General features: G+C 42.6%; 2 protein-coding genes across 6 annotated transcripts; one reads left to right on the top strand and one right to left on the bottom strand.

Moving 5' to 3' along the window:
• Positions 1 to 6,614: 6,614 nt before the first annotated feature.
• Positions 6,615 to 32,407, top strand: ALDH7A1 (aldehyde dehydrogenase 7 family member A1). Its single transcript, XM_082191593.1, has 18 exons — positions 6,615 to 6,820; positions 9,452 to 9,505; positions 9,945 to 10,010; positions 11,140 to 11,220; positions 11,632 to 11,755; positions 13,619 to 13,751; positions 15,207 to 15,251; positions 15,529 to 15,606; positions 16,670 to 16,767; positions 17,287 to 17,328; positions 18,977 to 19,071; positions 23,481 to 23,565; positions 24,318 to 24,424; positions 24,878 to 24,994; positions 27,037 to 27,134; positions 27,319 to 27,392; positions 28,945 to 29,020; positions 31,302 to 32,407. The coding sequence occupies exons 1-18, from the start codon at positions 6,620 to 6,622 to the stop codon at positions 31,354 to 31,356; spliced, it is 1,629 nt and encodes a 542-aa protein (XP_082047719.1). The 5' UTR covers positions 6,615 to 6,619; the 3' UTR covers positions 31,357 to 32,407.
• Positions 32,408 to 56,948: 24,541 nt separating this feature from the next.
• GRAMD2B (GRAM domain containing 2B) lies at positions 56,949 to 114,150 on the bottom strand. 5 transcript variants are annotated; one of them, XM_082191604.1, is made up of 14 exons: positions 113,950 to 114,150; positions 71,332 to 71,454; positions 69,820 to 69,907; positions 68,989 to 69,055; positions 68,459 to 68,562; positions 67,815 to 67,910; positions 66,740 to 66,811; positions 66,571 to 66,651; positions 64,982 to 65,093; positions 63,605 to 63,727; positions 62,398 to 62,488; positions 61,359 to 61,463; positions 60,842 to 60,935; positions 56,949 to 58,892 (listed from the first exon to the last, which is right to left on the bottom strand). In XM_082191604.1, the coding sequence occupies exons 1-14, from the start codon at positions 114,075 to 114,077 to the stop codon at positions 58,851 to 58,853; spliced, it is 1,326 nt and encodes a 441-aa protein (XP_082047730.1). In that variant the 5' UTR covers positions 114,078 to 114,150; the 3' UTR covers positions 56,949 to 58,850. The 5 variants fall into 5 exon arrangements, with proteins under 5 accessions (XP_082047730.1, XP_082047729.1, XP_082047732.1 ...); XM_082191603.1 differs by lacking the exon at positions 113,950 to 114,150 and adding an exon at positions 90,461 to 90,730; XM_082191606.1 differs by lacking the exon at positions 113,950 to 114,150 and adding an exon at positions 90,147 to 90,410.
• Positions 114,151 to 140,788: the final 26,638 nt, after the last annotated feature.

Here is a 140,788-nt window from a genome sequence, read left to right as displayed (position 1 = left end):
AACGACAGGTCCCGAAGTGTAACGGACTCAGCGTGACCCGCACCATATTTCCTTCACAAAGATGTAAGGGCTAAATGTAGCTCTATGCATCCATCTAGGAACAAAGACACTGGAACAAGAGAAATGCCTCGAGAGAGATGTTTATAAAAGAATGTGTCCAGTTGGATCTAACTATACAGCATACCCTCCAACATTTCTCCGATGAAAATAATAATAATAATAATAATAATAATAATAATAATAATAATAATAATAATAATTTTTTTAATTTATACCCCGCCCTCCCCAACCAAGGCCGGGCTCAGAGCGGCTTACAAGCAATAATAAAAACAAGATGAATGATTACAACTTAAAAACAAAAATAAAATACAACATTAAAATAATGGAACATTAAAATATTAAAATGTAGCCTCATTGCAGGAGAAGGAAAAGAAAAAAGAAAATGGGGGGGAGGGAATCAAACTGGCTCCAAGCCAAAGGCCAGGCGGAACAACTCTGTCTTACAGGCCCTGCGGAAAGAAATCAGATCCTGCAGGGCCCTGGTCTCATGAGACAGAGCGTTCCACCAAGTTGGGGCCAGTGCTGAAAAGGCCCTGGCTCTGGTTGAAGGAACGTCCTATTCTATTATTATTGTTGTTGCTGCTGTTAGTGTTATGTACTGAAGTTCTCACCCTGGGCCAGCCGGGGGATACTGTAGATAGTTTTCACTCAGGTCCGCGTCAGTTATTTTAGGCGGGAAACCCTGGGTTGTTGTTGCTACAATGTTGACAGCCGGCTGCCTATAAAAGCAGGCCGGCTGAGCTGTTTGCTGTTCAGTTCTGTCCAGCTTACAAATAAAGAGCTGCTCTGGAGAAATCGCTGTGTCGTCTGCTATGTTCGCCCACAACCTAACAGTTAGTTTTTTTACTATTATAACAATAACCGTGGCTGGGTTGCACCAGCCACTCTGGGAAGTTTCCAACACATATAAAAACATAATAAACATTTAAAAAACTTCCTTATCAAAGGCTGCCTTCAGTTGTCTTCTAAAGGTTGTGTGGTTACTTATCTCCTTGGCTCAGGGGTCACATAACTTAACACCCTATAATATTTCTTCTATTATTATTATTATTATTATTATTATTATTATTATTATACATGTGACTGCGTTGCCCCCAGCCACTCTGGGCAGCTTCTAACATATATAAAAACATAATAAAACAAACCTTTAAAAGCTTCCCTGTCCAAGGCTGCCTTCAGATATCTTCTAAAGGTCATATAGTTACTTATTTCCTTGGCTCAGGGGTCACAAAATTTCATAGCCTCCATCATTTCTCCGATGAAAATAGTGACGTCCTATTCTATAATAATAATAATAATAATAATAATAATAATAATCTGCACATCTGGCTGGATTGCCCCAGCCACTCTGGGCAGCCTCCAACATATATAAAAACATAATAAAACATTAAACTTCCTTATACAGGGCTGCCTTCAGATATCTTCTAAAGGTTGTCTAGTTACTTGTCTCCTTGGCTTGGGGGTTGTTGTTGCATAACTCCATAGCTTCCCACATTTCTCCTATAAAAATAGGGCTGTCCTATTCTGTTGTTGTTGTTGTTGTTGTTGTTGTTGTTACACTCTGCACATCTGACTGAGTTGCCCCAGCCACTGGGCAGCTTCCAACACATATAAAACATAAGAAAACATCCAGCATTTCCCCGATGAAAATAGAGACGTCCTATTCTATTATTATTATTATTCTCCGCACATCTGAATGGGTTGCCCCAGCCACTGGGCAGCTTCCAACATATATAAAAACATAATAAAACATTAAACCGTTAAAAACTTCCCCATCCAAGGCTGCCTTCAGATGTCTTTGGCTGTTACTCATTTCCTTGGCTCTGGAGTCTCAAAATTCCATAGCCTCCAACATTTTTCCGATACAGATAGGGTCATCCTATTCTATTCTTCTTCTTCTTCTTCTTCTTCTTCTTCTTCTTCTTCTTCTTCTTCTTCTTCGGCATCTGATCAAGGCCTGTATTTTAAAATGAGCTTAAAGATATATTTGCAAATGTTTGTATGTTTCATGCCAGGCAGAAACCAGCTGGCTAAGTACTTTGGCAGTTGTTTATCTTCCTGCTCTCCTGAACAAGCCCCCCCCCCCCCCGATTTATAGCAGTAGCAGGAGACAAGTTTCTCAAAGTTGTAAAAGGAAATTACAGGCTGGGAGCAAATGTTACACTGACCCTACATATTACAGCTGCAAAAACACTAATTAAGAGTTGGTAAATAGTAATATTCATTGTTTAACAGAAAATAATACCATGTGCCTCCCATCAGACTCTAGCCATATTTTCCTAAGGTTTAAGGTATACTGAGAGAGTTAAAGGGCAATAAATTTTGGGAAGAGCTAATGGGAAAAGCATCTGGCTGGGAAAGCAGGGTGTAAACTGAAGAGGCTTCTTTTGAAGCTGTTTTTACTGAGTTCCTTTTTTACTTTGCAAAGGCCTTTTCTTCTAAAAAGCTATCTATGTTATGTATGAGATTTGTTGGCTTAATGTAATTATGCAAAGGATTTAGAAAGTAAGAAATGTTAGATTCTTATGTTAGACTCTTATTTCATTGATGGTGTGTGAGAATGTGAACCCAAGATCTCTGTTTAGATAGAATTTAATACCATGAGCCATTTGTTTTCGCCATTTGTTTTGGAATGCAGGGGCAACAGGGGCAAAAGGTGATCTGGTAATTAAGGTGCCTTGTCGAGGCAAATGTAAGATATATGGCTACTTGTCTGCCATTTATGGATAGAAGGAAATATAGCTCTTTGTCTCCCATAAAAGGTAATAGGAAATGGGTGTATCTTTTATGATTGGTTCTAGCAAACAGCCAATAGGAATTTCAACCAGGCTGATTGGACAGAGGCAGCCATAGGAGGAGCAAGGGGGCTGGGCTGAGGAAATATAAGTGCTGGCCATCAGGGCTGGAGGGAGGCAGAGCTTTGGTAACCATATGCCACTGTGCCTATCATTTATTTGTCTGACAAATAAATTATTATTTTAATTTTTCTATTGCTGCGTTGAATATTTCATTCCAGCTAAGCGTTAACCACGAGCAGGGTGCTACAATTATTTTCCGCACATCTGACTGGGTTGCCCCAGCCACACTGGGCAGCTTCCAACCTGTATAAAAACATGATGAAATTTTAAACATTAAACTTCTCTATCCTAAGCTGCCTTCAGATGTCTTCCAAAGGTTGTCCAGTTACTCATCTCCTTGGCTTGGCGGTCACGTAACTCCATAGCCTGCGACATTTCCCCAATGAAAACAGGGACATCCTAAGCATGGGTGTCCCCTAAATCAATACAAATCAATACAACTCTGAGGTTCTGCCCCTCCCCAACAAAAGCCAGCCACCCCCAACAAAAATCCTTGCTCCGCCCATGGTCCCAAGGAAATGTGGGACATCCCAGGATCCAATCAGAAACTGAGGCGGTTTCTCTAAATCCTGGGCTGTCTCTGGAAAATAGGGACACTTGGAGGGTCTGCAATCTGCAGCTTTTACCAGAGGCCCAAAGGGTAGGGGTGGCAGGGGGCAGTTGCCCTCCCAATCAAGTAAATAAATTTAAAAATACTTAACTAAAAGTAAAACTACAAAAATAAAACTTAAAGTTAACTCTTTTGGGGGAGGTGTTATTGGGTTGTTGTTTTTATTTTAATTATATATATTGTGGTTTTTATGTTAATCTTTTCTGTGAACAGCCCTAAGACCTCCGGGCAGAATATAAATTCAAAATTAATAATAATAATAATAATAATAATAATAATCAGAATAATCAGAATATTTGAAACTGAAATGTGCTATGCTTACTGAGTGTGCCCAGAAAAACTGCATTGGGGGAAAAGGAGGAATTTGAGAAGGAAGTGCTGACAAGGTTTTCAGCAGATCCAAGGAAACTTGCTTTAGATAAAAAGGTTCTTTGCAATTTTGCAATACCCATTAACAGCATGAAAGGTACTCTCCGGTGTTAATCTTTTTTATTTAACTTCCTGGTTTTCAAACGGCTGAAGGTTTTGACAGATTTTTCTGAGTGCTTGGGGGAGCCCTCGGATTTCTCCGTTAACAGGGTCAAAAGAAAGCAATTTAAAACAACCGTTGTTTTAAACGTATTGCCTAAAACAGTGGATTCGGAGAGAGAAGGCTTGTCTAATATTGCAGTTTTGCATCGAGGCTTGTTCTCTTTTCCCAATTGGAAAAATGTAAGGACTTGATACAGTTTTGCCATGTGACTATCACAGCTCAAGGCCTAGACAGAAGAAAGGTTGTGCACAGTGGCGTAGTGTGGGGGGTGCAGGGGGGGCCGGTCGCACCGGGTGCAACATCTGGGGGTTAGGGGGCGCAAATCCACGGGTTAGGGGGCACAAATTACTTGCCTTGCCCCGGGTGCTGACAACCCACGCTACGCCACTGGTTGTGCATGCTTATGGAAATCATCCAGGTACTTTGTATTTTCTCATTTATCTCTGTCTTTTCCCTCGTGTTATAGCTGGAAGCTTAATTGAGCAGGATTTCTTGCCCCACAGTGACATGGTGTAGAAAAATTACTGATCGGTTCTATTTGTTGAATGATTTGCCTATGCAGTGATTTAAATCCCGGTCCATAAAAAGCCTTGAAAATATACATGTATATGAGCTTCAGAACATGGGTAGACCACATTTCCCAAATGAATGTGCAACCATTCCTGTGATTCCCCCCCCCCATTCCACCTGCATTACAAGCCAGGATCAGGACCAAGGTATGAGCAAAGGGGAAAGCGGCCTCTTTCTAGCTGAAAAGCCAGATACCTCTCAGGGCATCTCTCAGACTTTATTGTCTCTTTGCCAGATGTCAGAGTCAGAACTTGTGAACAAAATCTCTCTGAAGTAGGGTCACCCGAGTTCATAATCTCTGTGAGGCTTCTTGTCAATTTCAAAGGCTTGTGCCTGGGCTGCTTGCCTTTCTAGGGGCTCATTGTGACAATGAATGGTATACCATGACAGTTATGGCCACAAAAAAACCCTTTTAATTAAGTGAAATCGGAAGCTGCTCTTTAAGTATATGTTCTTGCTTGATCTACTTCTGGGGCAGCTGAAGTTCCGACTGCATCAGAAAGTGCACAACTTACAGACAGCTGGAGCCTACTTGATGTTAGGAACTAAATTAACCTTTTAGGAATAAGACTTGGTCTAAGGGTCACTAGAACGAAGTTCAAGAGATACAGTGCAGAATGAATATCTGAATGTAATGGATTTAAAATCTTTGAATTATTTAAACTTGTTTTCTTTGGAGATCAAAGGTAAAAATCCCCCCAAAAGAGGACATTATGGGGGGCAGGCTTTTGTTAGCGGGGTGCAGAACCTCAGTTAACGGAGTATTTTTAATGCTTTTCAATAATTTTTGAGGATTGGCTATGCCCATGGGTTGGCCAGCCACCTGTCAGAGATGCTTTAGTTAAGAGTCATACATTGCAGGGGGTTGGACTAGATGACCCTCGGAGTCCCAACTCTACGACTCTATGCACAGAAAGCATTACATGTTGGTCTGTGCCAAGAAGTAGCAGCAACGAAACCACACAGAGCAAGGCTGCAGACATGCGCTCAGTAAGCGGGCACAGACCCCTGCAACTGACTTAGCCCAGAGTCCCCATGGGCCATACTGTATTTCGGATGCCATATTTCAAACAGTGAATATCCAGACAGATAAACTATTAAATTTTTTTTGCATAGCTGTTGAACTTTTTTTGCAAAATAAAAATAGAAAAAAGAGTTTTGACATATATCTGGATTTTGCTGGACATTTAAGCGATTTCCACCCAGATGCTGTTTGCGATGGCTCAATACTGCCTATGCCCGGGAATTTCCGGATGCATGTATGTCAACCCTAAGTAATGCAACCAGGGAACAGAACTGGATAAATTGCATGAAAATGACAGTTGTGGATTGGAAATAGGCAAATGATTCCATCTCATGAGTTTTTTGGGGGCAAAAAAGCCAGGGTTTCCATATTTCGTAAACTTCCTGAATCAAATATGTTTGAGGGGGTTTTTTTCCCGGAAGTCCACAAAATTATTGAGCGTTTTTTAAAATGGAAACCCACCAAAATGGTTGAGCTTTCTTTTTGGGAACAATCCCAATTGGCTTTTTCGGAGGGAGAAACTTCGCTCCAAAATAGTGATCTTCCAATTGGGGAACTGTTTCTGCTGCTTTCCCCATCGCGTTGCCATACGTCCTGATTTCCCGGCCCAAATCCCCCCTTGATCTTCAGAAAACTGGGATTTTCCAGACTATCTTCGGAGTTCTTTCCCTGGGAAACCGGCTTGCCGCGCGCCCGGATTCCCCCGGACCCCTGCTACTAGAGACAGCGGTGCCGTGTCCGGGACATCCCGGACGCATGGCAGCACCCGTCGAGAGGGGCGTCGCCTTCCCTAGCGTCACCTGCGGGGACGAGGAAAGCTCCTGTTGCTCGCCTCGCCGCCGATTGGACGCGCCTCCGCCTGGTCCGCGGGCGGGGTGCCCTGCCGGCCAATCCCCGCCGTCGGAATGTGTTTTGGGGGCGTGGCGGATCCTCTCCCCCTCCGCAGCCTCCTGGCCGGCGCGCAGATGGCTCTGGGCGGCGCGATGCTGCGGACGACGCTCCGCCTCTGCGCTCTGTCGCGACGCGTCCGCTCGGCCTCCGCCGCTTCCAGCGCCTCCATGTCGACCCTGCTGATCAGCCAAGGCCGCTACTCGTGGCTCCAGGAGCTGGGGCTGCGCGAGGAGAACGAGGGCGTCTACAATGGCTCCTGGGGAGGCCGAGGAGAGGTAGGCAGCCACGGGCGGGAGCAAGCCTGAAAGTCACCGCAGCCAAATTTGGAGCGAGCCACGGATTTGCAGTTCCCCATGTGCTCCCAGACATCTGACTTTAGCAGGGTTTCCCGAAACAGCTTTATTCCTGTTAGTCTTTTCATTTATATACATTGCAACCAACGCCTGATTTATGTATAAGCGAAACAAGCTATAGCTTTGGGCCCCACTCTCTTGGGGGCCCCAAAAAATTTTAAAGAAAAAATAATAATATTAATATACTTAGTTGTATTTCAGTCCAACAATTACTTTGATAAAATACATGTTTTGCTATGTGTAAGTGGTTTTAGATACCTATTAGGTCCATAAACTACCATATAACATGTATTCAACACAAAAAAGCAGCAACAATTTGTTGTTGACAGAGGACAGCTGGACATATAAAGGGCTCAGTTACCTTCAGTAGCTTGGGGTCTCATCAAACCTAAATCCGGCCCTGATTGCAACAGTGATTTAGCCATCATTGTAACATTATCATGCTAAAATAATTGTAAAATTATTGGAATGTATAAAATTGAAAACCACGAATTTAAAAAATCCTCTCTTCTCATATCTAATATATTTTCAAAACTGCAGGTTTTTACGATGACCCTGCCAACGTCTTGATCTGTTTGCAGCTTGTTATTATTTAAACCTTTAAAAATAATTTTCATTTATATACATTGCAACAATTATTTAGCTATAATTGTAACATTTTTACTTTTGACTCCCTTCCCCCTCTTTCTGCAGTCCCTTGCGTTTATTTTCATCCTTTCCTGCATGCTCCGAATTGTCTTATTCTTTTAATCCTCGCTTCTCATATCTATCTTATATATGTTTTCAAAACTGCAGGTTTTTACGATAATCCTGCCAATGTCTTGATCTGTTTGCAGCTTCTCTCTCTATACTACAATTCCCATCATCCCTAACCTCTGGTCCTACTAGCTTGGCATGATGGGAGTTGTAGTCATCAAAAAGCAGCCGCCTTTGGGAAACCCCGCTTTAGACGAAGGCTGAAAAGACAGTGAAGATTAGCTGGAAGCGAAATACAGTGATTTATTGTGGTTAATTAACATGGGAGCCTTGGTAGCAAGTTAGCCCACGCTGGGGCATGTCTAACATGCCCCTGCGGAGCACTTTATATTTGAAAAAGCCATCATCCCGAGGCAGCACAATGGTGCCACAATTGCATTTCCCGATAAATTGCAATTTCTGAAGTTCTGCGATGGCCAAGTCTGGCTACAACCAGGTTGCTTTTGGAAGTCGAAATGTCCTCAGGTTTATGATGTGAGATTTGTGCACATTCATATTCTGTGGAAAAGGAGCCTGACTTTTAATGTGTAACCTTTTGGTGGTTTTGAAACACACTCGATTTTGTCTATCTTTTAACAAAAATGTTGCCCTTTACCAGTTGCCACAGTCCGTTTCCTGGCCGGAATCGGCAGGAGAAAGGGACACGTTAATCATTCATATTGTTGGGCTGAGAAAATGTTTGTCCTTTGGCTATACCTTTGGACCTTCTCTTTCTGGAGATGTTTGGGTACCCTACTTGGAGGGCTACCAAAGACATCTAGCCTGGCCACTGTAGGTGGATGCTGGTTGAGAGGGAGGGATTCCAAACCTATTAGGCCTTCCTTAGTTATTTATCATGCATATGTATAGTCCGCTCTTTAATAATATCAAGAGAGTATAATATCCAGAATATCAAACCATAGGAATACGGAAACGTGCTACTTAGGGCTCTTGCCTGGTCTCTTGGGCAGAGTAGGAACTGCTTCTGGATCACCAAGCAAGAAAAAAATCTATAATTGGCTGCTAACTCTTGTGTACATCTGCATAATAATAATAATAATTAATTTATACCCCGCCCATCTGACTGGGTGGGCAGCTCCCAACAGAATATTAAAAATACAATAAAATATCAAACATTAAAAACTTCCCCTTCAGATGTCTTCTAAAAGTTGTGTAATTCTTGAAATCCGAAGAGTTCCACAGGGTGGGTGCCACTACTGAGAAGGCCCTCTGCCTGGTTCCTTGTAACCTCACTTCTTGGAGTTAGGGAACCACCAGAAGGTGCTCAGAGCTGGACCTCAGTGTCTGGGCTGAATGATGGGGATGGAGACGCTCCATGTATATTGGGCCGAGGCGAGGCTGCTATATGCGATGGGCAGAACAGCCCTATGCATAGTCTTAATAATCTACTTAGAAGTGAAATCCATTCAATTTGGCCTTAAATGCACTCGGGAGAATAAATATAATTGCCTCAATCCAGGGATGGGCAGCGGAAGGCTGAATGTTTTGTGTGATGGTACCATCTCTCCCCAGAGCAAGGCCGCTTCATAGGAATCCAAGCTCAGGATCTGTGTATCATCTTATGGGTTTTCCCCACAACGGTACTGCTCAATGTGCCCATAGCTTGCTTTGGTGTGCAGATTGTGGTTCTCATTCCGCTGCAGATCAGGGTGAGTGTATTTAGATTGAGATAATAGGGCCATCCACACTATGTCCTTTCCCGATGTATAAGTGACTCTTGAACCATAATCCTTAAAGCTAGAGAAGAAGCTATGTTCTTGGTGATTAAAGGGGATTGGCATATCTTTCTCTCTTTAGATCGTGACGACATATTGCCCTGCAAACAATCAGCCAATTGCCAGAGTTCGTCAGGTAAGGGTCTTTCTTTCTTTCTTTGATCAATCTATAGATAAATGCTACACTGGAAATTTTTGCAATACTCTTCACATAGCCAAAGGCTAGGTTTGGAATGTCAGTAGAGCTAATTGGGGAGGGGCTGTGGAAAAGTAGCTGAGAGCAGTGGCAGATGGAAATTTTATGGTTGCACGCTCCCTTCCTTTGCTGGATTTAAATCACATGTGTTGAAATGGTGGTTGCGCCACAGAAATGGGTTCGTGGTATATTTCCTCTTTTATTCTACCACTTCAGGCAAACTATTTCCAAAAGTTCTGAAGCTTTTTATGTTCAAATAGCACCTCCTTCTTCCATAAAACTAGAATTTGCTGGCTGGGTACATTCTTTTTCCATTGCTGTTTTCTACAAGAGTCAAAAAATTACAAACGTGACTCTCTTAAAAAATATATCATTACAGGCCAGTATCGAAGACTATGAAGAAACACTAAAGAAAGCTAAGGAAGCCTGGAAAGTATGGGCAGAGGTACGTTTGAATTCCTTAATATTTTTTCTGAAATACAGGCAGCCTCCCATTTACACAGGGGTTGTGTTCAGAAGCACCTCGCAGGTCGGCGAAATCATGTGTAATTGAATCCCATTGAAAAAGCCTGCAAACACCGACCCCCGTTCTGCCCCTTTAGTGATGACGACAACAACAACAATTTATTATTTATTCCCCAGCCACTCTGGGCAGCTCCCAACAGAATATTAAAAACACGATAAAATATCAGACATGAAAAATGTCCCTAAACAGGGCTGCCTTCAGATGTCTTCTAAAAGTCAGAGAGTTGTTTATTTCCTTGACATCTGATGGGAGGGCATTCCACAGGGCGGGTGCCACTACCAAGAAGGCCCTTTGCCTGGTTTCCTGATGTTTCCAAGTAACTTCTGGGTTCGGCTCTATTCACTTACACACAGTCGTGCGTGCATTGAATGCGCATAAACGGGGTACATTCTTTGATAAGAACCACACTCATTAAACTCATTTTTATTAAGCAACGCCGTTAGATTCTGATGCGTTTGCCTTAATTTGTGTGAGTCCTCTTTCTGGTGCTTTATGCCTTACGCTGCCACTGTAAGCAGTTGCTATTAGAGTTGTGCTTTACAGGTGGCAGTTTGTGTGTGGTAGACTTCATTAGTACTAGAAGACTAAACGGCAACACCAATATTTCAAAGATGCGGGTCATAGAAAGGGAAGCCACAACTTTTGAAGAACTAAAGACGCATTTTGGCACACTTGCATTTTTGAAAAGCATCTGCATCTCTCAACATGCAGATTTATTTCAATTGTCTTATGTATTCTCACAAATATACACACACACACACACACACACACACACACAAATGGGAAGTGTTCAGAAGCATCTGTAGTTTTTGAAATACCAAATAAATTTTTCTTCGGATTTCCCTGGAATTCAGACAAGTTGTGTCACTCAAGAAATCACCCACGATATTTTTTTTCCAACTGATAGGATTGGTTACCTTGATACTTTCAATGGTGTTAATAGAGATTGCCTCATCTGGATACACATTATTTAAACGTACAGTTTTGGACAAAGTCCACAGTGTTTCGTAAGACTGGGCTTAAACCCGTTTTTCTCTTCTTTGTCTAGGTTCCTGCACCCAAACGAGGAGAAATTGTGAGACAGATTGGTGATGCCCTGAGAAAGAAAATCAATGTTTTGGGAAACCTGGTACGGTTTGCTGCTGCAACAGTAATCGCTCTGGCTGAAAGTTTTGGGACCATGTCTAAAATACAGCCACGTCTGTAAAATAAGAAATGATACAGTTTCATTTGTGTGAATGCCGTGGGGTTGCAAACCCCGACAATCGGCAACTGATCATAAGTGCTTGCAAAGTGCAGAGCTCTGCTTTGCCCTCACAATTCGATTCCAAACTGCCTGGGCCAAAATGGACCACCCGGCGCCATTTTGACAGCAGGTGATTGACTGCCTGCCTGTCAGACTTGACACATGGGAACTGGGGGGATGGGGATCCAGCCCACTGGTTGGTGCAGTTCCTTGCCTCTGATTGATATAGGGCTTAGTAGAATATTTCCTATTCAGTGATTGAACAGGACCAACATATTTCCTTAATACCGTCAGGTTTCTTTGGAGATGGGGAAGATCTCTGCTGAGAGTGTTGGCGAAGTCCAAGAATATGTGGATGTCTGCGATTATGCAGTTGGCTTATCCCGGATGATTGGTGGACCTGTCTTGCCTTCGGAAAGTAAGCATGTGTCTTTCCCTTTTTTCTTTCTGAATACATAGGTAAAGGAACCCCTGACCATTAGGTCCAGTCGTGGCCAACTCTGGGGTTGCGGCACTCATCTCGCTTTATTGGCCAAGGGAGCCGGCATACAGCTTCTGGGTCATGTGGCCAGCATGACTAAGCCGCTTCTGGCAAACCAGAGCAGCGCACGGAAACACCGTTTACCTTCCCGCCGGAGCGGTACCTGTTTATCTACTTGCACTTTGACGTGCTTTCGAACTGCTAGGTTGGCAGGAGCGGGGACTGAGCAACAGGAGCTCACCCCGTTGCGGGGATTCGAACCGCCAACCTTCTGATCGGCAAGTCCTAGGCTCTGTGGTTTAACCCATAGCACCACCCACGTCCCTCTCTGAATACATACTGGATGCTATTAAGTAACCCAGGGCGGGAAAATCTCAGCACTGTCAACTTTGCAGCTGCATTTCACGGCTGTTATCTTGAGCATGTTGGCACAGTGAAGAAAATTTGTATTTTCTTGTATTTTCCTCCAAGGAGCAGGCTGAGCGATGCCTTCATGGGTTCCAGCGGAATAAGTTATCATCCCTATGGATCACCTTGTATAACTCCTCAAAATGCACAAATAAATGGGATGCAAGCGCAAGATTCTCCTTGCCAAACCTTGCTTCCCACTCAGAATACAAAACTAGGAAGAAATAAGCTCTTCTGGCAGGAGTGCAGCCTTGAGATAACAACAGATATAACTTTCATTGCATGGCTAACAGTTGGGTGTGGACTTTTCAATTACTTGGCTAGGAGCGCTCCAATTTTCAGTGAGCAGAGGTGGGAGGTTTAACCCTTTCCTTGCGTTGAGAGAATGAAGGATCACACCTCCACTTCCCCATGTACTGTGGTCCTAGTGAAAATCCTTGCAGCTGGCATTATGATTTTTTTCAAGCAGCACAGGTAAATAGGTTGAAATGGATGTATTGAATAGTATATGTGAAATATGCGGTATTTATGTGTAACACTGGAAACCATGGAAGGGAAGTCCATGGGTGAAGAAATTTATGGGTTTTTTTGTTTTTGTGAAAAATCAATAAATAATATTTACAAAAAATAGCATTTTTTTCAAGCAATACAGTTAAAGTACTTTTATATGAAGTACTTTTAAAGTACTTGCAAAAAGAGATCTTATTTCAGATTATATAAAAGATGCCTGTAAGCACTTTTTGGCTCAAAAAGTAACGAAATCGTACAGTAACTGGTGAGCTCTTAACTTACAACAGGTGTTGCACCTTTTGAGTATATTTCATGGCTGTTGGAAAGCTGTTCTCCATGCTTGTAAAGACCACTAAATTGGGAGCAACCATTGAATTAGGCTCCTTTCGTGCTGGTTTGCGCTCAGTGCCGAAACATGGTTTAATGCACTCAAACCATGGTTTCTCAGGCTGGCTTTTTAAGCTAAGCAGAGTCTGTGTTGAACCTGTGCCTCTGTTTTGAACACAGCAATAAGCTCAAGATTATTTTAAAAGTGGAACTTTACCGAGTCAAAGTCATCCTCCGAAGTATGCTGGAGGAGAAAGGGAGGGAGGGAGTCTGACTCTTTACTCAAGCTGGTTTCGGGCTTGTAGATCTCATCCTATGCAAACAGAGTTATTTTTTGTGCTTTGATGCGAAGGGCTCTGCTGTCCGATTATTTACTAAAATAAGCTCGGTGCCTAAAAATACTATCACAATAAGCTTTACGACACAGTGTGCTTGTGGGGATGGAATTTGGCTACTTCTTGTGTACACTGAGTTCCTTGGAAAGCGAGAAGGATAAATAGAATAAATGAAATCCCATGCTCATCAAATGTCCTCTACTTGGCATTTTATTTGCAGGGCCTGGGCATGCCTTAATAGAACAATGGAATCCTTTGGGATTAGTAGGAATCATCACAGCTTTCAACTTTCCTGTAGCAGTTTATGGCTGGAACAACGCAATTGCAATGGTCTGTGGCAACGTCTGCCTCTGGTAAGTTGATCTGTCCTCCTTTATGGCGATGGTTTTAACTGGTGGCCTCTAATCTAACAAGGGGCGCTGCGCCGTTTGAGTATATTTCATGGTTGTTGGAAAGCTGTGCACCGCAGATGCAGAAACTGGGCGTTGATGGATTCCAACTCCCATGAGCTCAATCAGCATGGCCAATGGTTGAGGATGATGGGAGTTGTAGTCTAGCAACTGGCCACCTCATGAGAAGAGAAGACTCCCTGGAAAAGACCCTGATGTTGGGAAAGATGGAGGGCACAAGGAGAAGGGGACGACAGAGGACGAGATGGTTGGACAGTGTTCTGGAAGCTACCAGCATGAGTTTGACCAAACTGTGGGAGGCAGTGGAAGACAGGAGTCTTCCTGGCGTGCTCTGGTCAATGGGGTCACAAAGAGTTGAACACTACTAAACAACAACAACAAAAAACGTCTGAATGGCCACAAGTTCCCCGACCCTTCCATATGCTAAGTATTTATTCCCTACACAGCAGTTCTCTGGAATGTACTTAAAGCAGCGACTGTTTCCATTTCTTTATTGAATCTCTGCTCAGCAGCTGAGATAGTTGCCTAGAATTACTGAGTCATATTTTTACAGTGGAAAGATTATGATGCTTATTTGGTTAGGTACCCTGTCTATCAGCCACGTGTGACCAAGTGAAGATGCCGGACATCTCCACCCTCTGCCTGGGAATCATTAGATCTGGACTGTTTTCACACACTAGCAACACATTCTGTAGAATTCTATCTGTTATATTTTATCGGCACAATCGGAATGAATTTCAGGAACCAAAATGCTTTTTCTGTGCAGCCTGAGCAGGAGGAGTGAATGAGATTATAGTTAATTGTTCTAGCTTATTTTAACTTATCCCACCTCACTGCTGTGCTCGCAGTTGGGAAGAATTTTCTTGTATTATGAATGGTCCGCGTCACCGCTAAGAAAGAAGTCAGAACAGGCCAGTATATAGTTGGACTGTCCCTGGATCAAGTGACTTTTTTTCTTTTAAGTTCTCGAAGTTCTTAAACTAGCTGAAGGTTGTGATCTGAACTAGCCAGATGCTTAACTGAGAATCAATCACAGTCAGTCCATCGTTTGAAAAATAAGACTCGCCCTGAAATGGCAACAAGCCATTCCGTTTTGGCGACTGTAACCTTGGTTTAAGGAGACATTTGGCACGTAGCTTATACATCTGAGTTTCTAACACTGTACCCAAGCCTTAAGTAACCGAACATTGGTGGCCTGTTACTTCAAAGTTGCATGTTGTTTGGAGTTCTCTCATTTTAGCACCTGGTTAAAAAAGAAGATGATGAAAAGCTGGTAATCTATTGCTTTAGGTAATTTTAGGTGTTTTGATGTAGCAGTTTCTTAAAATATCATGCAATGTTCATTTTAAAATAAGCAGTTGGGAACAATAATCTTTCCTGGTTTGTTTCCCTCCAAAGGAAAGGTGCTCCCACAACGTCGCTCGTTAGTGTCGCCGTTACAAAGTGAGTTTTCACTTACCTCTATTGCTAGAACCTCTGTGCTTCCTTTCTGTCTCTTGTTCGTTCTTCTGCATTCTTTTAAGAAGCTGGCCAAGTGTCGCCTTGGCTGCAACTTGCATTCTGGGCTTCTCTGGTAACGTCTGAAATGAGAGGTCTATGTCAACCTCCCTACTTTGGTTGCATTAGGGAGGGATGCGGATAATAATAATAATAATAATAATAATCCTTTTGCCAGTGAACCATCAGGACATCTAATGAATCTTCATTCTTTGTTTCCTAGAATAGTTGCCCAGGTTCTGGAGGACAACAAACTGCCGGGTGCTATCTGCTCTCTGGTCTGTGGTGGAGCAGATATTGGGTAGGTGCAACGTTTGGTATTTTTATGCACAGTTTGGGAATATAGTCTGGTGAATCTTGTTAAATCTCTGTTAACCTCTTAACGGTCCTTTTAATCTACAGCTGCAAATGTTTCCTACGCTATTGACTCGTTGCATCAGAACAAGAATGAGGCTTCGCTTAAACTGTGATCTCCTTACTAAAGGAAAACCCATCCCCTCAGTAGACCTAGATTTGACACGACAACGCCGTCCCCTGCATATCTGCTTGGAAGTAAATTCCATTGGGTATGGTGGGGCTCACTCCAGATAAAGGATTGCATTGTGCACCCACTACCACAAATATGATGGCTAGAAATGTCAAATTCACTAGGAAGTTGAATTTACAGTAAGAAACCACACTTGTCCCTGATCAGTCATTCTAAAAGCCATTCTGAACCTTCCTCAAGGTTCAGTTTTGCACACTTAAAAGGAATAGCTGTCTTGTGGCAACTTTGGTGTGTTCTCCCTCCAAATACAAAAACTTTCAAATATACGTGCTCCTTAATCTTTTGAGTGGCAGAGCGGAACGCTAAAGCGGTGGTTTCCAAATTTTTCCCATTGGGCCACTTGAAAATCGCTGGTGGTCTTGGTGGACCACTCAATGATCTTTCTTGGTGGACCACTTTATGATCTTTCTGCAATTGCGATAACTTTGGGCTAGATCCGGCATGAATTTTAATTGCATTTTACGGCTGATATTTCTTTCGATTTGTTATTGCCGTTTGCATTCCATAGACTTCTGATTGTGATGTGATCAAATACAGTGTAGGAAACAAAAGAAGCAATGGATTTGGAAAAATGAATGCACACATGGCATGGGACGGCAGAAGGAAGCTTGTTCATTCTGATAAAAATACAGACTTTCCGTTAGACAAATAGCGAAGTTGATGGCTGAGGAGTGTCACAAGAATTATAAATTTGATTGACACAAATGTAACGTGTTTTGAGAGTGAAGGGCAGGGCTCCCCCTTCCTCCCACCCTAACATACCTTCTCATTCTACCTGTTTTGCCACTGACTAAGAATCTTCCTCTGTCCTCTGTAGCAAAGCGATGGCAAAGGATGAAAGAGTGGATCTCTTGTCCTTCACTGGCAGCACCAATGTGGGCAAGCAGGTAGCGATGGTGGTTCAGGAGAGATTTGGTAAGTGGCGTATCGTGATCCAGTATCTCTTCTGAATTAAAGGAGTCTTACAATTTTCCATGTTGGCAACTGCCCCGTGTTCTTCAGGTGAAGGGCAGTACACAAATTCAATTAATAATAATAATAATAATTAATAATAATTAATGCAAGTGGAAAGAGTGCTGGCTTTGGTTCAGCAGAACTCTTCCTATGTTCTTACAAGAAGCATCATGCACAAGCCCTTTGCATGCACATAGAGGAATTCTGAATTGTGGCCTGCCTCAAGGTTTTTTTTCAGCTTACAGAAGAAGCTGCTTTTTAAAACAACAACAACAACTTTGACTCCCTTCTTCTTTTGTGAGCCTCTCTATTTATTTAGTCCATAAATTTTACACACTGCTTGGTTGTTGTTTTTTATATAAAAAAAATACTCGCTCAAAGATGCAAAGTCAATATGACAACTGGGCGTGAGGAGGGCATATTCCTAGCTAGGAATTGTGGGTAATGTTCACATGGCTTACTGCTTTTTTATTTCAATAGGACGGTCTCTGTTGGAGCTTGGTGGAAACAACGCTATTATAGGTAATTAATATTTTCATTAAACGTTAAAGCCGATCTCTGGCTGAGTGAATGCGCATGGCCAATGGCTTTGCTGCAGGTACTTAGGATTTTCCTGGAAATTAGAGTCCACGTGCTTTCATGATGAGCTGCTGGTGTTTGCATTTAAGAGGGTGCTCAATATCTGTTTTGAAGTGGCACTTACTAGCCTTTCCTTTCAAGCTCACTCCACCAAACGAAGGTCTTTTGCTTCATTTGTTACTTGCCACGTTCCTGCCCAAAATTCCGCAGAGTCCTCTTTGGCCTCCTAATGCCAGCGAATAAGATTCCAGAGAAAAAATTGGGGTGCCCTTGTTTTTCTTGAGCATAAAGTCGGGGGCCGGATGGCAGCTCCAATTGTTTTGCGGCGTTTGCTACAGTTCCAGAACAAAGGTGAGAGCAGAACGGTTGCAGAGCTGTTATATGTGGATTGGAGTTGCAGTTCAGCAACATTGAGAGGACCAGAAGTTCCCTATAGAAGACGTTTCTGCTTTATCTTTTTTTGTGCAGTGTGTGTTTTGCACTATCCAGTTATACTCCACTGTGTACCTGTCTCAACAGATCCGCGGGGAACTGGGCAATTCTCGATTCAAAACAAAAGGGGGTTTTCAGCTGTTAGAGTAAAAAATTAGAGTTGAAATCAGTGGATTGAACTTAGTTATGTTTGGTGATTTTTAACTACTACCTACAATTTTTTGGGGGGGGATGCGGGTGGCGCTGTGGGTTAAACTACAGAGCCTAGGACTTGCCGATCAGAAGGTCGGCGGTTCGAATCCCCGTGATGGGGTGAGCTCCCGTTGCTCGGTCCCTGCTCCTGCCAACCTAGCAGTTCAAAAGCACGTCAAAGTGCAAGTAGATAAATAGGTACCACTCTGGCAGGAAGGTAAGCAGTGTTTCTGTGTGCTGCTCTGGTTCGCCAGAAGTGGCTTTGTCATGCTGGCCACATGACCTAGAAGCTGTACGCTGGCTCCCTCGGTCAATAAAGTGAAATGAGTCCAACCCCAGAGTCGTCCACGACTGGACCTAATGGTCAGGGGTCCCTTTACCTTTACCTTTACAAGTTTTTTTTATGTGTGTGGCTGTTGGCAATTCTGTACTCTGAGGCCTTTCAGGTGTTTTGCTACTGCCTATAAAGGCCATTGAATGCCTTCAGAATCAAAACCTGCTTCTCTCTTCCCTAATGCTATTTTCTTTTTTGAAATCATTTTTATTTGGTTTTACAAATATAAAGTTATAAAAATCCAAATATATATCCACATACAGAGATTCCTCCGAATCTCGGGTCTTCCCTCCACACCCTCCATGGGGTCCCATTTTGAACATTTACAACTGCATATTCTTCCATATTCTTAACTTTTATATCAATCCATCTTGTCCATGGTATTTGTTACCAAACAAGGGAAATCAAAATCCTGCCAATGTTTCCATCTGCTTACAGTGGTCTCCTAAACAACTTATAAAAATTTTCCCATTCTTTTATAAAGCTTTTGGGTTCTGAGTTTTCCAGGCATCTTTGACATCTCTCTTCCCTCATGCTTTTTGACTGACTGCTCAGACCGTCGGTGAGAGTCTCCTCCGTCTCCCCAGTTGCATCTGAATTCTCCCCTTTCTGTATCTTCTCAATGCCTTGCAGTCTTCGACGATGCCGACCTTCAGCTGGTCATTCCGTCGGCCCTCTTTGCGGCTGTGGGGACAGCAGGCCAGAGATGCACAACTGCCAGAAGGCTGGTAAGAAGCGCTGGGATTTCCGTGTCTTCTCCAAACGCCTGTTTGGATGGTAGTCGGACGCCTGCAGTGGCGTTAGGAACAGTGGTGGCTTGTGCCCAGGGCTGGATTTAGGTTTGATGAGGCCCTAAGCTACTGAAGGTTATGGGGCCCTTTATATGTCTAACTGTCCTTTGTCAACAACAAATTGCCGCTGTTTTTTGTGTTGAATATATGCTATATGGTAATTTATGGACCTAATAGGTATCTAAAGTCATTTGCACTTAACAAAATACAGTGGTACCCCTGGTTACGAACTTAATTCCTTCCAGAGGTCTGTTTTTAACCTGAAACCATTCTTAACCTGAGGTACCACTTTAGCTAATGGGGCCTCCCACTGCTGGCACACAATTTCTGTTCTCATCCTGAGGTAAAGTTCTTAACCCGAGGTACTACTTCTGGGTTAGCAGAGTCTGTAACCCAAGGTGTTTGTAACCCAAGGTGTTTGTAACCCGACGTACCACTATATGTACTATATGTATTTTAATATTAGATAACAGGTACAGCAGCTTGACCTACATTCAGCTGTGCTGCGCTGCAGTCTGCAGCTGCATGCTACATGTTGCCATACAGCCAGTCTATGCAGAATGTAGGCACCCTATATATAGAAATGAACAAACCAGTGATAGTTTAGGGAGCAGGTTAGCAGGCGGGGCCCATTACTTACATTATAGGAGACTACACAACATAAAACACTGTTGCTGTATGTAGGTTTTACCGTATTTTTCACCCTATAGGACGCACCGGCCCATAGGACGCACCTAGATTTTTTGGGGGGGGGGAAATAAAGGAAAAAAATTATTCCCCCCCCCAGGCGCGGGGCTGGGGAAGCTCTGGCGTTGGCAGCTTTGGCATCGCTCTGGGAGCTTGCGGGGCTGGAGGAGGGGAAAGCCCTCCGCCAGCTTTCTCCCGCTGTCCCCCGAGTTTGCGGGGCTGGCGATGGGGAGGAGCAGGCTTCTCCCCCCCCGCCAGCCTTCTAGCCAAGTCAGGGGACAGTGGGAAAGGCGCGCTGCACCTCTCCCGCTGTCCCCCGAGTTTGCGGGGCCGGCGACGGGGCTCTCCTGAAGCCTGGAGAGCAAGAGGGGTCGGTGCGCACGGACCCCTCTCGCTCTCCAGGCTTCAGCGAAAGCCTGCATTCGCACCATAGGACGGACACACATTTCCCCTTCATTTTTGGAGGGGGAAAAGTGCGTCCTATAGGGCGAAAAATACGGTATTTGTTTTTTTATCTTATATTTTGGAAATGTACATCCAGGTTTTTTTCCCTTTATTTTTTTGGGGGTCCCCAAGAGAGTGGGACCCTAAGTTACAGCTTGTTTATACATAAGTCTGGCACTGCTTGTGCCTGTTGTGGCTGGTAGGATGGCAGGCCAACAGCTCGGTGGAGCCAGAGCCCAACAGGAGACAGAGCCTGGTAGTTATCGCTTTGACTCCCTCTTTGCCGTCCTCCTTGCTGGAATTGTGCAAAGGGTGACACTGCCACTAAGGAAAAAGAAGCGAGTAAAGTCTGGCTGACGACGGACTGAGCTTGGTTTGTCCTAATGCAGGCAAAGGCAAACTTGGCCCTCCAGATGTTTTGGGACTACAACTCCCATCATCCCTAGCTAACAGGACCAGCGGTCAGGGATGATGGGAGTTGTAGTCCCAGAGGATCTGGAGGGCTGAGTTTGCCTTTGCCCTATCCTAAGGGACCAGCCTCCACCGATTTAGGAGGGGCTCTTGTGTTTGTGCGTGCCTGTTGCTCCCCTTCTCCTGCCTGAGCAACACAATATCTGTCCAGTTCCAGGAAGGAGTTGTCCTCTGAGCGCATCAGCAGTTTTAAGCACTGCTCATTCTATAACGGTCTGACTGCCCGTAGAAACTTTTCAATGAATCATTACATAACTATTAGGTATATTCCAGTCAGTGGCGTAGAGTGGGGGTGCAGGGGGGGCCGGACGCACCGGGCGCAACATCTGGGGGTTAGGGGGCGCAAATCCACGGGTTAGGGGGCGCAAATCCACGGGTTAGGGGGCACAAATCCACGGGTTAGGGGGCACAAATCCACGGGTTAGGGGGCACAAATTACTTCCCTTGCCCCGGGTGCTGACAACCCACGCTACGCCACTGATTCCAGTTGCATTATTATGTAATTTATGTGAAAATACTCCACATCAAAATGATGGAATGCTCTGTTGTTGTTCGTGTATGCCTTCCATCATCATTAAAACAACAACAACAACAACAACTTATTTATTTATACAGTGGTACCTCGGGTTACATACGCTTCAGGTTACAGACTCCGCTAACCCAGGTTAAGAACTTTGCTTCAGGATGAGAAAATAAATTGTGCTCTGGCGGCGTGGCAGCAGCAGGAGGTCCCATTAGCTAAAGTGGTGCTTTCAGGTTAAGAACAGTTTCAGGATAAGAACGGACCTCCAGAAAGAATTAAGTTCTTAACCCGAGGTACCGCTGTACTCTGCCCGTCTGGCTGGGTTTCCCCCGCCACTCTGGGCAGCTCCCAACAGAATATTAAAAACATGATAAAACATCAAACATTTAAAACTTCCCTAAACAGGGCTGCCTTTAGATGTCTTCTAAAAGTCACATAGCTGTTTATTTCCTTGACATCCAATGGGAGGGCATTCCACAGAGTGGGTGCCACTACCGAGAAGGCCCTTTAGCAAAGAATGGAACCAGAAGAACTCTGGTTAATTCCGAAGCGATTATCTTTCTTTAAATTTGCCTCCAGCACAGTTTGTATTGCTGCGGTTCTGTGAAAATGATACATATTTATTTCAATATTTCAAGCATTGGATAATTTTTGTTTGCCAAATGAGTCATGCTTAGCCAACAGATAACAGGCTTCATAGCAGCCTGGGGGAAATCCCAAATGCTCTTTTAATATATTTTTTTCATTCCAAAACCATTAGTTCTAAACTCAAAAGGGGATTTTTGTAGAACAAGATTTTCCCTTCTCTCCCCCCCCCCACCTGTCTTCCAAATCTTCTATGGAGGGTCCTTAAGCTTTTCAAGGTGTATTTTGGGATGTTGGAGCTGCAAGGAGGAGAAAGGAAAGACCCGTTCTATTAATGGCTGTCTGCTTGTGCGTGATGTTTGATGTCTCCCGTTATTACTGCTCGCTTTTGAAATAAGGTTATTTAAATTCTGATCAGATCTCCCTAGTTCACAATGAATAGGAAAATACAGTTCCGAATTGCAGGCTTATGCAAATGAATAAAACCCAATAGGTGAAGCAGAAATGTTGGCACATCTCATTTAAGTCAGCAGTTACTTAAAACCTCATGGGTTTTAGAGAGATTTAGGAGAAGTACCTAGCTTTCTCTTGATTGTGCACAGTGAAATAATTCCACGTTTTCCCCTTAAAGACCAAAATGTGCATTGGATTCTAAGTCTTTGATTAAATGTTTTAACTCAAAGTGCTATTATTTGGCTTTAGGCAGACCGAAGTTCTTCAAATTCTGTTTTATGGTTTGCCAGACCAATTGCCGCGTAAAGAGCCCTTTGTATGCAAAAGGAACTGGATTCTAGAGCCTTTCGCTACTGCTGTTTGAATATGTTGGGCTTTGTTAATTTCCACTTTAAACGTCTTGGCAATTTTACCCTGAGATGGTGGAAGAATTTGCCAGCTTTCAAAAATGCCATCTGGTTGAGAAATAGAATGTGCATTTCTCAGTACAGTGGTACCTCGGGTTAAGAACTTAATTCATTCTGGAGGTCTGTTCTTAACCTGAAACTGTTCTTAACCTGAAGCACCACTTTAGCTAATAGGGCCTCCCGCTGCTGCCATGCCGCTGGAGCACGATTTCTGTTCTCATCCTGAAGCAAAGTTCTTAACCTGAAGCACTATTTCTGGGTTAGCGGAGTGTGTAACCTGAAGCGTATGTAACCTGAAGCGTCTGTAACCCGAGGTACCACTGTATGTATCTGGGGAGAAAGAGGAACTTGCCATAACTTAGTTTGATATCAAGGATAGCATAAAAATGGAAGTACTTTACAGTCGTATCTTGGTTTTTGAACAGCTTAGTTCTCTAACGTTTTTGGCTCCCGAACACCACAACCCCAGAAGTGAGTGTTCCGGTTTGCGAACTATTTTTGGAAGCTGAACATCCGACAGGGCTTCCACGGCTTCCGATTAGCTGCAGGAAATTCCTGTAGCCAATCAGAAGCTGCACTTTGGTTTTTGAACATTTTGGAAGTCGCACTTTGGTTTTCAAACGTTTTGGAGGTCATACTTCCAAGGTACGACTGTATTGGCATTTTCAACATTCGGAACAAACTCTTAGCAGCCCCATTGTTCTCTGCAAGACCTTGGAAGTTAGCACCTCTGTTGCCAATCTTCAACATATTTTTGTCTTCTAATGTTTTATTAGTTTTTGCATGAAAGCATCCATGATGAAGTGGTGGAGAAACTTGTAAAGGCGTACGCACAAGTCCGTATTGGAGATCCTTGGGACGGTAAGAGCTCCTCTTTGCTCTGGGAAGCATTGCATGGTGGTTCTTGGTTGCCATTGGAGTTTGGGAGAACTGAACAGTTGCCCACTTCCCAAACTGCCATTTCGGGGGGGGGGGGAGCGGCTTTCTTCATAGCTCTGCCTCTTCCTTACAGGATTACCTGTGAGGTGTCTGAGAAGAAACTCTGTGCGCACACGTGTGTGTGGGGGGGTTTGAACCACCCAAATGCCTTGCCCAAACTGTTGCTTCTCTTACTTAGGAAGGAGAAGTTGCATTTTGGTGCCAGAAAATTGCTTTAAGCAGCTCCAACTTGGGCCAAGCTTAGCTAATCTGAACTTCTTTCTCTATATATGTATATAACGGTTAAAGAAGAAAGTCTGTGAGTCATGGTGGAGGGGAGAGCATGTATACAACTTCAACAGAGCTTTGTTTGTTTTGTTGCTATTTTGTTAATGTTGTTAATACTGTTTTGTAGATCTGAATAGTGCCATACTTTGTGAATCCTATAATATAATATATAATATAATATATAATATAATATAATATAATAATAATATTATAATGAGTTGGTGTAACTCAGGGGTCAGCAAACTTTTTCAGCAGGGGGCCGGTCCACTGTCCCTCAGACTTTGTGGGGGGCCGGACTATATTTTGAAAAAAAATATATGAAAGAATTCCTATGCCCCACAAATAACCCAGAAAGGGTTATTTGTGGGCCCTGCTCAGATATACACTTTTCTTTTCTTTTTTTGCAGCAAACACCCTCTATGGCCCTCTGCACACGGAGCAAGCGGTGAAGTTGTATGTTGATGCTGTGGCCCAGGTCAAGCAACAAGGTGGCTCTGTGGTCTATGGTGGGAAGGTGATTAATCTCATAAATACTTGAAAATCTCTCTATATTTTCCCTGCGATTACAAAAAAAGTTAAAGCTGTCATCTTGAACGTGTTTCTCCCAACAATGGCGCACTATTTTTCTTGGAGGATAAAATCTGCTTGCAGGATGGGTTGATGATTAGTTGTATTTCTGATCAGGGTTTTCTGGATGACGGATAATTTTAAAACAAAGCCCCACCGTAAAGCCTAGAAGGTGAAATTCCTTGGTAGTCATACTCTGAATGCACCCACTGATATCCATGGGCTTTTCAAAGTTGATGGGGAATCTTCTGTCTTTGTGAGGTTTCGAGTTCTGCTGAAAGCAAGCCATTTTAGTGAAATGCTCCAATGAAATCGCATTGGAGCATCGGGCATTTAATGTATGATCTGTCTTGCCCGAAAACAACTGGTGCCATTTTCTTCTCCACCTTTTCCATTCCAGGTTATAGATCGTCCCGGAAACTATGTTGAGCCGACCATTGTGACTGGCCTTCCACATAATGCGCCGATCGTGCAGACGGAGACGTTTGTCCCTATTTTGTACGTAATGAAATTTAAGGTAAGTTTGGGTGTTCAAGACTCTCTTTCTTTACATGTTCAAAGGTGGTAGCATCATGAAGAAGGGAGGGGAAATTAATGGCCCATAAAAATGGTGCTGAATTGCATGAGTCAGCATCCGAGTATTGGAAACCTTGAAATCCTTTCAAGTTTTGATTGGTAGCTGGCAACAGAACATTGAGTTGGTGTATTTTTAAGATGACATTTGTTCAGGGACATTTGTCACCAAATGGTGTTAAATATGTTGGCCATAGCATGGGTTGTGTCAGGCAATATATATTTTTTCTAATAATTTTTATTAGATTTTCTGTTTTACAATTTGAAATAAACATTTTACAAACTGTAAAATATCCAGTGACTTCGCTTCTTCTCTTTTCATGGTCCATTTTACGTACCCTACGTCCCTGTATATTTTACTATAACCATTCAAATTAGTTTTCCACTTCTACATCCATCTAAAATTATTTACTCTGTTGAATTTATCTTAATGCTGCCAGCATTTTCAGCTGTATACAATTATTTTCCATATATTCAATAAATGTTTTCCAGTCTTCTTTAAGTGTGTGTTCTTCTTGCTCTCATATTCTATATGTTAAATCTGCATATTTTGTCAAATTGCCAATCCTCTTTAGTTGGGACCTCGCTCACTTTCCATTTTTGGGCTAACAAAACACGGGCCACAATTTTCACATATAAATAACCTTTTCTGACACCTGGGAATTTCAGTCTGGGTTATCCCCAACAAAAAGGATTCTGGGGTTTTTTTTGGGGGGAAAGTACTTTTAAACATTTTTTTCAATTCATTATGGATCATTTCCCAATACCCTTTTTACCTTTTTACACGTCCACCACATGTGGAAGAACGTTCCCTCCACTTTGTTACATTTCCAACACTTATCTGATTCTCTTTTATAAATCTTAGCTAATCTACTTGGAGTTAAGTACCATCTATGAATCATTTTCAAATAGTTCTTTCAATGAATAACATGCAGTAAATTTCAGGTCACTTTTCCAGAGTTTCAGATCTATAGTGTGTCCTGTATCTATTGCCCAGTGTGTCATTGAAGCTTTAACAAGCTTGTCTTTCATTTCCCATTCTAATAGAAAACTATAAATTTTAGACAAAAGTTTATCCTTATTTTGCAAGAGTTCTTTTTCAGATTGTGAGCTTTGGTCCAAAAATCCATTCTTTCTATCTAATTTAAACATATCGTGTAACTGGTGATCTTGCAACCAATCTGTAACCCAAGGTTTTCCTTGGGTTGTGTCAGGCAATTTTGGGGCATCCTTAATTTTCCTCTCTGGAAAACCAGAGCTCAGGGCGAAAACTCTTGATCTCCAACACACAACCAAGAGGACTATGAAAATTTGGGAGGATGGAGCAGGGTACTTTAATTAGAATGGTACTGCTCTCACAAAACAACAACAGGAGCATTCAAAAAAGAGTAAAATAACTGATAATTTGGAAAGGAAGGGTGGGCTGGAAGAACAGGGAGCTGAGAAGCGAAGGAAATGAAGAAAATACTTTGGTCTGAAAGAACCATTAAATGTTCAGTCCTCCAAGTCAGAGACAGAATTTGAAAAACCACAAAGAGCCACATGAGACAAGGTTATATTCCTCCTCCAAGGAAGAGGGCTTGGAGAATCTGGAAAATCCTTCCCTTCCCTCATTTATATGGAGATGTTAGTTTCATGTCGAACAGCTGTAGTGCCATGTTCATTTTTAAAAAAATAATAGTAATAGTAATAATAATAATAATAATAATAATAATAATAATAATAATTTATACCCTGCCCATCTGGCTGGGTTCCACTCTGGGCGGCTCCCAACAGAATATTAAAAAAGCGAGAAAACATCAACCTTTAAAAACTTCCCTAAACAGGGTTTCCTTCAGATATCTTTTAAAAGTCAGTTGTTTGTTTCTTTGACATCTGATGGGAGGGCATTCCACAGGGCAGGCGCCACCACCAAGAAGGCCCTCTGCTTGCTTCTCTGTAACCTCACTTCTCGACTCATTTAACAATGTGCACTTTCATTTCCAGACGGAAGAAGAAGCCTTCGCATGGAACAACGAAGTAAAACAAGGTCTCTCCAGCAGCATCTTTACCAAAGATTTGGGCAGGATATTCCGCTGGCTCGGGTATGGCTCTTCCCTTTTCTGTGGACAAAGGTGGGGGATATTCTATTGGAGGGCGGGGTATTTACATCTTCTTCAAACATTGCCTAGATGAGATTTCCAACTCCAGCTTCGTTGTTGGAGATTGGTCCTTCTGGAGAATTGAGACTGATGTCTGCTTTGGTAATCGATTTCCCTTTCTTTCCAGGCCAAAGGGATCAGACTGTGGCATTGTAAACGTCAATATTCCAACCAGTGGGGCTGAAATTGGAGGTGCCTTTGGTATGTCCCCCCATCCCTTCTCCAAAAAAATTGTTGAATGCTATTGGACCTACAGAAAGTTCCTAAATTTCCATGCAGATCCATAGATGGGGGTGGTCATAGTTTACAGATGACCTACACAATTGTGTCTGCTTTTGGATCCCTCCAGTCTCCCAGCTTTAGTCCAGGGTATTCGTAGTGTATTTTGATTTACAGATGGATCCTGTCTGCCCCATCCCACCCCACGGTCAGGCTGTAATAAATTGGGCACAATCTAGAACAATGATGACCAAACTTGGCCCTCCAGCTGTTTTGGGACTACAACTCACATCATCCCTAGCCAACAGGACCAGTGGTCAGGGATGATGGGAATTGTAGTCCCAAATCAGCTGGAGGTCCAAGTTTGGCCATCACTGATCTAGAAGGAAGGGCTTCAGAGTTAGACATACATCAAACGCAAATGTTCCTATTTATTCAGCGCAAGTCAAAAAGATGCCTTATTCCAAGTTTTGGAGTAATTGTTTGTTGGAGTATTTGGAGTACAGTGGTACCTTGGTACTTGAACGGCTTAGCTCCCTAACAAATCGGCTTCTGAATGCAACAAAAGTGAGTGTTCTGGTTTGTGAACATTTTTTGGAAGCCAAACATCTGACGCGGCTTCCACTTGGGTGCAGGAAGCTTGTACAGCCAATCGGAAGCCGCACCTTGGTTTTCGAACTGTTTCGGGAGTCGAACAGACTCCTGGAATGGATTAGGTTCGAGACCCAAGGTACTGCTGTACAATGGAACCTCTGTTTTTGAGTGTCTCGGAAGCCGAACGATTCAGAAGCCGAATGCCGAAAACCTGGAAGTGAATTTTTCCGTTTTCAGGCACGCCTCAGAATTCGAATGGCTTCTGAGGCGCATTACTCCATTTTTCTCAGTGGAATTTGCCGACTGCCTATTGTGCCTCAGTTGTTGAACGTTTCGGAAGTTGAACGGTCTTCCGGAACAGATTACGTTCAACAACCGAGGTACCACTGTATCTGTAGAAAAAATATGTAGCCTAGGCACTCCTGCTCTTCAATGCAATTTCTGTACAGTGGTACCTCAGGTTACATATGCTTCAGGTTACATACGCTTCAGGTTACAGACTCCGCTAACCCAGAAATATTACCCCGGGTTAAGAACCTTGCTTCAGGATGAGAACAGAAATCACGCGGCGGCGGCGCAGCAACAGTGGGAGGCCCCATTTGCTAAAGTGGTGCTTCAGGTTAAGAACGGACCTCCAGAACGAATTCGGTACTTAACCCGAGGTACCACTGTATAAGGTTTTCGTTCTCTAGTTGGAAGAATGTACTGAATATTTCTGGCTTCACGATGGAATCCCTGCTATCATGAGAGCTGTGAATTTGAGACGACTTGGGCATTTTCAGGAGGATAGAGGATGCTGAGATTGTTTAGCCTTCAGTGAGGAGAGGAAAGAGGCTGAATGTTTCTATAGTCTGTCTAGATATGAGCTTCTTTGAGAAGTGCAAAGCGACATTCCTTGGTTTTCAACCTGCAACATCTCTTACCATCCCCTTCTCCCTAGGCGGTAATAAACACACTGGAGGCGGAAGGGAATCTGGCAGCGATTCGTGGAAGCAATATATGAGACGATCCACTTGGTAAGAGCTCAGGGGTTATGGCCGTGTAAATATTATCCAAGTTGCCCTTCAGGGGAAAGCCAAATAAGCAAAGCAAACCACAATTTAGCCTTGATCGTAAGTCTAAAGGGGGAAAGAACGCAAAAACATAATTTAATTAACCGAGTAAAGATCCAAAATCAAATGTCAGCGTTCACCACTGCCCTCCTCCCTGCAGCTGTTATTTTAAAAGTAACAAACATGGCATGCTAAACGCACGTGCGCATCCTCTAACTTGACCCTAATTTACTGAGAATTGGATTCTAATTTTGTGTCGTTTCATTTCTTTTTTTTTAATGTTACATTCTTGGTTGAAAATAAAAAGTACAAAATCACAAATGCACAGAGTGAGGTAAGACACGCAAAAAAGGAGAACAAGCAGGAAATAGTCCCCACAAAAAACCAGACAGAAAAAAGATTCTGTGTAAAACAAAAAAAAGGGGGGGTTTCTTATTGTAGTTAACCAGGCTTAATTTAATAGTGTTATTTCAATTAAGAAACCCCTACGCCTATATGCCAGTGTGGTTTGCTGTGTGACTTGTTCCATTAGTGTGATAGCACAGCACTAGAGGGAGCTGTTATGTATAGCTTAATGTATATGCATAACTGAATTAATTATATCTGCATTATTCACGTCAGGAGTAAGTCCAACTTGTTTATTTCCACCTTATGTGTGTCCACGTGTCTTTGTTATCCTGGCAACCTCAGAGTAGAGGTGTGCACTTTTCTGGCAGAAACTCTGTCAATGCTTTCCTCCCAAAACTGTGACATTAGTTTGTAGTTGCTTCAGGTTAATCCACATTCGCCTTATCTCGGTGAGAGCATTTTTAGATCTACTAGGCTGCTGTGGGGAACAGGATTGTGCACTTAACAACAACAACAACAACAACAACAACAATGCCGTACCTTGGTTTTTGAACAGCCTAGTTCTCGAACATTTTGGCTCCCGAATGATCGAAACCCAGAAGTGACTGTTCTGGTTTGCGAATGTTCTTTTGGAATCCGAACGTCAGATGGGCTTCTGCGGCTTCCGATTGGCTGCAGGAGCTTCCTACAGCCAATCAGAAGCCATGCTTTGGTTTTCAAATGCTTTGTTGTTGTTGTTGTTGTTGTTGTTGTTGTTGTTGTTAACAACAGCAGAGCAGCAGCTTGCATCCCATTCAGTGATGCTAATTCAGGGATGGGGAACTTGTGGCTTTCCAAATGTTGGGCCTCCCGATTCCCATCAGTCCCAGCCAGCATGACCAGTGGTCAGGGTTGATGGGAATTGTAGTCCAACAAGATCTGGAGAGCTGCAGTTTCTCCATCACTGTGCCAAACAGATCCAGAGTGGTGTGAAGCCATATGATATGCTGAATGAAAATGCAAATACAGTAAATGGTTTCTAAAAGCAACAATGGAACACAGAATTGCAAAAGATGTTCTATGTTAAAAATGGCAGCAGAAATACTAATGTTATACATTATTATTTTTTTTTAATATTATTTGTAGTAGTAGTTTCATTTCTTAATCACTTTATGCGAAGCATCCTGAAGTGATTTTCAATATAAAAATGTCTTTAAAAGCAGTTAAAACAATTGATCATGCAAAAATAATTTTAAAGAGCAGCTATAAACATTAAAAGCCCAATGTCTTCAAATTCTTTTTTCTTTTTTACATAATTTTTATTAAATTTTCTGTTTTACAATTTAGAATATTCATTTAAACAACCTTAAAATATTGATGGCTTCTCTTCTCTTTCCATGGTTCCTTTTTTGTAGCATAAATCCCTGCATATTTTACATAAACTAAACCATTCAGTATTCCATTAATACATCCATCAAAACTTATCTACACTGTTGAATTTATCTTAATGCTGCCAGTGTTTCCAGCTGTACACAGTTACTTCCCATATATTCAATAAACATTTTCCAATCTTCTTTAAACGTATGTTCTTCTTGTTCTCTTATTCTATATGTTAGATCTGCAAGATGCGCACATTCCATCAGTTTAAGTTGCCATTCTTCTTTGGTTGGGTCCTTGCTTGTTTTCCATTTTGGAGCTAACAGAACACGGGCTGCAGTAGCGGCCTACATAAATAACCTTCAATTTCGATCAAATTGTTTGATCCAGTAGGGTTCTTGGCTTTTCTTTTGCTCCTATAACCTGCATATTTTACTTAATGGCTGGGGCAACCCAGTCGGAAGGGTGTGGTACAAATAATGTATTAATAATAGTATTTTATTTGTCATGTCCAAATCTACTTTATCTGTTTATCTTTCAGCACCATCAATTACAGCAAGGATTTGCCTTTGGCTCAAGGAATCAAGTTCCAATAGCATCCTTGCAAATGTGCTACCCTGGCTGAACTTTGCGTTGAAGAATCAAGTCCCCGTTGATTTGAAATGTTGGACGTGGAACTCCCTGAAATCATGTGGCGTTGAGGATACTTGACTGCTCCAGTGTCCCCGGAGACATACTGAGGGTCCCTCGTGGCCCCTGGGCCCAAATCCCTTTGCCGCGATAGCCGTATCAAAAATGACTGCATTTTACGGAACCCAAGTACTCAAAAGGGTCTGGAGAGGAGGAAGGCTGAAAAAAGCTGTCTTTGTGCTACAGTGTGAGGAGGACGGGAACATTCTCCTACGTCTTATCTCTCGGTGCATCACAACACAAATATACAGGCACACCTTGTTTCATTGCGCTTCAGTTCATGGCCCTTTGCACATATTTTTCCTGGCCACTTCCAGGGTTGGGAAGCCCCACACCCCACTTTTGGCCGCAGAAGTGGAGTTGAAGCTGTTTCCCCCCCCCCCTCCTGCCCCCTCAGCCAGGCGAGCCGGCTTAATAGACTATAGTACGGTGCAAACATCACTTTTATACGCACTGGGAAACCCCTCAAAATTGTGTGACTTGCTTCATATTGCAAATTCGGCTTGCCGCAATATCTCCGAGGTATGCCTGTATGTCATGCACTCCGTAATCGTCTGCCTTCAAACCGCCTTGCCATTGCTCCTACTGCTCAGCTCCCAATCTTACACAGACGACTGGAAACAGATTTTGGGGGGTGATTTTTGCGCCCAGCTCCTCCCCCCCGGGCCAATTTTGTCGACCCCCAGGTATGTCCCCGAGAGTCCCTTTCTAGAAATCCCAATTAGGCAGAATATTTGCACACATTCTAATCATGTATCCTGGATTCTGGCGCTGTACTTTAGTCCCAGAGAAGCACCTGTATCTCTTTGAATCTTAGATCATGACCTACAAAATTCTACAACGCCGCCTGTGCCTGTTGCATTGGTCACGCACAACGAAACTGTGCCAAAGTGTATTGGAAAGGATTCCTATGTAGCCGGTTGCAATGCAAAAATAAAACTTCTACAATTCTTGCTATCCTGACCGACCTGCTTATTTATTTACTTGGGATCTCCAGTGTGCTGAAAAGTAATAATAATAATAAAAACTGTCTGGGATTAGGCAGAATTTTTGTGCTCACAGTGTGCTGCTTGCGGTGAGATGAAATTCATTCCTTTTTCTTAAAAAAACAACTGTGAAACAATGGCTATTGAAGGCCTATGATATTTCTATGCAGTGCTATTTTTTCTAGAAAAAGAGGTGCCAGAACTCGCCATGAACAGAGAGGGACCAGAATTGAGTGAAAGCGAGACTATGTAAAAGTGTCGTCTTTGGCAATCACTCGTAGCCGAGTAAGATTGTCTTCCATGAACACGGTCTTAACAGTGAGTCCGTAGGTGACTGTGGAGGCCAATTCTGGATCCACACCTCCTTCCACAGTGGGGACATAGGTTTCCAGGTGGGAGTTGATCACAGTCCGGGTTTGCCAAGTGTCCCTTCCTCTTAGCATGTTTCTCCCTTTCGTCCTGAGTTTGAATGTCTTCAAAGCTTTGGTCAAGGCTGTTCTCCAATTGGAGCACTCGCAGGCCAGTGTTTCCCAGTTGTTGGTGTTTATACTACATTTTGTACAAAGCATGAGACCAGCAAACTTTTTCAGCAGGGGGCTGGTCCACTGTCCCTCAGACCTTGTGGGGGGCCGGACTATATTTTGAAAAATAAAATGAATGAATTCCTATGCCCCACAAATAACCCAGAGATGCATTTTAAATAAAAGGACGCATTCTACTCATGTAAAAACACACTGATTCCCAGACCGTCTGCGGGCCGGATTGAGAAGGCGATTGGGCTGGATCCGGCCCCCAGGCCTTAGTTTGCCTACCCATGCACAAGACTAATGGCTATTCACAGCAGTAGTAACTTCTTCCCAGTTTTTAATACCCCAGAGGGAAATAAATCCTTGGGTAACATGCAGTTAAAGATACATTCAGAGGTGGAGATTATTACTGAACATGTGGTTGGGAGCAGGGCAGAGGAAGGAGATGCTTGGCCCCCTCCCAACCACATGTTTAATCAGGTTTCAAAAAAAAAAAAAATCAGACTGTTGGATCCAGTCCTGCTGCTTCCTCAACAGATTCCCAGCACAGACCCTGGAGAAGCTGCCTGTTTCTTTCCCTGCTGCCTGACCACCCTGGGTCTCTCCAGGAGGGCTTCCTCAATCCAATCTGGGCCAAGCTTCAATCAGATTGGACACACAGCTCTAGGAAGTGGCAGTCTTGCATACCCTCCAAGTGTTCCTCTTTTTCAGGGATGGTCCTGGATTCTCAGAAGCTGTTCCAGTTTCTTATTTGACCCCAAAATGTCTTGCTTTTCCTTGTTTAGTCGTTTAGTCGTGTCCGACTCTTCGTTACCCCATGGACCAGAGCACGCCAGGCACTCCTGTCTTCCACTGCCTCCCGCAGTTTGGTCAGACTCATGCTGATAGCTTCGAGAACACTGTCCAACCATCTCGCCTTCTGTCGTCCCCTTCTCCTTGTGCCCTCAATCTTTCCCAACATCAGGGTCTTGTCCAGGGAGTCTTCTCATGAGGTGGCCAAAGTACTGGAGCTTCAGCTTCAGGATCTGTCCTTCCAGTGAGCACTCAGGGCTGTTTTCCTTCAGAATGGATAGGTTTGATCTTCTTGCAGTCCATGGAACTCTCAAGAGTCTCCTCCAGCACCATAATTCAAAAGCATCAATTCTTTGGCGACCAGCCTTCTTTATGGTCCAGCTCTCACTTCCATACACCACTGCGGGGAAAACCATAGCTTTAACTATATGGACCTTTGTTGGCAAGGTGATGTCTCTGCTTTTTAAGAGGCTGTCTAGGTTTGCCATCGCCTTTCTCCCAAAAAGCAGGCATCTTTTAATTTTTTGACTGCTGTCACCATCTGCAGTGATCATGGAGCCCAAGAAAGTAAAATCTCCCACTGCCTCCATTTCTTCCCCTTCTATTTGCCAGGAGGTGATGGAAACCAGTGGCCATGATCTTAGTTTTTTGCCCCTATTTTCATTGGAGAATGGTTGGAGGGTATGGTAGGGCAGTCCTATTTTCATCGGAGAAATGTTGGAGGTTATGGAGCTATGCAAGCCTACGGACGTTTATAAATGCTTAATTGCATTTTTATATATATGTTGGAAGCCGCCCAGAGCGACTGGAGCAACCCAGTCAGATGGTGGTGGTGGAATAGGACGTCCCTATTTTCATCAGAGAAATGTTTGAGGGCATCGTCTTGTTTGCAGAAAGTTTGGTTACCAGGCCTTTGGAAGGGGAGGTTATTTCTGCATGCAGAGGAAGGAGGTTTATTGCATCTAAAAAGCATTGCTGAAGAAATGCTCCAAACTCAACATGCATCCAAAACTGCAGTTTGCTTGTCTTTGGCCTTCTGGTTCTCACTATTGCAGCTTTATCTAAGCTTGAATGAATGCCTAGCAAGTAGGTGAAGCCCCAGGACCTCTTTGTCCCCATCAGTTTTTACAGTTCTTGTGGGCAATTCTGAACATCCTACAGTATCTGTAATTCTGATTAGGGATAGCCAATCCTTCTGACAGAAGGATGGTACAGTGGTACCTCGAGTTAAGTACTTAATTCGTTCCGGAGGTCTGTTCTTAACCTGAAGCACCACTTTAGCTAATGGGGCCTCCTGCTGCTGCTGTGCCACCAGAGCACAATTTCTGTTCTCTTTCTGAAGCAAAGATCTTAACCTGAAGCACTATTTCTGGGTTAGCGGAGTCTGTAACCTGAAGCGTATGTAACCCGTGGTACCACTGTATTTTTGCAGCTACATGTAAGCAAATTAGGCAGATGTTGGGAGGGGGGGGAATGTTTTGATTCTCAAAATTCCTTGGGACGGCTTTTTAGCACAACTCCCATCATCCATTTGACGGTTTGCCATCCTGGCTGGGACCAATGGGAGTCGTCATCCGAAAAATCTGGAGGGCACTAGCATAGGGAAGGCAAATTCTACCTCTTGGCTTTACACTGTCCTCAGGGAAGAACAGCACTTTGGTTTGCTAGATAGCTTTTGCAGCCATTCCAGTGGGAAGAGCCCTTTCAAATGCGGCCTTCAGCAAATATTCTTGGCGTGGATTCCAACGTTGCAGATAAGCTTTTTTAGAAGAGCAGTATTTATGAGGTGCTAATGAAACAAAGACAAGTTTAGAGATACTGTAAACAAGTTGATGATCCTTAATTTCTGGTTTAATTATCAGAGGCTATTGAGTAGATTATAAACTGCAGTTGCTGCTAGTTGATCATTGTTCCCTGAGGAGCATTGTTTGAGTAGTTGTAAAATATGTCCTAGAGCTGCGACCGTATTAGGCATTGCAAGGAGCTGCTTGCCACTTCGTGCAGCTGCTGTTTGCGTCTTCTGCTGTTGCTCAATTGCCATTGAGCACATAACAGCAGTGAATCCAGAGTGTTGAATTACACGGACGATCAATAATTCACCGGCCAGCACTGTATTTGCTTTCTGACAGGATGACCTTGAAGGAAATATTCTCTTCCCCTGGCATCTTTTAGAGGCTGGTCAACGAAACAGACACTCCACCGTATGCAACACAGTGCAAGAGGTGGTTTTGCACCCAGGAAAACTCTTACAAGAGATTGCTCACCAGCTCAGTTACCTGCTAACACAGGGTTCCTCAACCTCGGCCCTCCAGATGTTTTTCGCCTACAACTCCCATGATCCCTAGCTAGCAGGACCAGTGGTCAGAGATGATGGGAATTGTAGTCTCAAAACATCTGTGCTAACATTTTGTACATGCTAATGCCATGATTTATAGCACTGGGGAACATTTTTTTTTCATTTTCTGTTGCGTGAGATTTCTCAACTGTTCTTATATGTTCTTTCAATGGTGATTTCAAATCTAAAATATGCAAATATGACATATCGACAAAAGTTGGAAATTGAAAGATAACTATAGCATGTACATGAAAATCAATTTCAGATTTGAAATCAGCATTGAAAGTACATATAAGAACAGTTGAAAAATCTCATGCAAAAGAAAATGGGGAAAAAAATTGTTCCCCAGTATACTGTGTATCCCAAGGGAATACATTTTTTTGCATACCTCCAACTGTACATGGATATACACGTCATTTTAAATGCTATACATGTCATGTTCAGTGCTATATGTCACTTACGTTTATACTCATATTGTACTACTTTGGCTATGTGTTTAATAAAATATTGAATTCTTGCATTGTGAAAAACAAAGATTATGGTGAAAAGCGAAAAACATTAATCTATCCAAATAGTGTTCATGCACCATGTCATGTTATCAATGTGGTCTAGGGATGGGACAAATCTGTCTTCTCTCCTAATTTTTCCAACTTTAACATTCAGTTTACCACATTTTCACACTCGTTTCTGAGTTTTAAAAAAATCCAAACACCACAAAATTTGTCAATGATTTAGTGTGCATTTCTCCTGATATACACATCTTGCAAGCATTTATTCCTAATAATGTTTTCCTCCCCTCTATTATTTCCATTGAGATACACATTCACACACACACACACACACACACACACACACACACACACACTCCCCTAACACAGAAACCTCTTTAGTTCCCATTTTTGGTTGGAGAACTGCTTTGCAAAATTCAGAAAAGCGCACATTTCGGAGGAAAACTCCATTTTGCTTTGCACGTTTCAGAAAGTGTGAATTTAATTCCCATTAAAATGCAAACCACACTGACTCTCTCCCCCATCCCTAGTGTAGTCAGTAGGAGGCTGCTCCTCCAACAACACTGTTACAGACCAACAAGTCCTGCTTTCTTTTCCCATGAAATTATAATTGTGCTAAGGATAGTTCCTCTCATTTCCCCAGAAATGAGAGGAACTATCCTTAGCACAATTATAATGTGCTACATGCTGCAACAACATATCCTCCAGCGAAAATAGGGACATCCTATTCCATACCCTGGGACGCAGGTGGCGCTGTGGTCTAAATCACTGAGCCTCTTGGCCTTGCTGATCAGAAGGCTGGGGGTTCAAATCCCCGCAATGGGGTGAGCTCCCATTGCTCAGTCCCAGCTCCTGCCAACCTAGCAGTTCAAAAGCACGTCCAAAAAGTGCAAGTAGAAAAATAGGTACCACTCCGGCGGGAAGGTAAATGGTGTTTCTGTGTGCTGCCGGCTCCCTTGGCCTGTAAAACGAGATGAACGCCACAACCCCAGAGTCGTCCACGACTGGACTTAACTGTCAGGGGTCCTTTACCTTTACGCTTTATTCCATACCCTTCAACATTTTTCCAAAGAAAAGAGAGACGTCCTCTCCGACATTTTTCCGATAAAAATAGGGATGTCCCAAGGAAAAGTGGGACATTCTGGGATCCATTCAGAAACTGCGATGGTTTTTGTAAAATCAGGACCATCCCTGGAAAATAGGGACACTTGGAGGGTCTGCAATAAATTAGTTACTCCTTAAAGTGCTACGAGAATATTCCTCCTCCTTTTGGGTATAATATACAGCTGAGTGATTGGATGAAATTATGGAAGGAAGGTTTAAAATTTACTGCATGCAATGCCCTAAAAGAAAATGTGATGAAAATGATGTATAGATGGTATATTACACCTGTCAAGTTAGCGAAAATGTATAAAGTCAGTAATAAATGTTGGAAATGTAAAGAAAAAGAGGGAACATGTAAAAAGGTGAAATGCTCCTGGGAGATGATATATAATGAGTTGAAAAAAATGTTGAAATATACATTTATAAAGAAACCAGAAGCATTTTTATTAGGCATTGCAGGGAGTGATATAAATAGAAAGGAATGTAAGCTCTTTTTATATGCAATAAGAGCAGCAAGAATATTATTGGCCCAAAAATGGAAGCAAGAAGAGTTACCGACGATTGAAGAATGGAGGATGAAGTTAATGGACTATGCAGAATTAGATAAACTAACAGGAAGGATTCGAAACCGGCGAGACCAAAAATTCATGGAAGACTGGAGTAAATTTACGGACTATTTGAAAAGTATTTGTGAAGAACAGACAAGGTTTGTAGGGTTGCAAGAAGTTTTGTGAGGAGTATTATTAGAAGCATTGTAAAAATGGACAAGGGGAAGGATGATTTGTTAAGAGATGTAAAGGCAATATAAAGTTAAGAAATGCATAAGACGTGGTTAAAACGGTGGATCATCAGAGGTGCTGATGGAAGTCTAAAAAGATTGTATGAGTGATAAGTTTTGTGGTACAATTTATAATTTATATGTAAATTGTATATTATAAAAAAGAGAATATCCCCCCTTCACCTTCAAAATAGTCTAACACAACTGTCACTCTAGAATAAAACAGGCAGTAGCTGTAACAATATTGTGCTGTTCCCCATTCATTCCTTTGCACAAGGTGTTAGCGGATAACTCCTGGGTCATTCCACTAATCTTTGAATGAGGATAGAAATTTTTTTGGGAGGTTAATATCCATAGATTAGATGAAAAATCAAGTTTAGAGGATGAGGATACAGCAGTCCTGCGATGTGCTAATAGTTTCTTCTGTTATTCTTTTGTAGCCTTTAGGTGTCACTGTTGGTCAGTGGGAAACATATACTTGATCGTAGGAGAAGGAATGTTAGTTTTCTCGGTTCTCTCTTTTTCTTCTCATGAGGTCACAATGGATCAGCCTCTGCATTCATTAAGGCAGATGTGTGAAATGCAAGCCTCTACTTTTATGAGCTCTTGTACGTTCCAGCACAGCTGGGGACATTGGTTTGTGTGTTTTTTTAGTTGATAATTACATCTACTTCAGTCAGCTTAAGTCTCAGTTGATTAATATCATTCTGCACATGCCCGCAGCTCCAACAAGTAAGATGAAAATAGCTTTTTTAGGTTTAACTGCAATCTAGCAGCCGTTTTCCGCCATGAACCGTACACCATATTGTTTTGGCAAATATACACAGGTGTGTTTGCTTACTCCCATGTAACAGGCAATCTGCCAGATTGTGCTGGTGCTAATGTTATTGCTGTTTGTTCAGCAAAAGTCACCAGGCCTGTCTCTGTTCTGTTTCTGAGTTCTTTTAGAACACCAATTAATCCGACACCTTTCTTTTTTCTTCTTTTTAAAAGCCAGACACGTTTGCTTGACTGAGGTTAGAAAAACGAACAAATACATTGAGGTAGGTGAGAATGCAAGCTGTGCCCCGAGGGCTTTGCTTCCTTGCAATCCTTTCTCTAGTTTCCTGCTTAGAAACTAATGACTGGGTTGGTGAACTGGGCAAGCATGTATTGTGCCTGCCTTTGCTATTGAAGAATTGATACGTTTCTGCAATGTGGTGCTTTTCTGTACTGCTGGGACAAATGATCAAACCACTCCAACAGTCTCTGTGGAGCTACTGGCAGCGAGTAGGAATATTGGAGAATTCCGATGGAAATGGGAGCGGACTTTGTGTACTAAGTCCAGAACGGAAACCAACCCAGTGAATACAATTGGCATTTGTTGTTTTCAGCCTGCAAACAGTGTGTAATTGATGACTCTCCACTACCCCATTTGCATGGCATAGTTTAAACCACTGAGCCTCTTGGGCTTGCTGATTGAAAGGTCGCCGGTTCGAATCCATGCAATGGGGTGAGCTCCTGTTGCTCTGTCCCAGCTCCTGTCAACCTAGCAGTTCAAAAGCATATCAGCACGAGTTGATAAAATAGGTACCGCTAGGTTGGGAAGGTAAACAGCATTTCCGTGCACTCTGGTTTCCGTCACGGTGTTCCAGAAGCGGTTTAGTTACGCTGGACACATGACCCGGAAAGCTGTCTGTGGACAAACGCTGGCTCCCTCGGCCTGAAAGTGAGAAGAGCGCTGCCACTCCATAGTTGCCTTTGACTGGACTTAACCAGTCCAGGGGTCCTTCACCTTTGCCTACCTTTGCATCAAAATAAATGTAGAATAATGTAACATCTATGTAAAATTCCCCCACCGTGGGCAGCGAGACAAATGGCATAGTTTTTGTTAGAAGCCGAATTGCAGCACAAGAGAGACAGTGCTGCATGCAATGAACATTGGTGAGAATGGAAATTGGTGCCTTCTTACATCCCTGGCCTCCTGCCAACCTAGCAGTTTGAAAGCACGTCAAAGTGCAAGTAGATAAATAGGTACTGCTCTGTTGGGAAGGTAAATGGCGTTTCCGTGGGCTTAGTAATGCTGGCCACATGACCCAGAAGCTGTACGCCGGCTCCCTCGGCCAATAAAGCGAGGTGAGCGCCGCAACCCCAGAGTCAGCCACGACTAGACCTAATGGTCAGGGGTCCCTTTACCTTTTACATCCCTGGCAGGGAACATCTCGTGGTTGGGGAGCAGGGGGAAAGTTCTGTTGTTCAATGTGTGCCTGCAGGTTAGGTCCAAGTGTGAGGTGGAGCTAGTGGGTTATATAAGGGGTGCAGGGGTCATGTTTTTGTTTGCCTTCTTGCCCTGGGCAAGATAACTCACTCGAATCAGTTCGATCATGTTTCCTTCTCTGCTGAGGTCTGTAATTTAAATGTCACTCTGGTCCACCCATGTATTGTGCTCTGCCTCTTTTTATTACCTGTTCTGGTTGCAGATGAATCTTAAAACATTGCGGCATAAACCAAAGACTGCCACTCCTTATGAATCGGCTCTCTGAGGAAGAGAGGCAAGAGATGTCTCCTTTACCACTGTAACTAGCTCCAAAACCCACGGCATGGTAGAGCTCTACGATATGGAAAAGGCAGCAAGGACAGACCTCTCCACACCCTAGTTTTCGGCTTGCAGTGTGCATTGTGCATTCAAACTTCCTGAAATGGTGGACCAAAAGCAAATTGAAGGATTACTCAAGGATTTACTGACTGTATTTGTACAGGAGTGGCAGCTAGCGAGAATTCTGTATATGAACGAGCCAAATGCCCTCCTTAGCCTTGCTGAGGCAAATCGAAGCTCTTGATTAAAAGCTCGCATCTTTATAGCAAGAAATGGCATCAAATATATATAGAGAGAAAGTATAAGGTATAAATATTAAGTGGTTTATCTGTTGTCAGCACAATCCTATGCCTTTATAGCAAGAAACGGCATCAAATAGAGATAGAGAAAGTATAAGGTACAAATATTAAATGGTTTATCCGTTGTCAGCACAATCCTATGTCTGATAGCAGAAATCCCACAGAATTGCTGCCTGCCCCTTGGCTGCACAGATTCAAAGTCCTAGACTTTAATAAATATAATAACCATGTTTATGGCACTCAGCTGATAAATGTAGGGGAACATAAGTAGCCAGAAAGAGGAAATGTGAAACATTATCGAAGGACTAAGGCATTATCTTAATTTCCCTAAATAATTACTGTCATACCTTGGTTGACGAACGCCTTGCGACTCGAACATTTTGGCTCCCAAACACCACAAACCTGGAAGTGAGTGTTCCAGTTTGCGAACATTCTTTGTAACCCGAACATCCTACACAGCTTCCGCGGCTTCCGATTGGCTGTAGGAGCTTCCTGCAGCCAATTGAAAGCCACGCTTTGGTTTCTGAACGTTTTGGAAGTCGAACGGACTTCCGGAATGGATTCTATTCAGCTTCTGAGGTATGACTGTACTAGGTAGATCCCCTCAAATAGAGCCTTCCCAGGATGATGTTACTTCTGTGTCAAGACATATTTAAATATCTGCTCGTTTTATGAGACTTTTGCCTCGGTGATGGCATAATATATTTTTATGACATATTATCTGAAGACAGCAGTGTTTGAAGGCAACGTTCAAAGTTTCCAAGTAGACTGATTTCAGCCGGTCCGAAGCAGTACATCTGTTTTTATGCCTTTCGTAATATGTAGCTAGGTAAGTGCATAAGGACAAGTCCTGCTGAATCAGGCGAATGGCTCGTCTTGTCCAGGATCCTGATCTCACAGTGGCCAAGCAGACGCCTCTTTTGATAAACCCATAAGCAGGATCCGATCCCCCACACACTTCCATTCCCCGTGGCTTCCAGAAACTGGCATTCAGAAGCATCAAAGGGACGGACACCAAAAGTGTGTTTGTCTCCCTTTCTTTTTTTGCTGACTTTTGACCATGGAAGGGTCAAGTTGCCAAGGGTTTTATTGTGTTATTATGCATTCTAGTTGTTGTTGTTGTTTAGTCGTTTAATTGTGTCCAACTCTTCGTGACCCCATGGACCAGAGCACGCCAGGCACTCCTGTCTTCTACTGCCTCCCGCAGTTTGGTCAAACTCATGCTGGTAGCTTCCAACCATCTCGCCTTCTGTTGTCCCCTTCTCCTTGTGCCCTCCATTTTTCTCAACATCAGGGTCTTTTCCAGGGAGCCTTCTCTTCTCATGAGGTTCCTCTTGGTTCATGTGGGAACCAATGACACTGCAAGCAATAGCCTCCAGAAGATCAAAAGAGACTACGAGGCTCTCGGCAGGAAATTGAAGCAACTAAATGCACAAATTGTCATCTCGTCTGTCCTCCCAGTTGAACGACGTGGCCCAGGGAGAGAGGGGAAAATAGTGGAGGTGAACAGCTGGCTTCGCAAATGGTGTAAACAGGAACGGTTTGGATTCTTAGATCACGGACTGCAGTTTCTTGAAGATGGACTTCTGGCAAGTAATGGGCTGCACCTCACAACGGTTGGGAGAAATGTTTTTGCCAAAAATCTCAGAAACCTCATCAGGAGGGCTTTAAACTGACTAATGTGGGGGAGGGAGACAGTGCTCCTGAAGGTAGGAGTCTATCAATTAATGAAGATGATCATCCAAATGTCATAGACCAAATGGAGCAAACAGCACGCGGACCTAGTGGAGGGAGGAAAAAATCCTTAAATAAGAGACACGGGGGAATGATTAATGGACTTCAATGTCTGTACACTAATGCGCAAAGCATGGGAAATAAACAAGATGAGCTTGAGCTCTTGGTACAGCAAACTAAATATGACATAATAGGCATCACTGAAACCTGGTGGGATAAGTCCCACGATTGGAATGTAATAATGGAGGGATACAATCTATTTCAGAGAAACAGACCAGACAAGAAAGGAGGAGGAGTGGCGTTATATGTCAGGGGTGTGTATACCTGTGAAGAGATCCAAGATTTAGAACCTCAAAGCCAAAGTGAGAGCATTTGGGTCAAAATTAAGGGAGAGAAGAATAACAGAGACCTCATTGTGGGAGTTTACTATAGATCCCCAAGCCAAACGGAGGACATAGATGATGCCTTCCTGGAACAGATGGCCAAGCATGCAAAAGGAAGGGAGATAGTAGTAATGGGGGACTTCAATTACCCGGATATTTGTTGGACGTCAAACTCAGCCAAGAGCATAAGGTCAAACAGATTCCTCACTGGCCTTGCAGACAACTTCATTGTCCAGAAAGTGGGAGAAGCAACAAGAGGAACAGCCATTTTAGACCTGGTCCTAACCAATGTTGATGACCTGGTTAGTGGGGTAGATGTGGAAGGATCATTAGGCGCGAGTGATCATGCTCTTCTGAAGTTTACTATACAGCGGACAGTAGCAGCCAAGCATACTAGGACTCAATTTCTTGACTTTAAGAAAGCCGACTTCATAAAACTTAGGGAAGTGCTGGGTGAGATCCCATGGACAGCAATACTAAAAGGAAAGGGAGTTCATGATGGCTGGGAGTTTGTTAAGACGGAGATAGTAAAAGCACAACGTCAGGCAATACCAATGAGACGAAAACATGGAAGGTGCCTAAAGAAACCAGGGTGGCTATCTAAAGAACTTTTAACTGAATTAAGATTAAAAAAGGATGTGTACAAAAAATGGAAAAGGGGGGAAACCACCAAAGAGGAATTCAAACAAATAGCCAGCACGTGTAGACACAAAGTCAGAAAAGCTAAAGCACAGAATGAACTCTGGCTTGCTAGAGAGGTTAAAAGCAACAAAAAAGGCTTTTATGGGTATGTTCGTAGCAAAAGGAAGAACAAAGAAACAGTGGGGTCACTCAGAGGAGAAGATGGTGAAATGCAAACAGGGGACACAGAAAGGGCTGAACTCCTCAATGCCTTCTTTGCCTCAGTCTTCTCCGATAAAGAAGACAATGCCCGACCTGAAGAATTTGAAGCAAATGATTCAGCAAAGGAAACACAGCCCAGAATAACTAAGGAGATAGTACAAGAATATTTGGCTAGATTAGATGTATTCAAGTCTCCAGGGCCAGATGAACTGCATCCAAGAGTATTAAAAGAACTGGCAGATGTGATCTCAGAACCACTGGCAGTCATCTTTGAGAATTCCTGGAGAACAGGCGAAGTCCCGGCAGACTGGAGGAGGGCAAATGTTGTTCCTATTTTCAAAAAGGGGAAAAGAGAGGACCCAAATAATTACCGCCCAGTCAGTCTGACATCAATAGCAGGGAAGATTCTGGAGCAGATCATTAAGCAAACAGTCTGTGAGCACCTAGAAAGGAATGCTGTGATCACCAATAGTCAGCATGGATTTCTGAAAAATAAGTCATGTCAGACTAACCTGATCTCGTTTTTTGACAGAATTACAAGCCTGGTAGATGAAGGGAACGCAGTGGATGTAGCCTACCTTGATTTCAGCAAAGCATTTGACAAGGTGCCCCATGATATTCTTGTAAAGAAGCTGGTAAAATGCGGTCTTGACTATGCTACCACTCAGTGGATTTGTAACTGGCTGACTGACCGAACCCAAAGGGTGCTCATCAATGGTTCCTCTTCATCCTGGAGAAGAGTGACTAGTGGGGTGCCACAGGGTTCTGTCTTGGGCCCGGTCTTATTCAACATCTTTATCAACGACTTGGATGATGGACTCAAGGGCATCCTGATCAAATTTGCAGATGACACCAAACTGGGAGGGGTGGCTAACACCCCAGAGGACAGGATCACACTTCAAAACGACCTTGACAGATTAGAGAACTGGGCAAAAACAAACAAGATGAATTTTAACAGGGAGAAATGTAAAGTATTGCACTTGGGCAAAAAAAATGAGAGGCACAAATACAAGATGGGTGACACCTGGCTTGAGAGCAGTACATGTGAAAAGGATCTAGGAGTCTTGGTTGACCACAAACTTGACATGAGCCAACAGTGTGACGCGGCAGCTAAAAAAGCCAATGCAATTCTGGGCTGCATCAATAGGAGTATAGCATCTAGATCAAGGGAAGTAATAGTGCCACTGTATTCTGCTCTGGTCAGACCACACCTGGAGTACTGTGTCCAGTTCTGGGCACCACAATTCAAGAAGGACACTGACAAACTGGAACGTGTCCAGAAGAGGGCAACCAAAATGGTCAAAGGCCTGGAAACGATGCCTTATGAGGAACGGCTAAGGGAGCTGGGCATGTTTAGCCTGGAGAAGAGGAGGTTAAGGGGTGATATGATAGCCATGTTCAAATATATAAAAGGATGTCACATAGAGGAGGGAGAAAGGTTGTTTTCTACTGCTCCAGAGAAGCGGACACAGAGCAATGGATCCAAACTACAAGAAAGAAGATTCCACCTAAACATTAGGAAGAACTTCCTGACAGTAAGAGCTGTTCGACAGTGGAATTTGCTGCCAAGGAGTGTGGTGGAGTCTCCTACTTTGGAGGTCTTTAAGCAGAGGCTTGACAACCATATGTCAGGAGTGCTCTGATGGTGTTTCCTGCTTGGCAGGGGGTTGGACTCGATGGCCCTTGTGGTCTCTTCCAACTCTATGATTCTATGATTCTATGATTCTATGATTCTAGGTTCCCAAAGTATTAGAGCCTCAGCTTTACGATCTGTCCTTCCAGTGAGCACTCAGGGCTGATTTCCTTAAAAATGGATAGGTTGCAGTCCATGGGACTCTCAAGAGTCTCCTCCAGCACCATAATTCAAAAGCATCAATTCTTCAGCGATCAGCCTTTTTTTAGTGATGTATGGAAGTGAGAGCTTGACCATGCATTCGAGTACCACCGAGTAACAAACACGAACAATTGACCAGAGTGCAAACTGTTCCCTTCTCTATATTTTCTAAGCAGTTTGTCCTTACCTTTCCCACCCCGACCTGGCCACAGTGATCCATGCGACGATCACCTCCAGGCTTGATTACTGTAACTCGCTGTAACTCGATTACTGTAACTCGCCAGTGTGGTGTAGTGGTTAAGAGCGGTAGTCACGTAATCTGGGAAACCGGGTTCGTGTCTCCGCTCCTCCACATGCAGCTGCTGGGTGACCTTGGGCCAGTCACACTTCTGTGAAGTCTCTCAGCCCCACTCACCTCACAGAGTGTTTGTTGTGGGGGAGGAAGGGAAAGGAGAATGTTAGCCGCTTTGAGACTCCTTAAAGGGAGTGAAAGGCGGGATATCAAATCCAAACTCTTCTTCTTCTTCTTCTCTACGTGGGGCTGCCCTTGAAACTGTCGCAGAAACTCCAGCGGGTGCAGAATGCTGCAGCAAGGCTCCTCAACGGGGTCCTTGCCATGGGAGCATATTCACTCAGTACTCTACCAGCTGCAATGGCACCCAGTGGAGTATTGGGTCAGGTTTAAGGTGCTGGTTTTGACCTTTAAAGCCCTTTGTGGCTTAGGGCTCTCGTATTTACAGGACCGCTTCTCCTGGTATGCCCTGCAGAGGATCTTAAGGTCCATGAATAACCATAGTTTAGAGGTCCCGGGCCCTAAGGAAGTCAGATTATCCTCCACCAGGGCCAGGGCCTTCTCAGTGCTGGCTCCGACCTGGTGGAATGCTCTGTCCCATGAGACCAGGACCCTGCAGGATTTAACCTCCTTCCGCAGGGCCTGTAAAACAGAGCTATTCCGCCTGGCTTCCAATTTGAACTTAGCCTGATCTTTTATTCCCCTTCCTTCCCTCCCTCTCCCCTTTTTATGAAGATTACCCATTTTGGGGTCCCACAGCTAATTCTCCCCTGGTCTCCTTGCTGGTCCAAATAGGACTAACTTAGCCAGCTAGCCCTGCTGATCATCTAATGTTTATTGGATGGATTTTCTCCCTAAATTGATTTTTGAATTCTGAATTTACTGTTATTCACGTCTTATACTGTATGTTATGCTGTTTTTTGTTGCATTAATTAAGTGTTTAAATTTGTTGTTAGCCGCCCTGAGCCTGGTTTTCTGAACCGGGAAGGGCAGGGTATAAATAAAAAATTATTTATTATTATTATTATTATTATCCATTGTGCCACATTGGTATTCAGTTTCTTTATATTGACACACAGATGAATCTTGGAAAAATTAAGTTGTGAAATAATTCACCTCCCTGATAAAATACCAATCTGTTTTTCGTACTATTATAACACTGTGGCCTCAGACATTATGCTGGCGAGGCAAGGGTTATGTCTAATTCTACACATTTATTTCAGGCTAACGTTCAGCATAGGTTGCAGCCTCCAGTTCTTTCACTTTTATATTGGAAAGACCCATTTTCTACATATCTGTGACTACCACAAAGGAGAGAGTTAATTTTTAATTTTTCACTTGGCAGCACATTCAAATTATTGCCTTCCCATCTCCTGCTAAGCACTGGCAAGATGCCTTCTCAATGGAAAATTACCTCATCAAATCCTATTATTTAAGAGTACAGGAACTGGCAATTGCCTTAACATTCTTGACCTGCATCTGTTCTATCTATCTTGTCAAAGCTCTACACAGTTGTTTAGGGAGAGTGGATATAGTCCCCTGCTGAAATAAACTTGCTTAAGCGAGGTTGCATTTTGCTCCTTGCTTAGCCTACTTTTCTATTAAAAAACAATCAAGCCTAGTAATATAAATAATAAACCCATGCAACTAGCTTAAGGGGGGGGGGAAGCAGTTATAAACAGAACAGCCTAGCTGACAAATGTTTTATAATGATAGCAGTAGTACCCTAAAAACACTGATTGGAAAATAAAAATTGTTGTTGACCACAAAAAAGCAAACAGAGAATGGAAGTGTGGGGTGGACCCTTCTGGGGAGAGCATCATGCTAAACGGTTAGGGACGAATCCTGTGGTCCCTGGAAGGATGGTTGAAGGACCCAAGGATGCAGCAGTAGAGCTGCTAAATAATAATAATAATAATAATAATAATAATAATAATAATAATAATAATAATTTACACCCTGCCCATCTGGCTGGGTTTCCTCAGCCACTCTGGGCGGCTTCCAACAATAGATTAAAAATACATTAAAACATCAGTCATTAAAAACTTCCCTAAATGGAAAGAGAGCTGTCCGCTGTCAGGATTGTCCATCTATTTTATTTATTTTTATTTATTGGATTTCCTCTCGGAAGTACAGTGGTACCTCTGGGTGTGAATGGGATCCGTTCTGGAGCCCCGTTCGCATCCTGAGTAGAACGCAACCTGCGACTGCGCGTGTCGCGATTCGCTTCTGTGCATGCGCATGACGTCACTTTGAGCGTCTGCGCGAGCGGCGAAACCCGGAAGTAATGCGTTCTGTTACTTCCGGGTTGCCACGGAGCGTAACCTGAAAATGCACAACCTGAAGCATACTTAACCCAAAGTCTGACTGTAATAAGAAACAGAAGCCCACATGCTCTGGATAAAACATAGTGACCGCCGTCGAAAGCTTTCCCTTGTAATTCTCTTTTCTTTTGGTTTTGAAATTGCTTTTGTGGGTCTTTGGACACCGAAATAAAGAATGCATGTATATACATCAAAAGATTTCAGGGCAGTCCACAAGATAAAAATGCAGTAAAAAAGCACAAGTAAGAAGTTAAAACAGAAACAACAAAACAATAACCTTCAGGAAAAAACTTTCCGACAGTCAGAGCTGTTTGACAGTGGAACAGTCTCTCTCGGGAGGTTGTGGACTCTCCTCCTTCAGAGGTTTTTAAGCAGAGGTTGGGTGGCCATCTGCCATGGGTGCTTTAGCTGAGATTCCTACATTGCAGGGGGTTGGATTAGATGACCGTTGGGTCCCTTCCAACTCTATGACTCCCCTCCCACAAACACCTTTTTCAAAGTGAGAAATGGGCCAATTTTATTACAAAGCCTTTTCTTCAAAGAAATGAAAATTAAAAAGTTATTTTTTAAAAAACCCCCACAATATAATAATTATTATTAATAATAATTTATTATTTATACCCCAGCCACTCAAGGCGGCCCCCAATAGAATATTAAAAACACGATAAAATATCAAACATTAAAAACTTTCGTAAACCTAGACAGCATCTTAAAAAGCAGAGACATCACCTTACCAACAAAGGTCTGTATAGTTAAAGTTATGGTTTTCCCAGTAGTGATGTATGGAAGTGAGAGCTGGACCATAAAGAAGGCTGATCGCCGAAGAATTGATGCTTATGAATTATGGTGCTGGAGGAGACTCTTGAGAGTCCCATGGACTGCAAGAAGATCAAACCTATCCATTCTGAAGGAAATCAGCCCTGAGTGCTCACTGGAAGGACAGATCATGAAGCTGAGGCTCCAATACTTTGGCCACCTCATGAGAAGAGAAGACTCCCTGGAAAAGACCCTGATGTTGGGAAAGATTGAGGGCACAAGGAGAAGGGGACAACAGAAGACGAGATGGTTGGACCCAGCATGAGTTTGACTAAACTGCGGGAGGCAGTGGAAGACAGGAGTGCCTGGCGTGCTCTGGTCCATGGGGTCACAAAGAGTTGGACATGACTAAACGACTAAACAACAACAACAAGCATAGATAGATAACTAGATACAATGGTACCTCGGGTTACAGACGCTTCGGGTTACAGACTCCACTAACCCAGGAATAGTACCTCGGGTTAAGAACTTTGCTTCAGGATGGGAACAGAAATCGCGCAGCAGCAGCACAGCAGCAGCGGGAGGTCCCCATTAGCTAAAGTGGTGCTTCAGGTTAAGAACAGTTTCAGGTTAAGAATGGACCTCCAGAACGAATTAAGTTCTTAACCCGAGGTACCACTGTAGATCTTTCCTGCCCCTTCCCCAAAAGACACAAATAAAGTGTAACAGAACCTATTAATAAATCACATTATAAAGAGAACAAAATGCAACAAACCACAAGATTGCAATGTTTGGTATTAAATTTAAAACATACAGAAGTCAAGGTGGGGTGGAAGGAAGCAGTGCTGATGGCCAGTCACGGGGGTGGGTACAATTCTTGTTTGTGTAAAAAGTAGTTTATTTTTTGTCTATGTGTTTCTATGTTACCTTTTTCACTTTTTGTATTTATAATAAATAATAATAATAATAATAAAAAGACACAAATACAAGGATCAGATCACATCGAAAATACAGTGGTACCCTGCAAGACGAATGCCTCGCAAGACGAAAAACTCGCTAGACGAAAGGGTTTTGCATTTTTTGAGTCGTTCCACAAGACGAATTTCCCTATGGGCTTGCTTCGCAAGACGAAACGTCTTGCGAGTTCTTGCGAGTTTGTTTCCTTTTTCTTAAAGCCACTAAGCCGTTAATAGCCGCTAAGCTGCTAATAGCTGTGCTTCGCAAGACGAAAAAAACGCAAGACGAAGAGACTCGTGGAACAGATTACAGTGGTGCCTCGCAAGACGAAATTAATTCGTTTCGCAATTCTCTTCGTCTTGCGGTTTTTTCGTCTTGCGATGCATGGTTTCCCATAGGGATGCATTGAAAATCAATTAATGCGTTCCTAGGGAAACCGCCTTCAGACCAGGTCCGGGGACAGTCTGTGCCCGGACCTCTTCTGAAGGCTGGGGGGGGGGACAAGGGCTTTTCTTCCCACCCCCAGCATTTTAAAAAACCCCGGGACAGCGGAGGACTTCTCCGCTGTCCGGGGCGATCTTAAAATGCTGGCGGGCGGCATTTTAAAATCGCCCCGGACAGCGGAGGACTTCTCCGCTGTCCGGGGCGATTTAAAAGCCCCTGGGAAGGCAGGCAGGGGGGACAAAGACTTTTGCCCCCCGCCAGCCTTCCTCTTCTGAAGGCTGGCGGGGGCGAAAGTCTTTGCTCCCCCCCCGCCTGCCTTCAAAAGCTGTCCGGCCAAGGCTTCGCGGACCTCTCCGCCAGCAGCGGCAGCGCTGCCGCTGCTGGCGGAGGGTTGCCGCCATGCCGAAGCCTGTGCGCGCTGGCGGAGAGGTCCGCGAAGCCTGGGAGCGCTGATGTCAGCGCCCGCAGGCTTCGGCATGCCGGCAACCCTGCAAAAGACGTCCGGGGGAAGCGGGGAAGAAGCGCTTCTTCCCCGCTTCTCCCGGACGTCTTTTGCAGCAAGGGGCTGCAGGGAGATAGCGATCTCCCTGCAGCCCCTTGCTGCAAAAGACGTTGGGGGGCAGCAGGGAAGAAGCGCTTAGCTTCCCGCTGCCCCCGGACCTCTTTTGAAGCAAGGGGCTGCGGGGAGATAGCGATCTCCCTGCAGTCCCTTGCTTCAAAAGAGAAGACCCGCTGTCCCCGGGGCAAGCTTCGTCTTGCGAAGCAAGCCCATAGGGAAATTCGTCTTGCGAGGCAACTCGAAAACGAAAAAACCTTTCGTTTTGCGAGTTTTTCGTCTCGCGAGGCGTTCGTCTTGCGGGGTACCACTGTAATTTCGTCTTGCGAGGCACCACTGTATGAGATTACGCTTCTGACCATTTCCCCCTCAGTTGCCTGCCTGTTGTGATGTACCTGAAAGATCATCTCACACCAATTAATCATTGTGCTCTTCAGGCACCATTTATCAGGTCTACTCTGTACAATATAGGAATCAGGGCAGCCTTTCAGCAGATCTCCTTCCCAGTCTGCATCTCTACTGCAATTGCTTTTAGTTGCTGCACAGCTATCGAAGGTCAGCATCAGAGACATTTCTGAAGCATCTTGTGACCTGTAATATCGCTCCAAGTCATGGCTGATGCAACTCACTTCCATCTAGGTTGTGGGTAGGCAAACTAAGGCCCAGGGGCCGGATCCGGCCCAATCGCCTTCTAAATCCGGCCCGTGGATGGGTCGGGAATCAGCGTGTTTTTACATGAGTAGAATGTGTCCTTTTATTTAAAATGCATCTCTGGGTTATTTGTGGGGCATAGGAATTCATTCATTTTATTTTTCAAAATATAGTCCGGCCCCCCACAAGGTCTGACCGGCCCCCTGCTGAAAAAGTTTGCTGACCCCCGATCTAGGTCCTACCTAATCAGTCCATGTTTACCTCGAGCTGAGCAACTGATGTCAACACCTGTTACCTCCTAGTGCCAGTACGTAAGCAGTAAAAATATGTGATACCAATTAATTATTTCTGTGGGTGCGGCAACAGGGTATAATTTTAAAGCTTGACAGCCAAACCCAATATTGGAATCTGGGTTTCGATATGAGCGTTGTCATATTACAAATGCCAGAAGAGAGACTGGGGTCAAAATACTTGATGGCAACCAAGTTTTGAAACACCTCAGTTTCCAAGTTGTGCTGCCCAGTTTGTGGAACTGAGTGCCATATGGAGGTCTGAAGAGCACCAACAATGGGGTACTTTTGCAAATAGCCATAGATATTTCAGTTTACCCCAGCGTTTTCAGACTGTTGATACTGATTTTTGTTGTTCTAGCTGCTGCTGCTGTTGGGATGATGTGACTGTTTGGATGTTTTAACTAGTTATTTATTGATTTTCATGGTTTTGTGCATACTGTGAACTGCTTTGAGATTTTTAAGCAAATAATGACAATAAAGAAATAGAGATCTACATAAAAACAACAACAAATGCCAGAAAAGGCAGATCTTACTGGTCGTGAACAGTAAGAAAAAGCAGAGCAGAATGCCATCATAGGTACAGTGGTACCTCACGTTACATATGCTTCAGGTTACATATGCTTCAGGTTACATACGCTTCAAGTTACACACTCCACTAACCCAGAAATAGTGCTTCAGGTTAAGAACTTTGCTTCAGGATAAGAACAGAAATCGGGCTCTGGTGGCATGGAAGCAGGAGGCCCCATTAGCTAAAGTGGTGCTTCAGGTTAAGAACAGTTTCCGGTTAAGAACGGACCTCCGGAACGAATTAAGTACAGTTTCAGGTTAAGAACAGACCTCCGGAACAAATTAAGTACTTAACCCGAGGTATCACTGTAGTTGATAGAGAATATGGCGGCACAAATTAAGCAATGTTTTCATTTTGGAAGGGTTCAAGGAGAGTAACAAACCCCGCACAACTACCACCAGTCACATGTATTTAGTGCGGCGGCTGCAAGTAATCATAGAATCATAGAGTTGGAAGAGACCACAAGGGCCATCGAGTCTACCAGGTGCATCTACTTCCAGCTACAAAGGTGGTCCACAGTAAACCTTATCAATAAAACCTCATTCTTATGAGACTGCCCTCCAAGACATGGGCCAGAAAAATAATAATATCCTGGTTTATGAAATGTATTGTGAGGTGGGCTTCAGAAGGCCTGCTCTGTTTGCAGAAGAGAACATGCGTAGGGTCCTGTTGTCTTCCTTGGTTTCCAACGCAGTGGGTTGCTGCTGCTTACCAAGACAGAGAAGGGCCAGGCATTGGGAGCTCAGTAAAATCCATCATGGCAGGAGCATCAGGCTGGCATCGCTGCCATACACCACAGATCCTTCCCTGTGCCCTGCTTCTTCTCTCCGGTAAGCAGCAGGGACCTGCTATCTTGGGAAACAGAGGAGTGCCATCTGCACTGCCTCACTGGTCACAACATTTGGTCTAAAAGCCAAACTACCTAGGATCCTATAATTGTAGAGTTGGAAAGGACCCCCAGGGTCATCTCTGTAGTGGCACCCACCCTGTGGAATGCCCTTCTGTCAGATGTCAAGGAGATAAATATATACAACTTTCAGAAGACATCTGAATGCAGCCCTGTATAAGGAAGTTTTTCTTTTTAATGTTTAATGTCATGGTTTTTTAAAATAATCTTTATTACTTTAAATTACACACATATACAAAGAATTTACAATCTCATACTACAAAAAGAAAAGTAAAGAAGAAACAATTAAGAAAAAAGAAAATACAGAAAAAAGTAGATTTACGTGCATAAAAAAACTTAATCATCCTAATTAATACTTAAATAAACACTTAAATAAGACTTATGACAAAGTGAGTCTTCCAGTCATTCTCATTGTACTGTTTATACTGTTGTTGCTTTTTCCCCAGTTTTATATTCTTTAATATTGTTCCCGTCTACTCCACAAACGGTATTTGTTGTGTTTACAAGTATCACTCAAGTTCTGCTAATATGGTGTGGTTGGTACAATATGATCCTATATAATCCTTAATTATTCTCCATTGTCCAAATATTTTCTGGTTCAATACTCCTCTAACTCTTCCCATCAGTTTTGCTAGTTGTAAATATTCTAACATAATGTCTTACGTTTTTATAGATGATAGAAGCCACCCACAGTCGCTGGGGCAACCCTGTCAGATGGGCAGGGTACAAATAAAAAAATTATCATTATTTAGTCCAACCCCGTGCAATGCAGGAATCTTCGCTAAAGCATCCATGACAGATGACCATCCAACCTCTGCTTAAAAACCTCTGAGGAAGGTGAGTCCATCACCTCCCAAAAGAGACCGTTCCAGTGTTGAACAGCTCTTTCTGTTGGACTTCCTGATGTTTAGTTGGAATTTCTTTTCTTGTAACTTGAAGCCATTGGTTGGAGTCCTACCCTCCAGAGTAGGAGAAAACAAGCTTGCTCCCTCCATCATGTGACAGCCCTTAAGAGATCTGAAGGCTATCCTATCTCCTCTCAGTCTCCTCTTCTCCAGGCTCAACATACGCAGCTCCTTCAACCGTTCCTCATAAGGCTTAGTAACCGTTCCTCATAAGGCTTAGTTTCCAGACCCTTGATCATCTTGGCTGCCCTCCTCTGCACACGTTCCAGCTTGTCAACATCCTTCTTAAATCGTGGTGCCCAGAACTGGACACAGTATTCCAGGTGTGGGATTCTCTGAGTGGAATTGTCAATGCACTTTATACAAGGAAATTGAGAGATATAGAGTTGTGTTTAAATAGGGTGGTAGCTTTTTTTAAACCAAAGAAGTCTACACGCTATTATCTAGAAGCGTCTTTTGTCTGCTTCTGCTGGGGCTCATGCAGTTTGTTTAAAGTGCAACACACCTGCAAGCTTAAATACATAACGATTAAGTCAGTGTCCAGATCTTGCCATTGCACAATATCCTTACCTAACATGTTTGCTCCCATTTGGACTTACCTTTGCTGGAATGTTGCCATGTAGGACAAAGGCCACTTTCTACACCCAGTCTTGGTTTGCTCAACAGCGGCAAAATGACATCTTGGAAATCCACAATGTGACTTGCATGTGACTTGCATCAGTATGGTAAAACCCAGTCAGGTGCGAGGCATCTTGGGTTTCAAGGATGGGAAGGCAATAGCATGAAAATAAACATGGCTCCCAGGCGAACTCTGTTCCACCTGCAGCCTTTGTGCGACTCAACCTATTTTTAAAAAATTAACTTAAAAATTATGTGCCAAGAAGAGCCAAATTCTACAGCTCTGCATAGCTGTTCCCCCCCATTAAGCTGATTTACATATATTTTGCATTACTCATTCTGTCTTTGATGGCCATGGAAGGGGAAACTAGCGAGACTATCGAGTCAGCAGGCATCGGAAATCCTGTTTAAACGTTGTAGTCCAAAACTCTTGTTATTTTACCAGGTGATACCAGCATACTCTCAAGCCTGTCCTGGGATTTTTCTCCCAATGCCACATTTCACCTTTGCTGCAATTACACAGAATCCTAGTGTGCTCACAGCTGCTTGTGAACAGAAATCCTAGAATTGGAAGGAACCACGAGAGTCATTTAGTCCAACCCTCTGCAATGCAGTAATCTTTTGCCCAAAGTGGGGTTCAAACCCACAATCCTGAGATTAAAAGTCTCATGCTCTACTGACTGAGCTATCCCAGTAGTCCAGTAACAGTATTTGCAGTATTTGTCTTCGGAAACAATTTCTCTAAAACTCTGGTTACATAAAATTGCCTGGCATCTACAGATGACTTTATTTGCATGTAGAATATTACCCAAGGCCTCTATTGCACTTCATATCTCCGTATGACCCAATGCTACAAAATCAAAGAATGGGGTGGGGTGGTCCAACTCCCTGCTCCATACAGGAAATCCAGAGCTCAAGCATAGCCAGAGGATGTTTCTTCATCCTCTACTCAACACTTTGCAGTGAGGGAGATCTCATTACCTCCCTAGGAAACTGGACCCATTGATGAACTGCTCTTATCGTGAAGAAGTTTCTCCTAAGCTTCAGCAGAAATCCATCCTCCTGTAACTTAAGCCTCTTAGATCTAGTCCTGTCCTTGGGGGCAGCAGACAGCAAGTCTTTGCCCTCTTCTATATGACAGTCCTTTAGGTATTTGGAGAGTGCTGCTAACATATTCCCACTCTCCTCTTCAAGCTAAGCCTTCTCTGTGCCTCCAATGTTTTCCATAGTGCTGACCACCCTCGGAGCCCACCTCTGAACCCCTATTTGTCAATATCCTTCTTAAAGTACAGCAGCCTGAACGGGACACAGTACTTCAAATGGCATGAACAGAATTAAGTAGAACTGTTACACCCCTTCCCTGGAACTATGGTTCTCTTAAAGCAGGTTTTGATCTCATTGGCCTTTTTTTTTGGGGGGGGGGCAGCCATTATCACCCTTCTGTCTCATGTTCAGATTGTGATCAGCTAACCACGTGCAGAATTAGCTTCCAGGTTAGACACACTTGAATACATACTCGCACACACACTGCAGTTTTAGAAAGTTTATTTTAAAAATGAATAAGTTACATTTCACAGAAATGATAAGGTAGTCTCTCTACTATGTAAAGAAAACACTGTATTTTATAGATCCGAGTTATTTTAAATAATATTAATATGAACCAACTCATCTGGCTAAAACTAATGAATTACCAGGTTTTTCACTGGTAAGGCACTGTGAAGACAGTAGTATGCGGCAGAATATGGGCTATGGATATTCTAGTGGCAAAAAGTGTTCAGTTTCTCAAAAATTTGTTTCCTATGTAAAAGAAGCTTCCATTTTTTTGTCCTATTCTTAGGGTACTTGAAAATTTCTGTAGAATTTCAGTCAATACAGGGTTTTGAGCTAATTTTAAGGATGGTGCATGTGGAATTTTTTTTCATTCCCAGGGAACATTTCTTCAGCACTCTGCAGCTTCCCTGGCTGCCTGCACTTATTGATGAAAAAGTCCCATGTGAGGACTTACCTCATGTCTTACCCTGGGCTTTAATTGAAGTGCAGGCACCCAGGAAGGCTGCAGAAGTGCAAACTAATGTTGAGATGGTTTGCGGACTGAAAGACACTTGCAAACACCTCAAAAGTAAGGTAAGCACATCTGAAGCCTGTACCCTTCTCCCAAAAGTATTTCATCAAAATTTCTTTCATCCATTTGGAAATGTCCTAATGCAATTCCTTTTCATATTGATGGGAAATGGTTGGAATAAATGCAGGAGAAATTGCCAACACAGCACAAAAAATAATGGTTCCATCGTAGATTAAAATACCACGGAGTTACCATTAATAATAATAATAATAATTGAATTTATACACCATCACATAATCTTTAAGAATTTGTAATCACTAGCTAGCCATTCTTCCAACAGAGTGAATGAAAGCAACAAAATTGAATGACAGATTGCAATCCTCAAACCTAGTAACACATGTACCTAGAGTCAATATGATTTAATTTTTTTTTAAAAAAACCCTTCCTTTGGAGTACTTCAAGTGCATTTTCAAAAATAAATACGGTAATTAGGTGTCAGATATCCTGATACAGAAATTAAGTACATGGAAGCAATTATTAATTTAGGTATCTGCAGACCAGTTAAATGGGCTAAACTCTGCTGGTATATTTCTGCTCCAGTAAAATTTATGGGTTAGGCCCAGACCAAGTTTAACACACCCATCCATCATCTGGACCAACCCTATGCAACTAGGGTTGTCAGCTTTTCAATTTGCCTTGCTAATGAGCCTTCAAGAACATTCTGACTTGTGGGGTGGCCCATTAGCAATGGATGCTCTTCCAGAAAAACTTTACTCATTGCTACATTTCTTTGACAGCAGAATAGGGCCATTTGGCAAGTCTGCACGGAATGTGCCACCTCCTACTAGTGAAGAACATGAGCAAAGTGGGAACGGTGTTTTGCTCAGCACCTCGCAGAATGAAGCCCATTGGGTCCTGCTGCTTAACACATTGGTCACATGCCCAATTTCTGTTTCGGCAAAAAAAGAAAAGTGAAACAAGCTGGGCAATACATGCATGTGAAAGACACATAACTTTCCAGACATGTTTGTACAGCAAATGTTACATCCGCATCAAGCATTACTCTTAGTCACACAATATTAAGTCTGAAAGTCACACAAAGAAAGTAGAATTACTGTGGATTTAAGTAATATAACAAAGCACCAAGATCAGTCTTCCCAGTTATTCACAATGTTATAGGTAATAGAAAGCCATCATCCTCTGAATAGAGACACTTTATTGCACAGATTCAAACTTCCACGGTCAAGTGGAGAGTGACGTTTTTGGAGTCAGTTGAAGGACATAACACCCTGGCCAGCAGAGTCTGATGTCACATTTAGAGTTGCTTATCAGGAAGGAAACGAAGTACGAATGAAGGTAGCTGGCAATTCATTCGCCATCTTCAAGTAGCTTTTGTAAATTGCTTTGGATCTTTAATAAGGAAAGAAAAATACAAGAGAAAGGATTTGAATAAAACTTGCAGCCACTTATACAACAGATGAACAGCCCAGTGTCATACGCTTTGCTTAACTGGAGTATGTTCTCTGAAGTCAAGGCACTCAATCCAGTCAAATCCAAGCAGCCCGTAAATTAAATTCTATAAACTCTGTAGCAATGGTTTGCACAAACAGTTCTTATCCATCCTCAGGGATGCTTTTAAATGGAGAATCACTGGGGAAAGTATCCTGAGGTCAACTAGCATGCTTCGAGTGCCTCTTCCCCAAGGTCTATGAAGATTCTGTTCGTCTTTGTGTGATGAGTATTTGTTGATGGGCAACAGAAATACCTTAGCAGGTTTCTGTTGTCTGTTTCAGGAGTGAGGAACCTGTGGCCTTTTGAGATGCTGCAACTCACCACTAGTCCTGCTTGCTTGGGCTGATGGAAGCGGAGTCAGCAACATCTCAAGGGCCACAGCCTCCCCATCTCTGGTCTATTGCTTATATACTAGTGAACATATTGCAGAAAAGCAGCAGCAAATAGACGTGTTCTGTGGTTTCTGAACCACGTCATCACGTAACTTTTTGAATTTTGGATGTGGAACTATTCTTGGGGAAGTACAACACCGAACAGAAAAGTACTCAGGGGAAAACCTCTCGGTCTGAATTAACTTGACTGTAACTGAGATTTGTACATTGCAGTGTGAAGGGGCCTCCACACCTAGTTTTAGGCTCCGTTCAATCTCCCTGGTAGAGGTTAGCAAGTTCATTTGTTTAGACTGTTAGCAAATGAACCTAAATGGGTACCATCTGCAGGTAGCAGGAAACCAGACAAGCAAATCTCCTAATAACAAATGGCAGAAATCAAGCCCCTGTCCATTGGAAATACAACATTGTTTGGGAAACAGAGTGACTGATTAAGGCTTTTCTTTTAAATAGAAAGGCAGGCTTTGCAGTTTGCCATATAAATATGAAGGGCTCGTTTGCACATTGCAAAAGGGCTTAACGTGTTCTGTTCCAGCTGTCCACAAGGGCAAATTTTCTGTCCTCCATAGAAGCCTCAGTGCCATGGTAACGATTAGAAGCTCTGTGGAAGTCTTATGTTGCGTTTTGCTAATGCAAAATCATTCCCACAAAGAGCCCTTTTATAGTGAGCCGTAAGAAATTATGAAAATTATTTGTAAATAAAACTCACAAGAGCTTTGGGAGCTAGGGCAGGTGTGTGACAGGTAAGGATGCAGCTGCAAAGGAAGAATCTAGTCATCTTAAAGTGCACCTGAGATTGTTCCTTGTCAAGCAGGGCTTGTATCTGCCGCCATTTAAGTTGGCACCAAATGCAAACCCCACTGGGATTAGTGCCACTTGGAGCTGCTATGTGGAGCCAAATCTGGAAAAAAGTGAGACTTGTAAGCCTGATTCCTTTGCACAATTCAGTTTCATATTCCCTTTGACCACCGTGGTTTGAAATCAAGACATATAAGCAAAGGAAAACATGTTGCCTGTCATGGTGAGATCAGGCGACTGACAGGTAGGCAGCCCTACCACCTGTCAAAGTAGCCTGTGGATCCAGTTCCCCTAACCTTCAGGTAGGAATTTCCCCCACTACTTTGCCAAATGGGCTGGCACAAAAGCAGTGCTAAGGGTTTGGGAATGGTTGTTAAGCACCATGCCACCCTTATAAACATTAATTTCACTTTTCATGCTCATATAGACCAGCAGCTGTTTCTTAGGACAGGAATGGAGAACCTTTTGCCCACCAGATGTTGTTGGACAACAACTCCCATCATCCCTGATTGTTAGCCATGCTGCCTGGGGCTGATGGAAGTTGGAGTCCAACATCACAGGTTCGCCATCCCTCTTCTAGGACTTGGAAGGTCTGGCTACCTTGGGAAACTTTTTTTTAAAACACAACAATTCTTAGTTACACAGTTCTCTATTAGTCACCTTTTCCAGTTTGATAAGATTAGCTGTTAGCTCCTCAGAGAGACCAACAATGTTAAGAGGCAGTTGAGATCCTAGACCTTCTCTTATTGGATATCTGAAATGGAGAGTAAATGTGGGGAAAGGGAAGCAGAAGACAATTTAAAAATGCACAAAGGAGATGTCTGGAGTTTTGTGAGATAGTGAGGTAAGCAACTAGAATGAGAATGTACAGAAATATAGCACTGGATTAAATTTTACAGTTTTACCTCATGTCAGTTAAAGATCAAACGCCAAAAATAATGTGCACTATGCACATGCAATCGTATACATGTCTATTCAGAAAAAGTCCTATTAAATGCAATGGGAATTACTCTTACTGTAAATGCAGATTTAAAATGACTGCTTGAAGAAGAGAATGAAAGCCTAACTCCAGGGGAGAAACTATGGGATAGATGATGATGAAGCTAGGTCTAGCAGGATGACTATAGTATTAAAAATGGAAAGATAAAGAAGATTCCAACAACAAAATCATTCTTACGCATGGGGATGTGAATCCACATAGGAAGCCATGCTGCCAAGCTGCTCTTCCAGAATGTAGATTTTATATCTCATGTAGAAAGTCGAGAAAATGAGTACACAAACACTGTAGGAGAGGTGGATTGAGGACAAAAAAACCCACACTTGATCACCACACACCAAATTGCTGTTACATTCATTTAGCCATGTAACATTATTAGGAATTTAACAGTTAAATTTCCACCCCATTAAGCTGATGTGCCTCAATTTCAGACAGCAAAGCTCAATAGCGCAAAAAGACTTTCAGAGTGACATTGCAGGTATTTTTTCTCAAGTGTTTTCCTTTTGGTAATATAAACTCATGCAGATCTTCACCCTTTACAAAAGAGGTGGCTAATGTGGGGTCTTTCAGAATACAATGTTGGACTAGAACTCCCATCAGCTCTAGCGAGCACAGCCAATGGTCAAGAATGATGGGAGTTGTAGTCCAATGACATCAGGAGGGCAGCAAGGTGGCTATGCCTTATTTAAAAGATGCAATGGTGCTTAACCCTCCACTGCTTGTTGCAGCCAGGGAACCAGCTGATATCACCCCAGAAGACAGCAGAATATATACAGTGAAGCTCTACTACTGTCTACTCCACCAACCTACATATCTGCAACCTGGTTTGCAATGTTGTTGGCTGTTTCAATTCACCCATGGTCTTTTAAAATATCTCTCAATCTCCTTTCAGTTAGCTTCCAGGAGTCCGGCAAAATGCTTTTAGAAAATCGCATAAGCCTATTATCCATATAACACAACTCTGAGCAATTTATAAAGGTCACACATTTTTTGCTTCCATTTTCCGCAATGGAAACTTGTACTGTGGAACATATTCAGATTCTTTACTGGTGTGCAGCTAATGTGGGGGGGGGGGGAGGGAGGGAGAAAATGTGCAAGCCATTTATTTAGCCACAGGAATCCCAGCATTCTGAAAGCATCCCAGATTTAAGCCAGCAAAGTTTCCCAGAGTCTTGCTTTTGCAACCTTGCAGTTTGGGGAATGGGCTATATATACTTACAGAATTGCATAGAGAATAAGTATGTGGTTCACAGTCAAAAACTTCTGGTAATTCACTCTGTAAAGGACTCCAAGGATTCTAGGAGGAGGCGCTATGAGAAGAATAAAATATTTATTGAAGAATCTGAAAATGATACGACCAGACACGCTCCATAAGACAACAACTGCCAAATGACTATAGGGTGCAAGTTGACTGTTGTTGTTGTTTCTTCCTCACTAATTAAAAATATTACAATATGTTAATTCAGTTTATGCTCTGAGGCCACTTAATGAAGGGTAACTGGCTTGGTCTATTATGCAATATGATTATGCTCTAAATCAACTGAGCACATTGTTTAGAGTTAAGCCATCAGCACTGGACACCTTTATACCCAAGGAAGCCTTGATTAAAACCTACAGATTAAATATGTGGTTAACAGACTGATGAGCTAATGTTCTCAGCCATATGTAAGATAGCATTCCAAATTGCAAGTTGATCTGAATGGGATATTATTTAGAACAGTAGGGCAAAGAAAGGAATTCTATAAATATGCAAGGCTATGATTGTACTACATGGAGCGGAACCTGCACAGAGCAAGATCTGGTGTCATAAGTAGACTCCAGCTGTAAACCAAAGGAACACATAGCTGGGAGAAGTTTCCAATTATGGGTGCAGTCTTTGCCCATTCCTTCCTCACTTCCTACCTACAACAGGCATTCTCCCTACCGAAATGCTGATTTTCACCTTTCTGATTTGTATGTCACATTCTATCAGGAGGTTTGCATATGTGATCATCTCCTGCATCTTTCCAGAATTCTGCCTCAAAAATTAAGATCAAATAAAACTGAAAGTCTGTATACATTTTTTTTTGCCACTGTGAGCTGGATCCACAAAAATGTGAGCAGAAGAGAAGCAGCTGCTAGCTTTGTTTGACAAATACTTTAATATGAGTTAGTGCTATCAGAGGTAGATTCTGTAGCAGTTCTCTGGCTTCTGTTTGGGCAAGAGGTTGCATAAGTTCTTGCACAAGTAATTTCACTCTTCACTCCCAGTGCTGCACAATGTGCAATATAGGGAGCCTCTCTGTGAGCAGGAGATACTTTCCACATATAGAAGGCCATTTCTAGATTCTACCTATGGTCATTTTTAATTGCTGAAATCCAACCCTGCCTGGATCTATCAGCCTAGCCCACAACACCAGCTTCAAATGGGGATTTGCTCTATTTACCATTTCTTGGAAGATTCCTGATTTTATCATCACACAAATATTTAGCCTTAACATCTGTATGGATAGCCTTTGACTCCACCCTGGAGGTTTTCAGATGAGTCTGGGTCTCAACAACATGGTAATCTGTTGAAGAACAAGCATTTCAAACTAAAAACAAATGCATGCAGTATTGGGATAACCAATGCGGTGTACTCCAGATGTTATCAGATGACAGTTCCCATCATTCCCGGCCAGCACGGCCAATTATCAGGCATAATGGGAGTTGTGAACAACTCAAGGCATTGTATAACACCACAAAGTGCATTGCAGGTGCATAAACATTACTGTGAAGTTAGCCTCATTTCAGTAGGACGTGTCTTACATCCATAATTTTTGTGGTTGTCAGAACCATGGATCAGATGCTTAACAACCAGATTGATTAAGATTTTAGTGTAGTGTGCCTAATACTTCAGCACAGGATTCCAAGAGGCAAAAATGGTTTGCCTGGATTCTGCACATTTGTGGGGGGTGGGAAGAGAGGAGATGTCCGATGGTGGTGGCTTCAAAAAGTATGAAGGTGTTTGATCAAAACACTGACAAGAAGTGGCCTGTAGCTCAGTGTAGTGTACATGTTTTGTATGGTCCCAGGTTCAATTCCTGGTGTCTCCAAGCAGCCTTGGGAAAGGACCTGGCAGAAATATGGAGATCTACTGCTAGTCATTATGTAGACAACTCTGAGCCAGAAGGACCAATGGTTTGACATGGTATAAAGAAACTTCCAGCATTCCTGATCAGCATGAATATGCTGAGAAGACATTGATTTGGCCTAAGTGCTCGAAAAATGAATTTGCAACCTCAAGATGAGGCTTCACACAATTATGTTCCCTTGGTGCTACTGAATTGCTAATACTTCAATCCACAGTGTGATTTTACACAGAGCATGTTGGGACTAACCTATTAATTCTCTTGGACAAGTGCCAATATGTGTCAAACTGTGCCTGACCCCTCCCCTCCATACAATAAAAACCAGGCCTTATATGGACAGGTCTTACCTATGTGTTGAAACCACTACAAAAAAAATTAAAGCTTTTTGCACATTAAAAAGTACTACATAAACAACAACATTTCCCACTCTTTGGCTGCATGCACACCATACTTTTAAAGCATATTTAAAGCACATGGCATCTCCCAAAGGAAGCTGGGAAATGCAGTTTACCCCTCAAAGAGCTATAATTTCAAGCACTCTGAACAAAGCACAGTTCCCAGGACTCTTTGGAGGAAGTAATGAGCTTTAAATGTACAGAGTGTATGTAGCCTCTGGGAAAGTGCTCTAAATTCCTAGATAAAAGGCTGCAGTTTCTGCTTCTGGATAGTAAAGAAATGGTTTATTATTCAAACCTTGGAAGGCTTCCAGTTCTGGAGTTTGAGAACCAGTGCTGCTGGATTCTTCCATCTCTTGTCTGCGCTGTTGGATGATGCCATCCAATTCAGAAAAATCTTCATTGAAATCCTGAAGAAAAGATGCACCAGAAATGTTAGTTAAGAATTAACGATCTGCTCAATATTCTGCAGCCACCCCCCCCCCAAATGTCACTTTCAGCAATATGGATCAATAACATCACAATAGTAACAAATATTAAGCATATCTAAAGCAATGTGGCGCAGTAGAAAATAGAAAACTTAGGTTGCAGTTCCATAAAAATTTTGATCTGTCAAGTCAAGCTCTCTCAATCTAATCTAGTTTTCAAATAACTTCATTCACCTGAAACTCTTGAAATACAGTTGGAAAGGATTCCAGAGCGTCACCAGATGTTATTTAACGTCTTAGTACAAATGTTCCAGAAGTTACAATTCTCTTACAATTCGCTTAGCTTGTTGCCCAAACTAGGGCTCTTGGTTAAGTTCTCTTTTCACCAACCACAAGCCTGGGTTCAGATGACCCATTAAGCCACACCTGGGCTTATTTCAGGGCATCAAAGAAGTAAAACAAGGACTGGGGAGGGAGAAAGTGGCTGCAAGCTTTTCTCCAGGAACCCACATTTTTGTGTGGTCCTGGAAGCCTATGTCTTGAGAACCAGGCCACAGTGAGAGATCTATGATAGATTTCTGCTCAATTTACATGGAGACTGAAAATTCTGAATAATTATTGCTTTTATATCTGAAGATATTCATGTAAACCTCAAGCTTAAAATCTGGTTTGCCTGGGAAAAGGGCAGAACTAGATCTAAAAAAGTGTGATCCACCTTACTCAAATATAGAAAACACTGATTAGCTCATTTAAGGGGAAAATGCATCTACATTTGATATGCCACATTGAATTCATGAAAAAGGATGTATCTTTGATGTCCAAATGCTCACAATGACATCTGAAAGGGGAAGTCTCTGTGTGAGCATCTACTTGTCCATGCAATCAAGACTGTGGACTGGTATCAATCATGTGGGAGCCTATGCATGAACAGCTGTTCATGTGGAAGCTTCTCTTTTCAAATCTCTGTACAAGTTACTCATGATGAATGTTGGAATAGAGCTCTAGTGACTTGCAAGAGGTTGACCAGGGAGCTTTACAAGTAAGCAATTAGTGAAGCATTTGATTGCAGTGAGCTTTCAGTAATCATGACATCAAGTCTTCAACAATCTTAATAACATCAAGTTCAGCATGTACATGAAGGTGTGCATCATGCATGAAATGGTCCATTAATGCCTTTGTCAGCTCACTGCCCTCCAGATGTTTCTGACTACAATTCCCATCAGTCCTAGCCAGCATATTCTGGTTGGGATTGATGAGTGTTGTAGTCAGAAATGTCTGAGCAGCAGCAGGTTGGCAAAGGCTGGTCCATGCCAGAATTGGAGCAAGGAATTTCTTACAAAGCCTCCAATACTATCTCAAAACAAAAATCTTATTACTGAAAATTATATTGGCTCATAGCCATTCTATATTGTTCCTCATCAGTTCTTTGCTTTTAATTTTATTAAAAAACAAAACTTACCAGTGGTAAAGTTGTCGGGCGATTTGCCCGGAAGCTATTTTCTGGAGAAGGGAGACTGGGACTGTTGCCAACACTAACATCCTGAAAACACATTTTAAAATGACACCATTTGATCAACTACTAATATTGAGAACACACACCAACACACCTGAAAAAGGTTTTCACTCACCTCTAGATGTTGACAAACTGATTTTAATAGTTTGTAAGCAGTGTCTCTGGACAGAAAGGACACGAACATGTACTGAAAAGAAAACCACCAAAATTATTATTCAGCATTTGGGGAAACTGCCATAGCTTGCTTTAGCTAAGAACAAAGGCACATAAAAGTCATTGTGTGTCATCCAACATGGCAGGCTACTTTTTATCATGTGCCTGGATCATTTGTATCCAAGATAGCTGCTGTCAGTATTGAGTTCCCCCTACAAGCTGACCACTACTAGGATATCTCAATCCTATGGCCACACTCAGATAAACCTGCCCAACAGCTAGTTTTCCTAGACATACTTGGAGGGGCAAAATAGGCCTGTATCTCTATTACCACTTGCATTCCTGAGGGCCCCAGCCACCACCATACCACATAGCCCGAAAACTATGTATCTTGGTTAGACAACTGCAGAGAATGGCACTAGTTGTAAATATCTGCATTACAGGAGGAGTGTTACTCTTCCCACAACATTGGTTCAGGGTCTTTTTAATTTTATTATTTATTAAATTTGTACACTGCCCTAAACCCGTAGATCTTAAGGCAGTTCACAACATAGTCACAATATAAAAAACAGAAAATACGTAATAAAAGCCACCCAATACCACCACCCCTCCGCTTCCACAACACACTTTAAAAGGGTAACAGATGTCAATCAGCTGAAGGCCTAATTAAAGAGGAACATTTTCGCTTGGTGAAAACACTTCTTTTGTATTAAGAGTTCCAGATATTTTCTTGGCAACTGCTCCCTGATGTTTCCAGTAACGGGCTAAGGATGGGTAAAAACATGAGGGGATGAAAAGCAAGCCGTGTGTTTCTTTTATTTTGTTTTAGTCCAAGTTAGATCTTGCTTTTCTTTTCTGTATAAATGCAAAGTGATAATAAATAAAAAATAAGTAAAAATCTAACCTTCAATAAAAACCAGGACAGCCAATTAACAAGACCAACAGCTAATGGAGAAGGACAGGGAAAGGGGAGGAAAAACAAAACAAAATGGGGAATTAAAAGGTGCTAAGAAGCTTCTTCCAAAATGTGCACTTACCCTATCAGAGACTGTTGTTATAACCAGGGCATTTGGCACTAGAAGGGCTGTCTTAGTTTTCTTTATCAGTGTCACTGACAACACAGGTATACTAATCTGAAATGAGATTGTATCAGTTATTAAAGATGGTAACTTGGCTCCAGTAGTTTTCATGGTTACTGAGAAATAACCCATTGTGAGAAAGCTGGTTCTTGCATAGACCTGTCACAAAGCAGCTGACATCTGCTTCCTAAGATACTTTGAGATATACAACTAAACATGCAAGTCACACCCTGCTCCATCTCCAATTAAACCCTTGCTTAGAAGGGAAGCAGTATGCTGCTTCCTTAACTCGGCTTCTCCAGAGATACACATATTGAACTGAGAAGACTAGTCAAATTACGTTACCACCACCAGCTGATTTGAGGTTCTTTTTGTAGACCTAATGCTGTATTAACAATTGGTATAGTCACTTCTATTAATAAATTCAACATTATTTCACCCAGGGTTGTGGGATTGAAACCACCAGATCCTTTTTAATTTTCTAATTCTACAAATGTTCCATTATTTCCATTAACATTTTTATCATCACCCCAACCATATTAAAAAAAGAATTAGGCAAGAATAATCAAGTCCAATGCATCATAACACTTGACTTCATTTACCTTAGTGTCTTTGCCAAAGACCTTAGAATGGAAGCAAATCCAGTTCTCCGATATGAATAGCTTCCCTTGGTACAAGATTTCTTTTTGTAACGCACAGGTAAAATCTGAAAGGGTCACAAGTACAATATTATCTAACAGCTGCACTTGTGCAATGCTGTAAGCAATGTATTAAATACTGTCTATGAAATGTAAATGCTGTTATTCATGGAGGGGGAATTACTCTGAAAAAGTCAAATAGCTTTAGATCATATCCTAAGTCTCTTGCAGCTGAACTCTGATCTATTAGGAGAAAGCTACTCAATACAAGATAGTCGTTGAATTATATTTGGGAAAGCAAACATCTTGGCTATGAACTAGAAGAGACTATCAAAAACTAAACATCCAAATTCACGTGTCAATGGCCAGAAATCTCTCACTAATATTTTAGCTAGTAATAGAATTCCTTGCAAAAACTTTGAGGCAAGCCAAAGGGTTAGTGTGACAGAAAATTCAATGTAACGAAACAGGAAAAAATATAGCCTTCAACTTACTTTTTCTCAAGGGTTCATCAATTGGGACATCCAGAAACAGCTTGTGAAAGTGAGCATTTGCCTTAAACTAAAGTTGAGGAAACAAATGGATACATTTTGGTTATTGCTGCATTAACATTATTATATACACCAGCTGATGTCTATCTTTGCATTAAGCAACTAACTGTAAGTCCCTTTTCTGCAGTAGATGTAGGAACTGGGGTTATATTATGCTATTCAGGAACAGAGGTACAGTTTGAGGGCCTAATATTATTGGAAGGGAACGAAGTCCCAGGCAATGGATAACAGTGGCAGTGGAAACCGACTGGGTCAGAGGCCCAAAATGCCACTGTTATGTCTGAGGGAGAATTATTTTGATACTTTGTGCAAGGTCCAAAAATTCTCGAGGTCATCGTTGTAGTTTGGCACAATAATACAGCAATTTACTTTGCCTAAAGTGGGTATTTATTAAAAATAAAAATAAAAATTAATACTGCTCTTCATCAGAAGATCACAGGGCAGTTCACAACATAAAAATATAAAATGAGAATACAAAATATATTGTAAAACAAAAACAAACCAAGCCCCCAAACACATTTAAAAGCCCATACAAGAATGTTTAATCAGCCAAAGGTCTGGTTATAGGGAAACACTTTCGCCTGGGAATTAAAGATATGTAATGATGGTGCCAGGTGAGCCTCCTTGAGGAGAGCATTCCACAAATGGAGTCACCACAGAAAAGGCCCACTCTTGTGTTGCCACCCTCCGGACCTCTTGTGGAGGCACATGAAGAAGGGCCTCAGATGATGACTGCCGGGTCTGGATCCCAAACAAGTAGATTCTCTCCAGTACCTGATTTGAGGCACTCTTCTTCCTTTCGGGCTTTGAGACGTTCTTGCCATCTGTTGCCAAGAAGGTATTATCCACTATTGTCTTTGACCTAGAGCAAGGCAACATCCCATGAATATAACACTGTTTTCAAAATGAGGTTTTTTCTTTTTTAAAAAGCTCCCAGGCAGCATTTCTGCTGCAGGGATGGGGAGCCTGTGGCCCTCTAGATGTTGTTGGACAACAGTTATCATTCTTGACCAATGGCCATGCTGGCTGGAGCTGATAAGAACTGGAGTCCAACAACACCTTACCCTTAAAGGTCTCAGGGGGGAGTTCTTTTACATAATCAGCTCACTTTTGATACCCGTGTTCACCACACTTTAAAAATAAATAAATCCAGAGAAATAGTAGGTAGCCAATATGCTTATTTTGAAGTTTTCAAATGACTACTGGAAGCTTTGTAAACACCCGCTCAGTCACAAGAACCATGCATGTAAATTACACATTTTAAGGAAACCATCACTGAAGTATAATGTGGCCTATGGTGTGCTGGGGAGAGTGGACACCAGGTCATGCCAAGCCTATGACTGAAGACTCCTCCTTTACACAGGCAACATTCATCATATGAGCTCAAATGAATTCAAACCCAGAGCCCTAATTAACTGATAATGGTCCCTTACTGCCATTAATGATGCACAGGAATAGGTTTAGTTCTGCCCTGGTATTTATCTAATCTGGGGGGAAGAAAGCTAGTTGCTCCATCCATAATGGAGGTTCTTCTATCAGGGAGCAGATTGAGGATGAGTGTAGCTGCATGTAGAGAAGAAGGAAGGAAATACAAATTGGGCAGGGAGGAATGCATTTACAAAAACTATGCTGATGACAATACTGTGAAATGTATATGCAAAATGGATGTACAGAAAGATGAGTATGGTAATGGCACACATATATTATTACATAGGTGCAGTATAGAATTTTGGGCCAGTTTACGATAGGACAAACTGAAGAGCTATCAGCCAGTAAGATCTTCTGTTAAGAACCCAGAACATGAATATCTATCTAACGAACTGGCAAAACACCAAATCCTATTTCCAGATTTGTATGGCATTACTACCCTTGTTTCTAATTACTAAGCTACGACTTTGCAGAATTAAGTGAGAAGCTGAAGATTATTTATAGATTGAGACTCACTGGTTACTCATATGATATCAATTTCAGGTTTGTTTATGTGTTCAAGAGAATTAGAACCAGATGTTTAATAACTGAGAGGAAGGGGATGTGTCTGTGGTTAGTTAGGGACCCTCCACTCATCTCTATTTACTACAGTTTGTAGCAGGGACAGGTAACCAGTGGCCAGAGTCTGGATCTGGTGGCCATCTGGACCAGCCTTTCAAACTCTCCTGAGCCCCACACCACATTGGTAGTGGTCCAAATGGGACTGCAAAAGCAACATCCTCTGGAACTGTGTGTCTAACAGCTTTCTTTGGAAGAGTTACACTATTGAAAAGTTTGTTTATTTGGATTCTTTATTACCGTGAAGTTATAACCTTCTTCTGGTCTTCAAAACATTCAAGATCACTTGGTGATGTCTGTGACAGCCCAGGATATGGTTTCCCGCTCTTCTTTTTTTCTTCTGTCCCATTTTCACTTTCTGAACTGCAGGAAAAATGACATTTATCATCAGTGCCACTGCATAATTCCTTAAATTCCAAGCCTTCTACATTTTAAAAGCAAACTTTAATAAAGAAAGCAAATCCCAACCCATCACCCTAAAATCTAATACTTAAATTGTGCACCTGCCTGCCTGTTTATCTAGTTAGGATTTAGCACCATGCTTTCATAACAAATGTAACATTTTTATATCAACTGCAATATGTACACACCAGCTAATTCAGTTCTCTTGTTGCTAGCTGGAACTTTGCACTGCTGCTTATCACTGTGGAGATTTGCTCCTGCCACCTTTGACCTATTCTGGTTCTATGATCCGAAGCACTTTTAAATATTTATATAATCTAAAATATCAATGTTATCTAATACTGCAGACCTAATCATATTTTAATTGGGCATAATCCAGTTGAAATCAATGGGATGTTCAAAAAGAAACGTGGAATGGGGCCATCATTGTGAAATCTAAATATGCTTATTCTTGGGAAACATGCAGTAGGAATATTTTTTGTCTGCTGCTGCACTGAAGACAACAGTTGTTCTTGGATGTAAGACAAAAAAAGCAGGAATAAACAATGCCAGCCCAAGACATTTTGCTGCCTGAAGCAAAAACTAAATAGTGCCACCTCCTGCTGCACAACTCAGACACCAATTCCTGCTTTCATCTATCACCCCCCCCCCCCGCCACATGGTGCCACCTTGGCAGGGCAAGTGCTAAAACAATAGCATTAGAAGTCACAGTGTGCTATCATAGCAGAAAGACCACTGTCTGTATATCTGTAAAGAAAACATTCTGGAGTTTGTTGTGTGTGAATATTGCCAGTACAAGCAGGATAGAAGGTAAAATGACTTGAGGAAAGACAAATAAAGCAAGGTACTGGGTGTGTTGAAATAAGATGGCTTTGTTTTGCTAGTGTAGTGAACAAATATTGTACCTGTCCCAAGCAACATGAGCTGCCAGTTGCAATTCCCAGCAAAGATCAGAGAAGAGATAGCCGCCTCACTGAGTCTGCAGCCTATAAAGGTTGTCTGCAGCATATAATCACTTTACTAATTTGAAGGAGGGAAGGAGCAGATCCAGACTGAAGTGCAGTTAAGGCAGCAAAAAGCTTGGGATATGCACTATGCTCAGTGCTAATGCATTTATTTACACGGAAGCCTCACTGCTTTCAGTGGAACCTACTTCCAAAAAGCATTCTCAGGAATGCTTCCTTAAGTACAGCCTTCTTCAACTTTGGGTCCTCAAATGTTGTTAGAACTATAACTCCCATCATCTCTGATCACTGGCTAAACTGGCAGGGGATGATGGAGACTGTAGTTCAACAATATCTGGGGACCAAGCTTGAATAATTCTGCTTTAGTGACAGGTAAAGAGACATGGTAAAATGGAGCATGTTAATTTTTTCTGTTATGATTAAATGAACTTTGGCAGGTTCTGCTTACTTACGGCTTTCAAATGGTCACTCTTTTCACAGTCAGGGTGGTCATTTCAACCAACAGGGACAAAAAAACCAACCAACCCATTCGTCTCTTCCTCCCTAACATTTTCATTCAGGTACACTGAGTCAACTTCCCTTCAACAAAAGAGCTGAAGCTCAAGAATTCATCATACTTGCACTCAATGACAATGAAAAATGATAGAGTGCTGTCCTCTGGAACTTGACAGCTCGCATCTTTTTTTACCAATAGAAATTGATTCAGTGTTTCTCATTCTCTAGGAACAAAACAACCAGCAGTTCAGAATGAGAACTGTCACTGAAAAGCAGCTTCTTTACATTTTCTCTTTCCCCTTTCAGATCTCTTGAGATAGAAAAGCTTTAACAGTTCCACTGGCAGACGGTCTTTCAGCTGTGGGATTTGTAACCCAAGTTGCAAATGGCACAACGTCAAAACTGAATATTTTCATTCTCACTAGACAATATGATTGCCATTGCTTCAGAGAGTATGTTTTCTAAGGTGAATAAAATTAGTCTTCTTACTCATTCAAAAGAAGGCCCCATATTGAATTTAATGGGATTACTTTGTAACTGCACAAAGGATTGCACTGAGAGTCAATCATATCCGTGGCATGTTTGTTGTATTGTTAGGCTTGGGTGTTTGTTTGGTTTTTTTTGAAATCTTGAGATTTAAATTTTTATTGCAAGCTGCCATCAATTTGATTTTATAACTGGAAAACAGGATAAAAATATCTTAAAAAAATAAATACAGCAATGGAGGACAGGATACAACAGTAATCCTGATGGGAGATATCTAGGAATGCCATGTATGTGGCCCCAAAGATGGGACATAAATGTACAAAATGAAATATTTAAAAACATGATGGCCCCAATCACATCCAATTTATTTGTGCTTTTTAGGGACCTTCCGAATGGGTTGGAGCTACTTAGTTATACTGCAGTCATAAAATAATAAGTTTATTTTATTTTGAAGGGCTGCAGAGTAGCTTCTTCTTCAGGGACTTCAACTGAACTTTGTGACAATAATTTTCATAAGCATTATGAGAAAGCAGAACTGAGATTTTGATTTTTGCTTGATGCTTGTAATGCAACAGAAGGGAAGGAGAAAAATCACAGGAAATGTATTGTAATTTTAAGATATGCACTGTGAAAAAGAATGCCTCAACTTTAAGAGAATGCTTCAACTTCAATGACGACAGGTTTTTAAACAAAATATTTTATGTATTTAGAAGTTTTTGTTTGTTTCCCATATGATAGAAGTTCATATTTAGGAATTATTTTTGAAGCTTCAGGATGATTAGGTGATATAAGGATGTAAATGTACCACTTGTTGGAATTAGTACAGTGGTACCTCAAGTTACATACTATTCAGGTTACAGACTCCGCTAACCCAGAAATAGTACCTCAGGTTAAGAACTTTCAGGATGAGAACAGGATGAGAATATAAATTGTGCTCCGGAAGCGTGGCAGCAGCAGGAGGCCCCATTAGCTAAAGTGGTGCTTCAGGTTAAGAACAGTTTCAGGTTAAGAACGGACCTCCGGAACAAAATAAGTACCTGAGGTACCACTGTAACTAAAAAGTCTGCAGACAAGTAGTTACCAAGGTTAGGGTGTTGGCTCCTATATATAAAGAATCTGCTTGATCCACTTCACGTTTGGAAGAGATGACATGATAGATGGGACAAAGGAAGTTATGGCTTCTGGTAAAACAACCAAAATTACATTGAAAATGCTTTGCCTTCCACACCTATCTTTGAACTGGCTTGAGAGTGCTGCAGGCTATCACCCACCTTTGACCTATCTCTTACTTTTTCTGCTGATGCATAGTGATGCAGAAGCAATGAAGTCACTGAATAGAATCTACTGGATGTCATGGCGTAAAGCCTAGCATGTTGCTGCTTAAGGGCTTGTGTACACTTGCTGGAATCCACATTTTCTCCCTTTGAATTTGACCTTATTAGTCAAATTGAAGTTGAAGATCAAACCTGCTTGATCCTGTCCAGACCAGCAGCTATTCCCTTTTGTCTTTGTCTGCACCTTACAATCTGTTCGTTTGAATATGTTAATTTTGCACAACCAGGGCATGAACATAAGAATCAGCTGAAAAATTGTGTCTGCCCAGGAATGGCACACTTCCAGGAATTCGGGGGGGATCGGGGATCAAGGCAATGCATCCACTCTCGGTAAAGCAGTTTGGATATATTTTTCAAAATGTACCGCTGGAATGGGGAAATCTGAATTTACAGCGGAAAACCAAAGGGAAAGGGGCTGTTTGAGGGTGATGTCATGTGGATGATGCTACTTAAATGGGAATGCAAGCAGCTAAAAGCGCATATTAAAAGGAGCTCTATTCCCTTCTGAGAGCCACATACACATGGTGTGTGGTGCAAGAAATAAAAGTGGGTGGAGCAATGGATTTAAATTTCACCCCTGTGCAGTGAACTAGTTTCTACACACACCTCTCTATCCTCCGTCCAGGGAAGCAAGAATCATTATCAGAGTTCAGTGATGCATTCCAGCCCAGGAGGGTGTTAAGCAAGACCAGTGAGGCCTGTGGCTTGGGGTGAGAGGTTCTCCATCCCTGCTCCTTTGTAGCAGCCTAAAGTTGCTTAGGGGAAGGGATGGAGTAAAGAGCAAGCAATGAAGGAAAAGGGATGAGCAAGGTTCTTGAAGGCCCTTCCTCCCACCCATGGATTATCTCCATGAAATTTCCTTGGCCTTCTGCTAGCAGCTAGCTAACAGCTAATCGGTCGATATCAGGATTAAGAAAAATTTTAAAGGACATCTTTGTAGAGTCTAGTCAACAATACTGGAAGTAGCCAGGGCTTTTTTCAGTAGGAACTCACTGGAACTTAGTTCCAACACCTCTCAGGTGGGCGCCATTTCCATTATAAGAGAACAAGGGAGGCATTCATGGTGCTTCTGGCACCTCTTTCTCTAAAACTTGTGCTGGAAGCAGCATATCATAACTTACAGATGGGGACAGGCAGGTGTACCACTGTGCAAGAATTAGGATCCAATGGAAAAGATAGACATGTAACCCTTAATTTGTTATTCAAACCTGTGGTGCAAATCCCAGCAATTCTCACTGAAAAGAGACAAGAAAATTTGCATTTGCATCCTGTCCTTGATTCCATTAAGTCAAAACAGCTTGATTTAGACCTGGTTGACCTTCTCCACAAAGGGGCATGCTGTTTTTCACAGTGGAACCTAGCCGATAATGTGTAGATTGTAAAACATGCTGGATTAATCATGCAGAAAATCATGCAGAAGAGGAAGAGGACACCCCCCCCCCCCGGTTTATGCACATGTACGCTGAAGGCTCTTTAGCTCTTTGGAATCTCTTTTCTGCCTTTTGTACTATAAACTATAAACATGGCATTTAAATGGTAAATAAAATAGGGGGTGTCCTTAAAAATACAAAAATAAGTTGGAAATCCATTCCTGAAACCCTGATAGCTCAAAGAATGACCCTGCTTCATGAAATGTAATCTTCATCCAGCATTGGGGGTAAACAAAACACTCTAATGTTTTGTTTTTAAATATAACCCCTGTATAAATTAATCTTATTGCTCTGCATATGAGGTAACTTGCTCTTAACCTTTATTAAATACCTTGTAGGATAGGCACCTATTTGTCCAGCAGCTGTATGTGTGAAGCTGCACATATTAACTCACAGATAACTATCATAATTTAAAATGATGACTGAATAATTAGCTCATCCAAGAATGGGAAGACATTTCTTCACTTACAGAGTAACATTAATGCCAGGATTACAAAAGCTTTTGAAACAGCAATCTATGTGAGCAATTTTTTTAAAAAAAACAACCCACAAAATTATATAAACAGGAAGTGAAATTTATAACTCATACAAAATAGTGAAGTATTTTGTAAAAAGAGGAAATTGATTCATCATGGGTAAATCTTGCTCCGGGATATAACTGTCAACTATTTCCAAAGACTTACATGCCACTGTTGACAGCCAATCTATAATGAAACACTAGCCTTTCACATCCTAATACAATATGTACGTTGCAGATATACTAGTTGGTGGAAACATGCCTACAATGAAGATGCGTTCATTAAAAGTTACCAGTTTTTTTAACCAAGGATATGAAATTAACAACTCACTAACTCTTTAATTTTAGAAAAGCATCAGGAACTATAAAATCTCTTTTATATTAAGACACCTCAAAAGCATACTAATAATCTGATGTGTGAATAGAAGGACTATTCAAAAAAGGACATCCATATACATTTACAGGAGGCAACAAACTACAAAGCTTTCTTCAAAGTTAAGATTTCAGTGAAATTTGCCCACAATCCAAAATTTATGGATTTTTAAAAATAGTTATCCAAACTATAATGAAGTAGCCTCATGGTTCAGGTAGCAAATGAGAAGACTGGCAGGCTGCATTCCCGTCCAACACAGATGGGGTTGCCTGTCACTGCCACCGTCACCATAGCTGGCTGCCTCCCCACTGGCTACTATAGCCACTGTCACCCACAAGGAAGTGCAATCACCAGCACTCTAACAGGGCTCTCCTGAACCACCACTCCTCACTCTGAGGAAAGCTTCCTTTCTCAGAGCAAAGCATTGTGGGGATAGTGGCTGTAAAGATTCCTGGATCCACTTCTACATTGTGAGGGTGGCAAATCTTGGTTCAAATTTGAATTTCAAGATGCATTTGACACTGACATGGGAAACTAGTGGTGGCAGATACCAATAATGCCTCACTCTGAGGAAGGACCCCATCCTCAGAGTGAGGCGTCCATTCATTCATTGAGGCCCTCCTCAAACCTGTTGCTTTCCCTCCTTTTTCTTAGGGACGATCTAATGTAAAATCCATGGCACTGTCAGTGTATCATTTTGGGTTCCTAGTACAGACTTACAACACAAGCACCATGATTCAATCCAGTGTTGGAAACTCAGATATATAAGCTAAACACTAAATGGCACCTTAAACCTCGGTTACGGTCACCACAATGGAATGTCTATGCGCCTGTTCCCGCCCACCTGATGGAAATTATTGGTCCTCGTCATCATCATTTGTATGACTTTATATTTAAAGAACGAATCTCAAAGCCGTTTACAACACATTAAAACATCAAACAAAACAATTCAGAATAAAACAAATTCAAGCCTCAAGGAAAATATTTCAGATCCTTCTCTAAGTGATGTTTTGCTTTCCCCAGTCTCCAACCTGGCACTCAGAAATCTCTACACGGTTGCAAATGGACCTGTGCCAGTCACAAAATGAGCCTGGAACCTGGCTAATTTCTAATACTGATCCAATCCCATTCAATATTACAAATCTTGAAAGAAACGTTTCTCTTGTGATTCTTAAATTAGATTTTCCACAGTTCTGGTATTATACCATGGCTCACAACAGGTCTGACTATATCCCTTTTCAGGCATTCAGACTGAAAAGTGCAAAGGGGCCAGTAGGAATTTATGCATGGAGTCCCACCCCTTTGATGTTGCTGTATCAGCTGGGCTCATTCCCCAACCAATACGTGATCAGTATTAGTCTTCAGGGAGCTGTCTTACTTGCATATAGGGCTTTCAAAATGGGAATGGGAACCCCAACTGTCAGTGATATTTTTGTTTATGCTGCTGGACTGTTACATTGGTCTCTGTAGTATACATGTTCAAATTTCTACTGAAATTTATTTTTGTTTCTCCTCTGTAACTCATCTGGTACTGTAGATGAACAAGAATTTGTTTGTTTGCAAGATGGAATACAGGAAGTGACCCTTTTATTTGTGTGACAATGTCAGAGCCAAATTCAGTATCCATTATACAAGCCGATCCTTTGAAACATGCACAACAATTTAGCATGCCCTCTCTCTGTAGGAAAGGAGAAGATGAAACAACCTGAAGGAAACACATAACAATTTGAGATTGGTTTTGTGGAGGTGGTTTCAGGAATTAAGTGGGCAGCTGCTCATTAGATGCACAGCGCATTAACTACATTATAGACACATAGCAATTAAGCAGCAGGAGTACCTCTTAATTCTTGACCTGGGAAGGCACTATTCATGCATTTACTCATGTGTACTCCTGGCCCCACTTGCAACCTTTGCATGTTGAGCATGGAGATCTGAAAACCTTTGCACAAGCATCTGCTTGGGAATAGGGACTCCAGCTGAGTGACATACCCAGCTGCTTCCATGGATGCCCTCTAGGCAAACAGTTGCTTTCATAAAAGATTCCGTTCAGACCTTTACACTCGGCATGCAAAAGTGAGGAGAAGCAACAGTGTTACAATGCATGTGCAAGGCTATAATCACAACTCCACACCACCTGCTGCACACAAAAGTCCTACATATAAGTAAATGCATGACTAGGGCTATACGTGCATCCAAATGCAGATATAAATAAACAACTCATTTAAAAGAACACAAATCAAACTAACAGTGCAATCCTGTGTGTGTTTATTCAGAAGTAAGTTCCATTATGTTTAGGATTGCAGTGTAATAGTTCATGTTTGTTGGGATTCTCCAGACTGAATGGATCAAGGCAGTAGGCAATCTGCTTGAGTGATATATGCAAATACAAACAAAAACAACACCTCAACAAAATTTTTGAAACCAGAGACTCACCAAAAAATGTCAGAGCCAGTGTGGCATAGCAGTTATAGAGTCTGTCTAGGACCTTGGAGATCAGGGTTCAAATCCTCACTTGGATGTGAGGCTCACTTGGGTGACCTTTGGCTAGTCACTAGCCAAAGGTCAGCGTAACCCACCTCACAGGGTTGCTGTGGGAATTAAATAAGGAGGGGTGAACTCTGTATGCCACCTTGACCTCCTTGGAGAAAAATGTGGGATATAACTGCAACAAACAAGATGCAGTGGCACCTTGGTTTAAGAACAGTCCTGTTTACGAATGATTTGGTTTATGAACTCCGCAAAACTGGAAGTAGTGTCCTGGTTTGCAAACCTTACCTCGGTCTAAGAATGGAATCCGAACAGTAGAAGGGCACCAGTGGCGGGAGGCCTCTTTAGGGAAAGCGCGCCTCGGTTTAAGAACAGTTTCAGTTTAAGAACGGACTTCCGGAATGGATTAAGTTCGTAAACTGAGGTACAACTGTACTGGTTTCTGTGTAAAACCACACCAGACAGACACTAAAACAACTTTTCTGTCTCGAAACAATGAAGTGAGCCTCTTAACATATAATTAGCAAAAGCTAAGAAGTGTGCCTGTGAGTAATGGGTCAATGGAATCCCATCTGCTCAGCTGACTAATGTGTTCCCATGATCTGCAGGAAATGCAGCAGAATAAAGCTCTGATATTCACTGCAGTGCTCTCACACCAGCTCCTGTGACCTGAATGCTAAGCTGTCCTACTCCAGGGATGTGTAATCTGTGGCCCTCCAGATGTTCTCACAATTCCTTGTCATTGTCCATGCTGACTAGGGCTGATGGAAGTCGGAGTCCAGAACCACTGGGAAGACCCCAGGTTCCCCGTACCTGCTGACTGTTCTAGCAAGAACGGCAGACCAAAATGAGCACATGCATCAGATCCAATCATGCAGGCAGATGTTGGAGCTCCAAATAAAATACAATGCTCATATGACCTGATTATTTTAAACATAGCAATTATTTAATATAGTCAATGTATCACTATAGATGGATAGAATATAGAATATTATGGAATATTAACAGTAAACATTGATATAGCAGTGCAGTCAAGTGATTTAACAGAATTAGAGTGAATGGTTTAAAGAAATTCTAACAAGGACCCTTATGTGTGGAACCCCATGAGCTGAGTTTCCACTTGCTGTTGTTTGACTTTATAAATGGAATTTCTGTGGTGGGGTTGTTTTTTCACAGTTGTTTACTTTTGCTCATATGACAAGAACAGAGCCTGATTCAAAACACTGTTAGTAGGGTAGCAGACTGCATAAACAGCAGAATTTTCCTGCTTCAAATGTTGCTGGACACACGGGGCGGAGGGAAGAGGTTGGCAAGCACTCTTAAGATCATTTGTGCATAAACCAATCTACACGCTACTAGGTTTGTGGAAATATTTGAGATGCAAATATGTATCCTAGCTACTCTCATGTCTTCCTCTCCCTGTTGTTGTTTCCCTTCCCCAACTTCTGTCTTTTTCACTATCAACTTTTAAAATCCTTGACCCAGTGACTTCGTATGTTACTTGTTAAATTTCCATGTATATTAATAGAACCTGATACATAATAACATGAACATGGGGAGTTTTGTTTGATTTATATGCCAAATTAATTGTGATGTTTCTGTCCTGGTCTTTTTGGGTGGTAGTGGTTTAGTTTCTATATTGGAAAGAGGACTAGCTCAAATACCAAATATATTATTAACTTATTTCAGTAAGAGTGTCTTCTATAGTGACAAATATTCAGCAAAGGACTGTCTGTGGCCTTTTCATGTGCCCTGTAAGTGGTGCCCCTAAATTTAGATGAATATTCAAAACTCCTATTGTTCTAGGCGCATTTTGCAACAGGGAATTTCACTAGTGCGAGCAGTTTTGAGCTTTGGGCGAAGAACTGCGCCTAAGATTTCAGATTAAAACTGCAGAGTGGGAGGAAAAGAGGACCCTTTTCTGCTTCCCCACCTCCAGCTACTTTCCAAAGACTGGAGAAGAGACCCTCTTAAGAATATTAGGGAGGTGGGCAGGGGAAGGACCAGACCATGTGAAAAATGAACATAACATTTTAGCTGTAGTTCATTCATTTTCAGCTTTGTATTCTTGTTATTAAAAAAGCGCACCCAAACATTCTGTTGTTCTGCCCATAACCTCGTGATCCTTAAAATATTGCAGGACCACAGTTTGCATCAATCACAGACAGCATGTTTAATGGCCAGGGATGATGGGAGTTGTGATTCAACTATGTCTGGTGTGCCACAGGTTCCCTAACTCTGATCTAGATTAGCCTAGAAATTTGCACAATAAAAATAAGTAAACAGCCTGAGCACAAACCTCTGATTATGGGGATGCATTCAGTTACTTTCACATCTAGGGCACAATGATTCTTGACTGCAAGTATGACAAGTTAAAAGGTGTTAAGAGACAATGTAGACTACTTACACTGGATATTTCACATTAGATATAATTTGCCTGCTAATTTTGCCCTCTGTTCAGTTTGGAAAATTTACTTTCAATTTTTATCAAGTATTTTTCAGTTCCTTAGAGCAGGTGTAGTCAATGTGGTTCCCTCCATTTGCTGCTGGATTGCCACCCCTGATCATTCACCATGTTTTCTGGGGCTGATGAGAGCTGATGAGAGAGTCCAATAATTTGGATGAGAGCTGATGAGAGAGTCCAATAATTTTGGAACAAGAGGGAGACAAATTGAAATTGCAGAGTTTTGAAAAGCTAAAAAATAAAGTGTGAGATTGGCTTCATTATTATCAAATAATGGAGGCATATAATTTGGACAAGAAAATTGGCTTCCAGGTGGAAAAATCAAAATTGGAAACAGAACTGTTAGATCCCAAAACTAAGATTTTGTCAAAGATGTATAACTTGCTGTTGAAATGGAATACTCAGGATGAAACGGTGAAATCTGCTATGATTAAATGGGCACAAGATGTAGGACATAATATAATGATGGCTGACTGGGAACAGTTATGGACCACAGGTATGAAGTTCACGGCATGTAATGCCTTAAGAGAGAATATTATGAAAATGATATACAGGTGGTACATGACACCAGTCAAGCTTGCAAAAATCTATCATTTGCCCGCTAATAAATGTTGGAAATGTAAAGAAACTGAAGGTACATTCTTTCACCTTTGGTGGACGTGCCCAAGGATTAAGGCTTTCTGGGAAATGATATATAATGAAATGAAAAAGGTATTTAAATATACCTTTCTGAAGAAACCAGGGGCCTTTCTCCTGGGCATGGTTGGCCAACTGGTGTCAAAGAAGGACAGAACTTTCTTTATGTATGCCACAACAGCAGCAAGAATACTTATTGCAAAGTATTGGAAGACACAAGATTTACCCACTCTGGAAGAATGGCAGATGAAGGTGATGGACTATATGGAATTGGCGGAAATGACCGGCAGAATCCGAGACCAGGGAGAAGAGTCGGTGGAAGAAGATTGGAAGAAATTTAAAGACTATCTACAGAAATACTGTAAAATTAATGAGTGTTAGAATGATGTTGGATTGAAGTTAAGTGGTTTTTAGCAGCAATGTTATAAAGGAATATGTAAAAATGGATGGTTAACAGGTGATAATCTAAAGTTATAATACATTAAGATAAAAGATTAAGATAAAATCAAAGAGGGAAAGGATTTGCTGAATTAACTAATTGAAATGGAATACAAAAAAGGGAGGTGTGAGGAGGTCAGGGAAACAAGCAAATGAAAGATATGGAAAGACTGATCTGTTTTTAATCGTTTTTATTTTGTATGTCCTTTTTTTCTTTTCTTTCTCTTTTCTCTTATTTTTGTAATATGTTGAAACTTTAATAAATATCATTTTTTTAAAAAAGAGAGAGCTGGAGTCCAATAGCACGTGGGTGGCATCAAGTTGGCTACTCATGTACATGTTGTCTAACAGTACAATCCTGTGTACACCTACTTAGAAGTTAAGCCTCACTGAATTCAGTAGGATTTCCTCAAAGTTAGGGATCAGGGAGAAATTCAAATCAGTTCACGTTTAAAGCTGAATTTATCGAATTCCCACTTTCCAAAGCAATACAAGAACTAAAACATAGCCATCTTTCAAAATTTGCACTTATCTAAATTTTGCAATCCAGTTCTCCATTCCCCCCATGCAATATTAGGAGAAATTGTGCACAGAAATGAATATATTAGTTAAAATAACATATATTTGAAATTAAAAAAGATCTAGAAATATGGTCAAATTTGAGATTGTCAATGTTAGGCCGAATTGCAGTGATTAAGATGAATGTATTGCCTAGAATGTTATTTTTATTTCAAACTTTGCAGATTATTGACAAGATGGACTGTTTCAAGAGGTGGCAGAAAGACATTGCGAAATTTGTCTGGCAGGGCAAAAAGCCCAGAATAAAATATAAAATATTAACAGATGCAAAAGAAAGAGGGGGATTTGCCCTGCCGGACTTAAAATTGTATTATGAAGCAGCAGCATTCTGCTGGCTGAAAGAGTGGATGCTCCTCGAGAATACAGATATCTTGGACTTAGAAGGTTTCAATAATGCATTTGGCTGGCATGCATATCTATGGTATGACAAAATCAAAGTGCATAGTGCCTTTAAAAATCATATTGTAAGGAAAGCGTTGTTTAATGTTTGGATGAGATATAAAGATCTGATGGAAAACAAAACCCCTAGATGGTTGTCACCCTTAGAGGCTAAGGCCCACAAGAAAGTCAATATGGAGGTCGGATGGCCAAAGTATTGTGAGATTTTAGAACAGGATGGAGAGAAACTGAAACTAAAGAGCCATGAAAAACTAAAACCCAAAGTACAAGATTGGCTCCACTATTATCAAATAATGGAGGTTTTTAAACAAGACAGGAAAATTGGCTTCCAGGTGGAAAAATCAAAACTTGAGACAGAATTGTTAGAACCCAATACTAAGAATTTGTCAAGAATGTATAACTTGCTGTTGAAATGGAATACACAAGACGAAACAGTCAAATCAGTTATGATTAAGTGGGCACAGGACATTGGTCATAATATTATGTCTGCTGACTGGGAAAGGTTGTGGAACACCGGTATTAAATTTACGGCATGTAGTGCTTTAAAGGAAAATGTGATGAAAATGGTCTATAGGTGGTACATGACCCCAGTTAAGCTAGCAAAAATTTACCATTTGCCTGATAACAAATGTTGGAAATGTAAGGAAACTGAAGGCACTTTTTATCATCTTTGGTGGACATGCCCGAAGATTAAGGTTTTCTGGGAGATGATATATAATGAAATGAAAAAGGTATTTAAATATACCTTCCTTAAGAAACCAGAGGCCTTTCTCTTGGGCATTGTCGGCCAATTGGTGCCAAAAAAGGATAGAACTTTTTTCATGTATGCAACAACAGCAGCAAGAATACTGATTGCAAAGTATTGGAAGACACAAGATTTACCCACCTTGGAAGAATGGCAGATGAAAGTGATTGACTATATGACATTGGCGGAAATGACGAGCAGAATTCGTGACCAGGGAAAGGAGACTGCGGAAGAAGACTGGAAGAAATTTAAGATTTATCTTAAGGACTATTATAAACTTGATGAAGCTTAGAATGTCGAGATTTTATAGAGAGAAAGGGTTGCAGTAATATAAGATTAGATTAAGAAAGGACTATGATGAATTAGGACGGGAAAAAACATTTATAAGTTGCTATAAAATTTGGACACGAGGATGCAGAAAGGGGAGGTATGGGGAAGTCCGAGGAAAGAAGTTTATGAAAGGACATTATGAAATTATATTTGTTTGTTTGTCTGTTTTTCTTTTATGTTTGTTTGTTATAAAAACTTTTGTAAAACCAATAAAATTTTTATAAAAAAATAAAAATAAAATAACATATATTTGGAGAAATTGGAGGCAAAAATGTGTACATTAGTCAAAACTGAATACAATAAATGTGTTTATTTAGGATAAATTCATACTAAAAACCTGAAGAATTTGCATGAGGAGTTTAAAAAAGAAAGTTCGCAAATTGCTGCAGAAATGTACAGAACTGAATTTAAGGTTCAAAAAACGATAAACTGAAATTGACAGATCCTTCCATTGCTACTCTCAGCTAACTGTGCCTAGGATTGCAGCCTAAGTAGGCCATCACTACAGAATGTGCCAAGCGCTGATCAAACTACAAATTGACAGCAGCATGTTTAATATTATTATTATTTGCTCCAAGGCGACATAAAAGCTTAGTTGTGTATGTAGTTCTCCACACAACCTGCCAGGAAAAATATAGGAGGAACACAGCCTGCAAGTAAACACCTGCCACTTTAGATGACACCTGGAATTAAACTGGTGATCTCTAGTGTGAGGCATGATTTGCTGTATTTAGAGTTTAAACGCCTACCTCTCTCCACCTGAGGCTGTAACCTCATCTGGACTGGACACAGAGGTGGAAGCCTAACATGATTGACCATACGTTACAACAACAACAGCAGCAGGGCAAGCCACTAAATTTACAAGAAGCTTTGAAGTTCTTCACATTCGCAGAGAGAAACTGACCTTCAAGTGACAGGTTTTTTTACACGGTTAAATTTCTTGAGACAAATATGTTAGGCATTCATACTCTTTAAGAGCTTTTTTCAGACAAGTGGAAGTCTTCTACATGACAGGTTTTATCCGGATAGAGGAGGAAATGACAAGAGCTAGATAAAAGAAGATAAAAGGCAGAGCAGTAAGCTATGAACCTTCTGGCTCTTTCACCATCACCACTAATCTAGTGCATGCTTAAATAACAGAGTAAACAGGGGACAGAAATTGACAGATGTGATCCTCTACCAAACTCCATTTTGAAGTTATCTTCTTAGAAAACCTGGAAGTGCTGATGCCCCACTTGATGTCTAGAAAGGTATAGGGATGCACCATTTGGCCCCATCTACATCCAAGGACCCTATATCTCCCCGCCCTGCAAGGATCTTTCTACCATGTCTCCCTTTGTAAGAAGGGCAATTGGTCTCCAGATCTACACTGCTTCACTTATTCTGGCTGCCTATCAAGATCCACTAATGTTCAGGGCTTGAATTACAGGGGAGCTAGAGATGGATGGGCCCTCTTACATTTTGTGGTTGCTCCTTAATAGACTGCTTATAGCCTGTGTTCACATAGGGCATTCATGCATATGTGAGCTACTGTTTCCATCTGTGCATGCATTTGTGCACCTTCTTCTACACACCAGCTCTTTAAATTTCGTGTCTCCGAAATCTATCTCAGTGGCTCCCATCTAGTGCTTGATGAGATATATTTGTGCTGCGAGTATTAGAATCTTAATACACTGGCACTACTAAGCCCATCAACTGAATATAATAATAATAATAATAATAATAATAATAATAATAATAATAATGGAATACCCCACCCATCTGTCTTTGTTTCCCCGGCCACTCTGGGCTGCTTCCTGCATACTATAAAAACATAATAAAACATTAAACATTACAGGGCTGCCTTCAGATGTCTTCTAAAAGTTGTGTAGTTCTTTATCTCTTTGACATCTGATGGGAGGGCATTACACAAGGTGGGTGCCACTGCCGAGAAGGTCCTCTGCCTAGTTCCCTATAACTTCACTTCTTGCGGTGAGGAAACTGCCAGAAGACCTTTGGAGGCGGACCTCAGTGTTCGGGCTGAATGATGGGTGGAGCCCCCCCAATAATCAATTATATTGACTATTTCACCATTTCAATTTGTGTGTGTGTGTGTGTGTACAGGATACAAAAACTGACCTATTAATTTGAACTACCTCCATTAAAAGAAATAACACACGGTAGTTCTTTGGAAAACACAATCCAAGATCCTGCTGCAAACAGCACTGGGGGTGTTTTGCCCCATTGTCCCTGCATCAGTAGCTGGTCTCTCCCCCTGAATTACTCTTTAGCACTCTTGCAGGATGCCCACCACAACATCACAAGCAATACTCAAAGGCTCTCTCAAGGCAGGTTTCTACCAGTCCCTTAAATCCTATCCTGAAGGTTGCCAGACAAGTGTTTGACCTAAGCCTTGCAGACTAAGGTGCCAACCATGAGTTGTACCAAAGAGACTTTTCCTTGGGTTGCCTGGAAAATGGAATGGAAGTGTGCAAGTCTATTTTATTTGCCTCTTCTAGATACAAGCCTCTGCTGCCAGACAATGTGTTTGGGGCTATCTAAAACAAGAGAACACATACAGTATAGAAACTGTGTGTGTCTTTTTAAACAAAATTAAATGTAGAAACTGTTAAGCTGTTTTTAATGGCAGAACTTAGCCAGGAAACGGCGAATTTATCAAATGCCTCTACTGAACATGCCAAGTAGAGGAGTAGCAACGAAGGCAGATTCCAGACAATCCTGAATCCCAGCCAGTGCCATATCTCAAATTAAGCTCTGTTGATGATTACATAGAAAATTACATCTTACAACTGGGTAGAAATCCTACAGAGAATGCAAGATTTAATTCATAACTTAATTATAGCTGAATGAGCCATTGACATGAACGTCAACTATCTAGGACATGTCTACACACGTATTTCCTTTGCTGTCACAGTTTTAAATCAGTGTCCAAATAAACGAGGCATCCTGTTGCATCAATTCAAGCTGCCATACTACCTACCTAACCCAGAGCTTTGTATAGTTTAGCTTTCTTACGCTGTGTTCACCTATATGCCCGAATATAAAACAAATCCCTACGATGCCACCCAACCCAATCCAAGCCTCAGTTCTCTATGTGAGAAACAGACCAAAGGAACAGCACGCTTGTGTCTATTTATTACTAAGTGTTAAGTGGCAACTGGCAAACGTGTGAGATGGATCATAAATCAAGCCACAGTCTGAATGCTTATCACCTGGTAAATATGTACAGTGCTTATGATGGAGCCAATTTGCAATGAAGAACTATCCAGTGAAAAGTTACTGATTTATGTACGTAACATGTGGCAACAGACTGAACCAAACTTAGCATAATGGACTTTTACACGCCATCCCACTACAAGCTTGGAGCACCACTGTTACAGTCATCAAACCACCTAAACCAGGGGTCTGCAACCTGCGGCTCCGGAGCCGCATGTGGCTCTTTTACACCTTTGCCGCGGCTCCGGGGCGGATACTAGCGAGGGGAGGAGGCGCATTGTGTGCCCCGGCACTCCCCACTGTGGCGGGCGCTGTACTGGCTGTGACGTCGCATGGGGGCGGTGCGTGTGTTAGTCACGCACCGTCCCAACGTCACCTTCCCGCCCGCTGTCAGATCAGAGGGCAGCGGCGCACATGCTTTAAATGTCACAATGGTTTTGCGGCTCCCAGGTTGTTGTTTTTCTTCAGAAACGGGTCCAAGTGGCTCTTTTTGTCTTAAAGGTTGCAGACCCCTGACCTAAACCATCTTGTTGCAGCCTCTTTCCCATTTCATCCCATTTCATTGCTGTGACAAATCAAAACCACTCTGTACTAACCAATTTGGGCAACCTTTTGAACTACACAAATATCCAGACAGGGCTGTGGCCCCCAAACAAGTTAAATATAAACATGAACAAAAATTGCCACGACAACCAATTACCACAAACACTGGCAAAGCCACCATGAGAGCGCTGTGGCTTAGTTCTGAGAAGTTACTTCTGTACAAAGAACACAAACGTCAAGTCAGACAAGAGGCAGAGTAGTCCGCAGAAAACTTGTCTGAGGATTGGAATGCTTTTGCAGAACATCTGAAGAGCCATTAGAATTGCACAAAAATGTGAGCAGCATTTGAAATATCAGCAACAGTAGAGAGGCATTAAGGCCAATAACCCAGGATATATATGTGTTTGTGTGTGTGTTTATGTATATATGTGTGTGTGTACACACACATAGAAGTGTGTGCACACACCTATACACACACACACACACACACACACACACACATATCCATAGAAGTGTGCGCGCACACACACACATATATATATATATATATACACACACACACACACACACGCATATACATATATATACTCACACATATATGGAGTGTTAAAATACACAGAATTAAAGGATAAACATAGAGAGGTTGACCATATTTCAAACAGTGAAAATCCGGACAGAAAAGTTGGCAAATTGTTGAGCTTTCGGGGGGGGGGGGGCTTTTCTTAGTTTTGCCCAGAGTCATTGACCTGTTTCCTTTTTTGGGGGGGCAGAGTTGTTGAGCTCTTTTTAGTTAAGTTTTGCACAAAGTTGTTGCAAAATCGCAAAAAAAAGAGAGAGCTACCTAACATACACCACCATGCAGGGGCTGTGTGTGTGTTTAATGGTGGACCATGATTCATCCAAGCTATTGCTAATGGCAAAGTATTTGCACATGGTTTGTTGTTTTTTTAAAAAAATAACTTTTTCATAAAGTCCCCCCCCCCAAGGTTTATCTCTCTCCCACCCCCCAAAAAGAAAGCGCACATCCCCTTGTGACAGGGTGGCCATGTGTCCTCCCCCCCCCCGCCCCATGTCCCCCTTTTCCCCCCCAGGGGTCCAACTTGGAGAGACTTATTTTGATCGGCCGTCCGAAGCGTCCTGTGGGAAAAGATGGCCAGCCTGGCGAGGGGAACAGGTGGCTGCAGCTACGTGGTGGTGAGGAGGAAAAGCTACTTACTGGGTCAAGGCAGCTTTTTCCTTTTTAGCGGCGGCCGCCCCGTCGTGCTGGAGGTCAGTCATGAGGAGGAGCACCATTCGGAAAGGGGAAGCCGAACTCCCGTTCCCCCCTTTCCCCCTCACGGCCAACCCACTCCTGGCGGGGGCTAGAAACTTTCGCCCCCTTCCCCCTCCTCCCTGCTTCCTGTCACCTCGCGACGCTCCGCATCCTCCGAGGAAGAAAAGAAAGAAGGAGAGAAAGAGAGAGAGGAGGAGGAGGAGAAGTTTCGCAGCCCCGCCCCCCCCCCGCCCCGCGCGCGCCTCAGCCTCGCTAACCTGAGCGAGTTTCGACCGGTCTCCGTTCGCGACTGAGAAGGAGAAATGGAGGGAAAGCCCCGCCGAAGGCCCGTCCCATTCTCAACCCGCAGAGCGAGTCCTGGAGGGAAAGAGGAGGAGGAGGAAGAGGAAGAAGAAGAAAGGAAACCGGCCCGACGAGCTCCTCTGAGAGGGAGCCGGTGGCCCAAAAACGTGCCCGGGAAGAGCGCGGCAGCGCGGGGCATGTCGGGTATTCACCGCACGAGAACATTCCAGAAGGCGGCGGGTTTTTTGGGGGGGGGGCGAGCTGTCCCCGTTGGTTGGGCAAAGGCCTCGTGAGGGGAAGGGCCTTCGTTCGGATTTTCCCGCCTTTTTTTGAGGAGTGGGATGGCGCTTTTGAGGGGAAAAGAAAAGAAAAATGCCCAACAAGTTCTTGGGGGGGTGGGCCTAAAAATAAATAAATAAATAAACCTCGAAAGCTTTCGGGGGTTTCCCAGAAAGAAACTAAAGCACAACCGTTTTGGGGGTTTCCAGAAAAACACACACACCACAACTCAACCATGTTGGGGGGCTTCCCAAAAAGAAAAAAAAACCCCTCAACAACTTTTGGGGTGTCCTGGTTTTATCTTTTTGAAATACAGCAACCCTAGCTGCTTATTTCGTTCCGTTTAGGGTTGCCGTAAAGTTCCAGACACCTGCAACGTTTCCTTTTTGAAGGGTGCCAACAAAGTTGATGAGCTGTTTTTGTTGTTTTTTTAAGGAAAGCACCACCAAAATTGGGTACAAACCCAAACCTCCCGCCAAGATTGTGATTTTCAACTTCCACATGAAAACCAGGAATTGCCTGACATGTGGGAAGCCTAGTTCCATTTCTGGATTGCTTCCGGTGAAACACCTCAAAGCACTTCCACAATACTGTATAAGCATGAGGACGTACCCGCCAGTTGCCCCAGCCACTCTGGGCAGCTCCCAACATAACTAATAATACAATAAAACATTTAAAGCAACCTCCCCATAAAGGGCTGCCTTCAGATGGCATGGAGGTGGGATAACTCCAAACCCTCCAACATTTCTCAGAAGAAAATAGGGATTTTTGGAATTTTAATTTGGACAAAGTTGGGAAGTATTACTAAAGAAACTTGCTTGTTGTCCAAAATTAATGTTACTGAATATTTCGGATGATGCCAATGCAGATACATTGTCAAAAGAATATATATGATGTTGGCAGCACAAATAGTAATTGTGACTCAGTGGAAAACAGCCCAAAATCTTGCACTGCTCTGGATGCTTGATAACACTCAATTTGGAATGTAGCCATAACAGAGAAAATCACACATTATTTGAGATTTCAATAAAACACTTTTTATACAATTGGGCATTCTTTTGTGACATATAACCCTCATGGCAAATCTGAAGCTATACTTGATGATCTTGATAACACCAATAGTCTTCACTTGGAGTTTGTTATTTTAACTCACATGCAACTCATGCCTATTTTGCAGTTTTTCATCTTTGGATATTCATTTGTTAACTGTTGATTTAAAAAACCTTTATCAAAAAACAAAACAAAAACCCTTTACCGAAACCCACAAACAGGCATTTAAAAACATGGTATGTCATGGGAAGATGTTCCAAAATGTAAGCTCAGTTTCTCCATTCTACAGAGTGGACCTTTTCATAAGATGCTATCTTCAGGAGACCGTCTCCTGCGGAGTAGAGTAACCCCTTGGATATATAAGGCGTAAGATGATCTTCTCGATATCCTTGTCCAAAGCTGTATAGGGCTTTGTATACCACCAGCACCTTGAACTTAGCTAAACTGGTAGACAGTGCTCACATCCAACTTGGCTTGAATGACACAATGTCAACAGAAGCATGTGTATTGATGTTGCTCTCAGGTTAAGTGTCATTAGCCTGGTTTCATTATAAGTCCATTTCTCCCCTGCATTTTGCCTCTCTAACAACTGCTGCAGAACCGAACGCTTTTTAAACAGGTGAATTTCTCCTTTTAAAAAATCATCTCTATGCCAGAAAAAGCTTGACTCACTAACTGCTTGTGCACCAGGAAGCTTTTAAGAGCCCTATCAGAAATCAAAATACGGGCCCTTGTGTCTTTTCTTAAGGAATCCACAAGGTTGCATTTTCTGGTACCCAGCCCCACTCCACTCCTTGATGAATGTCATATCTGATCATGCTACTGTTTCCTGGATTATATTACCTTCAGTTGCTTCAATAACATCAGGTTGCATAGCTTCCACACCAGTTTGAGGATGCTTGAGGAATTCATATATTGCAAATTGAACTGACCCAGCCCCCAACCTCCTCAGCTAATGTATGAACTGAAAAATAGTTCTCCATCAGACTTTCCCTGAATACAGGTGACTCTCGACTTATGCTGGGGTTATGTTCTGGGCATAGTGCCTGAAGCCAAAACCAGGCATTGTCATAACACATTAGTTTCAATGGCAGGTGGGATTGCTAAAGTCTTTTTTCCTTTTTGATTTTCGTCCCTTTTTTTGGCAAGCCTGTAAAGCTGAATGTGCACAAGTTAAATGCGCTTAAGTTGCGGGTTACTTCTACTGCAATAGTTCTTTGCCCAAAACATTATGAAAACAACTTTTAAAATGCTTATTTTGGGATAAAATATATTCTGAAATATGTTAAAACTTGTTTGGAAAGTCATATTTGATACATAAGTAAATACAAATTATTGTTAATTTTTTATTTATTAAAATATTTATAGACCACTATTTCATAAAAAGTGTCTTACGACAAGAATACTTTAAACCACATTGTAAAACCATATTAAAAAGTTAAAAACAGACATTGATTAACCATTGTGGAGAGATTTATTCTTTATTGCCTGGATAAGCTTGGCGGAATAGAAAAGTTTTCAGCAGGTGTTTAAAAGCTAAAGCAATTTAAAAATTTGCAGACGAATGTGGGGATAGAATGGAATGGACTTATGGCTGAAAACATGTGAAAGTGTGAGTAACGATGACAAAATTATGCTCCGCAACATGTCCATTGAATGAGACGTGCTCCCAGGAAGGTGACTATAGGACTGCAGCCTTAGACACTGTGATTGTATTAATCTTGGGTAAAACCTGGCAAATCATTTTAATCTTGAGATTGTGCCAGCAAGCGACAAATAGGAAGCAGAATCCCCAGTACTCTATTTGCATTATTGTATCATCAGGTTAACTGACTTTGTTCACTGAATTAATGAAGCATTGACATATGCTTTTTTCAGCAATTTCTCCTCATCCCATACTAGGGTGGATCTACACACAGGGGGGGGGGACACTATAAAAAAATCAGAAATTAAATTGTTATGACACAAAAACAACAACACGCTATGTAACATTGCAAAGAAACATTCCTTGCTCTCTGATGCTACCTGGTTTTCTATGTTCATAACACATTCAAAGCGCTGGATATTTTTTTTAGTAATGTAGCTGAGTCCCTAGTCTGTTTTATTCCAGATTAAAGAATTTGGGAATGCTCTTACATCCAAAAATAAGGGTTAAGAGGACCCCAGTCAAGCTTGCAAAAATATACCATTTGCCAGACAATAAGTGTTGGAAATGCAAAGAGACTGAAGGAACATTCTTTCACCTTTGGTGGACGTGCCCAAGGGTTAAGGCCTTCTGGGAAATGATCTATAATGAACTAAAAAAGGTATTTAAATATACCTTCCCTAAGAAACCAGAGGCTTTCCTTTTGGGCATTGTCGGCCAAATGGTGCCAAAGAAGGATAGAACTTTCTTTATGTATGCGACAACAGCAGCAAGAATACTCATCGCAAAGTATTGGAAGACAGAAGATTTGCCTACTTTGGAAGAATGGCAGACGCAACTGATAGACTACATGGAATTAGCAGAAATGACTGGCAGAATCCGAGACCTGGGAGAAGAGATAGTGGAAGAGGACTGGAAGAAATTTAAGGATTATTTGCAAAAGTATTGTAAACTGTATGAATGTTAGAATGATGCAGGATATAAAGATAATGTGGTATTAGTGACACACTTGAAAAGAATATGTGAAATTGGTTCTCAAGAACAAAGGTAAAATTTGAACAATATTATGTCAAGCTTAAATAATTGATAAAAAGGGGAAAATTGGAGACATAATAGCTGAAATATATAATATAAAACAAGTTTTTGAAAGAAGGCGAAGTATTGCTGAATAAGATTTTGTAAATGGGAACACAGAAAAGGGAGATGTGAGGGAGTCAAGAAAGAGGGTTATGGAAATAACATCTGAGAAACTGAACCTTTTTTATGTCCATTTTATGTTCTTTTTTACTTTTTTGTGTGCTTTGTATGTTTTTCTTGTCTTTCTTGGATTTTTTTTTTTTTTTTTCATTTTTATTGATTGTAGTGGTGTTTTGCTTTCTTATTGGGTGTGAAGGTGAAGTTTATTGTATTGTTTAAAACCTTTAATAAATATTTTATTTAAAAAACAAACAAAAATAAGGGTTAAGAGGATTGCCAACTTTTCAACAATATTTCATTTCTTTATTTCTAAAACTGGCATCTTACTGAGTAACTCAAGAGGTTCCCATAGTGTATTAACATACAGTATTAAAATGGTATTGAATTAATGTAAAAATAAAAATATAATCCAGTCATTTAAAGGAACCAGCACCCAAATCCAGCTGGCAGGTCAATATACTGTTGCTTGTGAATGACTCATTAAACACTTGAAGTTCCTTAAAACACTTATGTAACTTCACTGAATCCATTGCAGAGTCACGCATATCCTAATGTGCAATTTCCTGTGGCTCGTTTTTCTTGTTCTCCTTGTATGTGGCTTATAATGTGTCAGAACATACTCTTACATATCCCTGTTACATTTATTTATTTATTTTTAGTCCCTGTCTTGCAATAAAATTTATTTCACCTACATACATTGAGCAACTACAGTATAATAACGGTCTTTCACGTAGCATGCATGAGTCTCCAAAATACTTTTTTTGTGCTATGGTTGCAATGGACAGGGGAAATGTTCATTCTTCTCCACCATCCGGCCTTTCGGATTGTGATGTCACATTGTTATTCTCCTCCTTCACAAATTGTTATTTGACGACAGTAAAACGAGAGCCATCTCTGGAGGGGACAGGGTCTCCTTGTTCTGTGATAATACATTCCTCAAGTTCTGCTGCTCTCAGCTGGGTTTACGTTGAAGGACTTAAAACAACTTCGCTTCATTCTGATTTGCTTTATGCTGCTTCGCTGTATAGTTGCAATTCTATACACTTGGGGTGTTATTGTTTTCATTTTGATTATGTATTTTGTGGTTTTATATTTTGATTTCGTTCTGTGAACCGTCCTGAGACCTCTGGGTATAGGGCGGTTTACAAATTCTAATTCTAATACTAATAATACACTTAGCTCTTAAGCACTCTTTGTGCATTCAGCTGAATATGTGAAATGGCAAGTGGGAACCATCAGCCCTTCACCCTCAGTGATGCTAATTGGCACATGGAGTTTCCAACATGGGAATGGGAACCTTCAACAGTGAGGAAACCCTGTGTGCAGTAGCGCTGGTTTTTAACATTGTGGCATAACACCTACCCACCCTAATTTGCAATATAGGCTGGGTAAAAAAGTATGAAATATGGACTTTGAACCAGTTTGGGACGATATATCACCTAGTCCTAACACACATCATGATTCGCTATATATTGCCAGGTCAGAAATTATGAAAACGATGTGATGATATGGACTTTGAACCTGTTTGGGATGATATATCAATATATTGCCCAGCCCTAATGTGCAGGTGAAGCAGCTCCATTCTAAAGTTGATTATGCATTGGTCAGGGGTGTACCTGGTGCATAGCATCATTGAGGGGAAGAGTTTGTTGTTTAGTCGTTTAGTCGTGTCCGACTCTTCGTGACCCCATGGACCAGAGCACGCCAGGCACTTCTGTCCTCCACTGCCTCCCGCAGTTTGATCAAACTCATGCTGGTAGCTTCAAGAACACCATCCAACCATCTCATTCTCTGTCGTCCCCTTCTCCTTGTGCCCTCCATCTTTCCCAACATCAGGGTCTTTTCCAGGGAGTCTTCTCTTCTCATGAGGTGGCCAAAGTATTGCAGCCTCAGCTTCACGATCTGTCCTTCCAGTGAGCGCTCAGGGCTGATTTCCTTCAGAATGGAGAGGTTTGATCTTCTTGCAGTCCATGGGACTCTCAAGAGTCTCCTCCAGCACCATAATTCAAAAGCATCAATTCTTCGGCGATCAGCCTTCTTTATGGTCCAGCTCTCACTTCCATACATCACTACTGGGAAAACCATGGCTTTTACTATACGGACCTTTGTTGGCAAGGTGATGTCTCTGCTTTTTAAGATGTTGTCTAGGTTTGCCATCGCCTTTCTCCCAAGGAGCAGGCGTCACCATCTGCACTGATCATGGAGCCCAAGAAAGTAAAATCTCTCACTGCCTCCATTTCTTCCCCTTCTATTTGCCAGGAGGTGATGGGCCCAGTGGCCATGATCTTCGTTTTTTTGATGTTGAGCTTCAGACCATATTTTGCGCTCTCCTCTTTCACCCTCATTAAAAGGTTCTTTAATTCCTCTTCACTTTCTGCCATCAAGGTTGTGTCATCTGCATATCTGAGGTTGTTGATTTACCCTGTGCCTTTCCCCTTTGCACATTCAGACTGAGTGCCTATAGAGAGTTTCGCTTGGAAACCCCTCTGAGCTTCATAGGAGAGCTGGGAAGCTGGGCCATTCCGTATCTACGAAACAAACCCAACTGAGCTCTTCCTATCCCATGGTGTCAACTGACTGGACATTAAGGAAGGCAGCTACTGAAACCTAGATGGCCTCTTGAAGCCAACATTCAGCCTGCAAGGCTTGCAGTCAGAAGACAGTGCTGGTGACACAGAAGACAACGTTTGGTGTCTGACTGCTAGGAGCCCTGGTCAAGATGCCCCTACCCCCAGCACACTGCATTAGCAAAATTATCCTATTTTACTTTGCACGCGGGCTCAGACCTGGTGCCTTATGATTCCAAATCAATAAACCAGAGCACAGATGCATAAAAGAGTCTTTGCCCTGGGCCTATCAGAATAGTTTAATTCTTAGTATATTTGCTTTGTCCACTATGGTCCTGCAAAGAACTTTGAAACTTAATAGTCTGCACAATTGTACTATTGGCCCAATAAAACAGATTAGCTAACCCTGCTTTATCTCCATTGTGTATGTATATGGATTCATTGAACTCACATGAAGTCCATCCAAATACCTCTCTTCCCTTAGGAAGCTAAGCATTGCAAGTAATATATTAACAGTCCTTGCAGTGCTCTCTGACAAACAGAGGCTGCAGGCAGCTATTGTGTAGTGTATTATACAGCAGGGGTAGTCGGCGTGTCATACTCCAACATTTCTCTGATGAAAATAGGGACATCCTATCCCAGAATAATAATGACAATAATTTTATTATTTCTACCCCACCCATCTGACTGGGTTGCCCCAGTCACTCTGGGTGGCTTCCAACTTATATAAAAACATTAAACATTTAAAAATATCTGTATACCAGGGCTGCTTTCAGATGTCCTCTAAAGGTTGTGTAGTTACTTATCTCCTCAGATCAGGGGTTGCATAATTCCATACCCTCCAACATTGCTCCAATGAAAACAGGGACAGCCTACCATACTCTCCAACATTTCTCTGATGAAAATAGGAATGTCATGAGGAAAAGCAGGACATTCCAGAATCAAATCAGAAAATGGGACGGCTTCTGTAAATCTGGGACTTTCCTTGGAAAACAGGGACACTTAGAGGGTCTGGCATGGTGCTATGCAAATGTTGTTGGATTCCAAGTCCCATTAGGCTCAGTCGGTCTGGCCAAGAGTCTGGAACAATGGCTGCATCTGGAGTACACTATGTTTGCTACCCTTCTATACAAATAACCAAAGCTGGTGAAAATACACAATCTGTGAAAATGCATAATTAATTTGGTCTTTGCTTGTTGGGAATATGCAAAGACGAAATCCCTATGAACGACAAAAGCAGAAAGATCATGCAGATTGCAAAAGCGGCTATCGGTCCTTAGAGAGCTCCTTCTCAAATGCTCTTCGGGTATCCAAACTCTGTGTAGCATGGAAGATTCTTGGCTCATTTGGATATTACTGCAGGCCCAATCAATTGTGGACTGCTTCTCTTTCATTAACCAGAGGCCGTTGCTCAGGAATGGGCTATGGAATGGGCATGCTTGTTGGTGCTGATGTGGTTTGTATCCCACAATGTCTGGAAGGCATCAGGACATGTGCTTATTCCTGCACAAAGTATGAGCTTCCACTAGATGACAAAAGGTGTGAAGGGAGAGTCTAAGCCCATTCATCTGACATGCTGAGACTCTTCCTCTTTGTGTCTTGCTCATTGGCGACATAAGCCTGATGCCCCCCCTTTTTTGGACAGGAGGGGAATGGGCATAGCCAGGATTTTTTGGGGGAAGGCAGGCCTTTTGTTGGGGGGGGACACAAAGCCTCAGTTAGTCTATGTATTTTTTATTGATTTAGGGAGGGCTGCTACCCCTCCCTGTCCCCCCTTGGCTATTTCCCTGTGCTCGCTCTATGGTTTGAGTTCTCATACATTTGCATTGTCATGAATTGGGGGGGGGGGAGGTAGACTCTCCATATACAGTGGTACCTCAGGTTAAGTACTTAATTCGTTCCGGAGGTCTGTACTTAACCTGAAACTGTTCTTAACCTGAAGCACCACTTTAGCTAATGGGGCCTCCTGCTGCCGCCGTGCCACCGGAGACCGATTTCTGTTCTCATCCTGAAGCAAAGTTCTTAACCTGAAGCACTATTTCCGGGTTAGCGGAGTCTGTAACCTGAAGCGTATGTAACCTGAAGTGTATGTAACCCGAGATACCACTGTATCTAAGTTTAATAAAGGGTCATAGAACCATAGAATTGTCAAGTTGGAAGGGACCGCAGGAATATTTTGCCCAACATGGGGGTCAAAACCCAGAGATTTAAGAGTCTGGTGCTCTACCAACTGAGTTAATCCAGCTAGGATAGAATTTAGCTGCTTTTTGGAATATGAAGGGAAGATGCCACGCCAGTGAAAAATACAGGCTGAACCAGTTCTCCTGTTCAGGAGATTGCTGATAGCGATGCCCTTATGAAAAACACAAGAAAAACATAAGTACCGGGCCATTAAGAATGATTGATCATGCAGGCGCCGTTCTTCCCGCAGCTGAGAACCGGACAGAAACAGAAGAATTGAGAGGGGCAGGTTGTCAGGGTCAGAAGGGGCATGATACCACCCCAGGAAAAGAGGGTGTCCTTTTACAACAGAGGTTTGGGGAGCAGGGATTTTCTGGGAAGAAGGAGCAGGAAGAACTCCATGCAGAGACTGAAGGGCCGCAGAAATGTGGCTGGTTGGAGCAGGCTGTTACAGAGCGATATGGCGATGGCGCTTAGGATGCCTTTCGATCCAGTGTTGCCCTGCCGGGAAGGACAAGCCCCTCTGGAGATGTAAATGTTATGAACTCTCTCTGTGTGTGTCAAGATTCAGGTTCTAAATAGTGTAAAATAAACTACATTTCACAAAGACTCGAGTCTCCACTGTGCCTCATTTTCCGCAAGAAACACAAACCCTGGTTAAGTGCCAAGACCCCTGGAATCCTGCTACTGCCCAGCAGCAATTGGGTGGCCAGTAACACTATGAATGCTGGATAGGGCATTGATGTCCCTGTTGGTGTTAATAATGGATTATGGCAGGGGTCTGCAACCCGCGGCTCCGGAGCCGCATGTGGCTCTTTTACACCTTTGCCGTGGCTCCGGGGCAGATACTAGCGAGGGGAGGAGGCGCATTGTGCGCCCCGACACTCCCCACTGTGGCGGGCGCTGTACTGGCTGTGACGTCGCATGGGGGCGGTGCATGCGTTAGTCACGCACCGTCCCGACGTCACCTTCCCGCCCGCTGTCAGATCGCGGCTCCGGAGATATATTTGTTTTAAATGTCACAATGGTTTTGCGGCTCCCAGGTTTTTTTTTCCTTCGGAAATGGGTCCAAGTGGCTCTTTTTGTCTTAAAGGTTGCAGACCCCTGGATTAGGGCTAATCAGGTCTCTAAATTAACTGAAAAGACTTCAAAGGAGAGTGGGAAACAAGCGTGCAATCCCACAGCCTGTTCTCAGTTTCATATCCAGTTATGGATGCGAAGCATTTCCATTTGCACTGGTCCTCTGCAGGTACTGCAAAACAGGCACAAGACATGCAGAATCAAATTGGAAACTGCAAGGCCCAGATCCTTTAAGAGATTCTTTAAGAGATGTACAGACGAGACAATTCAGCCAGGTGCGGCAACAAAGAGAGAAGCCACACTTGGTGATGTTCTCCCTTCCTTCTGTGTAACTCATAAAGACACAGAAGTCCTCTTAGAGGCTGAAGCTGGCAACTTTATATGCAATGCCACCACTTGGAGAATCCATGGATTGGAACCTGTGCAAGTTTGGACAAGATGGATTCTTACACGGGGTTCCAGATTTTTGAGGAGTGAAGTCAATGAACTACTCCCCATTCAACGGCCATTAAAAAATTAATGTTTTAAAGGGGCCTTAAGTTTCAAACCCGCAGAGTCTTACAAAAGATAAATAGGAAACTGAGCAGTTGCCAATGCAGATGGAAAATCTTCTCAAACTGTGAGCTTTTATTCTGCGGCAAGATCTTGTTACGCAACTACGCAGCTCAATCGTAGCTGTATTATTATGTAGTCTTAATAGCCTATGTATTATGGATGCGGGGAAAACATCTCTGTGAAAAGCCAATGCAGCACAATTGGAAGCCCCTATTCAGTCGAGCAATCCACACCCTAAACGGCCCATCTAGATGATTAACAAAATTGCATCTCGCCCACTTAGCATGACATTGTAGCCATGATTTAGATTAGAATATAGCAATGCTACATACAGGGCTGAACAGTACCCGCTTGAACAAATCTACCATTGTTACATTTCAATTTTTTTTTACTTGTTGTACTGAGATCCGTTCTTCATATTTTTCATGGCCGTTCTGAAATCCTGCATAATTTTGGATCTTGAGGCCTTAACCCATCTGCTCTGAACTTTGGAGAATGTTAGATTGGCACAAAGTCCTGCTTCTCCCCGAAGCCTTCCAACATGCGCAGAGAGTTAGCAACAGGAATTTCTATCATTCGCACAGCACTTTGGAGAATGTTAAGCAGCAGAGGCTCCCGCTCTTTCTTATCTTTGTGAGACTGCTGTCAAATCTGCTTCTTCCCTAAGTGCTTTGTGCATACCAGAGGGAGGGAGCTGGTGGTGAGGCCACACAGCGGAAAGCCAATATTTATAGGGTGTTATGTACACGGATAAATTGGCATTTTATATTCAAATCAGACAGGGCAGAATTATCAAGTCAGTCTTTGATAGATGGTTTGTGCCTTAAGGAATAACAAGGGCTTCTGCAAGGATGTTTTGGGGAGGGGGAGATTAAAAACAAAACAAAAGGGGGAGCAGGCTAATTTCTTTTTCTTTTCTTTTTTGAATATTTTATTAGTTGAATATAAGAACAACATATAATCAAATACAAGCAATCAAATACAGTTTTCCCCTAACCCCTAAAAAAACCCCAGCCCCAACTACGTTCAGGTAATTACCTTAGTAATATAATCAAATAAAAATTATTTCTACAGTTGCTGGTTTAAAAAATATCATTCCACATGCTCCCATGTGTCTTAGGTGGTTTAAATGCATTTTCTGTATTTGATGCATATGTAATAAAGGAGGACCACGTTATGTGAAAGTTACGTAGTTTCTCACATTGTTTTCTTTCATGTACCGTTTCTGTTAACTTTTCCATCAAAATTAATTCCCAGACATAAGCATACCAAACTTCATATAGGTTCACGTTTAATGTCCTCCAGTGTCTAGCAACAGCAAGACATGCTGCAGTTATAAGATGCACAATTAAGTCTTTGTCTCTAAGATTTTGTAAGGTTAATTTCTCAAAAAGAATGAGAAGAAGAAATGAGTACGTTTTGTTTCAGGTTTTTCAAATGCTAGAAATCTATTGTATTTCAAATGTGAAATCTAGAGGTTATGGTTCATCAAGGAGGGACCAGCTCCACTGTAGACATCTACAGTATGAGGAATAATTTAAGGCAAGTTACAAGGCTATAAAATGCCAGGTATCATTTCTGTAAATTTGTACCTAATTTTGTAGTGCGTTTCTTCTTCCTCCTGCTGTGGATATGTTCTAACAAACTTTCTGAAGTCAGAACCGCAGCATACAGTGCTGGAGAAATGTGATTTTGCTGCACTGCAAGTGTTGCCTTCAGGAATGGCGTTTATCCCATGCTGCATTTGAAAAAAACACTGCACAATGAATGGACAAAAAAGGGCATCATCTTGAAAGGTCCTGATCACTTTAATTGGGGTCCTGTTTCTTTGCCAGGATCCGAAAGAGCTGCTTTAGGCACATCAAGGACTCGGGACACATCTGGTGAGATTCTCCATCCTTTTTTCATTGAACAGCAGATTTCTGTGCTGCATCACACAGACAACCTTTGAAAGCTGCAGCTGCGAAAGTGATTTTCTGTGCCACATGGGGTACAGACTGTTCCAGAAACACAAGCCGAGCCACCACCACCACCTCTGGCAGGCTGAACACTGGTTCTCGGGCATGGTTTTCAAATGGATCTTAAAGAAAATTTTTGCCATGCATTTCTAACTTCAAGTGCACATGTTTTCAAATAGATACACGCAAATAGGACATCACAATGTTTGGTCACAGAACTAGGTTTGTCTCCTATTCTGAAGATCACCTTTCTGTTCTGTTTATATTCCTGGAGCCGGAGGGAGATATAACACAGCTGCTGGTGACATTTCACGGTTGTTAGTAGTTTATTACAAACTGTTTCTAGAAACTTAAGAAGCAAACCATAATAGCCAACCTGTTTAGGGGGATGCCAACTGGTTCCATAAGAAGACCTCTCCACATATGTTTTCCCCATATATGACAATGCCAGTCATGGTTCTCCTTCACCTAGCAATTCTTCTACCTTCTACGCACCGTACTTTTCGCTCCATAAGACGCACCCGACCATAAGACGCACCTAGTATTTAGAGGGGGTATGCAAGAAAAAAAAATTCTTTAAAGGGAGCGCTGAGCAGAGTCTGTATGCATCCCGGGCTCTGCTCAGCGCTCCCTTTCATGAGCTGTGTGGAGCGTGTGTGCAGCGCTTGTAGGCATTTCCCCGAGGAGGGAGAAGGGCAGCCCGTCACTGACTTGGGGAAAAGCCCCCAAGAGCCACACACACGCTCCGTGCGGCTCTTGGGGGCTTTTCCAGGAGGTGGAGGAAGGGACTGAGGGGCTAAACCAGAAGCGAGAACAGCAAGATCCTTCATCCAGGCAAATAAAAGCCATTATCAGAACTCAAGGACACATTCCAACCAGGCAAAAGGAGGGCACAAAACAGGGCCAGTGAGGGGAATAGCCTGGGTAGAGATGATGTAACTTGGGAAGAGGTATGGCGTTGGAGGTTCCTGAGGGCCAGATACAGAAGCGTGGAAGATCGCATTTGGCCCCCAGGCCTGAGGTTACCCACCCCTGATCTAGCCCTAGTGGAATCTTCTGATGGACAGCCTTCATACCAGGAAGCGTTCAGCAGGAAAATCCTATGTTTTGTGATGGAGCCCATTCTCATTTGTTTGCCGGGTCCCATCACATTGACTGAATTCCGTCCTAGACTATCATACCCCTCAAGAGCCAGATACCCCTTAAATCAGGCCATCCAATTTTGGGGTTTTGTGCTCATGTGTGACAGCACTGCGCCCCCCCCCAATTTTGGGGCTCCATACTCTCATGGGGATCACATGACTTGAGCAGGGGTGCAACCCAGAAGATGCGAGTCCTAGTTTTTGGCTTGGATATGTTGGAGGGAATGTTCACATTGTACACACTGGAAGTCTTTGTATTCTTCTCTCCTGCCCTCTTTAGTAGTGTTGGGTTTTTGGGAGGGTTTTGCATTCTGGCCTCCTTGGGAAAGACACAGTGTGTTTGTGCACCCATTTGTTAAATGCTTCTTTAAAGGCCCTGGCAACCTGAGGTCCCCTGTAATAGGCTCGGGTCTGCTTTGGAGTTAGTCCTTAGTTCTTATCCAATTGATATGGAAACACTTTGAACCTCTGTCTACCTGCAACCTTTGTCTCCTTTCTTTCAAGTGTTGCCCATACCTAACACCTTTCCCAGGAGGGCATGTGACCTATGCTTCAGACTCTCTTACTCACCATAGCACTGCATCTACCAGGGAAAAGCGTTTTGACATCTAGTTCACTGTTCCCAAAATCATCTCTATTTTTCATTTAGTCTTCTCCTTCCAGTTCTCCTGCCTGGCTCTAATAATCAACATGCTCTCCAGACCCTAGGCTCCGGGCCTTATGACAGGATGGAACCGTTCCAATGACAGGGGAAAACCCTATTGATTTGTTATGGTGAGCCATAAAAGGTTCATCACACTTCTCCTGAATGACTTCTCCTCAGTGACTTCCCTCCCACTGGATTGTTTCCACTATCACATGCTGTGAGTTGGCAGAACAACCTCTCCTTGCCTCGTTGGAGGACATTCCATTAACAACCATGAAACATTTACTTTACCTTCTCCAGAACAGTCCTAGTCATGGAGCTCTGGAGGAAGGCTGCTTGATCAAATCTATCTAAATCTGTGAAACACTGTGCATTGGACTGAAACGCATAGACAAATGCTCTTCTTGATAGGGCTGTCATCCATAAACTGCTCTGCTCCTTAGGTATTCCAGATCACCCAGTTTTGCCTGCCCAGAAAAATGAACACCCAGAGGGGGGAAGGACAGTTTGCTTACCTGCAATTTATGTTCTTTATACTGTCATTTGTGAAGTCCCCTCACCCTCCTTTCCTATCTCCTTTCCTTATGTGGGATAGGTAAAGCTAAAGGGACCCCTCACCATTAGGTCCAGTCGTGGCTGACTCTGGGGTTGCAGCGCTCATCTCGCTTTATTGGCCGAGGGAGCCGGCGTACAGCTTCTGGGTCATGTGGCCAGCATGACTAAGCCACTTCTGGTGAACCAGAGCAGCGCACGGAAACACCGTTTACCTTCCCGCCGGAACGGTACCTATTTATCTACTTGCACTTTGACATCTTTCGAGCTGCTAGGTTGGCAGGAGCAGAGACCGAGCAATGGGAGCTCACCCCGACGCGGGGATTCGAACCACCGACCATCTGATCGGCAAGTCCTAGGCTCTGTGGTTTAACCCACAGCGCCACCCGCTATGTGGGATACTCCCATGGTAATGATAATGGAACTGGGCAGAAGAATGCTCACCCTCTTCTTTCAAGCAGACTTTCTCTACCTGGCGCCTTCCAGATGTTATTGGACTACAATGCCCATCACCCTAACTATTGGCCATGCTGGCAGAGGTTGATGGGAGTTGTAGTCCAAAATATCATGAATGCACCAGGTTGGGGAAAAAAAGCTACTTAAAGGCATGCGCAAAGGGAGAGCAATGTTCCCTTTGGAAGTAGGAGCAAGGCTTGACATGTCAGCATCTAGGCTTTTGGCCTAGAAAATGCACAGGCATTACTCATGGATTCTAGAGAAGAGGAACTGATACGTATGACTGAGGAGACATTAGTTAGATATATGCGGTATTTGAATACCAAGAATACTACAGGAGGAGAGCTGGAGGAGTCTTAACCTTATTCACCATCACCACTCATATCTCTTCAGCGGCACTAATCAAATATATATGAGAAATGAATACCTTTCTCTTCCCTCATTGGCTCCTGATTGTCAGTTTTCAGCTGTTTATCTAATTACTGCCTCGGATCATTTGCCTGTCGCATAGCTGACAATGGTATGGATTTTGGCCAGCCTGAAATCCTCTCATTAAATTACTTAAAAGATCAAAGATTTGCGAATACAGTTGTGAGGAGTAACCACTTGCATAGCAAGAAGGATATAATATTATTTTTTTAGCGGTGCTTCTGAGTAACTGAGAAAACCAAACTCTTAATCAGCTACGCTTCAAAGAATGGATGTGACTGCCCACAGGTAATACAGTATAAAAATAAGAGGAAAGGGCATCACACCTAAAACTAAAACTAAAAAAAAAGCCTGTAGCTTCAGCAGAATGCATTGAACATTTAGGGTGTGCCTGTTCATGCACTTAATACCACAGATAGATATGGGCATTGTTTTCTCTGTACTGTAAGATCCTGAGAAAATCCATGACTGGCTCTGGTTTCCTGCAGCATGAGTAATTGGCATACGTGTAGCAAGATGAATTTATGAAACAGCATCACATACTATATATTGGCAGATCACGTTATTCATTCACTTACTCCATTTACAGCCCACCTTTCCTCGAAGGAGTTCAAGGCAGCAGCATCCCATTTTATGGTCACAATAAGTCCCGTGACGTAGGAGTGGCTGAGAGAGAATGACTGGCCCAAGGTCACCCCGTGATTTTCGTCACTGAATGGGGGTTAGAACCTAGGTCTGAGAATCATGTTGTAAGGATGCCCAAGGGGGTCGTGGGGTCACATTGCAAAGCCCTGCTTGCTGCAGCCAATCCATGCACTGAATAAATTCCAGCAACTAAAGCTTATCCTACCGTAGAGACAAACCAACCGTTTCAGGAAGCACATATAAATCTACAAAAATCATCCTTTGCAGTATTCTAAAATAGGATAGGGACGCGGAGCCTAGGGCTTGCCGATCAGAAGGTCAATGGTTTGAATCCCTGCAACGGGGTGAGCTCCCGTTGTTCGGTCCTGGCTCCTGCCAACCTAGCAGTTCGAAAGCACGTCAAAGTGCAAGTAGATAAATAGGTACCACTCTGGCGGGAAGGTAAATGGCGTTTCCATGTGCTGCTCTGGTTCGCCAGAAGCGGCTTAGTCATGCTGGCCACATGACCCGGAAGCTGTCTGCGGACAAACGCCAGCTCCCTCGGCCTATAGAGCAAGATGAGCGCCGCAACCCCAGAGTCGTCCGCGACTGGACCTAATGGTCAGAGGTACCTTCACCTTTACCTTTAAAATAGGATTATGAACTGGACGGGGATGTCTCCAACTTTTCAAAAGTATTTTTAGAAGGTTTTTTTTTTTAAAGGAATCTTTCTATGTTAAAATACAAATAAAACCAAATGGGAGAACATACTTGATACAGAGCGATGAGGACACTACTTCAGATGCCTCTTCCAGCAGGAGAATCTTAAGAGGTTTTCAAAATATGCCGCAGGTTGGTTTTTTTTTACTTTTTGAGGAATTTTATTGTTTTGTATTGTTGTTTTTTCGATTCATTGATGTTTGTGTGCATGTACATGTATAATATATATATGTATATACAGAGGAAGAGAAAGAATTCATTATTTTTGTAAACTGCTTAGAGGCTGTTTCAGTACTGAGCAGTATATAAATAAACATATGAATCAAATAGATCAGAATGGTTGGCAGTTTGCTGCAACACCAGCCAACACGATTAGCCCCCTTGAAATGAGATCAGAGTGCAGCAGAATCGATTTTCGCACAGTAAGTCTCATTATTTGGGACACAGGTCAGCTGGGCACGATCCAGACAAATATTGCTTGCTACACCACAGTCATTTTAGATTGATTCCATCTCCATCCCCGAGTCACAGATACTTCATCATCGTGGAGACATGTCAAGATGTGCACTTGTATAAATGATAGTGCCCTTGCTAGAAACATCTTTTGGGTAAGGCCAAAATAGCAACATAAACTCTGCTAGATGTTGAAGGTAAAAATACAATCCAGGAAAGAAACCTGATGGCCTCTTTTTCTTTCTATCTTTCTCAGGTCACAATCATAATGTTTCCCAAGGGTATCTGTCTGGTGGCACCATGTGGATAGTTTTCAAATATTATCTGTATAGTTAAACGATCTAGACATCACCTTGCCGACAAAGGTCCATATAGTTAAAGCTATGGTTTTCCCAGTAGTGATGTATGGAAGTGAGAGCTGGACCATGAAGAAGGCTGATCGCCGAAGAATTGATGCTTTTGAATTATGGTGCTGGAGGAGACTCTTGAGAGTCCCATGGACTGCAAGAAGATCAAACGTATCCATTCTTCAGGAAATCAACCCTGAGTGCTCACTGGAAGGACAGATCCTGAAGCTGAGACTCCAATACTTTGGCCACCTCATGAGAAGAGAAGACTCCCTGGAAAAGACCCTGATGTTGGGAAAGATGGAGGGCACAAGGAGAAGGGGATGACAGAGGACAAGATGGTTGGACAGTGTTCTGGAAGCTACCAGCATGAATTTGACCAAACTGTGGGAGGCAGTGGAAGACAGAAGTGCCTGGCATGCTCTGGTCCATGGGGTCACGAAGAGTCGGACACGACTAAATGACTCAACAACAACATTTAAACGATTTCTAGAGTTATATCTGTCTATTCCAGCGGTCAGCAAAGTTTTTGTGGCTTGGGGCTGGTTCACAGTCCCGCAGATGCCACGATGGGCCAGAGAGCGCACATGCATGCGCAAACACTATTTATGGCGCTCCTTCCAGTGCAGAGGAGGTGTGCGCAGCTTCCCATTGACTGCCGGACCTTCCTGCAGCCAATGGGAAGCCTGCCAGCGCTGAGGAAGGCGGTCCCTGCTCTGCTCTGGTTTAGCACGACGCACGGGAGCCGACCAAGCAGGTGGTGGGGGTCCCTGAGCGGGCAGCAGGGGTCCATGGGCCGACCCCTGCTCTATCTGTTATAGGAGGGCTTTTTTCCAGCCAAAACTTGTCGAAACTCAATTCCGGCACCTCTCTAGTAGGTGCCATTCCAAGAGAACGAGGGAGGTGTTCATGGTGAGTTCCAACACTTCTTTTTCTAGAAAAAGAGCACTGGTTATAGGATCCAGAGCAGGTCAGGCATTTGCTATAACAAAACAGGATTGTTGGGCTATAGCAAATATCAACAAATTAGTGTGCGTCTGTGTGTGTGTATGTGTATGCCTGCATTCAGAGAAATCCAAGTCTTTTGATGAAAAGGTATAGGATAAAAATGCTATCTATTGATTAGCAGGGGAAAAGGGGAGCCAAACACACTGTTTTGATTGGCTATTACGCAACTCTAATAGGATTGGTTTTCCACCCCAAGGTGGGATTGCAAACGGTGTTCTGAGAGTACTTTGAGCAGCTGGAAGTTGGGGAAGGAGAAGGAAGAGAAAGAGTGACCGTATGGAAGCGTTCACCCTTAACTAATATGTAAGCTCCGTGTCTTGTAGTTTAGGGGGGAAAGCAACATAACAAAGATATCTACCAGGAATCAGAGGACAGGGTTTTTCTATTTTATTTTGATTACCTGCTCAGCTTGGCTGTCTGTGTGCAGAATTAAAATTGTTACTGCTAGAGAATGAAATACATGGCTGAACGTGCTTTTCTAGTGCGGTTTGGACAAATTCAATTCCCCTTTTCAAGGTTAACAGCTTTCACGGCAACAGCCAGGTTACCTTTTAATACTTGAGGGTACAGGGTAACAGAAGGAAATTCATTAAGTGGTGGAGGTAGACTGGTATATATCTCATTCCCTTCAGGATGAGATGTGATAGTCCCAAGACTGGCAGAAGGCCCAAACAACACTGCGTTGCAAACTTCACACAATCCACTTCCATAAGTACTTCGAGAATGCTGGCTGTCCATAGGTACAGAGAATGCGCCATACAATACAGTCATACCTCGGGTTACAGACGCTTTGGGTTGTGCAAATTTGGGTTGCGCACCGCGCCGAACCCGGAAGTACTGGAATGGGTTACTTCCAGGTTTCGGTGCTTGCGCATGCACAGAAGCACCGAATTGCAACCTGCGCATGTGCAGATGCAGCGCTGATGGGTTGCAAATGTGCTTCCCGCACTGATCACGTTCGCAACCCGAGCGTCCACTGTACAGTCATACCTCGGGTTAAATACGCTTCTAGTTGAGCGTGTTCGAGTTGTGCTCCACGGCAACCCGGAAGTAATGGAGCGCGTTACTTCCGGGTTTCGCCACTTGCGCATGTGCAGACGCTCAAAATGATGTCACGCGCATGCACAGAAGTGGTCAAAAGCAACGTGTGCGTGCACAGATGTGCCGTCGCTAGATACGTTTACCTCTAGATGCGAACGGGGCTCCGGAACGGATCCCGTTCGTATCTAGAGGTACCACTGTACTTCAAATAAACCACAACCAGATCAGAGTCTAAGGCTGTGTACGCACTAACCCATCTGTAGCATAAAAATGTGTTTTTTTTAAATCAATCCAGCATTATTCATGCTCATCCTCAATATATGCCCCAGGTGATGCCAAGCGAAATGAGACAGGAATGGCAGCATCTGCCCAAGGGTGAGGAGGATTCTTAGGTGAGGGTGGAGATAGCTCAAGTGGTGACTGGGAGAAGCATTTTAAAACAAGTGGGAGGGCTGTGTCCAGTGCTTTTTTTTAAAAAAAGTTTAGGGGTACTCTCATTTTTGACTCAAGAAAACCACCATTTTATAGTTCAAATCGGGAAAAATGAATACAGTAAATGGACAAAAGTACAAAGATTCACAAAATGTTTAGGGCTATGCGTACCCCTGCGTACCCCCAGAAAAAAGCACTGGGTGTGCCATACATTGGGGTTCTTTTGCTCAAGCTTAAGCTTAGCTACCTATCCTAGCCTCTGCCAAGGTATCTTTTGAGCCTTCAACTTGTAACCTGAGCTGATGCAAAGGTCATGTGCTAACTTCCTTGATACAACTATCAGGATTTCCTGAGCAGTGAGTCCAAGTCTTTTGTTTGAGGGTAGGAATCAGGACCTTCTAGATCCTGCTGTCCACAAGGTGTGGTTACTTGATATTGAGTTGGAAACCCTTCCCATGATTAGGTCATCCATGCCTTTTCCTCCTTACACATGCCCCAAGTGGAGAAAGGAAGCGGTGATTGTGATCTTGGTATATACCCACTTATAGCATCAATGGGCAGGTGCGCCCATTTCAAAGGGACACACCATGGGGTAAAGCAATGAGCTTTTATTTTCACAGCGAAACTAGTTTTTTACGAAACACTTTTCAAGAGCAAAAATATGCAATAGAACTAGATTTTGTGTGGACTATGATATAAAAAAGCAAGCACTCAGTTTCTATTGATTCTAGAATAAAATGTTGTGTGGCTGCAGCCCCTATCAAGATAGCTGGTGCCCATTTTATTTAGCTCGACTGAATTGCCTGCTGCTGATTCAACACAAAGCACACAGAAATGATTGCATTTCTCAGTGTTATTGGCAGTTGTTGATATTCAATAGCTGATTTGAACGAGACATCTAATTTGGGAGGGGAGACGGAATATTTGCTTCTGTACAATTTCTCACATTTGCGACGTCAGCAATATCAAAGTGTCTCATCAACAGTTTGATAGCATTATGTAAGGATGCCAAAGTTCTTGCTTGTGGAAGCTTCGCGGTGCAACCATGAAACTGATTCCTGTTACCTGTGAAGCAGGCTTAGATCTTATCACAAAGTTGATTTAAAGTGCACAAGAAAGGGCCAGCTCTAGCATTTTGAGGGGGTGAGGAGAGGGGCTTGGGCAAGGTACCCCCAGTGTGTCTGGTAACCTGGGATATCCAAATCAAAAATTCTTTTGGTCCACATCTCATCTTTTGGGTGCTATGGCAGTACTGTAGGTTGGGGAGCTAGACCACATTAGCTCTAGAGATGGGATAATTTGCCTATTTCCAATCCACTACAGTGGTACCTCGGGTTATATACACTTCAGGTTACATACTCCGCTAACCCAGAAATAATACCTCGGGTTAAGAACTTTGCTTCAGGATGAGAACAGAAATCGTGCTCCGGCGGCGTGGTGGTGGCGGGAGGCCCCATTAGCTAAAGTGGTGCTTCAGGTTAAGAACAGTTTCAGGTTAAGAGCGGACCTCCAGAACGAATTAAGTACTTAACCCGAGGTACCACTGTACTATCATTTTAATGTATTTTACTCAGTTCTGTTCCATGGTTGAATTACTTAGGGTTGCCATATGTCTCGGACATAGCTGGTATTTGGCCTTCGCAAACAGTGTCTGGGAGAAAAATGGTTAAATGTCTGGGAAATCCAGACATATGGCCACCCACGTTGGGAATGTCGATTTGGGTGAATTTAATAATAAAAAAGCTCAACAACTCAAAAAGATCAACAACCTTTGTGTCCGGATTTTCACTTTTTGAAATTTGGCAACGCAAATGTACATTATACATTTTTTTTAAAAAAGAAACCAGAATGCACATATAAATGCATACTATTTATATCTTTAAAGCCCAGAACTGTTAGAACAGCCAGAAAATGACAAAATCTAGTTGAAAGCGTGATTCCCATCTGTACATTAGTCTGAGAGGTGTGGATTGGTTCATTTCATGTAGGAATGAATAAAGATCAAATTCTCCATGCACCCCTATTTCCGTCATATCTACTATGGTAGTGAAAATGAAGCTTGTGTGGGAAATGTAAAGAAAAAGAAGGTACTTTCTATCATATGTGGTGGACCTGCCCCAAGGTGAAAGACTTCTGGGAGAAGATTTATAATGAATTCAAAAAAAATGTTGAAATATACATTTATTAAGAAACCAGAGGCCTTTCTTCTTGGAATAACAGGTCTGGAATTGCCCAAGAAAGATGTTAAATTATTTTTGTATGCCACAACTGCTGCTCAAATTTTATTAGCTAAGAATTGGAAAACACAAGAAGTACCAGCGGTGGAAGATTGGCAGATGAAGATGATGGACTTTTCGAAGCTAGCCGACCTGACTGGAAGAGTCCATGACCAGAAGGAGGAGGAGTACCAGGAAGAATGGATGAAATTTAGTTAAATATGTTAAGTTAAACTAATTGGAAAAATTTGCAATTACCAGATAGGTTTAGGATTTAAATACGTAATGTGATGAATCAATATGTTTAATGTTGAATTGGAAAGAAAGAAAGATGTTAAGCGATTAAGTTAATTTTTTAAGAATATTGGATTTGGAAAACCATTAAAATGATATACATTGAAATTCAACCAGGGGGACATGAGGAAGTCACTTAACAATGTAACTAAGTTTGATTTAATACGGTGGAGGTTTATGTTTGTTTGTTTATATGTCTGTTCGTTTATATATATATTTTTGGAAAATTAATAAAAAATGAAGCTTGTGTGAATCCACTTTGCGTCTCATAACTGAGACTGAACTCTCTAAAACTGCCGATTAGATTAAATGGGGTGTGCCACAAATGCTTGCCTCTATTCAGTTATCCCAAAAGTGACCCTAAACATTTTAATTATGGGGTCTGCCTTTACAGAATCCGAGCTTGGCCGGACCTGATCCTCGATGCAAAACTGAAACTTCATTAACGTCCCAGGAGAAATGTATCAGCTACACTGAGTGACCCACTTAGAAGCAGTAGATAATAATCCATTGTGTCATCGGTAAGGTCATAATTATAAACCATTGGGTCAAAATACTCATGGAACGATTGGAAAGAATCTTTTAAACATACCTGATGAACACCGAACCAGTACTCTCGGTAGCGCTGAGGGGAGGAGGGTCGTCGCTTGACTTGCGGGAGCGAGACCGTCGCTTCAAATGAAAATCCAAGTCTTGTAGATCGTGCATCTTCTTAACCATTTTAACAAAATTAAATGGCCGTTGGAAAAAGAATAAATGCTTCTCATCTGTTCCTGAACATATCCTTCCGCAGCACAGGTGTTTGCTGATATTTGACGTCGATTTTTATGCTGAACCTAGCTCAGGAAGGAGCTTTCTTTATGAGTTAATAAGTTACTTATTTGAGCAATGTCACATGCCTCTTGTGTACCTGTCTGAAGGCAGCCTTATTTACTTAGTACTAAAACCTGGGTATTAGTAATACTAATATACCACTAAGGTGGCTAAGAAATCGAGCTATTTAAACATATATTCCTTTGGTAAACGAAGCAGTATTTGAAAGCCGTACTCTCGCAACATGGCTCATTAACCCGCTTTTATACTGAGCGGCATTGCTAAACACAGTTTGCCAAATCGGTGCAGTAAACTGAGTCTGGGTATTGGAAATGGGTTAAGTTTCTAAGCACTGGTAAATCCTGCCTCCCATTGAACCCTGCTAAATCCGCTGATTTCGGTGAGATCCAGGCTAAGTAGCAAAGTACATGTTGTATCAAAGGTTGGCACAGGGCTGGGGAAAACCCCTACGAAAGAATTGGGGAGCTTTCAGAACTCAAGGTCAGACTCAATAAGATACAGGAGATGCACAACTGGATTCCTCATTGCTTTCTATTTTTTCTTAAGGGCAGTGGGAGCCCTTCCTTGCTTGCCATCCCCCAATTTCCAACCTTTCCCAACCGTGGGTCCCTAGATGTTGTTGGACTGCAACTCCCATCAATCCCCGCCAGCGTGGCCAGTGGTCAGCGGTGATGGGAAATGAATAATACCTGGGACCCATGTTTAAGAAAGTCAGTCAGTCACAGCGGCGGAGCAAGCTGATTGGGTGGCTGGGGCGGCGCGTGTTCCCTGTGCCCGGGGGCAGGGCACTCCGTGGGGCCTCCGGGGAGTCTGCCTTCCTCCTCCCACTCAGCTGCCCTACAGCTGAGGGGGAGGCAGCGGGTGGACCGTTTGGGGCAGCACAAAGCCTGCGGACCTCCAAGCCACCTCGTCACTCCCAGGAGAAACGCGAGGCTCGGGCACGCTGTAGGCCCCGCAGTGAGTGCTGCCCGACATTTTGTCACCCCCTTCAGTGGTGACACCCGGGGCAACCTGCCCCCACCGCACCCCCTTACTCCGCCCCTGGTCAGTCAGTCTGTCTGTCTTTATTTAGTTTGTTTACCACCCTATAACCATAGATCTCAGGGCAGTTCACAAGATATTAAAAACAAACAACCAGAAAATACATAATAAAAACAAAACCAACCCAATAATTTTCCCTTCCACAACACATTTTAAAAGGGCATTGTGATGGCCTGGGATTTGGACTGTGAGTGGCTGTCCGGACAGAAAAGGTTCACTTAGGTAACCCAGTCAGGTGTTTGCACCGGTTTACACACGAGTAACCCCTTGAACCATTACAGTACACTTATGAACATTACCATATATCTAAGACCATAAAATTCCTGTCACAGGAGCCATCGCCTAGCATCATCTAGAAGACCACAGGTTCCTCACACCTGAAGTAAGAGACATGATTTTTAGTCCTGACTTCACGCCCGTCGAGATAGAGAGAACTTCCATTAAGGAAGGTATAGAGTATAGAGAAACGTTTTTTTCTGGGGCCAATATACAAGCACAAGACAGCAGCAATAAAACAATGTCTGTCCAATAAGATGAATCATGTGTGCAGCTGTGTCTGTGTTCTTGGTTGTTCTCTCTCTTTCCCTCCCTCTCACACACACGCCTTGAGGAATTGGAAAGCTGCATCACCTTCAGCGATCAATATCAACACAGTTTGAAAGAGCCAGAGGTTCGATTGCATTTATTCCGTGAGGCTGGTAGCATTTCTGAGCATTTAAGCTGGCTAGGAAGTTTCCACAATGTGGAATGCTTTCCCCACACAAAACATCCCTTGCTATTTGCTTGTTTCATTCCAATACTTTAAAGCCCTTCATCAGTTTTGTCTCAAACATGATTCAAATGAAGATTAAATGAAACAAAACACCATGCACACAGAGTATCATAAACCAAACGGCATTAAAAAAATGCTTATTAGTATTCGCAATGTTTTGACAGAATAAGTCCAGCTAGTTGGATTGTACAGTGGTACCTCTGGTTAAGAACTTAATTTGTTCCCGAGGTCCGTTCTTAACCTGAAATCATTCTTAACCTGAGGTACCACTTTAGCTAATGGGGCCTCTTGCTGCCACCACCACACGATTTCTGTTCTCATCCTGAGGTAAAGTTCTTAATTCGAGGTACTACTTCCGGGTTAGTGGGATCTGTAACCTGAAGCGTTTGTAACCCGAGGTACCACTGTACTTTACAAGCATGAGACCTGCTCTCTTTTAACACTATAAGAACTCTGGGCTGGATCTACATTGATCTCCTAACGGTTATTAAATATAATGTTCTGTAACGTTTAATCACAAGTAGTTCCCAGGATGTCTCCAGTCCAGACACTGATGAGACCCAGACCTGCTTAGCTTTAGCAAAGTGGTGGCTTCATAGAATCATAGAATTGTAGAGTTGGAAGGGACCCTAAGGGCCATCTAGTTCGAAGTGCAACTCCCTGCAATGCAGAAATCTCAGCCAAAGCTTCCATTTCAGATGGCCATCCAACCTCTGCTTAAAAACCTCCAACGAAGGAGAGTCCACAACCTCATGAGGGAGACTGATCCACTGCTGAACAGCTCTTCCTGTCAGAAAGTTTCCCCTAATATTTAGTTGGAATCTCCTTTCTGTCAGGAGGTCCTACACATGAGTAGGAGTAGGAGTCCAGCAGACACACATGCCCGACTGGCATGTCTCTCCCAGTGTGGTGTAGTGGTTAAGAGTGGTAGATCCGTAATCTGGGGAACCGGGATATCAAATCCAAACTCTTCTTCTTCTTCCCTCCTGGTTGTTTGTTTGGAAGATTTAAAATCTTTCTCCAGCCCAAACATCACAGCAAATGATACCTCAGAGGCATCAGCACACTTTAGGATCAGCAGAGTATAGGCAGTTAGCGTTCAGACTTAGCAGCATTTTGGCTAAACTATGTTTATTTACATATATAATGGTACCTCTGGTTGCGTACTTAATTCATTCCGGAAGTCCATTCTTAACCGGAAACTGTTCTTAACCTGAAGCACCACTTTAGCTAATGGGGCCTCCCGCTGCTGCTGTACCGCTGCCACGCAATTTCTGTTCTCATCCTGAAGCAAAATTCTTAACCTGAGGTACTATTTTTGGGTTAGCGGAGTCTGTAACCTGAAGCGTCTGTAACCTGAAGCCTATGTAACCCGAGGTACCACTGTACACACTTGGAGCATCATAACTCAGCTCCTTCCTCTTCAGCATCAGACAGCAAAGATAGAGAGAACAAAGGACAAAAGTCCTACATCACGGAAACGCAGTAATCCAAACATCCTGTCTCCGTCACTTCCAACAATGTGGAATGAAAACATACACCATCATGTGATAAAAACCAATCCCATGACTGCAACACAGGAAAAGAATCCTAACACTTTCTTGTAACTTGAAGCCATTGGTTGGAGTCCTACCCTCCAGAGCAGGAGAAAACAAGGTTGCTCCCTCTACCATGTGACAGCCCTTAAGATATTTGAAGATGCCTATCCTATCTCCTCTCAGTCTCATCTTTTCCAGGCAAAACCTCCCCAACTCCCTCAACTGTTCTTCATAAGGCTTGGTTTCATGTGCCTTGAGACCTTATCCACATGAGGTTGTGTTTTGCTTTAACTCCCAGATAGGTAAACAGGTTGCCCTCTGGCGGCAAAACAACAAAGGCTGTGTTATTTGCACAACAAAGGTGGCACAAATATTTTACATGTATTGCTGTTGTCCATTAATTCATTGATTGATTGTTTTGATCATTCTGTTGCTGTTGGCTGCCTTGATTTTTTATATATAGAAAGGTGGAATACAGATATTTTCAATACACAAGCCTAGCTTGACAATCTATGTTGCACAGAGACAAAGACTTATGTTTACTTTGGAGGGCAAATTGCAAGTTCTACCAAATGGTAGAATCCATGTCTCTGCTGGAACTGAGATACTTAAAGAGAAAACGTACCAAACAGTTGCAGGATCAAAGATACACCCAACAAGAGGCCAAGGTCTTGCGTCAAAACTGTGAAGGAGTGATTTGAAAAGCCTGCCGGTATCAATCTATCTAGACAAACTGCACACTGTTGAAAAGAAGCTGACATATAGCAGAGTATTTATCCATCAAATCTGATGGTTATGACATCCTGCGGTTTATCAAGCACTGTTTGGAGATGGATATGTCCTAGGGAAAATAATAAAGGGGATTTTCAAAGGATTGGACAAAAATAATACCCAATGACTTACACAAAACTTTATCTTCTATTTATCTGGAAGAGTGGTGGGAAGATTTCTTTTTATAATAATAATAATAATAATAATAATAATAATAATCCCGTTTCTTCTGTAGGAAAGGTGAGTTCTAGCTGTCAGCTGAGTTATATGCCTTCTGAAACAAATCTTTCATGTTTTGAGGGGGGTGTTTGTGTGCTCACTACCTCTGTAAGCAGTGACTCATACAAAAGCCTCAAAGCATTGCATAGTATGACTGATTCATCAACACATCTGATGATCGTGAATGGAGTTATTCATAATGAATTGTGATAACAATCTCTAAGCCTTAGCTGATGGAAAGCTTATGCTCGATCACAGTTTCCCGTTGGTGATAATGTACTAATGATGGATTTGCTTCTAGTTAGGAAGGAATCCAATTTATTATGAATTGTGCACAATATAATGCAATTATCTAACACACTTGATTTGTCCACAATATGCATTTTCAAAAATAATTCTAATTTTGTAAAGAGATGCAAGCCTAGCCCACCAAGAAACAAGAAGAGGGGAAACGAATAGGTGCGTTTAACATGTTTTATGCACTTGAGAAATTGGCTGAAGAGGCAAGCCAGGTTTTAAAGTGGCTTGTCTCTTCTGCCGCGTAGCTAGCTGCAGTAGAAACTTCTCAAAACCGTTTGGCTCTTCATGTTAATCTCCTTTCCATATGAATTGTCAGTCTTGCATTATGCCACAGGGAGCACAGTTACACCTGGAGCTCCAGAGTTTCCACTGATGCTGGCACAGGATGAACTATTGAAATTTGGGGTAATTAAATGAGCAATAATGCCAAGAAAGCAATACGTACTCATGTACAAAGAATGCTTAAATAGCTGGAATCCACATTAACATGTATTAATATAAGCTTTAAATTAAGGATAGAAGGATGTGCTGTCAATATAATGATGATATAATGGATGGCGTTTATAAGTGGTCCATGTTTCACAAGCATATAGTAAGGTTGTCAACTGTGTCTCCGAAAAATTTCACACATCACTTGGGAAGACAGGCGAACTAATATCAGTGTACTGGAAGAAGAAGAAGAAGAAGAGTTTGGATTTGATATCCCGCCTTTCACTCCCCTTCAGGAGTCTCAAAGCGGCTAACATTCTCCTTTCCCTTCCTCCCCCACAACAAACACTCTGTGAGGTGAGTGGGGCTGAGAGACTTCACAGAAGTGTGACTGGCCCAAGGTCACCCAGCAGCTGCATGTGGAGGAGCGGAGACACAAACCCGGTTTCCCAGATTACGTGACTACCGCTCTTAACCACTACACCACACTGGCTCTGGAAGAAGCAAAGATCACCAGTGTTGAAGCAATGATTCCTCAACATTAACTTCATTGGACTGGTCATGTTGTGCGGATGCCTGATGATCGTCTTCTAAAGCAACTACTCTATTCCGAACTTAAAAATGGAAAGCGTAATGCTGGTAGTCAACAAAAGAGGTTTAAAGACTGTCTCAAGGCAAATCTAAAAAATGTAGTATAAACACTAACAACTGGGAAACACTGGCCTGTGATGCTCCAATTGGAGAACAGCCTTTAACAAAGGTATCATGGGCTTTGAAGACACTCGAACTCAGGACGCAAGGGGAAAACGTGCTAGGAGGAAGGCACGCTTGGCAAATCCACACCGTGATCAACTTCCACCTGGAAACCTATGTCCCCACTGTGGAAGGATGTGTGGATCCAGAATTGGCCTCCACAGTCACTTACAGACTCATTGTTAAAACCCTGTTCATGGAAGACAATCTTACTCGGCTACAAGTGATTGCCAAAGAAGAAGAAGAAGAAGAAGAAGAAGAAGAAGAAGAAGAAGATATAATGGATTCATTATAACTCAGCACTCAAATGCTAACATTTTGTTTCAACTTTCAAAAATGAATTGCATTAAATATATGGACAGCTTTTGTTTATGTAAAACCCTGAGAATTTTCTTTCTTTTTTTTAAAAAAAGGAAAATAGTTTCGTGCTCTATATTGTGTACATAAGGTGTTGTTGGGAGTAGGATACAGTGCTTATGAAAAGAACAATAGCCGTTTAAAACAATGCCAGTCTTTAGGCAATTTATCAGTAATAAACCTTTAGGCATTTAAATGGCCATTAATCCAAATATGTAGTACATATTTTTTAGGGATAGCATCAGGTTCGAGCAGGCCTTTGACCTACTGCCATCATCAATCTTGTCCCGTCCCCCCCAGTACTGTTGTCCTGGACGCGCTGAAAAACCCTACCCTGTTGGTAGCAGTACTTATGCAGTTGCTGCCAACATTGTCTTCTTCCTTCTCCTCCTTGGCTATTCACCCAAGTATTTCTGACTCTCCAAGTATCCCTATTTTCCAGGGACAGTCCCGGATTTACAGAAGCTGTCCCAGTTTCCAATTTGCTCCCACAATGTCCCGCCTTTCCTTGTTGTTGTTGCTGCTTATTCGTTTAGTTGCGTCCGACTCTTTGTGACCCCATGGACCAGAGCACACCAGGCACTCCTGTCTTCCACTGCCTTCCACAGTTTGGTCAAACTCATGCTGGTAGCTTCGAGAACACTGTCCAACCATCTCATCCTCTGTCGTCCCCTTCTCCTTGGGCCCCCCATCTTTCCCAACATCAGGGTCTTTTCCAGGGAGTCTTCTCTTCTCATGAGGTGGCCAAAGTATTGGAGCCTCAGCTTCAGGACCTGTCCTTCCAGTGAGCACTCAGGGCTGATTTCCTGAAGAATGGATAGATTTGATCTTCTTGCACTCCATGGGACTCTCAAGAGTCTCCTCCAGCACCATAATTCAAAAGCATCAATTCTTCGGCGATCAGCCTTCTTTATGGTCCAGCTCTCACTTCCATACATCACTACTGGGAAAACCATAGCTTTAACTATACGGACCTTTGTTGGCAAGTTTTTCCTTAGGATCTCCCTATTTTCATGGGAGAAATGTTGGAGGGTATGGAGTTATGTGACCCCCGAGCCAAGGAGATAAGTAACTATACACCATTTAGAAGACATCTGTATAGGAAGTTCTAAATGTTTTATTGCATTTTCATATACATTGGAAGCCGCCCTGCGTGGCTATGGAAACCCAGTTAGATGGGTGGGGCATTATTTTTATTGTTATCATTATTATTATTATTGAATGGGATGTCCCAATTTTCATTGGGACATGGGTGGCGCTGTGGTCTAAACCACAGAGCCTAGGGCTTGCCGATTTAAAGGTCGGTGGTTCGAATCCCCGCAGCGGGGTGAGCTCCTGTTGCTCGGCCCCCCCTCCTGCCAACCTAGCAGTTCGAAAGCACGTCAGAGTGCAAGTAGATAAATAGGTACCGCTCCGGCGAGAAGGTAAACGGCATTTCTGTGTACTGCTCTGGTGTCGGTGTTCCATTGCGCCATAGCGGCTTAGTCTTGCTGGCCACATGACCCAGAAAAACTGTCTGTGGAGTGGACAGGCTGGCTCCCTCAGCCTGTAAAGCGAGACGAGCGCCGCTGGACTTAACTGTCAGGGGTCCCTTTACCTTTACCTTTATTTTCACTGGAGAAATGTTGGAGGGTATGGTATTTGATTTGGTAGTTTCTATGCCTGGTTTGGGGAGGTGGGTGGCACTGTGGGTTAAACCACAGAGCCTAGGACTTGCCGATCAGAAGGTTGGCGGTTCAAATCCCCACGATGGGGTGAGCTCCCATTGCTCGGCCCCTTCTCCTGCCAACCTAGCAGTTCAAAAGCACAAAGTGCAAGTAGATAAATAGGTACCGCTCCGGTGGGAAGGTAAACGGCGTTTCCGTGCACTGCTCTAGTTCGCCAGAAGCAGCTTAGTCATGCTGGCCACATGACCCGGAAGCTGTACACCAGCTCCCTCGGCCAATAAAGTGAGATGTGCACCGCAACCCCAGAGGCGTCCTTGACTGGACCTAACGGTCAGGGGTCCCTTTACCATTTATGACTGGTTTTATTCTCAGAGACTTGCCCAGGTTTAAATTCCTATTGATTTCAATGAGAGAGTTAAGTCCATGCTCAGTTCTCTCCTATGAGAATCAACCAGACTTGAAAGTGTTTAGTAGTGACGGGATTATTATTCTTCCTATTGAGAACAAGAAGCAGTGCCAAAGCTTCCCTCAACATCACAGTGTAGTTATGCCATCTACTGTTCTCTTCAAGTATCACATTTAATTTGCCTTGGCAAAATTGTGTGGTGAGCCCGTTTATTTGAATTGTGACGAATTTGGATTTGAGAGGCAAATTTCATATCCCGAACCAAAGATGCAAAGGGGCAACGGCACAGTAATACCAAAGAAGTCCAACGTGGCAAAATAAAAACAGTTCTGGCTGATGTGTTGAAAATTAGCATAAATCCGTATCAAAACGCGCCAATTGTTTGTAACAAAAGGCCAATTTGTAACTGAAGTGTCAACGCATCAATCGTTAGAGTCAAATTGATAACGAGCCAAAGTCTAGTACATGGCAAACTAAGGCCCAGGGCCGAATCCGGCCCAATTGCCTTCTAAATTTGGCCCACGGACAGTCCAGGAATCAGCGTGTTTTTACGTGAGTAGAATGTGTGCTTTTATTTAAGATGCATCTCTGGGTTATTTGTGGGGCATAGGAATTCGTTCATCCCCCCCTTCAAAATATAGTCTGCCCCCCCCCACAAGGTCTGAGGGATCGTGGACAGGCCCCCTGCTGAAAAAGTTTGCAAGTTTGCTGACCCCTGGTCTAGTAGACCGCTTCAGTCTGTATATTATTGCAGTGAAAGAATCTGTACTTGCAACCAATTACCGTATTTTTTGCTCTATAAGACTCACCTTTTCCCTCCTAAAAAGTAATGGGAAATGTGTGTGCGTCTTATGGAGCGAAAGCAGGCTGTGCAGCTATCCCAGAAGCCAGAACAGCAAGAGGGATTGCTGCTTTCACTGCGTAGCGATCCCTCTTGCTGTTCTGGCTTCTGAGACTCAGAATATTTTTTTTCTTGTTTTCCTCCTCCAAAAACTAGGTGCGTCTTGTGGTCTGGTGCGTCTTATAGAGCAAAAAATAAGGTAATCTCATATTTTGCTAGTAAAGCAGTGGTCTACTGTATGTGCTACTATTGTAAGGCATGTTGGAGTGCTGATCATCCAGTGGCCAGCTCTCTCTTGCTCTGAATCAGGCACGCCAATTCTAGGGGGCAGCGGTGTCACCAGCCCCCTCAATATTCCTTATCAGGGGAATGATGTTGGATAGAAATTAAGGGGTTTTCAGCTGTAGTACTATAAAGGAATATGAAAAATGGATTATTAATAGGTAAAAACTTAATGTTACAATAGCTTAAGATTAAAGACTAGGATAAACAAAGAGGGTAAGGATTTGCTGAACCAACAAACTGAACTGGAATACAAAAAAGGGAGGCGTGAGGAGGTCTGGGAAATAAGCTAATGAAAAATAAGTAATGGAAAGAATGAGTTGTTTTTAACTATTTTTATTTTGTATTTTCTTACTTTTTTATTTTGATTTTGTAATACTTTGAAAATTTTAATAAATATCTTATATAAAAAAATTCCTTATCAGGGGACTCAGCGGGATTGGCACAGTCTAGCAGAAGACTGCAGCAGTCTGAGTGACATCTCCCGACACTGCAGAGGCTGGGGCAGCTGTCCGCTAGGAGGCACAAGTCTGGCCAGTGCAGCGTTGGAAGACACCAATTTTGGGGGGCCAGCCAGTGCCTGTGCTCTCAGTGATGCTCAGTCTACCTCCTTGTCTCAACAAAGTTACCTCCAACTCCTCAAAAGGTTCCCTCAGCGGATTCTCCGAAATTCTACACATCACTTAGGAAGTCAGGCGAACTAATGCCAGTGTATTGGAAGAAGCAAAGATCACCAGTGTCAAAGCAATGATTCTTCACCATCAACTTTGTTGGACTGGTCATGTTGTGTGGATGCCTGATGATCATCTTCCAAAGCAACTACTCTATTCCGAGCTTAAAAATGGAAAGCGTAAAGCTGGTGGTCAACAAAAGAGATTTAAAGACTGTCTCAAGGCAAATCTAAAAAAATGTAGTATAAACACTGATAACTGGGAAACACTGGCCACGTTGTGCGGATGCCTGATGATCGTCTTCCAAAGCATCTACTCTATTCCAAACTTAAAAATGGAAAGCGTTTAAAGAGGTTTAAAGACTGTCTCAAGGCAAATCTAAAAAAAGTAGTATAAACACCAATACCTGGCTTGTGAGCGCTACTATTGGAGAACAGCCTTTACCAAAGGTGTCATGGGCTTTGAGGATGCTCGAACTCAAGACGAAAGGGAGAAATGTGCCAAGAGGAAGGCACGCTTGGCAAACCCTCACTGTGACCAACCCCCTCCCAGAAACTCATGTCCCTACTGTGGAAGGACATGTGGATCCCGAATTGGCCTCCATTGTCATTAATGGACGCACTGTTAAAACTGTGTTTACGGAAGACAATCTTACTCAGTCTCCTTGTCTCAACAAAGTTATAGTCCCCCTCTCCTTTTCTAACATTCACTGCACAATTTAAAAAACCCAGTATATTAAAAAGATTCTGATTGTGTACCTGCAACAGACAATGCATTATTTTTAACTACAAGGTAAAAGGTAAAGGTAAAGGTACCTCTGCCCGTAAGGGCCAGTCGTGTCCAACTCTAGGGTTGTGCGCCTATCTCACTTAAGAGGCCGGGGGCCAGCGCTGTCCGGAGACACTTCCGGGTGACGTGGGCAGCGTGACGAGGCTGCTCTGGCGAGCCAGCACCAGCGCAGCACATGGAAACGCCGTTTACCTTCCCGCCGGAGCGGTACCTATTTATCTACTTGCACTTAGGGGCGCTTTCAAACTGCTAGGTGGGCAGGAGCTGGGACCGAAAGACAGGAGCTCACCCCGCTGCGGGGATTCGAACCCCCAACCATGCGATCGGCAAGCCCTAGGCACTGAGGTTTTACCCACAGCGCCACCCGCGTCCAAGTACAAGGAGGATGGTGTAAATCTATGTGGTTTATTCTAATCATACACTATAGGGCTCTCAGTGATAAAAACCAGCTTTGCAAAGCACAGTTAGAGATCTTTCCATTGTATTTTGGAGGAGTTATAATAAGTGTTGGCAGGATAGCATGCAATTCTCACCGCTTACGTTTCGCTTTGGTTATAGCTTCAAATGTCCTCATACCTCACACGACGGGAAACGAATGCAGAAAACAGAAAGCAGTGACAACTGCCGATAGCTTTTATGAACTGGATGGCACCTCCATGCGACTGTAAAATGATAGGCTGCAATAAAGACTTCCAGTGAATAGGGCATAACTATGTAATAGCAACAGAAAAGAGGCAAATTGTTGAGCATGTAAAGGTGTTTTTCAGGTTGATTTACTTTTCTCGCTCTCTTTCGCTCTGCACTGCCTTTTCTTGCCTACTGAAATTCAGAGGTTTTATTGTATTTCCATTGACTGCCAGACAACCTGCTAATGAGGGCAGAAGCAAAACGAAGCGGACTCGACTCAACCGAACATATCCAATAAGCTCTTAGTGGCTTCAGCAGATGATGCGTTTGCATTTAGACAAATGGAACACAATGGGTTTTTTCCTATTAAGAGCTACAGCCAGCTTGAAAAAGATGCGGGGGAAGCTTCTGAGCATCAGGCGCACAAAATTCATGAGCTACAGGAGAGGATTATTATTATTATTTTAATCCAAATGAGATCTAACAGCATTCATTGCTGAACAAAATGATTTCCACCATCGTTTTTATCAAGAGAGACTCCGATCTGGGCAAGACATGCTCCCAATATGTTAGGAGTCAAAACAATGACTCCATGAATCAGCAGCCTTGTGTATTGAAAGACACGGACAGGATTGGGTTGGGGTTCAGATGTGTTGATGTAGCAACGATGGCCCATTAGTGGCCATATACCACCCGAGGGAATGGGGGAAGCTATAGAAAGTGACCTTTAGTGTGTATGGCCTGTCCCTTAAAAAAAAAATGTCTGGTTTATGATAGCAACTCATACCCTCCAACATTTCTCCAATGAAAATGTCTTCCTCTTCTTTGTCTTCTTCTTCTTTTTATACCCTTCCCATCTTACTGGGCTGCCCCAGCTACTCTGGGCAGCTTCCAACAAATATAAAAACATAATAAAATATTAAACATTAAAAATCTTCCATACACAGGGCTGCCTTTAGATGGCTCATGGGTTGGATAACTCCATACCTTCCAACATTTCTCCGATGAAAATTGATACATCCTAAGGAAAAGCACGCCGTTCCATGATCAAATCAGAAACCTGGGTGGCTTTTGTGAATCTGAGACTGTCCCTGGAAAATAGGGACACTTGGAGGGTCTGGGAAAACTCCATGTCTCGTTGGGTACGATTCCCTCTGTAGTTGAGTGGAAATGAGATGGACACTTAGCCTTGCCTGTCTAGATGCTTTGCTGAGCCACTGATTTGTTTTTTTAAGATACATACAGTCACTGAAGTTGACCTGATTCCTGCTTCTTCTTGATTATTAGGAGGGCACAGCGTTGTAATATTTCCTCACTCAGGGAATACCCTTCCCAAACCTGCAGGGTGCTACCCAACCACCCAACCACCATATTTCTCCACCCCATGTTTCTTTCTTTTTTTAACTGAAAGACCAGCTCAAAGATTTGGCAATGGGAGGGAATTGTTTCCAGGCAGCTGAACACAATTAGAAACTAGCTCTGTTAATGTTCACTTTGAGCAAATCGAGTGCTGCTGGACAAATCCAACGAATAAGGCAACATCCTTCCCCTCTGCTCTGGGCTGCTCTTATTTATGGTGCCCTTAATTGGTTCTGTGATGCTGAGAGAGTGCTTTGGCAGCCAACAGGACGATTCCAAGCAGATTGAATTGTAAATAACCAGATGTTAGTGGGATTTCAGACAGAGGTCACTGTAGGAAAACACAAAAGCCGCTGCCTTTTAACTCCACTGTAACACACTCGGCTGTGTGATGTCGATGCCTTGTCTAATTGATGTGCAAAGACCAAGACGCTAATTTGGTGTTGTCTTGCAATCAAGCAACGGAAGGAGGGGGGCTTTGCGGATTTCTGCGAGACAAATGGATTCCCTCTCTGTGGGCACTTTTACTTTTTTATCTGAATCACAGAGGCAGGCTATCCATGATTTACAAGGAAATGTAGCGCTAGACGGCGTGATTTAGAGCTCAAATGAAATTTGATCTGGACATTGTCAAAAGCCAACAGACACCGAAAAGCAAAAGCAGCCGCAACGTTAAAACTTCAAAAGGTGATGAAATCCGAATGCTTTTGGACTGCGGAGGCCATTTCCTTGGCTGAATCGTTGTCACCTGGCTTCAAGAGATTCCTTTTTATTGTTTCAGATTGGGTTCCTGACCTCATTTTTCCATTCCTCCATTGCCCGTCCAACAAAGACAGTGGGCCTCCTGAGCAAAATATAGCTCAACTACTATTGTGCATGCAGTGCCTAGAAGACTGTTGGCAAACAATGAATATAATTCAACAAGTGGATGTTACTGCAAGGGCTTGTCCATACAAAATAATTCCTCCGTGATTTCCAGGCATGGTCTACACTTTCAAGCACTTTTTTTTGCCTTGTCACTTTCCCAGTGGTGTAGCATACAGGGGGTACTCAGGGCCGTCTTGTCCATAGAGGCAAGTGGTGAGGGGCGCCAGGGTGCCAAGTTCTGGAGGGCACCAGGGAAGAGGCAGAGGCTGGGCATGGCACCTCCCAGCATCAGCTCACTGCCCATGCCCGCCTAACTGAAGCAGTGCCGCGCCCGGAGCCTCCGCCTTTTCCCTGCCAGAGGAGCTGCCCTCCAGCCGCTGCCCACCTCCTCCAGCCCCGCAAGGCTGCCGGCAATGCTGTAAAAAGGTCAGCAACTCTGGGAAACCGGCACCGGATATACTTAAGACGGCCCTGAGGATACTTGGCCCAGATGCAAAAAATTTAAGGGCGCAAGTTGGACGAGGGATGCCTCCCCACCTCCAAGCCTCGGTTACTGCTGGAGCTGCTTTCAGTTCAATGGACTGAGCTTTCAAGCTGACATTTGGAAGGTTGTGTGTTGAGAAGCATCCCTATGCATTCTGGCTGTAGAAGGTAGCCGAAGAGGGTTCCTACTTCACTTTCGGCCGCACGGTCTGCTGGGAAATGTGCCTTCTCCTGAGCTGCATGTTGTGGGTTGTGGTTTTGGTGCCTCACCTCCCCACTGAAGAGGTGGGCAAGCTGCAAGGGCTCTTTTGCATAACCTGCCGGCTGTTACAAAATAATGCGAAACAACTTTCTAAAATGTATAAATGATTGTTGGAATGGTTTACCAAAGATGAAGAAGTTAAATGATTCAATGGGCAAGAGATTTTGGGTGCAATATACAGTTTGCAGCATGGGAAAAACTGTGGAGAGAGGATTTGAAATTTACAGCGTGTCACACATTGAAATAAAATTATATGAGAATGATGTATCACTTGTATTTAACCCCTAGTAAATTAGCGAAAATGTATAGGACTAGTTCAAATGTCTGTTGGAAATGTAAGGAAAAGGAGGGCAACCTTTTACCATATGTGGTGGAATTGTAAAGTGATAAAGGAATTCTGGGAAATGATATATAATGAATTGAAAAAAATGTTTAAAATAACCTGAAACTGATACTTGTACTTCCAGTTTACTTGGTAACCCCCCTCCCCGGGAAAAGTTAATGTTTGAATAGCAGCTGGTTAAGGAACAACATGGGGCAGATGCCATGATTTGATCTTATCTGGACTGTGTGTCCATATGGCAGCTACCTGCAGTGGAAGTCTCCTGGACTGATTCGGCAGAAACACCAGTTTGTGAAGAGAGGATGTGAATTTACAGAGGGGAATCTTGGACTACAGATTTGGACTATAAAGAAGAAAAGACAAAATCCACACAGAAACATTTTATTTGGACTTAAACTCACTTGCAGAATGAATGCAGAGGCTGTTGAAAAAAATGAAGGATTAACATCAGAATGTATTAAGGGAATTATTGTAATATTTTGAAATGCAGTAGAAATATGAGATGATTAGGATTCCCTCTGATCTCAAAGCATGGGAAGTCAGCTAAATAATAATAATAATTTATAATTAGGCATAACATTGGGATTTGTTTGATTATTGGATAATTTGTATAATTTGGAATATATAATTTGGTTTGATTGGAAAATTTTAATAAATATTATTTTTAAATAATAATAAAAAACAGAAGCCTTTTTGTTAGGAATTGTAGGCTCAGAGAAACTGAAGGATCTGAAAAGACTGTTTATGTATGTTACAACAGCTGCAAGGATGCTGCTAGCCTAGAGCTGGAAGGATGACAAGAGACCTACGAGGGCAGACCGGCAGATGAAATTTTTGGATTATGCAGAGATGGCAAGACTGACCGGGGAAATCAGAAATCAGGAGGATCAAAACTTCATCAGAGAATGGGACAAATATAAGATTGTCTTTAAAAGACCACTGTAAACACTTGAACTCTTTGGCAGGCTTTAAATATTGTGGTACCTCTGATTATGCACGCTTCAGGTTACGAGCTCCGCTAACCCAGAAGTAGTTGCTCCCGGTTGCGAACTTTGCCCCGGGATGTGAGCGGAAGTCGCGTGCCAGTGGCACGGTAGCAGCAGGAGGCGCCATTAGCAAAAGCGTGCCTCATGTTAAGAACTGTTTTGGGTTACAAACGGACCTCCGGAATGAATTAAGTTTGTAACCAGAGGTACCACTGTAACTCTTGCAATGACACAAAGGCTTTGAATAAAATGGAGAACTGTAAACAGGATGGACTTAAAATATGCAGTGGAAAAAGTTACTTAAAGAACCCACAGAACGAAGGAGGGAAGTCCTAAGATTCAGAAGAATCTTGGGTAAAATTCTAATATTATTGCAAGAATATTATTGGTGTGAATGAATTTATAAAATAAAATAAAATAAAATAAAAAAATAAAATAAAAACAATGCCTCACTGAGTTCAGTGAGGCGTATTCCTGAATAAGGGTGTATAGGATCTCAGCCAAGCGGCATTTTGTTTCCAGGATTATTTGACTGTTCAGGCTGGTTCACAATTTAATGTACATGAAATTTGTGTTTACAAAGTAGGCACAGTCCTGGCATCCAGTTTGGATGGAGGGTTGGGAGTAAGGGTGGAATGCCCTTCTCTCTCTCACTTTGCCTGTAATGTTGGATGTAAAAAAGAACGGGTGGGTTGGAATATGGTACGGAGCAGAAAAAAACACCTCTTTCTTGCTGTTTCATGGTCAAGGTTGTGGGTCACTGATGTGATGCCTGCAGGTGTACACAGGCCCTTCCCTGATGCCCGCCAAATCTTTTCCGCCACCCATTACTCTGCTGAAATTAGACTTGGGGGAAGTATTCTCTTGTAGCCAATTTATTTATTTGATTTATTTAAATAGGTATACTTCGCAGTTTGGTAAATTAGGTCATGGCGGCTTACAATATTCAACATTTAATAAAAAGGTAAAGGGACTCCTGACCATTAGGTCCAGTCGTGGATGACTCTGGGGTTGCGGTGCTCATCTCGCTTTATTGGCCGAGGGAGCCAGCGTACAGCTTCCGGGTCATGTGGCCAGAATGACTAAGCCGCTTCTGGCAAACCAGAGCAGCGCACAGAAATGCCGCTTACCTCCCCGCCGGAGTGGTACCTATTTATCTACTTGCACTTTGATGTGCTTTCGAACTGCTAGGTGGGCCGAGCAACGGGGATTCGAACCGCCGACCTTCTGATCGGCAAGTCCTAGGCTCTGTGGTTTAACCCACAGCGCCACCTGCATCCCTATAACATTTAATAAAATCAGTCCCTAAATATCCACAAAACATAATTAAAAAAAAATCAACTGTAAACATCTGTGGTGTTCATTGGTTTAAATGTTGCTAGGATGCAGTGCTTGGCTTAGCCGCTGCGTGTTAATCTGTGTGGTGCACACCATAATTTCTCCACTTTGCAAATGCACTCATGGGCCCATTTGCAAGGGTGTCATTGGCAGTCCTCAGACCAGGCTCTTGAAACTGCGTGGACAAGCTTTTTTTCATATGTCACATTCCTGGTACTAATGGAGATGCTGGGAACATCTGTGTGAGCAAAAAATGGCGCTGTGTGACATCGGAAGTAGACTTCAGAGCAGAGCTTTGCTTCACTGGAAGAGATCTGGCCGTAATACGGCACCAGTTCAATATTAAAATGAAAAAATAATAATGGCTTGACTAGCTGGTATACGTACTTATCAGGTAGCTAAAGTGGAAGAACCGCTTATGTACTTGAAGCAGAAGGTGAAATTCAGGGGGCAGAACAGTGCGTCTGTTTTCTAACAGCTCTTACCAGCTTCTGACCTGTATTCCCCAACCCGATATGCAAAGCTGTATTCCTAGATGTTAACTCCTGCCTTTGCAAATCGCAGGAGGATCTGCATGGATATTAGGAATAAAACGCTCGAGTATGTAAACCTGGTGTTATTTTATTCTAAACTTATTTGATCACCGCAGATTATTACCAGTCAATTTGTACTCCGTCTAAAACAGCTTGATGACCTGTAATGACTAGGATTTGAGTCCCGTAATCTGAATTTACTTAACAAGATAATTAAATATTTAAAGTCAGTTCATTTACAGGCTGGAAGGGATTACCCCTCAGCACACGTAGATTTCTGTCCTTCCATTAGTATGCACGGCTGCACTCCCCCAATTTTTGTTACAGCTTGTCTTTCACATCTCATACCTCTGTCTTTGGCATAGCAATTAGGGCCTTAAAAAGCTTTCCGTTGTCCTAGGAACGAAAGCAGGAAAGGAGGAAATGCTGAATAAGGCAAAAATGGATCCAGCCTGCAACACGGTGGAGAAAAGCACTCAGAAAAGTTAATTAAGCCCGGGAAGCAGGCAGCAAGATAATTAAAACGAGGCTTAATTTTATACGGTATGCATTCTGGGCTGGTTCCCCTCTCTCCCCCTCAAAGACTGAAAGGATGTCACAGAGAGTGGAAAACTCCACGCCTTTGATCAAATTCTCAGGAAATCGTTATGCCTGATGTTAAGCAGTTGGACGTATGAATGTGGCAAGATAAGTGCTCCTTTACATTTCTTAACAATGTTGCCATAGCTGTCAACAAACAGGAGCATGTAATTTGCTGCTGCTGCGGGCGAAGAAATGTTTAAGTTGACTCTTCGCTAAAATAAATGTTTTTAAGAGGTGCCGTGGTTAAAACCTGACATGTCAGACACGAGTCTGTGCTACAGGCTGCAGAGTTCTAGGAAGGGATTTGAGTGAAATGGAATTGGAGAGAATTAGATGGGACCAGAGCAGTGGCAGATCCCGGGGTCTTAAATGTCAGGGGCACCCTGTGCGAAACAACCCCCCCCAAGGAAATCAACAAAGGAAAGTTTGAAAGAATATTGGAAGTTAGAAATTCAGGAACAGATTTTAGATGAAGAATCAGAAAGAATCTTTCGGCAACCACTCTTTGTTGCGGCCTCTAGGATAATCCAGGGACAGGGCTTGAAGTTGGTACAAAAATGGTATTATACACCTGTAAGGTTATTATCATATTACAAAATCTGGAAGGAAGAATTGTTGGAGGCAATATGGAGTGATGGGAATGTACAGCCATATGTGGTGGGATTGTCCGTTAGTTAATGAATTTTGGAAACAGATTGGTATAGAAATATCGGGAATTGTGGGTAGGAAGGTGGGAATATCTAAATTACTGGTTCTTATTAGTCTGAGTAAGGTAAAGGTAAAGGGACCCCTGACCATTAGGTCCAGTCGTGACCGAATCTGGGGTTGCAGCGCTCATCTCGCTTTATTGGCCGAGGGAGCCAGCGTGCAGCTTCCGGGTCATGTGGCCAGCATGACTAAGCCGCTTCTGGTGAACCAGAGCAGCACACAGAAACGGCGTTTACCTTCCCGCCGGAAGAAGAAGAAGAAGAAGAGTTTGGATTTGATATCCCGCCTTTCACTCCCCTTCAGGAGTCTCAAAGTGGCTAACATTCTCCTTTCCCTTCCTCCCCCACAACAAACACTCTGTGAGGTGAGTGGGGCTGAGAGACTTCACAGAAGTGTGACTGGCCCAAGGTCACCCAGCAGCTGCATGTGGAGGAGCGGAGACTCGAACCCGGTTTCCCAGATTACGGAGCGGTACCTATTTATCTACTTGCACTTTGACGTGCTTTTGAACTGCTAGGTTGGCAGGAGCAGGGACCGAGCAACGGGAGCTCACCTCGTCGTGTGGATTCGAACCGCCGACGTTCTGATCGGCAAGTCCTATTAGTCCGCGTCCCTATTAATCTGAGTAGCACTGAGTTAAAAACAAAAGAGGAATGTAAATGGGTAAAATTGACGGTAACCGCAGCCAGACAGGTTATAGTGAGTAATTGGAAAAATGCAGAAGACTAGGGGTGAACCAATGGAGGAAAAAACTGAATAATATTATAATTTTAGAATATCTAACTGTGAAGATACACAGAATGAATGGGTTTAAGGTCAGTGAGAAAAAGAAAGATTGGTTTGAGAAGATATTGAATTATTTGGGTAGGTTTGAACATTTTGGGGCATTTAAAATTTTAAAAGTTAAATAAACCTTGTGGATGAAGGAGTGTTAATGTATATAAAATTGCACATATGGTTGATTTGAATATATTATTATTGATTATGTACACCCAATGTATCAGCCGCCTGGGAGGTGTCACTGTTTGTGTTTTGGTTGTTGGTAAAAAATAAAAAAATTAAACATAAAACAAAACAAAACAACAACCCCAAATTCAGCACCCCCTGTCACTCTCCCTGCATTCTGCATCGTCCTGTAGTTGTGGAGTCCCCAGTGGTACCCGAGGGCGAGTAAGCCTCCCTTAGAATAATGTTGCTCTGATGCAGGAACTGGGAACCGCTGTCCCAGCACCCTTTTATGCATTTCTGTCTGGCCCTTGGGACTCTTTTCTGGCCACCCTTTTCCTTAATTTCCTGCACTCTTTGCAGGCAACACCAGCCCTACTTCCTAAATTTCTGGAGTATTTTTGCCTGGGTGGAATGTGTCCTCATATATTTATTACATTTATATCGTACCCTTTTCATTTTCATTTTCAAATAAAATTTCCAAAATACAAACAGAAAAAAGAAAAAAAGAAAGAATACAGTTGACTTCCGTTTCATCCATCCATGGTTTCCTTAAATTAACAGTTGCTGCTCTGCATTTCCCCCTAATCAATCTTACATCTATATTTTCCTCCATACAATGATTAACTGCGGAGCTTACTCCAAACTGACTCATTTTAAAAAAATAAATTACAATGATTTTTCATATAATCTACGTAATAATAGTTTCCAATCCTCTTTAAACACTGTCTTTTCTTGGTATCTAATTTTACTTGCTAGGTTTGCTCATTCTATACCCTTCATCCAAGGATCACAGGGTGGTTTATCAACATAAAAATGCAAAATGCATAAAATAATAATAATAATCAGTAAACCCACCCCTTCCCTTTGAACTATAATATGACGATACCTCCTACTTGCTTGGATGCAGTATAGAGAGGTACTAGAGTACTGCAACAAATGTAAATTTACATTTGCTGCTTCGCCTGCTTTAGCCTCCAGCCTTGCCCACCACTACTATGTGGCCCTCAGAAGCTTTCTCAGATGGGAATGTGGCCCTTGGCCTCATAAAGTTCCCCCACCCCTACTCTAGCTTGTAGCTGCAATGCATGACAATGCTCTCGGTTCATTAAACCTACATGTTTCCATTATAGTTTTTCTCCTGGATGCCATTCGGGGAAAGGCCACAGATTAATGGCAAGCGAAGAGCATGTTATGAGAGGAGTCTTGCCAACGACATTACATTGGGTTCGCTGTGTTGTTGCTGGTAAAAAGATCTTCTCGTCTTCTTCTCAGATGCACTCGCTGCTCCTTGGTTGCAAACTAAAAACTCCTGCCTTCGATTTTGCTATTGCTCTTCTAGCTGATTACATCTTTTGAGAACAATGTAGCCGGTCCAGCCTTATTTCCTGTGAAGAAATAGCAGATATGCAAATTAAATCAGAAATTCAGTTGTTGCGGGGTGGGGGAAGATGATGAATACCTACCGTTCTCAGTCCATTGCGACAAGTTATTAATTTGTAAGATGAAATATAAGGTTGCACAAGAAACCATCTCTGTTAGATGATTATGCTAGGGTCAAGAAGTTCATATGCTTGCCTGTGAGAGGAAGGATGCTCACAGCCAAGTCCTTGGTCTGAAAAGTTTCATATTGTACAACGACTGGTGGTGGCTCTCACACTAAATAGCCTCGGCCCCGTAGACCGGAAGGAGCATCTCCACCCCCATCGTTCATCCTGGACACTGAGGTCCAGCTCCAAGGGCCTTCTGGCGGTTCCCGCACTGCAAGAAGTGAGGTTGCAGGGAACTAGGCAGAGGACCTTCTCGGTAGTGGTGCCTGCCCTGTGGAAAGCTGTCCCATCAGATGCCAAGGAAATAAACAACTATCTGACTTGTAGAAGACATCTGAAAGCAGCACTGTTTAGGAAAGTTTTTAATGTTTTATCATGTTTTTAATATTCTGTTGGGTGACGCCAGAGTGGCTGGGTAGGCCTGGGCTGATGGACGGAGGATAAATAATAATTTATTATTAATAAATTATTATTATTATTATTATTATTATTATTATTATTATTATTACAGTGGTACCTCAGGTTAAGTACTTAATTTGTTCCGGAGGTCTGTTCTTAACCTGAAACTGTTCTTAACCTGAAGCACCACTTTAGCTAATGGGGCCTCCCGCTGCCGCCACGCCGCCGGAGCACGATTTCTGTTCTCATCCTGAAGGAAAGTTCTTAACCCGAGGTACTATACCTGGGTTAGCAGAGTCTGTAACCTGAAGCGTATGTAACCTGAGGTACCACTGTATTATCATTATAACTTCAGGAATCTTTCCTAGGCCTGCCCTAGAGATGCCAGGGATAGAAGGGACTTTCTGTGTACAAAACAAAGGCTCTGCCATTTAGCTATGGCCCAGTGGATAAGTTTTCCCAGCAGTAATATCCATACTTTTTATTTGGGGTGGTGATGGAGATAATTAGTGCTGTCAAAACAGATTTTTTTCCCCTATGGAAAGTTTTGTGGACCTCATGACCTCTGGATCAGGGGTAACATACAACACTGAACTTACCAGATGTCAGATGGCTGGATGAGGAGGAATGGTGGAAACGACCTGACCCAGAGCCCCCAGGGATAGCACAGAGGGAGAGAATCTGGACCCACACTCCTGGTGGGGGGAAACCAGTTTTTTGGCTGTAATCATCAAGGCTAGAAATTAATAATAATAATAATAAAGCGATTCCTGCTGTTGTAACCTGGGGCTTTGCACATGCAGCTCTGCTCTTTCAAAAAATAATAATAAAGAAGGGAAAGGCAGGGTTTCAGTGCTCTAACGGGAGGAACAAGAAAGGTAATCTTTATGCGCTGATGAAGTGACATTGATTTAGCAGCGATACATGAGCAGATACTAAATTTAATCAGGTTTTATGTAAATCAAACCCCTGGTGTATCATTTTAATGATAACTGAAAATAACTCACTCTCCTCAAGCAACACTCATTTCCATGTGCAACACTCCCTCGGCAAGAGAGCCTCGGTTTTGCACCAGACAAAAGGGAAACTGTCAGGGAGATCACTGAATCGTGCTGCCTACTAAGACATCACTTCTTTCTCCCACTACATTCAGTTAAGCGGCAGGCACTGTGATTTTCCATTTTAATGAATACAGTATTTTCTGCCGAAAGGAAAGCTGTTGGAGTGGGGTGGGCAAACCCACAAGCATTAAGAGCAACTGCAGGACAGGATGGCAACCCCCCCCCCAAACAAACTACATCTTTTAAGTCATTGGTGTAAGCCATGGGTGGGCAAACTAAGGCCTAGGGGCCGGATCCGACCCAACTGCCTTCTCAATCCGGCCCGCTGACAGTCCTGGAATCAGCATGTTTTTACTTGAGTTGAATTTGTCCTTTTATTTAAAATGCATCTCTGGGTTATTTGTGGGGCATAGGAATTCGTTCATTATTATTTTTCCCCAAAAAATATAGTCCGTCCCCCCACAAGGTCTGAGGGGCAGTGGAAAAGTTTGCTGCTGAAAAAGTTTGCTGACCCCTGGCGTAAGCAATGAAAAACTAATGCATTTGTTATGGTTCTGTTTCCTTGGAATGAAGGTCAATGGGGACTGTGGTGTCGTCAGGATTTTTGGTTTTATTTACACACATATACAACCTGAGCATAGGATTTGGGGGTGGGTGTCACAGCATTAACACTCCAGTAGATTCCACCCCCAATTAAGTTCCCAGGGAGACCCCCAAGCCACAGCTTTGGGGTCCTGCACAGAGCAAGAGACGGCCTTGTGCCTCCATTTTTCGGCATCAGCCAAAACTTGCACCCTCTCATCCCGCGCTTGGCCTATTCTTTCCCATCCTAGGATGTTGTGGCCTCCAACCTGGTGAGGAGAATGGAGGAAATGCCTACAATGTTTCTAGAACACCATTACTTAGCTGTTGCTATGGCAACTAGCGGAGTTTTTGAGATGCTGATGGGAGCACTTAACTGGCCAGCTAAGGCCATTACCTGACAAAGGGACTAGTCTGAGTCGTTCAGCAGGTTTCATTTCATAGATTCTAATGTCACACAGATCATCATCTAGACTGCTCCCGCACCCCCCACTATAACAGTATTAAGGCTGTCAAATATCAAACTGCATAAATTTTCACAGCCACATTCCCAGCTTCTCCAGAGGTCCAAATTTTGCCACGGCAAATACAGCAACATCCATACTTAGAGAGGTATAAATAACCCCACATCCCACAAATATTAAGATAATGTTCTTTAAATAGTGTAACTAGGTGAAACCATGGCCGCTTCACCATTTCATAACATGGCAAATCTTGCAGCGTGTTGAGAAGGTTTCTTTTAAGGAGCCCAAAGTGGCGTACAAAGTCTTCTTCTTCCCCTTATTATCTTCATAAGAACCCTGTGAGGTTATATAAAGCTTTTTGCGGTCATGCTTAATGGTCAGAAAACATTTGCATGACAGCCTGTAAGATAACCATTAAAAGGCAGCAGAAGACAACTTCGAACATGACAACAAAAGCATGTGATACCTAATGAAAGCTCCGGCTCTCACAGGATAAATCAAGAGCAATTCCCATGAATTCACCCTTTGCCACTTTGCAAATCTACAAAAGAAAGGAATTCAGTCTGCATTTAGGAGAAGATGTGAGAAGCGTTAGCCAATATATTCTGCTATGACATTTATGGCCCCAGTGAACCATCTCAGTGCACTGCAGTAATTAAAAACTCATTTCATAGGAGCGTATTATTCCTTGATTCACAATTACTGTGTCTTTCAAGAGCCTCCAGGACCCAGGCGTTATGAAAACATGACGCTTCCTTTACTCGCGCGATTCCTAACAAATCTTCAAAGGAGCTGTAAAACCTTTCTGAAGCATGCTGATAAGAATCATGAATTTTTTTAAAAAGGATGATACGAGCATTTTAAGTGAAAATAATTAGGCCACAGTGGATGCTTTCAAAGATGGAAGAGTATGAAAGAAACTACCCCCCTCCTCACCACCACCATGAACTAATGTGCCAAGGAGCCATGGAAGTCGGGCAAAAACATTGCATTCATCCCAGCACCAAAATATTAGATCTGCAAAGATTGCATCGGGCCCTCTCCCCCATTTTTGATCCATTTTTGAAACACAAACAGGCAAGTGGACCTGGTGATTCTGGAGCAATTTGTCCGCAGTACGATGTCTCTAGTGCTCAATGTTACATTGTTTGAATGATTCTGTTCCTTTGCCGCTTTTTATTCAAATAAATCCCAAGTTAAACAACCCAATTGCGAGCGGTTTGCATGGCAAACATTTAATAGGTTTGGGGAGGTGGGGAATGACGCAGGCCTCCATCACGCAAACAGCACTGCAAGCCCATAGTCACCTTTGACTGGACTTAACCATCCAGGGGGCCTTCACCTTTTACCTTACCTGTGGAGAAGCTTCTCTCCCACTGAGCTACAGCCCCTTCTTGGACCATCTCTGGAACCCCTGGAATGAAAAGATGATGACATTATGAGTCCCGCTTCCTGATAAACACATCCCATTTAGTGGAACCCCAAAATGTTGGCCAGAAACCAGAAAAGAACCCCTATTATAAGAAGGCTTTGAAATGGATGTTTTCAGAAATTACTCAGCCTTAATATACAGTAGATGTCCTTCAAGCCGTTTGAGTTCACTTCAGCTTCATTAAAGGTGTGCATGAAATAAACTACCACTAACTACACTGTTTAAATATTGATTTAGCCATTTGAATTAATGTAATTTTCAGTTTTCCCTCCTTACTTAATGCACTGCAGGACTTGGGTGACCCAGTCAATAAGATCAATAGTCCTGAAATGAAACAGTAGTTGCTTACCTTTGCCCTTCTGTCTGCTTATTTCAGAAGGGGGCCGAAAATAGCTCTAAAATAATCTGAGCTGCCTATGAAAGGTTTGGAGATAGCCCAACGCTTGAATGGATGTTTTCAAATTGGTACTGAAATGTTTTTTCCCCCTCCCCAACCAGGAATATACAGGACTCTACTCGCCAGTACTTAGCATGAATATATTGTTACAAAAGTTGGGTGCCACCCCGACTCTCTGCAAGATTCCAGGGGGTTCCAGGCGTCTGTGTTCCTTTGGGGAACTGAAACACAGCGGAGACAGTTGTAGCTTTAAGAAATATGCTTTATTAACCTCTTTACACTTTCAGTCTGCATGGAGGGAGTCTAGCTCTTACAGCATGGTCATTTCAAAAGGGGCTTGTCCCCCACAGCAGTGCAGTCACGGAGTCCGAGACATCTCTCCCAGCCAGCCTTCAGCCAACCTGCCCAAGATGGATCCCAGTCTTTTTTCTCTGCCCTCCGCCTTCCCAGCGCGACTTGCTAAAAATTCTCTTTTCCTGTCGCCTCACACCCAGTTATCCTGGCAACCTTCCAAACCCCAATCTCTGTTTAAATAAATTCATAGATGACAATGCTACCAATGACGATTAGGCAGGTATCAGGAGCTGGACTGAGGAATGGTGGGAGCTGCCCCCTCTTCTCCTGAACTTTCCCAAGGGCAAGAGTGATTTAGAACAGTGGTTTGTAGAGGGGCATAGTCCAGAATGGAAAAGCTGGGAAATACTGAGTGAGGAACAGCTACAAGAGGGAACACCAGGAGAGAGACAGCTGGCAGATTCAGTGTCCTTGGACAGCATTCCTGACCCCCCCCTTCACCCAAGACTAGACAAGCATGGAAAGTGATAGAACAAGAAAGCGCAGAGG

This window comes from Podarcis vaucheri, assembly GCF_965113315.1.
Source record: "Podarcis vaucheri genome assembly, chromosome: 11".
Taxonomy (NCBI): Eukaryota; Metazoa; Chordata; class Lepidosauria; order Squamata; family Lacertidae; genus Podarcis; species Podarcis vaucheri.
The sequence above is the reverse complement of the archived record's forward strand: the minus strand, read 5'-3'. Positions and strand labels throughout refer to the sequence as shown.

What these genes read in the sequence shown, in the direction of transcription:
- ALDH7A1 (XM_082191593.1), top strand. Translation starts at nt 6,620, where the DNA reads ATGGCTCTGGGCGGCGCGATGCTGCGGACGACGCTCCGCCTCTGCGCT. An exon ending in TGGAAACAACGCTATTATAG is followed by an intron (nt 17,329 to 18,976) that starts GTAATTAATATT and finishes AATGCCTTGCAG; the next exon opens with TCTTCGACGATGCCGACCTT. An exon ending in TGAAATTGGAGGTGCCTTTG is followed by an intron (nt 27,393 to 28,944) that starts GTATGTCCCCCC and finishes CCTTCTCCCTAG; the next exon opens with GCGGTAATAAACACACTGGA.
- GRAMD2B (XM_082191603.1), bottom strand. Translation starts at nt 90,684, where the DNA reads ATGCCCCGCGCTGCCGCGCTCTTCCCGGGCACGTTTTTGGGCCACCGG. An exon ending in CAGTTTGTCAACATCTAGAG is followed by an intron (nt 66,652 to 66,739) that starts GTGAGTGAAAAC and finishes ATGTGTTTTCAG; the next exon opens with GATGTTAGTGTTGGCAACAG. An exon ending in GTGGATTCACATCCCCATGC is followed by an intron (nt 60,936 to 61,358) that starts GTAAGAATGATT and finishes TCTCCATTTCAG; the next exon opens with ATATCCAATAAGAGAAGGTC.